Raw genomic sequence first — 139,125 nt, 5'->3', positions numbered from 1 at the left:
CCTCTCACATTTGCAGGTCGGAGAGAAGGAACGAGTGTTACATACCAAACAGCCAAGCGTTAAAATGTTATAGACATCAGGCCAAAAATATAAAGTTATATAAAAAAATGTTCTCTTGCCTTCCTTGATAAATATGCCTTTATAACGACCTTGAAGCCCAGGTTCAAACTTAGAATTCTCAGGCTTTTCAGGGTTTGATGTGGCAACACGGCTGCATGGGGAGGAGGGGGCTGGTCTCAGACTCTGGCCCCTGATCCACCTTTCGCGTCCCACCTCCCTTCTGTCCCTCCCTGGGAGGGGCCTCACATACTTAAGTGTGGACGACACGGCTCCTGTGTCCATTCTTTGTTCCACCCATGCCCCCAACAGCCTTAAGTATGTGATCTCCTGCTGGGGGCCCAGCCCTATAGGAAGTCAGGATGGTTGACAAGGCACTGGGGTGAAACAGGGTGGAGAAGGCTGGAAGAGAGTGGAGAGCAGGTGGGTCAGGGCAAAGGGAAGGGATTCTGTACAAGGGCAAACAAAAAGCCCAAATATGGGGGGGACCTGGGCTGCAAGAGATAAGCAGGTAGATGACAGGGCTCAGGAAGCCCAGGCAGAGGCCAGGCCGGGCCTCTCAGCCGCCTGCCTATCGAAAACCCAGGGGAGGGAATTCCCTGGCGGTCCAGTGGTTAGGACTCTACACTTTCACTGCCCGGGCTTGATGCCTGGTCGGGGAACTAAGATCCCACAAGCCGTGCAGCACAGCCAAAAAAAAAGAAAGAAACCCAGGGGAGCTTGTGATAAGAATGAAGATTCCCGGGCCCCGCCCCCTGAGACTCAGTGGCTCTTGGGTGGGGATTTGGAATCTATCCTCTTAGACAACATGAAGAGCCCTGGGCGGGGGCTGCAGATGGCCTGGGCTGAGGACCAGGACTGGTCCCCGGGTCCTTGACCTGGGAAAGGCAGGGGGCAGGAAGCCAAGCAGGTGAAGACAGCTCAACTTCACGCCTCCAGAAATCCCAAACCCTCCTGTAAGCCTGTCTAAAAGCTCCCACTGACCCAGTGGGTATCCTTGGGTGTCTGCCTACAGGGCTGGTGAGAAGCTCAGGTGAGTGGGGTTTTACAAGCACTTCTCATATCTGTAGTAATTTCAGCTAGGGTGACCCACCATCCTGGTTTGCTGGGGACCAAGGGGTCTTCTGCAATGCGGAAGTCTCAGTGCTAAAGCCAGGGTCGTCATCCTGGGCAGTCGTGATGGGTGGACACACACGGGTGGTCACCCTAATTCTCACCTTCCTTCTGACCAGGCAGTGCAAGGATAGAAATCTCACATTGCAACAAACAGCCACTGGGTTCTAAATCTCATTTTCCTTAAATCCATGTCCCGAAGAAATATTATAGCATTTGCTCTTTTTCATTTTATAAGACATGTTGAAAAACTGCCATTCATTTCTAAATCCCTCTTTTCAGTCACTTTTAATATTCTTTTTAAAAGAAAGAAAGAAAGAGAGAAGGCCATTGGGACTAAAACTTCACATACTTGGACTAGACCCAAAGGTGAATATGTATTTCAGCAAAATTTATTCAGGGTCTTGAAAGTCAAGTGTGTGAATATAAAATGCACCTTTTCAGTCTAAAATAATGCCCTTTTCTGCGCTTGGATGCCTGAATCATGAAATGTCAGGTTGACATATTCGGCGATCCCAGGAATGTGACCCTAGAAAACAAGAAAGGAGAATGCGGTGCTTCTAAAGTCGTGGGCTCCTTGGGGCCTGCGAGGCTGCCCAGGCTGGTTGGCGGACTTGGGTTCTGGGAGGGTCCGGTCCAGCGGCCTTGCCCTGGGGCTGCTCCCATCTTACCTCCTTGTGACCCTTCCTGCTCATGGGGTCTGTTCAAACTCCTTTCACACACGAGCGTCATTCGTTTCAGCTTCAGCCCCTCACCCCGATTCCAGCGTGAAAGTGAGTCTGGGTCTCACACAAGGTGTCCTCGTGTGGGCGGGCCCAGGAGGATCCATCAGCACCTTCAAATTCCAGCCCCATCAACCCAGGCACAGAGCACCGCATCCCGCCCGCCCGTCACAAAGGCTCCCGGCCCCAGAGCTGCAGAAACCAGGCTTTCATCCTCTCAGATCTTCATTTGCTCAGTTGTTCTTTCCATCAGAATCACTAGCTGCTTGAAGGACAAAGAGAACATGGTGCGCGTGCATGGGTGCATCTGTGTGCGCATGCGTGCGGGTGCATCTGTGTGCGCATGCGTGCGGGTGCATCTGTGTGCGCATGTGTGCGGGTGCATCTGTGTGCACATGCGTGCGGGTGCATCTGTGTGCGCATGTGTGCACGTGCATGTATGTCTGTAGGTGTGTGCATGTGTGTGTGCATGCATGTGTGTCTTTTCTCCCTCTGCCCTTAAAAGCACGTTGCCAAGTGGCCAGGGCATGAGGTGTCGTTTCCACTTTGCGGGTCTTCATATATAAGTTTGACTAGCGGCCGGCTGGCGTAGAGGTCAGTAGGGTGGGTGCCGGTTTCTACTGACCTGGGATCTAACCCCATCTCTGCCACTCGGTAGCTGCGTGACCTTGGATGGCTTGCTTGGCCCCTCTGTGCCTCTGTTTCCTCCTCTGGAAAATAGAGATTACGGTAGTACAACCACAGAGTGCTGTGGCAGGAAGTAAATGAGGTTGGGAGCGCCAAGGGCTTGCACAGGGCCCAGATGTCAGAGTGCCCGGGGAACGGTAGCCGGGAGCCCCTGTTACCTGAGGATTCTCCAGGTGTTCCCACCCTCACAGGCAACCCTCCAACCCCACTGCTTGTTGAAAAGCCTGGCTTTGGTCAAGAAAGTGGGAAGTTTACTCACACAGAATTCCTAGGAAGTTTGTCTTTAATGAAAAGGAAAACAGAGAGGAGATAAAGGATGGAAGGAGCCCTGTCCCTGCACACCTGGCCAGGCCCTGGGCTCAGGGGCCCTCTCGGCCACCTGGGCTGTTTCCCTGGAGAAGGCCCGGCTCATGTCACCTTGTGTCCCAAGAATGATTCCCTTTTGGTCAGCGCTGGAGCCCACCCACCATCCCCAAGACCACAGCCCATCACCCGGCCCTGCCCAGCCCTCCAGAGCCCTTCAGGGAGATCACAGGATGGAGAAAGTCTTTGAAAAATCCTGTGTTCTAAGGCTCATCTAGGAAAACAGTGAAAGTAACACATTAGTGTATAGAAAAAACATCTACTAGAATGTGCTAGGCAGTGTCATCCCTACATATAAAAACATAAACATTGACATAGCAGTGTTATTCACAAGGGCCAAAAGGGGGAAGCAACCCAAGTGTCCACTGACAGATGATAAGCCAAATGTGGTCTATCCACACAACGGAATATTATTCAGTCTTAAAAAGGAAGGACATTCTGACACAGGCTACAATGTGTGAACCTTGAGGACATTTTGCTAAGTGACGTAAGCCAGACACAAAAGGACCAATACTGTGTAATTTCACTTATAGGAGTAGTCGAATCCATGGAGACAAAGTAGAATGGTGGTTGCCAGGGGCTGGGGGTGGGAGGAACGGGGGAGTTGTTATTTAATGGGTATAGAGTTTCAGTTTTGCAAGATGAAAGGCGCTCTGGAGATGGGTTTCATAACAATCTGAATGTACTTAACACCACTGAACTGTGCCCTTGGAAGTGTTTAAGATGGTAAGTCTTGGGTTATGTGTATCTTACCACAAGTCAAAAAGTATACGTAAACATTGATATTCATACTTAAAAATGAAAAGCTAACATTATGAAACCAAATACTTGTGTGACTCTGCCAGTGGTTGGTTCAGGGCTCCTCAGCCACGCTCAGCCCGCATTTCACAGCCGGAGTACATCCTTCTAGAATGAAGGCTGCAGCTCTTTCTACCCTGTGGTGAAGCCATGGTGGGAAAACCCCATATTCGGGCCCACCATGAGAAACAGACAAATGAAAGGAGTCGCAGGGTTCTGGCTGTGCCGGGACACAGGGGAGTGTGGCGGGACAAGCGGGATAGGTAGGAAATTGGAGTCTAAAGGGGCCCAGACAATCTCACCAGACATTCCAGCAACCACGCTTCTCCGTATTTACTCAAAGGAGTTGAAAACTTATCTCCACACACAAACCCACACACGAATGTTTAGAGCAGCTTTATTCATAATCACCAAAACTTGGAAGCAACCAAGAAGTCTTTCAGTAGGTGAATGGATAAACTGTGGTCCATCCAGACAACGGGATATTATTCAGTGCTAAAATGAAATGAGCTTTCAAGCCATGAAAAGATATGAAGGAAATTTAAATGTGTATTACAAAGTGAAAGAAGCCAATCTCAAAAGGCTGCCTACGCTATCATTCCAACCATATGACATTCTAGAAAAGGCAAGACTACAGAGACAGTAAAAGCATCAGTGGTGGCCAGGGTTAGGCGAGACGGAGGGATGAATAGATGGAGCTCAAAGGATTTTTAGGGCAGTGAAAATACTCTGTATGATACTATAATGTAGATACATGTCATACATTTGCCCAGACCCATAGGATGTACAACACAAAGAGTGGACCTTAATGTAAACTATGGGTAATAATATGGACTAATAAATAATAAAAACTATGGACTTCGGGTAATAATAACGTGTCAACGTAGGTTCATTGATTGTGACAAATGTACGCCTCTGGTCTGGGGTCTCAATAATGGGAAAGGCTGTGCGTGTGTGGCGGCAGGTAGTTATGGGGCCTCTCTGTACTTTCCATTCAGTTTTGTTGTGAACCTAACACAGTTCGAAAAAAATAAAATCTATTTAAGAGGAAAAAGAAAAAATACGGGTAAATAAAGGCTAACTACTTTTTTAAAAAAGGACCCAGACAAGTTCCTTGAGAAATTAGAAAATGTCCTAGTTTATTAAATTCCATTCATTTCTTCATTCAATAATTTTTTTTTATTTGCCATCTCTTCTTTGGTGAGGTGTCTGTTCAGATTTCTTGCCTATTTTTAGTTGGCAAAATAAACTTATTTTCTTATTGTTGAGTTTTAAGAGCTCTTTATATATTTGGGATGTTAGACCTTGATCAGATAAGGACTTTTAAAAAATATGAGGGCTTACTCTGTGCCGAGTGCTGTTCTAGGGAGTGAACAAAACAGAAAACACCCCACCCGCATGGATCTTACGTTCTAAGTAACCCACAGTAGGCCATCTTGTGATAAATGCTATGGGGACAAATAAAACAGAGTAAGGTGGAGGAAGAGACCTTGGGATGCTACTTTATAAGAATGGTCAGGGAAGGTCTCGCTGATAAGGTTGTATTTGAGCACAAACCAGAAGGAAGTGAAGGAACAAGCCACAAAGCAGAGGGAAGAGGGCTCCCGGAAAAGGCAGAGTGAGTGCAAAGGCCCCGAGGAAGAGAACATGCTCGGCCTGTTTGAAGGAGAGCAGGAGGTCAGGGTGGTGGAGTCGGGTTGGGGAGGGCAGGGGCTGGTCATTTAGGGCCATGTAGGCCCCTGAGAAGGACTTTGGCTTTGGGTTGTGGATCCATTTCCTGCAGCTGCTGTAACAAATACCACAAACTAGGTGGCTTAAAACAACAGAAATTAGTCTCTGACAGTTCTGAACCCTAGAAGCCAGAAATCCAGGGGTTGCAAGGGCTGTGTTCTCTGAAGGCTCTAGGGGAGGATCCTCCCTGGCCTCCTCCAGCCTCTGGTGGCTCCAGGTGGTCTTGGCTTGTGGCTGCATCACTCCAGTCTCTGTCTCCCTCTTCACATGCCCTTCCCTTCTCTCGGTGTCTCCTTCTCTGTGTGTCTCTAAAAGGACACGTCATTGGATTTAGGGCCCTCCTGGATAACCCACGATGATCTTGTCACGAGGTCCTTAATTTAGATTATATCTGCAAAGACTCTATTTCCAACAGCATGGAGGTCAACGGCGGTGTGACAAGAGCCACTTCCGTGATGCTGTGTGGACTAGAGCCCACCTGGAGTAGGTTCAAGAGAAAATGCGAGGGAACAGCAGGTGTGGACGATGGTTTTAAGGTGCTTCGCTATAAAGGAAAGCAGAGAAGGGAGACAATAGCTAGAGAAGGATGGGAGGTCAAGAGGGGATTTTTTAATATGCTGTTTAATTTTTTTATTTAATTTATTTATTACATAAATGCAGTCACATTTATATATAATTTCGGTAAGCCACTTTGTGGCAACAATACATTACAACTATCTTCCCATGTTATTTACTGTACTTCTACAACTGACTTAAATTTTTTTCTTTATTTTTTATTGTGGTAAAATATATATAACACAAAATTTTCCATTTTAACCACTTTCAAGTGTACAGTTCAGGAGTATAAAGTATATTTTTGTGCAATCATCACCACCATCCACCACCAGAACTCTTTTCATCTTGCAAAACCGAAACTTGGTATCCATTAAAGACTAACTCTGCATTCCTCCCCCGTCCAGCCCCCTGGCAACCACCACTCTGCTTTCTGCCTCTGACTCTGACTACTTTGGGAAACTCATGTAAGTGGAATTATGCAGTATTTGTCCTTTTGTGTCTGAGTCATGTCTCTTGGCAGAATGTCCTCAAGTTTCACCCACGTTGTAGCCTGTGTCAGAATTTGCTTCCTTTTTAAGGCTGAATAATATTCCATCGTATGGATAGACCACATTTTGTTTATCCATTCATTCCTTGATGGACACTTGGGTTGCTTCTGCCTTTTGGCTATTGTGAATGATGATGCTATGAGCATGGTGTACTACTACAACTGGCTTTCGTGTTTATTTGGATAGGTGACTTCAAAAGGTACAAAAGAGCACGTAGTGAAAGCGTGACTCCTCCCATCCCATCCCCCTCCTCTCTACAGTTTTAACCACAAGTGGTCACAGTTACCAGTTTCTTGTGATTTTTCCACAAACAGTCTATGAGTATATGAGCATTTATGTATTTATTTTTCTTTTTAAACAAATGGTTGAGTGCATACACATAGTTTTGTATCTTGATTTTTCTATCCCCAGTCAGTACACATATCATGTCCTTGCTCCTAACAATGGCTGCAGGTGTTCCACTATGTGGATGTACCATAGTTTATCCATCCATTCCTTTTTGATGGACATTCAAGATGCTTCTAATCTTTTGCTATTACAGTGTTGTTAGGTGTAGTAGACTGAATGGTGGCCACCCGAACATATCAAGTCCTAATTCCTGGAACCTGGGAGTGTTACTTTATGTGGGAAAAATTTGAAGATGTGATTAAAGATGTGATTAAGACTCAAGATGGGGCTTCCCTGGTGGCACAGTGGTTGAGAATCTGCCTGCCAATGCAGGGGACACAGGTTCGAGCCCTGGTCTGGGAAGATCCCACATGCCGCGGAGCAACTGGGCCCGTGAGCCACAACTACTGAGCCTGCGCGTCTGGAGCCTGTGCTCCGCAACAAGAGAGGCCGCGATAGTGAGAGGCCCGCGCACCGCGATGAAGAGTGGCCCCCACTTGCCGCAACTAGAGAAAGCCCTCGCACAGAAACGAAGACCCAACACAGCCATAAATAAATAAATAAATAAATAAAAGACTCAAGATGAAGAGATGATCCTAGATTACACCTATCTCCTACTTTTTTAAAGTTCGTTTTAGGCCACTTCACTTTTACTAAAGACCTACGTTAGTACCTGTTTTTGCTAACCGAAAGAATTTCGAAGAGGATTTTCATTTATATGAAAAAAAGGCAAAAATTGAAAAATAGCATTCAGCATTTGTTTTGCAGCGAGCTGTTATAGAGGTAGTCATCCTGAGCAGCTAGAGTGGTACCACCGAGCTCCTTCCCCAGGAACTCCGCTCAGCATCTCAGCACCAAGCCGCCAGAGCTTTGAACTGTCTGAGCATCTGTGCTCAATTTACTTTGTGCATTCATTAACAAGATGTGTCCTAAGGTAATTGCTTCTTTACTTTATGCCAGTTTGGCTTACGGAAGATTTCATAGCAATGCTCTACTTTTGGATAGTGGGGGGAAACCTGTATCTGAGTGAAATCATATGTGTCCTTAGAGAGGCAGAGGGAGATTTGGTACAGACAGAAGAGAAGAAGGCACACACAGAAAGAAGGTGATGTGAAGACAGAAGAAGAAACTGGGATGCTGGCAGCCATGAGAAGCCGGAAGAGGCAAGGAAGGACTTGTCTTCAGAGAGTGTGGACCAGCTGACACCTTGATTTTGGCTCAGTGACACCAGTTTTGGACTTTATCTCCTAAATGTGAGATAATAAATTTCTGTTGTTTAAGCCACCAAGCTTGTGGTAATTTATAGCAGCCACAAGAAACAAATACAATAAATATATCCTCAAAACGTAAATCTACACACATTTGTGACTATATCTATAGGAAAATTGCTAGAAGTGGAATTATGAGGTAAAAGGATAAGTGTACTTTAAAATTTGATAGATATTTACCAAAATGCCCTTCATCAGGGTGGTCCTAATTTCAGCTCCTGCCAGCTATAAACAAGAATGCCTATCCCCCACTTGGGGCGACTTCCCATCCCCCACCTGGTCTCACGCATGCACATTTCACCAACAGGTGAAGTCTGTAAATCTAGCTCTGGCTGTCGGAATGTGAACAGAAGTGATGTGTGCATCCAGGGGAAGTGAGAAGAGGGTGTGCCTTCTCCACTTTCTCTTTTCCTCGCCACCAGCTGGAAGTCAATTTCAAGGCCTTGGGAAATGGTAGAGCCCACATGGTGGAAGGAATCCATCAATGAGTCACTGAACCACCAAGCGGAAAAATACTGTCCACCAACTAGAAACATCCACACGGGACTATTACAGAAGCAAGAAATGCATTTCTACTGTATTAAGCCTCTGAAATGTTGGCTTTTGTCACATTACTCTAATACACCATGATACTATTTTTTAAATAAAAACACCAGATCCCCTTTTCTGAGGACTCACTTGGGAAGTGTTGGTCACATATGTCAAGGTTAAGAATGACATTAGCTGCTGGGACTTCCCTGGTGGCATAGTGGTTAAGAATCCTCCTGCCAATGCAGGGGACATGGGTTCGATCCTTGGTCCAGGAAGATGCCACATGTCACGGAGCAACTAAGCCCGTGCACCACGACTGCTGAGCCTACACTCTGGAGCCCGCGAGCCACAACTACTGAGCCCGCGTGCCACACTACTGAAGCCTGTGTGCCACAACAAGAGAAGCCACTGCAATGAGAAGCCTGCACACCCCAACGAAGAGTTGCCCCCGCTCGCCTCAACTAGAGAAAGCCCGGGCGCAGCAACGAAGACCCAACACAGCCATAAATAAATAAATAAATGACATTAGCTGCTCTTTATTCTTTATCATGATGAGAAAGTATCCTTCATTTCATGGATTACCAATTGCCTTACAATTCGGGGGATGCGGTTTCAATCCCTGGTCGGGGAACTAAGATCCCACATGGGGCAGGGCAACTAAGCCCACACGCCACAACTAGAGAGAAGCCCACGCGCCATGACAAAAGACCCTGCATGCCACAACTAAGACCCAACGCAGCCAAATAAATAAATATTAAAAAAAAAAAGTAAACAGAAAATGCAAATTAAAACATTTCGGTAGATGAAAATTCTTCCCCTAAAACCAACTACAAAGCACAAGACTCATTCGGACAAATAACAAAAAGAAAACCTAGAATCAGATAGTCAAAAAATAAAAACAGAAATGGAAGGAAAAATTAAAAAAAAAATTTTTTTTGTTTTCAATTGAGGAAGCAGAAAAGAGAAGAGACGCTTCTGACACCAAATTCATTGTGCGGAGAGAGAGGATTTGTTTTAAGATGGGGACCATTACGTAATTATAGATTAATGGGATGGATGATGCTGTAGGGAGTATGGTGATGTGGAGGAGAGAGGGGGGTCGGCCAGAGCTGTGTCCTGGGCGGGGAACAAGGCCCTGGCCTTGGCGGGAGCCCGGACAGTTTGTCCACAGAAATGGGGACAGATGCCAGGTGGAGGCAAAGTGGTGGCAGGAGCGTGTGGACCATCTCTCTGATAGGGGCTTCTGTTTTCTCTGTGAATTAGGAGGCAAGAGAGGATGGGAGGAGGGCAGAAATCTGGCGAGAGAGGAGACGTGACATGGGTGCCTAAGGGAAGAATCTAAGGACCAGGGGTGCCCTCCCTATGACCATGACCATGGTGTTCTCTCCATCACGCTGTGCTGGAATGTTGTTTTTAACAACGGTTGGGGTTTTGCCAAACAAAGTTCCCAAGGGAGAGGGCCGAGTGTGGGAGCTGACTGGGCCTGCTGGGGGGGTTTAAAGGCGCCCTGAGGTCTGTGAGGGGGGGTTCAGATGCAGGGGCAGTGAAGAGGCAGCAAACAGAGCTGTACAAAGACCCCGAGGGGTTGAAGAAGTGTCAGAGGCAGGGTTTTGAGGGGGGAGAGAGGATTATGATCTAGAACAGCCAGGAGGACATCGACCCACACCCATCTGGGAATCGGGGGATTGGGGAGAAACTGGTCCCCACTTCACAGGGTGCACAGAGAGCGGTCCTCAGGGGAGAGTCAGGCTTTCGATGCGACAGAGAGAAGGAGACACTGAAGGGGAGATTGCGCATAGGAGGGATTTTCGTGGATGTACCACAGGCTCTCCAGGGCCAAATGGTAGGGGTCGGGATGAGAGACCCAGGAGTCTTGGGCTTCTTGGGACCATCAAAAACGGGAATAAAGGGCATGATGGGACCAGCCAGAATGGTCCCCAAGCAGATCACAGGGGCCTGGGACCCTCTACATTCTAGTGAAGTTCCTCACTCAACAACTTTCTATTAAAATTTGACCTGTGGCAGGCACCATGAGAGAACCCCAGCTGGACCCAAACCTGACAGACGTCTTTCCTGGGGAGGCTGTGTCCGAAGATTGAGGCCGTGATATGCTGGGTCCGTCACCTCCCTCGATCCAGGAGAACTCAATTATCACTTGGTTCTGGAGGGTTTGACTGTCCTCAAATCACATCTCCTGAAACTATGAACAGTAACTGAAAATTCTGGGACTCTTTCTCTGTGCCACGTTAAGTGTTTTTACAGGGAGTATTTCATTTAGTCTTCATAACAGCGCTATGAAGTTAGGTGTATTATTATTCCCATTTTACAGATGAGGACACTGAGGCAGACAAAGGTGAAGTAACTTGTTTGGATTTCAGAGCCAGCAAGAGGTGGTGTCAGGATTTGAACATGAGCCTGTGATCTTCACCCAAGCTGCTCTGCCTGGTACCAGCACAGGCAAGCACCAAAAAAGCCTAAACTGACACATGTCTGCAGAAGAGGGGTGATGCTCAATTGCCCCAACTCTGGAAATGAAAAGATTTTTCTTTCGATTCAGAAGTTACTCCCCATCCTCCCCCCATAGTCACCCACTCAGTGATCAGCTCTCATTGTTTCTACCTCTCTCAGTTAAATGGCCAAATGGTGCTTGCAATGGTGACTTACCATTTCAAAACTGCCAGCAGAAAATGCTCAGTAGAGGAAAAAGAGAAGTTGCCAGATTAGATGTTGATTCAGGAGCAATGAGCGATTCCCACGTTTGTCTGTCTGACAGTCGAGCGCTGAAGCATCTGGCTCGGGTCTTCTTTTGAGTGTGGAACTAGGGAAGACTCTTTGAAGTGTTCCTCTGTTTTCCTCTGGCGGGCATGTGCCCTTCAGTCTTTCAACACTCCAGCACAAAGCATTGGCTCAGTGCATCTTGATTTTCCACAGCCCGAGGCAACTTCATCAATTCTGACTCTGGTTTCTCTTTTTTTTTTTTTTTTTTAAATTTATTTATTTAATTTATGTATTATTTTTGGCTGTGTTGGATCTTCGTTGCTGTGCGTGGGCCCTCTCTAGCTGCAGCAAGCGGGGCTTCTCTTGTTGTGGAGCATGGGGTCTAGGCACGCAGGCTTCAGCAGTTGTGGCACGCGTGCTCAGTAGTTGTGGCGCACAGGCTCAGTTGCTGTGAGGCATGCGGGATCTTCCCGGACCAGGGCTCAAACCCGTGTCCCCTGCATTGGCAGGCGGATTCTTAACCACTGCGCCACCAGGGAAGCCCCTCTGGTTTCTCTTGTTTACATTGTTAAGCGTTGCAGGAATGGGGCCACCGTGAGGTAAGAGGAAGATGGAGATGGGTTGTGTAGCTATACCAATTAGATTGGGTTCATCTGCAAGTAACCTAATCCTGAAAACAGTGACTTAACCTGTAGAGAAGAACACACATAGGCCTTCCTGAGTGGTACGGTGGCCCATGGTGTTACAGACCCAGGCTCCTTCTACCTTGTTGCTCTGCCACACATGGCTTTCTTTTCCAAGGTCATCTCATAGTCCAATATGATTGCTGGAGCTCCAGCCATTACCACTGCATTCCAGGTGACAGAAAAGAGAAGAAGAGGAAGAAATCACTTTTAAAGAGATGTTCCACTATTACCTCCACCCCTTCACTTTAATTTCTCTCTCCAAAGTTTTCTTCTATGGCTACCTCTAGATGTGAAGAATATTGGGGGATGTAGTGTTTTAGTTGGCAGCACTGTGTCCAGCTTTAAAAAAAAAAAGTGCTCTTTTGCTAAGAGAAAAGGAAAGAATTGCAACTGGGAGGCAAATGGAGGGCTTTGTTATAGTTACTCCGCTGTATTATAAGGAAGAAGTTCAAGGCCATGGGTTCAGGAAGAACTAGGAGACATACATGTGTCTGGTGCTGGGATCTGTGGACAAGCTATGCTGGGTAAGCATATGCAAGCAAAGTGCCCAGAGGTGGTGGGTCTAAAGGTGATTTCTGCCTCCCCCAGAGCAGCCTGAAGGTGGGAGGCACAGGGAGGTGCTATTTAAATGGTAAAAAGAAGATGCTAAATTTGTCTCCTGGCCAATTCAACAGAGGTCCACTCTAGTTCATCGTGCCAGGGATGGGGGCCCAGCACTATGGGATCTCTGTCTGTCTCTCTTTATTCCGACACCCAGCTAATCACTGCAGGATCCTTGACAATGTCACAGAAAGTCAAGTTCAGGACTCGGCCCATCTCTCATGAGTTCAGACCTGTTATTACAAGTGTCCATGCATAGCCCAGCTTCCCCAGGCTCAGTAAGCCACCCATGTAGGAGGAGTCTCAGCTGGGTCAGGTTCAGGGCCCCCACTGGCCCAGATGTTGCCTCTGTGACAATTAAAAAAATAAGAAAAAGGTGCTCTCTCTGGGGAGATGCAGCTCCATGCTCAATCTCAGCATCCACGCAGCCAGGACCATTTGTGCTGTGTACAACCTGCACAGCTGTGAACGGCAGCCCTGATAAAGAGGATATAAACTAGGGGCTGGCATCACGTTTTCTGGTCACCCAAACAACCATTACTGATTATTTCCCAAGTGTGAGGAGTACCTCGTACTCCTGCCCCATTGATGTGGGCCCTCCCTCCACCCTGCCAAGCTGGAGAGGATAGAGCAAAGCAGTGAAGAACATAGGTTCAGATTTAGATAAACCTGGGGTCAAATCCTGGCTTCGCACTTATGAGTTGGGCGATCTTGGGCAGCATGACGACCCTCTTGAGACTCAGTTTCCTTGTCTCTAAAGAGAATCATAACACCTATCTCAGGATTCTTATGAAAGTTCAGGGAGAGATAACCTATGTGGTTTAGTTAGAATTAGGCTCAGCTTTGAGAAGCAGAAAAACCCAAGAGAGTAATGGCTTAAAAAAATACCAGTTTCTTTTCTCCCACTACTCAAGACGGCAGGTACATCCATCTCCAAGATGTGACTCCCTTCTCAAGGTCAGGTTATGGTCCATGGTGTTGGAGTTCCAGGGACAAATAACCTGCCCATTCCAGCTCGCTGGAAAGAGAGGGGTGGGCAGGTGAGAAGGTACATGTCTCAGAAGTCACACAAACAGTTTCTGTTTGTAACCCAGAAATCACAAGGTTATGCTTCAGTGGGAAGCTGGGAAATGTAGATTTTATTCGGGAGGGTCCTGCTACCAGCTGAATATTGGGGTTTCAATTATTAAAGAAGTAGAGGAGATAGTGGGGGACCGCTACAGCCTCTGCTGTGGTGCGTGAAGCACTTAGTGCAGAATCTCGAACGTTCTTTGGACAGATCTCCATCTCACACCCAGTAATCAGAATAGTGAGGATTTCTTGAGCTGCATCGTGGAAGAGTGAGACTGGCACGACCAGGGCGTCTGCTCTTGTCTCGTCTCATTATACATCAAGGGAGGCTTCATGGAGGAGGGGGTCATTGAGCAGGTCCCTGAAGTACAGGTAGAAGTTGCTCAGGTAGAAGTGTGTCGGGAAGAGGGTCTTCTGGGGGTGAGGGAGCAACAGGAGTTGAGGGGCGGACACCAGAGATGCGAGCCTCTTAGGGGAATGTGTTAGGTCAGGATCCCTAGAAGCAGAACCTGAGATGGGGATTCCTGTTCAAGAGATTCATTAAGGGCGGGCTGTCCGAGGGCAGGGGGGGAAGGGGAATGGAGCAGAGGAAGAGAGCCCAGCAGGGCTGTGGATGCAGGGGTGTGGATGCAGGGGTGTGGATGCAGGGCTGTGGATGCAGCCTGCCCCACTGGAGCCCTGCAGTGAAGTGCGTTCACAGGAGTGGTCCACAGTCGGTCGTGGGCGTGGGGAACTTGGTGGGGAGGGAGGCCAACTTCCCCATCAAGGTGGCTCCTGATTGGCAGAGAGCAGTTCCCCAGGGAATGGGGTGGTGGTGGGAATTTAGCAGCCAAACTCACAGCAATGGGGGGATGGGCACATCAACCCAGTTAAGCAAATGGTGGGGGAGGGAGGTGTGCTCAGCAGTGACCATCACAGGGAAGGATGGGCAGTTCCATTCAGCTGGAATGTGGGGACCCAGAAGGGAATGATGGTGATCCCTGTGTCACCGGGGGTGGGGAAACACGAACGGCCAACTGGGCCCAGATCATGACGCCAGCCAGTCGCGGGATGGGTTTTAAGCACCCACAGTGACCCATTCTAGCGGTTTTTCCTGCTTGAATGAGGAGTTTGAACTGAACTGTGAAGTCAAAGGGGAGCCTTAGAGGGGTGACTCCAACGAGTGAGGGGCTTGTGGTGGGATTCAGACAAAATCAGAGCAGAGAGAAATTAGAGGCGGTGGTCCAATTCAGAGACCATAAAACAGTATATGCCCCCAGTCACCTTCTTGATCACCCCAAACCAAATCATATTTAGTATAGTTTCCAGTGATTGATGTGCTTTATTTTAATTCTTTAAACATTGGTATTTTAATGACTGTAGATCTATCGTGAGCATAATATTTGATTAAAAAGAGTATCCTGAGACTTCTGCTACTGGCCAAAATGGAGAACAGAGACTAGATTTACCCTCCCACCTGCAACAATCAAAAACTTTAAAAAGTATGTGAAACAACGTCTTCAAGGCATTGGACATGAGGCAAGGAGGGGCAGTGCTCGCCCCACTCACTGCCTTGGGGGCAGCGTAGGGCGGGGCAGCCCCGGGGGCAGGGGGGTGGGCAGTGGCTGACCTGAGCTGAAGACATGGAGCTGAGCATCCAGGGACACCAAGGTGGCCAGAGTCCCCGGGACAGAGTGTCGGGGATGAGAGGGGTGCACAAGGAGAGAGAACCCAGGGGTGAGCAGAGGCCCCTCGAGAAGGCGGCTGAGAGCTCATCACATGTGCTTGTGAGGGAACCACTCGAGGCTGGGGTAGGGGGGTGGGTAAAACAGGCAAGGACTAGCAAAAGCTGCATCCCGAGCTCTCCAAGGAGCAGGGATGCCTGTTCCACCAGCGAGACCGGAAAACCTCGCAATTCTCGGGACAGCTGGCCAGGCACTCAGAGAGTCTCGCTTCAGAGGTGACTTTTGGAGATTCTGCCCCACGTGTGACGTGCCTGTCCCGGTTATCCCCGTGGGCCTGCTTTATGATGACCTCCCCGCACCCAGCCAAGCTCCAGCACTCTGGGAAGCACTTGGTTCCCCAAAGCCAAGGACCCGGGGCCGCTGAGAACCAGCCCATTCCTCTGACTTCACTTGGCCACCACACGTTCCTATTGGGAGTCTGCTTGGTCTCCAGCTATTGAAACTCTTTCTCACGATGGCAAAATCTTGAGCTCATATGTAACTGGGCTGTGTCTGTATCCAAGGAAGTGCTATATTTCCCACAGCTTTATATAAACTTCCTTTTACTGAAACAGCCAGAACGCATCTGGGTTCACAAGCTGTGAACCTTTCTTTGAGATTCTAAACTTAGCAGCCTTTTTTCCCCCTCTGTTCCCCAAATATGGGTTCAGATAGAGCATACACTCTGGGAATCCAAAGGTCCAGTCGCTGCACCCCACAGCCTCGTGACCAGGGTGGGGTGCGTGGGGACTGGGCAGTGGGGCAGGGGTCAGATAGCGATGTGGGGAAGAACTGCCAAGAAGGGCCACGCTCGGAGGCAGGGGCCGGCGTCCGCGTGCTTCCTGTGCATCCTGTATCGAGGGGAGAAGCGGCGCCTTCAGAGCCGGGCAGAGGCAGGTAATCCACCTGAGGCCAAGTTGCACACCCGGATCTCAGCCACGCGCCCAGGCGTGAGCAGTTCTCTAAACTGCCTGTACTTGCCTATATTTTTGTGTTATCCTCTTACTGTTAAAACATCGGTTGTATTATTATTTGCGGGTAGTGAGGGCAGCAGATCAGGAGACAACCGCTGCTGAAAAGACAGCTTGTTACTCACAGTTCCTAAGAGGAGGGGGCACACCGCCCCATGCAGGGCCACACGGGGAAGCACGAGGCTCGGTCAGGAGATGGAGGGAGTGCAGGGGAAATGTGAACAGAGCCTTTACTGTGGTTTAACTGGAAGGAATGGGCTAGGCAGGGTAAGCAGGCTTGAGACTGGCTAGTTTGAATAATTCCAGCAAGCTCTGGAGGGTAGGGCTGTCTGGTACCTAGCCCTGGGTGATTAGGGCAGGGAGATAAGTGGCCTTGAGTGTGAGAGTCCTGTGAGAGCTCAGTAAAGGAGGTCACTGGGGTGGGCTCTGGATGGATTGGTTTGTATACAAAAGGTGTGCTCCCAGGTGAGCTGTTTGCTGTCTCTAGGAATCAGCTAACCCTGGGAGGGGCAGTCCCTCCAGGGCCAGCAAAGGCTCACAGTCAAAGCATCAGAAACACATGGAGATGCCAGATCTCAATTTTGACCAGGACAGATTTGGATCAAGTAGTTGGACCCTGAGATGCTCAGCCAGTTGGCTGCCCAGCCTTGTCATTTTCCTTTCATTGGTCTTGCAGTAATGCAATCCTACATTTTACACATTTGATGTTTTTGGACCTCACATGTTGAATTCATGGCTAAGTTTTATATCATCACCACTATTCATTTGTCTTGCTTCAAACAAATTATCTCAATTAATCCTTCAACAACCTTGAGGTTAGGTAAGGCAGATGTGAGTAGTTAACTATCTAACATTCACTTTCCCTTTCTTCCTTACTAGCAGAACTCCAATTTTGTTCAAGGTAGCAATGACCCTGGCTAAAATACTGACCACTTCATACTCCTTAATAGCTAACATTGTTGAAACTACCAGTTCTAGCCATAAAGGAAAGAGGCCCTAGGAACCTCTTCAGGAGGGAGCAGACACAAGTAGCATCCACATTGCAGCTTCTTGCCTTTTGCCCCTTCCCTGTCCTCCTGCCTAATATAAAAGTTGGGTGCTTAGAGGCATGAGAGCCAACTTCCAAGCATGAAGAAGAAAGCTTCAAGCCATGGATAATGGAGCAGGAAGCCAGAAGGAGCCTGGGTCTTCAGCTGCCCCAACCCTGAACTGTCTGCCTCTGGATTGGTTGGTTTGTATACAAGAGGTGTGCTCCCAGGTGAGTTGTTTGCTGTCTCTAGGAATCAGCTAAACCTGGGAGGGGCAGTCCCTCCAGGGCCAGAAAAGGCCCAAAGTCACAGCATCAGAAACACATGGAGATGCCAGATCTCAATTTTGACCAGGTCAGATTTGGATCAAGTAGTTGGATCCTGAGAAAAATGTAACCTCTATCTGGCTAAGTTACTGTGATTATGTCTCTGGTACACGCAGCCAACTGTAGTCCTAATGGATGAAATAGGCAATGTTATTATTCCCTTTTATAGAGGAGGAGACTGAAGCCTATAATGTTAATAAAATTATCCAAAGCCTGGTGGCTCTTAAATGACAGAGCCTCTACGGACTGAACTGTGTCCTCCCAAAACTCATATGGTGAAGCCCTAACCCTCAGCATCTTAGAATGTGACTGCATTTGGAGACAAGGTTAAATGAGGTCATTGTTGTGTGCCAGTCTCAGCCTGCTAATAACCAATGTTGTGGCTGGACAAGCCCTTGTGGTTATTATGATTGCAAGACACAATCATAATCATTTTTTTTTTTTTCCTCCAAACATATTTTCTTTATTTCCTCCAGAGAACAGGCTTCAGTCCTCCGGTCCTTGTAAACATTTAACACAATCGGTGTGAGATCAAACTGCAATAACCATCAGGAAACTCTGAAAAAAATATGTATTACTTACAGGACCCGGAAATTACATGGCACACCTGGGGTCACACCACGAGATTGTGGGTAGAGAGCGCATGAGCACAGACCCGGGGTTCTCCTTTTATAGGGGTGAGGGTGGGGGCCTAGGGTTTCATGGGCTCACTACTGCCGAGTTCAAAACATAAGAACAGGAATTTAAAGGAAGGGAAAAGAAAAAACAAGTGGCCCAAAGTCGTCAGCTATTGAAGTCAATCAAGATCTGTAAAACAAAGGAGCCTTAGTGGGGGAAGGTGGCCTGGCTCTTTATCTAGTCCTGTGGCTGGCAATGTGTTTATTCAATCAAAGCTTAAATCTGGCACTTGCATTACAAAAAAGAGAAAACCTAGTTTTCAGGGCTTACACCACAGTCATAAGGGTGAGGCCCTAAGCCAATCAGACTCGTGTCCTTATAGGAAGAGGAAGAGACATGAGGGATGTGCACACACAGCGGAAAGACCATGAGGACACAGAGAGAAGGTGGCCACGTGCAAGCCCAGCACAGAGGCCTCGGAAGACGCCAAACCTGCCAGCTTGATATTGGACTGTGGGTCTTTGTTTCCTCCTCAACTGCTTGCACATTTGCAGTCAACCCTGCTTCCTTGTCTGACCTGAGCTCCTCCACCTCACCCTCCATACTCAGCCTCCCCAGGGAGAGGGGGCTCCAGAGCACCCCCATGGAATCTCATCCTTGTCATGTTTTGGAAGAATGTCTAAGAGCATGATGAAGTGTGGCAGGATGCAAATCATCTTACAGTGTGGTTTGTGGTTTACAGCCAGAGTCAACTGGGAGTTGAATTTTGTCAAATGTCTTGTAGGCATCTATGGACATGATCATATGATTTTCGTCCTCGCTCCGTTAATATGATAGATTTCCTAATATTAAACCATCCTTGCAATTCTGGAATAAATCCCACTGGGTTGTGAAATATCATATTTAATGCATTTTTGGATTCAATTTCCTTATATTTTTATTTTAAAAATTTGCCTTGGGACTTCTCTGGTGGTCCAGTGGTTAAGAATCCGCTTGCAATGCAGGGGACGACGGTTCAATCCCTGGTTGGGGAACTAAGATCCCACATGCCGTGGGGCAACTAAGCCCACGTGCCGCAAATACTGAGCCCACAAGCCACAACTACACAGCCCATGTGCTCTGGAGTCCACGCACCACCACTAGAGAGAAGCCAACGCACCACAGCAAAGAGCCTGCACCCAGCAACGAAAGATCCCGCGTGCCACAACTGAGACCTGATGCAGCCAATAAATAAATAAATAAAATCTGCCTTAATATTTATTACTGATATAGGACTGTCTTTGTCAGTTGTGATAGTAATATTATATTAGCTTCATAAAAGTAACTTAGAAGCTTACATTCTTTTTCTATGCTCTGTAAAGGTTTATGCAAATTTGCAATTAATTGGTCTTTAAAGGTTTCATACCTTGGTGATTCTGTATGTGTGAATTTAGAGTTTTCTGTCTTCTATAGAAGTTGTCTGTGTACATATTCTATCTCTACTTGGGTTGATTTTGGTGCATTTTATTTTCCTAAAAATGTATCCATTTCATCTGTTTTCAAATTTATTTGCCAAAATTAGTACAAAATATTATCTTAATTTAAAAAATTCTTCTGTTCGGTTATTTCTGTCATTTCTTTTTTTCTTTTTTCTTTTGCCACACCACACAGTATGCAGGATCCTAGTTCCCGGACGAGGGATCAAACCCGTGCCCACCCCCCACTCCCCCGCAGTGGAAGCGAGGAATCTTAACTGCTGGACCGACAGAGAAGTCCCTCTTGTCATTCTTACATTGTGTATTTGTGGTTTTCCTTTTCTAAATTATGTCAGCTAATGGTTTTCCAATTTTGTTGATTTTTCAAACTACCACTTTTTTGATGTATTAGCTACACTCTTTTACAACTCATTAAATTTCTGGTTTGAACTTCATTAATTCCTTCCTTCTGCTTTCTTTGGTTTACTCTGTTGCTCCTTTACTAGTTCCTTATTTAGATGTGTAATTGATTTATTTTCATTTTTATGGTTTCTGGTATTTAATTCTGTATATTTTTCTAGATTCTGTTTTAGTAGAATCACATAAATTCTGTAATGTTCTTCTTTCATTATAATTACTTTCTACGAATTATGCAACTTTGTTTTGAAAAATCTTCTTTCTCCCAAGCGTAGCTTAATAGTATGCATTTAATTTACAGGATGAGGGCCTTTTGGTGGTTCTGATGTTAATTTCTAGTTGTTTTTGTTTTTGTTTTTTGCACTGTGATCAGACAATGCTGTTTGTATTTGTATATTTCAGGAACTTTAAAATTTTTCTTTGTGAATCTTCTATGTGCAAATCTGTTAGATGCAGTGAAAGTTACAGATGAAGTGAAATGACGTCTGGAAGTTTCTTTGAAGGACCTGAGTAGGGGGGCGTTGGGAGGATGGAGGAAATAAGATTAGCAAAACATTGATCACTTTTGAAGTTGAGTGGTTGTGTACTTGGGGGGTTATCTTAATTTTTATTTTTTGTACTTTCATGATAAATTTGAATTTTCATGATAAAAAAAGTTAACACCCTCTCCCTGGAGGGTGGTATTAGAATTATTTTAAATTTCCTTCTTTACTCTTTCCCCCTTTTTCCCCCCAATTTTAAAAACTAAGCACATATTATTTTTAGAGTTAAATAAGCATTATAAAAAGTAAAGAAAACCTGATAATTGGGTTCTGATTGGAAGCCACTCTGGGTTCCCTGGGCCTTGGCTGGTAGGGCTTCCCCTCACCAGGAGCTATGACAGGTAACGGGAAGTGGCCACTTGACCTCAGGGAGGGACAGTGCAGAGATGTGAGGTGGGTGAGGTGGCCTTAGGAAGACAGGACCAGATTTCAGCCGGAGTGAGGAAAGCTCTAAAGGAACAATTGTCCTGCAGCATATCTGACACTGTTGGGTCAAAGGAGGGTCCAGGCCCCCAAACTGCCTCCGGGGGAAGGGTGGCTCATCCCCCCTTTGGAAGATACGTCCCTGGGTTGAGGGTAGGGTGGGTGTCCACACACCTCAGCTCCACATACGCGGCAGGAAGCTTCCCAGAGACATTTCTCTTCTATTTGAAAATGTTCTACGAATATTTGGTAAATTTTCTATTTGGTAGCAGTTCTACGGCCCTTTGGAGAAACGCAGGCCTGGAGGAGGCCTCCAAGAACAAAAAGAACCTGTGTGCCCCATTTCAAGCTGTGCTGGGTGGAACAGATCCATTATAAATGTTTGTCCCTAAAATGTTTTCATTAAAAAAATGTAGATGATCGATTACATACGGTGCTCTCTGTGTGATGACAGAACTTCCCGCGCTCTGCTGAAGACCCCTCTCCGAAAGTGAAAGTCTGATCCTGTCATTGCTTCCCCAATCACAAAAGCTGTAAGGCTGACTTTCACGGAGGACTTTCCCCAGGCCGAAAATTAGGTGGTGACAAAGGCACACACAGTAGGTTGTAAACCGAGCGCTATCCCCAAACTACATCCTGTACCAGGAAAGTCCACATCCAGCCACAGAGTGTGGGAGCAGGAGCGTCTTCCAGCCAAAACCAGAGAGCCCGGCGGGTGGTTGACTGTGGAACCTTATCACTGACCCCGAGGCATAGACTTGCAAAGAATTAACCTCCCCCCTACCCCGCCTTGCCTGGCCCCATCTCCCCTTTGATAATCAATGAGCAAAAAGGCAAAGCAGCTCTTGAATTAAGATGGGAGTGCTGTCTGTTCACTCCACATCTGCCTCACCTTCTTTAGAAAGGTCGGGGGAAGTGTCAGAATACTTGCTTTTTCGGGGAAAGAGTCAAAATCTAGTAAAACAATGTCTCTGCCGCCAAGAGCTCACAGTCAGTTCAGGGGACAGACATGCAAATAAAGACTGAGTTACACAGCTTAAATCCATTCTCTAGCAGGTCTGTGTCTTTATTCCCGTCTTACCACTAGGTTCTTCAATGACCTTTTTTTTTTTTTTTTCTTAGATTCCATATATATGTGTTAGCATACTGTATTTGTTTTTCTCTTTCTGACTTACTTGGCATGGACATATATACACTACCAAACGTAAAATAGATAGCTAGTGGGAAGCAACTGTATAGCACAGGAAGATCAGCTCGATGCTTTGTGACCACCTAGAGGGGTGGGATAGGGAGGGTGGGAGGGAGGGAGATGCAAGAGGGAAGAGATATGGGAACATATGTATATGTATAACTGATTCACTTTGTTATAAAGTAGAAACTAACACACAATTGTGAAGCAATTATACTCCAATGAAGATGTTAAAAAAAAAAAAAAAAAAGACTGAGTTACAAGTCGCTCAGAGGGATAGATTCTAACCATGGTAGTCCGTTCTGAAGCATTATAGGAAACGTATTGCTTTGAGAAAAAGAAAAATGCCCAGTTCCTCGGTCTTAATTGTTTCAACAAGTATGGGATGTCCACACACTCCGAAATTCTCTCTCTCTCTCTCTCTCTCTCTCCCTTTCTTTCTGTTTTTAACAAATTGCTATTTTAGGCCAGGTAATGTTTCCTTTTTCCTCCATCTCAGCTCAGGGTGAATTTTCTAATACAGACAGCTTCAGTTGAACTTTATTAGATTAAATTATATTTGCTAACAGTCAATTTGTGACATTTATTTTCTAGACATGTGCACCAATTTTTGACTTCCTTTAGCGTAAAGCTACTAAAATCCTATATTCAATAACTTAAATCAGATTTACCTCCCAGGGAAAAATCAACAGCTGTGCCACTGGAAAACTCTCTCCTCAGTTCAATGCTAAGTTACCTCTAGAAATGCCAAGCGTTTTCAGACCTGGAAATAGTTGCAAGAAAAGGTGGACATCTGTTCACGCGAGGTGAGCTCCTTTTGTGAAGGTCTAAGAGTTAAACTCAGAGCAGCTCTCAGTTTGGGGGTTCTGATTTGCATATTAATGCCCTTAGTCGTTTTATCTCCATCTCTTTTATTTTACAATAAGTGATTTAGTTACAACACAGGATTCTGATAGCAGGAGCCACTCCCCACCTCCACAAGGCTTGTGGGATCCTAGTTCCCCGAGCAGGGGAGTCCTAACCACTGGACCACCAGGGAATTCCCAGTAGGAGCTTTGAGTGCATCTTGTATTTTGCTGACTTACCACTGAAACATACAGTTGCTCTGAGCCTATGGGACCTGGTCCAGCGCAATGCAAATAGAGACGCGAAATGAGAAATGAGACCGGAAGGATAATGCTGCTATTATACCTGCCTACTTTGTCTGGGGGTGGGGCTGGGGGAGGCGAGAGTAAGCAGGCAGGGAGGAGGGGACAGAGGAGACCCGTGGGCATTTATTGCCCTGTAGTCCCGTCACCCACTCATGGGCGGGGTTTGTCTTGTTTCAAAACGATGCGACAGGGACTTCCCTGGCGGCGCAGTGGAGAAGACTCCGTGCTCCCAATGCAGGAGGCCCAGGCTTGATCCCCGGTCAGGGAACTAGATCCCACCTGCATGCCTCAACTAAGAGTTTGCATGCTACAACCGAGGAGCCTGAGTGCCGCAACTAAGGAGCTGGTGAGCCGCAACTAAGGAGCCCGCCTGCTGCAACTAAGACCCGGCACAACCAAATAAATAAATAAATATTAAACAACAACAAAAACAACAACAAAAAATGATGTGACAGGTGAAGGGGCAGAATGAAGGTGCAGGTACCATCCTCACCTTCATTAGCCCTGTGCTGAGGCCACCAGGGCACCTGCAGTACGATGGCCTCTCTCAACAAGCCAAGGAAAAGCAACAGAACGCGTTGGGTACCTTGGGCGGATGTACCAAGTGCACTGGGGTGGGGTCAGGGGAACGGCAGGGACACAGCTGTGGTCTTGGGGCTGCTGAGCAGGGCTGCCACCCAACACAGACGGTTGTAGGATCAGGGATTTAGGTGACAAAACTGCAAACGGAGTTGCTGGCACTTTCCATTTTGCATTTCATGACGATGCTGGAATCCTGTCCCATGGCTGGAACAGCAAGACAGCTGTGGCTGTCGTTTTCTTGGTCTGAATGCAGCGAGTTCAATCTATTCAAAGTAATGATAGCCTGGGACTTGGCCTGTGGGAATCTGTTCATCCAATAACCTCTGAATCCATGCTAGTGTGGCCCAGAATCCTACGGCAAAGTGTCCTACGACCCGCGTGTGCTGGGCCTGAGAGCAGGTTGGGGTCTCTTCTCCAGCTGGGACACAACCCCAGACTCTTTTCATCGCTCTGGGCAGTGCTTTCAGAGTCAAGCCAAGTGTCTATTTGCTTAAAGCATCTCATGGGTGGGCTCACACAGCTTTCCCCCTTTTCAGCGGTTGGTGAACCGAAGCAGTCTTAGGACCCGTAATCCCATCACTATCAGTCTCAGACTAAGTAAAATAACCAAAGGCTGCCGCTTGCCCGCTCTGGAGAGAGCACTCCTGCTTGGGGCCCTTCACAGGGGTGTGTTCCGTGGACGCTCCCTCCCCGATGTTCCCTAGCACGTGGTTTAGCATCTACACTAGGTATACATGGAAACCTACCGTATAGTTCGTGGCACATTCTGGGGCAAGCAGGTGGGCTTTTAGATGCTTCACCTTGGGCAAAAGAACCTTTCTGGGCTTTGGCTTCCTTATTGGTGAAATGATAACACTAGTTTCTTCCTGATTTGGCTGTCGAGAGGTTGTAAATGAGAAAATACACGTAAAGCACTTAGCACGTTGGTAGCTGGGAAACAGCTCCGTACTCTGACATCCAGTATTGAACTTTTCTTGGGAACCAATGACATCTCTCCTGGCACTCTCTCTGGGGCCAGTGGACTTGGAGGAACAGAGTGACGACCCCTGGGATCTTGTGACGAAGGGTGGGCGGTGGAGGCGGTTTCCTGAGGCTTCATGGAGAACTGCTCAAGGCCACCATGCCCTCAGCTTGTGGCGGCTGATTTCAAGCCTGACGGCACAGTCTTCGCAGAGCGGTTGCCAAGGAACAAAGTAATCCTGTGACAGAAATACTGCCCGGGGTTTCGGTTTGCTGGTGGAAAGGGTTTTGGGTGGTGACAAGTTTTATTACAAGCATTCCTGGTCTCCCTGAAACAACCGTGTGAGAAGACAAGTTATGTAGGACAAAACCGCAGACCCAGCCTGGCAACAGACAACATGCACTGCGTTTCCTTGATATTGATCCACAGATGTATGGGATTAAAAAAAAAAGTCACACCAAGCCGAAGCCTACATACTGAAGCTGATCCATAGCCTGCCATTTGGCAAGATGACTTTTGCTGATAAGTTGATTTCTTGGGAAGTCCTGGGAGTGCCCCTTGGCTCTGCCCTCACTAGCCAGGCGACCACGGATGAGCCAGGCCACCCACCTGAGGTCACCACCACCTTCCTCAGGGGATGGATGCGAAGTGAATCAACCCACATTAGCACAGAGTCGCCCAGGGACTGACTGCCCCCCTTCCTTATAGACAGACGGCCGTGAAGGGGCCGCTCCCGTACTGCCCTTCTAAGGAGCTGCTATGTCAGAACGGATGGAGCTCAGGGGTTACGAGGAGAAGAGGACTGTGCGTTTTACGTGAGTATTCAATAAAGGGCTGTAGTGTGATGTTAGTAATGTAGTGATTTCTGTACTCAAAAGCAAGTGGCCCTTTGGTTAACGATTTCCGGTGATTATGTGAAGCAACAGAGTAACCGTCATGGCCACAGAAAGCATTTAAATCCCATTGAGTCAAGAAGAATTCCTAATGATATGGAAATAGTGATTCTTAAGCAGATCTACTGTGATCATGCGGCTTACCGTTTTCTGCAAGTCAAGTATGTCCGTCATGCATGCACATAAACTATGCACTGACAAGAGCGGGTGCTCCTCAAATAAAATTGCAAACTTTATATCATCCAAGGACAGAAGCTTTCCACAGAGACATTTAAAATTATAATGAAAAAAAATAAAATTACAATGAAAGTTACACCTGAAACTAATATAATATTAAAGTCAACTCTACTTCGCTAAAAATAAAATAAGAATGAAAGTCAAAAAGAAAACAGATGCAAACTTGATTTTACAAAATTTGACGATCTAAAGAGTAAGGCACGATCAAGACGTATAGTCAGTTACAAGCCACTTTAGAAAAATGCTGTTTTGAGGACAGCAGAAATGTTAGTAGGTAGTCAGTGCAGGGGCCCTAAGTAACTTGGAGATTGCGGGGTGACGAGGACAGGCTGCAGAAGGTTCTGGGAGAAGAACCTGTGTAGGATGCTCTCCAGGGGGACTAGTCTCTGCCAGGAGCCAAGGCCTCCCCTCGAGGTGAGGGCACTCTGCGTGGGTCTCGCTGATGTGTGAAGGGCTGGGGGAGATGTGGACGGTCCTCACCCTCCACAATGGAATCGGGTCTGGGAACCCAGGGTCCCGGCCCCGCCCCCAGCCCCATCCCTGTGGCTGTGTGAGTACGGGGGGGCTCCAGCACCGTGGTGGGCGAGGAGAAGTGGGCACAGGGAGACCAGCGCAGGGAGCGTCCTTGTCACTTCACTTTTCCTCAGAGTGAGCGTGATGCGTTTTCCTCCAACGAGGGGAAGAGTCTTCTACAGACCAAATGTAGCTGGACGAGACGTCTAGGCCACTTCTGGCTGCACAATCTGAGATGTACTTGAGCTGCTGAAACGTCAGCATTTGCAGAGATGGTGAGTTGGAGAATTTAAAATCAAAGATGTCCTAGAAAACCAGTCAGGATGACAGGTGAGCCAGTGTGTCCTGTGTCCAGATGGTCACCGAGCCAACAACGTTTGCATCTGTCAGCCTCGGTACCGACCTCCGCACGACAAGAGCTGCAGGTTCTTGTGAGCCCACGGGGAGAACCATCGGTTACCAGGATCTGCATTTGTTTTCAGGAAAAGCCCAGAAACTACACAAGAATTTGTCCAGTTTCAAGGTTAGTCTAGTTTGGCCACCCAACTTCCATCACAGGTGCAGCCTTTACACCTGGAAGACAAGACCAGCCAGGTCTCAGCCAGGGGGTGAACTTCACCTTTGAAGCTGGGAGACACAAGGCTACAGTTAGACCCCCTGTCAGTCTCTGAAACAAGATTGAGAATTGGGCCTCTGACAGTTCCACAGGGAGGGCCCAGGAAAAATGCGGGTAAGGAAGTGACGGGCGGCCTCTAGTGGCCACTGACGGCCAAGTTTCACAGCAGATCCCTGGGAGAAAAGGTACTTTCAACCTCCTGCAATACAACAGCTGTTATGAGAATATAAAATAAAGCAATCAGGAAGAAAAAAATGTTTGTAACTATATCTTCCGTATTTTGCCAAAGAAAAACCTCAGATTAGTAGATAGTCGTCCTGAAATAAAAATAGTTTAGGCGGATTCTTTTGAGGATGTATTTATTAAGTTCTAAAACCTTGAATAACTTTTATTTTGAAAATTCAAACTGAAAAAACAACTAGGAAAACCGGAAATTTCAACAACTTTCAAAGAGAGTTGTGGGTGTCCTTTTTACTTATTATTATTATTATTATTTTGCCAAAAGAAAGGTGAGCTAATATTTTAGAAAGCTTCATCCACTGGTGAACTTCATCTTGGTCTCCACTTTATGTCTTTTACTCCATGAAAATGTCTTTTCAAAGCAGTGTTATCTGCCCACGGAGAATTTAAACAGGAATCGTCGTCATTTTCTTCCAATTTCTGGACATAAACGTGTTTTGCTCAGGAAGGCATTTCAGGAAAGTGTTCTGCAGAACCCACGACCGACCTCCTCGCTCCCCACCTCCCCAGAAGCAGGACACCTCCAGACTCTAAGGCAGGTGGACACCGGGCAGGGCCCCCGCAGCCCTGGCGAGGCTGAAGCTCAGGAGGTGCCCTCACCACATCCTGCAGAACCCCCCGCCCCCCGAACTGCCCCCGTGCCCAGAGTGAGGCATGGGGGTGAGCGGGTGAACGCCCCCGGTGCCAGCTCTGCTGAGAAGCCGTCAGTCACACGGTACCTTGAGCTCCTCTTGTCTTCTGTGATAATAGAGCACCAGCCGTTTCTGCTCCTCGCTGCTAATGACGGGTTCTCGCGCTGGAGCTCCCTGTCCCCTCTGAAAAGACGGGGGGACGGCAAACTGCGGATTAAGGCGTTCTTATAAGGACGACCCAGGAAGTTACAGCTCACGTCTTACAACTGCCTATGCCGACTGCTAAAGATAAACAGGTCATGCATTCCTGATCATCCACAGCGAATCACGAGGGGAGTCTCGCTCTGGCCCTGGGCCCTCACAGTGGAGGCTGGGTGGTGCCGTGCTGGTCACAGCCATTCCCAAGTCAGCCACTGCAGGTCCAGTGAGGGAGGGGTAGGGATAATCGTGGGGGGACCCTGTTGCCCCAAAACTATGGAGAGATGATTTAGGAGAGAGCACAGAACAAAGCAGCCTGCAGGTATACGGCTCCACACGAAGTCCTTACAGGTCTCCAGCCCTCCGCCTCATTCACAGACTATCAGCACTTAGAGAAACTTGAGGTCAGTGCTCTGGGCTGTATTTTTCATTTCAAGAAACATTTTTAGTTACTTGTAAGCCCCATTTTTAAAGTTGAAATGAATGCAGCATACTCTCCTTTCCCCCCCAATTAAAACAAACTCCAGATACTGTCAATCGATCCATATTTCCTTCATGTTTTTGTTGCTCCATAAAGAGGACAGTTTGACTTTAAGCCCGGACCGGCAGGATTAAAGTGTCTGCACAAGAGTTTAAATCTTTCAGATTTAATGTAAATTTTTATCAGTTTGCAAGTAAGTAAAAAATAGTGACATGTTACAGTACTTACCCGCTGAATCTTGACGATGATTTTGGTTTTTTCATTCTTCCCCACGTAGTCCGAAAGCTTCTTTGTTCGTCTTAGCTCCTTTGCTGCCCACCACAATTGTGCCTCTGATTCTGTGATGACACTGAGTGCTGCCTGGGGTCACGGTAAGAACCAGCTTTAAGGTAGTCAGGACACGGCCAAGGGTGTGGCCCGGCCCTGGGGGCAGGGAGCCTGGCCAATGCCCCTCCCCGCGGAAGTGGGACAGGCTTCCAGCACCCTGCCCTCCCCTGCCCTCCCCCACGGGCAGCACTAACCCCCCCTACTCAGAGCCCTCACTCATTTCAGCACCTTCCCTGTTAGTTTCAACTCATGCCCTGACTCAGGTAACTTCTGGGAAGTGGCGGGTATCCTATCTCATTTGCACCCTCATCCATGATATAAGGTCCGTCTTAGATGGATTTTTAGGTTACTGCCAGGGAAGAATACGGGGATCCTGCTGGGTGTTTAAATACAAAAGCCTGACTTACGATGGTTCGATTTATGACTTTTTGACTATATGATGGTGTGAAAGTGATATGCATTCAGTAGAAACCATACTTTAAATTTTGAATTTTGATCTCTTCTCGGCCTAGTGATGTAGAGTATGAGACTTTCTCGTGATGCTGGGCAGCGGCAGTAACTTGTGATCGTCAGAGTAATCAACCGATACAATTGTCCGTACCAGACAACAGTTGTTTTTCACTTTCAGTACAGTATTCAATAAATCACACTATTATAAAATAGGCTTTGTGTTAGATGATTTTGCCCAACTGTTGGCTAATATAAGTGTTCTGAGCACGTTTCAGGTGGGCTCGGCTAAGCTATGATATTCGGTAGGTTAAATGTATTAAATGCATTTTCAACTTATAATATTTTCAACTTACGCTGGGTTTGTTGGGACATAACCCCATCATAAATTGAGGAAGAGCTGTATAGGTATAATGGGGCTGTTCGTTTGCTTCTGCATATCCTGCCTATTTAAGATGGCTCAGAGAAAAAGATACTGTCCCATAGGATAAGGAATGAAAAAATGAGAAATGAGAAATGAGAAAATGAGAAAAACAAAGGAAAGTGGAACATAAAGCTAAGAAAATAATAAGGAGCAAGAGGTAAGGCTAGGGACTTACCTGGTGGCGCAGTGGTTAAGAATCCGCCTGCCAATGCAGGGGACATGGGTTCGAGCCCTGGTCCGGGAAGCTCCCACGTGCCGCGGAGCAACTAGCCCGTGCATCACAACTACTGAGCCTGCGCTCTAGAGCCCACGAGCCACAACTACTGAAGCGCAAGTGCCTAGAGCCTGTGCTCCACAACAAGAGAAGCCACTGCAATGAGAAGCCCGCGCACCGCGGCAAAGAGTAGCCCCTGCTCGCCACAACTAGAGAAAGCCCATGTGCAGCAACGAAGACCCAACGCAGCCAAGAATGAATGAATGAACGAAAAAATAAATAAATGTATTGGGAAAAAAAAGGAGATAAGGCTAGAACACAAAATTCCATGCAAAGGGACCAATACGTTTGGGTAGAAATAGGCACAAATTAGGGTTTTGGCTTCCCAGTGGTCAAAGGAAATGGGAATGTTTTCAGTTACTCCCTTGTCTCTTGCCACCCCTGCGTGTGGGGGCCAAGCCCTCAACCAGGAGCACGTCCTCGGGGTCCTCCCCTGAATTCACAACTCCGCTCTGAAGCCTAGTCTAGCAAGATGGAAAGCTGTGTGTGAAGCAACAAACTACATCAGCAGAGAAAGGTCAAATCTGAGGGGCTTCTGCTCTTTGGGGGCTGGGGGAGGGAATGAACTCACCTGGAAGAAACCCCAAGAGCCACATACCTGACTCCCCGACAGATCTTCTTTATTTTCAAATTCCATCCGGATAGGATCGTATGGCGGTAACCCCATGGGATAAACAATCATCACTGCACCTCGAAGCTGGTCCAAGGCATCTTTCACCATCTCCATGGTAACGCAGACATTGGCTTCCACGTGTTTCTGAAAATGATTACAGGCATTGTTATCTACGATGCAGCTAATCAATTCAACAAATATCAATCAAGTTCTTGTACAAGACCCGTGCCAGATACTGCCAGAGCAACAGAAAGAATCAGACAGTGCTCGCTACCAAAGCGACTACAGTCTATTTCTGGGGCTGAGCCATGGCCACCACGACCTAAGTTATAAAGCAGGATATGAGCGGCACCAAGAGGGGTGAAGTGCAGGGGACACTCTGAGGGGAGGAATCCCAGTCCAGCGGTACAGATGCAAGAGGGGATCAGGAAACAGGGCAGAGGGGATGGCATCTCATGGGACAGAGTGCTTCAGGACAAGCAGCAGCAAAGAAAAGCAGGTAACAGCTAGCAGCCCACGCAGCTCGGGGAAGGGAAGACACTGCTGGCCGGCCAGGCTGGAGACTGTTTTGGGATGGCCGTGAACGCCAGGCTGAGGAGTTAGCAATGACAGTGAGGCGATGGGCAGCGAGTGGCTTCTCTGGGAAGAAGCGGTGACGCTGCGAGACTCATCTTGCAGTGGCTGTAGAATGGACCCAGGCGGGGGGAAACCACGTAGCAGGCTCTGAAGAGTGCAGAGAAAGGTGTGACGTAATCGAGAGTGTATCTGGTCTTTGTCCCCTGTTCCTGGCGCAGAGCTTCAAAACCCCTTGGGACTTCCTGAGTGATAGGGTTGTCATTATTCGTGACCATACCTGGGTTCATGCTGACGAGGTGATCCATGTGAACCCTTGGATAGTTTGGGGAGGGGTGGCCTCCCCAGGAAGCCCAAGCTGGGACTAGCAGGTTGGAGCTTTCAGACGCCCTCCCCGCATCCCCACCATCACCACCTCTGGAGAAGGAAGGGGATTGGAGAGGAGCTCAGTCACGTGGCCAATGATTTAACCAATCAGGTCCACACAATGAAACCCTGATAAAAATTCTGGACATTGAAGCTCAGTGGAGCTCCTGGGTGAAGAGCACACTGAAGGTGTGTGCCCGGGAAGGTGAGTGCCCGGCGTCCACGGAGGAGGGGAGGTCGCGGAGGTTCTGCACCCCCTGCCCCTGGCCCTAACTTTGCTCTATGGGTCTCTCCTATCCGGCGGTTTCTGAGTTGTATGCTTTATAACAAAACTTTATAACAAAATAGGAAATACAGCACTTGCAGCGTGTTCGGTGCGTCGTTCAAGCAAATTACTGAACCTGAAGGGGGGTGGTGGGAACCTCCAAATCTGCAGCCAAGTCAGACAGAGTGCAGGTCACCTGGTGCCTGAAGTCGGGCAAGTCTGGCTGGGGACCTCACCCTTTAGCTTGCAGGGTCCATGCCAGCTCTGGGTAGTTAGTGTCAGAGCTGAGTTGCAGGCCCCCCAGCTGGTGTCTGAACACAAAGGCTATCAGGGGAGCCTTAAATAAAGTGGTGACCATGGAAATGAAAGGAGGGGTTGGATTTAAGATGCATCTTAAATCCATGGGAGTGGACGGTACAGGACCAGACTTAAGGCATACGGGTGACAGAGAGGAAGTGACGAAGGTGACACTGAGCCTGGATAACTGAGACAGCAGTGGCTCTTAGTAGAAATGGAAAGTCTGCAGGAAGTGCTTCCTCTTGGGTAAAGAACACAGGGCAGAGGAATCAATGAGCTCGGGTCTAGAAAACTTGAGTTTGAAGTGCTGGTTGGACTTTCAGGTAGAACCTTCTAGAAAGCAGCTGGAAACTCAGGTTGCAAGTAAAGGAAGATGCTGGGGTAGAGGACAGAGATTTGAGAGTTATCTGCGGAGAATGGAATCTGTATTTGGCAGAGAAGATAAAATGCCGAGGAAGAAAGAGCAGAAAGAAAAGAGAAGCGAGTCAGGATAAAGTACTTTGAGAAACACCAAATTTCAGAGGCAAGAGCCAGAGAAAACAGCAGCCAGGAACCAGGAGGGAACCAGGACGGAGGAGGCTCATGGATGTGGTCGAAAGACAGAGAGGGGTCCAGCAGTCCGACGGGAGAAGCCCCTGGATTTGCAGGAGGGGCGTCACTGGGGGCCCTGAGGCGGCCATTTCTGTGGCGGAAGAAAACAGAGGCCAGGTTCTGAGAAACCCGGGAGGGTCTGGCCCGAGGATCTGGGGGCCTCTCTTTCAGGAAAGCTGCTGGGGGTGGGAAGATGGGGGAGGCGAGTGTTGGGGGCGCAGGTGGAAGGTTAAGCTGCAGAGGATTGATTTCAGGCTAAGGAAGGAGGCCCGAGTGTGCTTACAGAGTAGATGCTGCCACGGGACGGGAGAGACTAAAGGCATTATTGCTCCTGGGTCTCTAGAAGGGGGGATGCAGCCGAGCAGCAGTGGGAGCAGCTGCGGAAGTGGGAGAGCCCAGGGGCGAGAGACACTGGTCAGAGTTTCGAGGGAAGAACGAGAGAGATGCAGGAAGAGACAGTTTGCAGGGGGGACAGAACACCGAGGGCTTGTGCCAGACGGCCTCGACCTCACTGCCAAAGCAGGAGGCAAAGCTGCCCACGGAGACGGTGAGAGGGCAGGAGCCCAAGGAGAGGAAGGGTCTGAGGCAGGCTGGGGGGAGGGCCAGCGGGCCCACAGTCCCCATGAGGTCCGAGCTTGCTCAGCACAGGAGGTCAGGCCAGGAGCGCAGGCCACGCAGAGACCCAGAGCCGGGAAGAGGCCGCATCGGGCCCCGCTGGGCTGGGAGGCAAGGTAGGGGAGAGGGCTATCGGGAACCCTCGGCACGCTGACAAGGGGCTGGCGGGCAAGGGAGGGGGCAGGGAAGGATGGATGATCCTGCACCACGAGGGCAACATGACGGCCCACATCTGAGACGCAGCCGCTCTGAGTAACTGTGAGTTATAACCTGACCGAGCTGTAGGCAAGTGACACGGAAGGGAGATGAAAATCCTGGCTTCCGAGGAAATGCAGGCGTCCTGTGACCTGGTACAACACGGACCATCAGCGTGGATGCCCAAGTCCCGGGGGGCCAGGGGGCCAGGCAGCACCCGTGGCCTGAAGCTGATGCACCCCAGGGAGGAAGGCAGAATGCCCTGGAGGCCCAGATTTAAACTCTCTAAACCTACATTCTCATCTGTAAGACGGAGGTAATATTCCTGCCTTACCTACTCCCAGGGCGGCTTATGAAATTGTTTCCAAGTCATAAATCCCCATAAAATAAATCAGGCCTCCCCATGAGGGGCACATGCCGTAGAGACGGTGTGAAGATCTACCGGATCCGGGGTCACTGGAGGGAAGCTGTCCCACTCAGAGGGCTCCACCCCCCACTACCAATATACGCAGAAAGGGGGCGCCACGGGGTCATTTCCTACAAAAACTCCACCAATGTCAAGGGCGGTGATTCCCCACCAGATGCCATGGTTGGGTGACAGAGAAACTCACGGTGCGGCCTCAGGACGACAGAGATTCCCCGCTGTCCGGGTCTCCCACTCACAGCAGAGGGTGGGTGCCAGGAAGAGGGGCGGCATGGACACCATCGTCCCACCCCAAGAAGCCCCAGTTTCGATACTCCACCGTCTTCCACTCTCCCCCTGAGGAACCTGAGCGATGGAGGCGGAGTCCCAGGCCCAGGGCCAAGGGACTGGTCACAGTGGGGCTGCTGGGACCTGAACCCTTCCTTCCCTGCTTGCCCAGTGGCTTCTGACCCACAGGGCTAAGTGCCCCCTGCAGGGCAGGGTCTAGGGAGGCGAGAGCGACACCAGCTGCATTTTGGAAGCAGCGTGGAAGGGCCCCGGGTGAGAAGTGAGGCCTGGTCACCCAGGAGCTCTGCAACCTTGGGCAAATCGCTGCAGCAAAGCGACTGGAGCCCCTGGGAAGCCTCTCTCTCTCAACTATGACATGACTATATAAAAATACACACACGCAAAGGGAAGACGTGATACAGATGAATAGGAAGGATATCCACAGAAGCAAGAGCGGGGAGTGAAGGGGGCGGCGCAGGGTCCAGGCCACTGTTCTCCTAACGTGCTCCGAGATGTGCCCGTTTGACTAGACGTTACTAGCTATTATCTATCCTTCTAAAAAAAGGTTCTGCAGTCAAATGCATTTTGCAAACGTTGGCTCGAACCGAAGCCTTCCTTGTAGGCTTTCCCAGAGCCTTTCCTATATTAACAGGCAGAAGGGCAGCCTTTCCTGAAGCACTTAAAGGAGTAGTTAAGAGCTTGAAGAATTTGGGAAATGTTGGTTTAGAAATGACAGTTACGCCCAGTGCATTGAGAGGAACGGAAGAAAGAGCAGTTATCAAGTGAGAAGGCCTGCAGTGGCGGGCGGGAGCAACTAGTATCAGCAACGCATAAATAAGAGCGACTGAAAAAAACATTCAATTCTTGAAAAATCCTTAAATTACTCTCCTCCAGACTCACAGTATATGCATGTCAATGGTATGTTTCTCCTTCAATGAAATACTTTTTGTGTAAATACTTAAGACAATTACAAAAAGCTAATTTGGAATAAACACATGCTGTGTCAGTCAGGTATCTGTAGATCCAGCGTGTGGTTACAATGTTCGCATCTCCCCATTCCACTTTCATTAGTTCTTAAGGGATACAAACTACAACACATAAAATAGACAAGCAATAAGGATTTACTGTATAGCACAGGAACTTATATTTAATATCTTGTAATAACCTCAAATAGAATATAATCAGAAAAAACCACAACTGAATCACTATGCAGTGCACCTGACACTAACACAATATTGTAAATCAACTATACTTCAACTAAAAAAAAAAAGTTAAGGAAACAAAATCATATATGCATCAATTCATATGTGAACCACATTTACACAAGCCAATAACCATTTCTGTCAGACCTGAAAGAACTGGGAGGATTGAGGACAACTGTCACAATTATGAAAAGGAAAAGCTAGGGCCCACCCCAAACATGCTTGTTTCCCTTGCCTCTGGAAGGAGGAAGGAAGGAAGGAAGGAGGAAGGAAGGAAGGAAGGAGGGAGGGAGGGAGGGAGGGAGAGAGAAAGAGAGAGAGAGAGGAAGGAAGGAAGGAAGGAAGGAAGGAAGGGAGGGAGGGAGGGAGGGAGGAAGGAAGGAAGGAAAGAAAGAAAGAAAGAAAGAGAAAGAAGGAAAGAGAGAAAAGGAAAGAGAGAGAGGGAGAGGGAGAGGGGAAAGGAAAGGAAAGGAACAAAAGGCTTCATTTAAAAAGCTAACCTTAGATATTATTGCTTTGGCTTCTTCTATAGTCTTCTTTAAAACTTGCTTCATCTTTTCATTTGGAGCTATAAAAATAAAAAAGGGAAGGGGGAGAGAGACAGCCATCTTTAAAACTCTTCTTAAACATCTTAATCCCTTCTGTCTGAGTCAGGGAGGAAGTGAGATGAGAGAAAGTACAAGAATGGAATTCAGCTGAATACAGGAAAATGAATGAATGGAATACAGGAAAGCTGGCTGTAAGAAATTAGGTAGAAATCTTTCAAACTTCATATTCTTAATAAATAACATAGCCATTGAAAATACTAGAAATATAAAACTGTATTAAAATAAAAGTGATTAAGACTATCTTGGTTTAAAGATGAATAATGAACTGGTAAAAATAAACTGTTAACTGTTCTTACAAGTACCATTATTTTTTTCATTGATGCAATTCCTCCTAAAAAGCAAAAGATCTCTCCAAATTGAGAATGGGTTTAGGTATGAAAAGATGTGGAAGACAACCAACTATTTTCTAGGTTAAAATTCAAAAGAAATAATACTAGAAATTCCTATTATCTTCAATACTAAAAAAAAAATTTCTGAGCATGCAAAGGCCTTATAGGGACACTTTATTTCTTTTGCTCCTAATAGTGTTTTAAGGGCATAGTAGATACTTAGGTGTTTGTTAACCGATCAATTATAGTCTTTTATTTTATCTTATTTTTTTTTAAAGAATCCATGATAAACTTTATTTATTTATTTATTTATTTATTTATTTATTTATTTATTTGGCTGCATTGGGTCTTCGTTGTTGCGCGCGAGCTTTCTCTAGTTGAAACTTTATTTATTTGGCTGCATTGGGTCTTCGTTGCTGCGCGTGGGCTTTCTCTAGTTGCAGTGAGTTCGGTCTACTCTTCGTTGTGGCTCGCAGGCTCTAGAGCACAGGCTCAGTAGTTGTGGCGCACGGGCTTAGTTGCTCCGTGGCATGTGGGATCTTCCCGGACCAGGACTTGAACCCGTGTCCCCTGCATTGGCAGGCGGACTGGTAAGCACTGTGTCACCAGGGAAGTCCCAATTATAGTCTTTTAAATGGAGTTTTTTATGCAGGTTAAAAGGGATAAGAAGCTATCAAAATGGGTTATCATCCCTTTTTCCTTCCAATTCCACACAAACAACCATATACTAAAACAAGAGGAATTTCTTCAGTGTTCTGGCATGTCCTAAGCTGCTTTGTACAAAAGAGAGGCATGTCCTCAATTCGAGTGGAGACTGTTGGGCTGACATTTATTTCCTCCTTCCACACAGAATCTCTAAATAAACCCTGATCTGCAAACTGTAACAAAACACACCCTTCAATACATTATCAATGATTATCCCCTCAAACTATTAGGTCGAACCACATGAAAATGCCGATTTTCAATCACTTGTTGCCTACAAAAATGGTAATTTCTTATGGTTCATCTATCACATTTAAAAGCTAGCTGCAACTTAGAGCAAGAAGACAGATGCCTTCTTTTCCACCTAATTCATTCTGGATTAGTGTTTTACAAGTAGTTATATGGTGCAGTATTTTATAAGTTTGTATATAAATACTGAGGTCAATTTTTTAACTTAAAGAACTGCTTTCGTACTTATTGCTATACTCAGGCATGCAGAGAGAAGAAAAATGCTGCATTACCTTGTCCATTCCTTCGTCCAATATCATCCTTTTTAAATACTGAACCCGCACTGGGGACACACTTTTCACCCCATTCATCCTTTAATTTCAAATCTTCAATCTGGTCATCAGTCAGTCCTTGCATATCGGGAGGGAGAAGTACGCCATGTTCTGCTAATTCTTCCATTTCTTAAAAACAAGAGAAAGTTAGACAATATGTACGGTAGTCATCATCGTAACACCTTACACCTCATTGGAACGTAAGCTCCCTCGTGGTCGGGCGTCTTGCCCATTGGCTATTTTATTTAACAAACACCTTGATGCCACTTGCTATGTGCCCGACCTGTCCTTGACCTCTGACAAATGCTCACCAATTTGTCCTAGGTCAACCGAAGCAGAGAGTCAGGGTGCTTACCCACCGTTCACAGGCTACAGGTTCTGTGCTCTAACCCTCTGTGCTATGTTATACTTCCCAGCACTCAGGAGGCACAAATTCACATAGCTTATCTCATTTAATTTAACCTTGAGAGGTAGGCCAGACCGTTATCAACATCCCCATCTTTCCTAATTTGCAGCTGTATCACCTGAGGCTTGCTCTGGTCACACTTCAACTACTGTATATAAAACTTTATATAAATACTTTATAAAGGATTTATGTACATCTGATCATTGGGGAGGATATAAGGCAGCTCACGCCCTTCCACAGTGGCAGAGACAAGACCTTGATTTTCTAGTATCATGTTCACTATTCAAATGCATGCTTTGTATTTTTCCTATTCCATATACATTCATCCCAAAACGAATCCACATTTCAACCTTGCAAAACTGTCTTTCTTTCTTTCTTCTCTTTCCCTCTCCCTTCTTTCTTTCACATGAAAGAGGTACGTGGAGCTAAGTCTTCCCATAGCACTGTGTGAAGACACCAGGTGGCCTATAATAATACAATACTATGGAACAAATGGTGGAACTTAATGGGCTATTTATGGGATACTTATTGTCTCTCTCCCCAGCAGACTGTAAGTATCTGGGGGTCAAGGAGCTGGTCTCGTTCATCCCTGTCTTCGGTGGGTATAGCACTGGGGCCTGCCTGAACCACGGCTGATAACAAGGACTGTAGATTAAATGAATGGTTTTTTTTTTTTTTTTTTTTTTTTGGCCACGCCGCATGGCATGTAGGATCTTAGTTCCCCCACCAGGGATCAAACCCGCACCCCTTGCATTGGAAGCGCAGAATCTTAACCACTGGACCACCATGGAAGTCCCAAATGAATGGGTTTTAAGTTCACTAACATGCCTGAACAATCAGCACCACATTTCAATGGATAATTTCATAGAAAAAGAAGATGAGGCCCTTTTCTCCCCAAATGCTTTCATTTTAAAATAACACTTAATCAAGCTTGTTTTGGAGTCAGTAAATTTTACTAAGAAACTATACATATGACCCATAAAGGTAGAAACCATGACCCTTAAGGAGTTCTCCATGGTACAAAAATCACGTGGTATAATTATAGCCACAATCACACCCTAGACCACACCTGGAGTAGCATCCTGTCAAGTACTGCGCTGCCTAATGTGGCAGTTACTAGCTGCACGTGGCTACTTGGATTTAAGTTGAAATGAAATGAAATATAAAACGCAGTTTCTTGGTGGTGCTCAACGGCCCCCTGTGCTTAGTGGATACCTTACTGGACAGCACAACCTGGGAACATTTTCCATCGCGGTGGAAAGCTCCCTTGGACGGCACTGCTCCAGAGTGTCCTGAGGACGGTGACCAAAACACTGTAACAGGAGAATCAGGCTTTGCTTCCTGGAGAAGGGAACACCAAGAGAGGCAAGAACACCGAGGCTCTCTCACTGTTTCTCTCCTCTGAAGGCCATCCCAAAGGTGGCCGGCCCACCACCGGAAACTGCTGTACCTCCAAAGTCTCAAAATAGGAAATTCACTTTGAAAAAACGGCCCAGTGGTCGTGCCACCTCTCACACTTGTTGAAATCCACTACACCTGCTCTTGGGCCCAAGCTTCCGGCTCCCTTCTGTGCCTCTTGCGTCCTCTCTACAGGGTCTATTTCGGTTTGCTCACAGCGCCCCAATCCCGGCTCCCAGACCCTGGGGTGCGCCCTCCCCGCCGGCTCCGGGAGCCTCTCCTCGCGGTCCGCCAGCTCTTGAAGCATCTCTGGCGAACCCCGCTCTCCCATTTCAAGCCCGGCTGCCGCATATCTTTGCAAATCTTCGCAAACTTGACCCTCGGCCCCGGCCTGCCCGAGAAAGCCTCGTGGGTCCCGCCCAACTTCGTCCCAGATGGCCCGGTTTCTTCTTCCCTTCCGGGGCCCTCGCGGTCCGGGCCCCCACCCCAACCCAGCCGGCAAACTCGCCGCGCCGCCGGGCCGCACCTGAGCAGACGCGCTGCACCTTGAGCCGCGCGTTGTAGACCCGGGCCACCTGCACCGTGAGCTCCTCCAGCTCCGTGCTCCCCGGCGCCTGCAGCAGGAACTGGCTCTCGTCGCCCCGCTTCACGTGCAGCAGAACCATGGTGGCTCCGGAGGTCCCGCCGAGGCGGCGAGAAGGCTCGGGATGAGCGGCGAACAGCGACGACCGACCAACCGCCGCTGGGAGGCGGAAACCCGGGCCTCCGGGGCTCGCGTTGCTGGGGGAACTGCACTCGCTCCCGGAAGTGGCTGTTGCCAGGAGCAACAAAGAAACAGTCTGAGGGCCGCAGCTCAAGGTCAGACCCCGAGGCTGGGGAAGCTCTGTTGCGCGGAGACCCCGCCCTCCACTCCCGGGAGCAGGTGCTGCCGAGCAACGATCCACACAGTCCGGGAGGGCCTCCGGGGCCCACCCGCACCCGCCGAACCGGATTCGCCGAGCCCTGCTCCCGGAAGCGGCTGTCGTCGGGGCAACCCTCAAACAGACCAGCCGGCGGAGTGGAGCGCTGGCCGCCCAGTCGGCTCGCCTGGGGCCCAAGATTCCACCCAGGGAGATGGGTGGGTGGGAAAGAGGTTGCTAGGTCGGGAATGGGTGGGGTGGTGGGAACCCACCGGTGCCCAGCCCCGCAGCAGTCCCTCCACCGCAGCTCCGAGCCTCCGTAGCCTTTCCGCCGCCCCCAGTCTCCACTTCCGGAAACTCCTCCCGCTGCTTCGGGTCTGGAGCGCTCAGAAGAGGCTGTCTCGGATCGCTGATCCCCGGTGTCTGCTGCCTCTGCTCCGGTTTTCAGCACTGAGGGGTCAGGGAAAGTGTCCGTCCTCCTTCGTGGGGGCTGATTCGAATTCGCCTCTCTAGAGTGGCTCGAGCGGCTGCTGCCGTAGCGACCCTCCCCAAACTATCCAGCAACTCACTGCCCAACAAATTCTTATTAAAGGCAATCGGGTTCGGCGCTTTCTTCCGGGCGCCGGTGACAGGGAGGCAGATTCAGGGTCACTGCTCTCATGGAGCTTATATTCAGTGTAAGTGACAAAGAAAAAAACAAAAATAAACGGATAAGGCAAATTCAAATAGATATAAAAACAGAACAGGGTGACTGGCTTTTTAGATTGGATGGTCAAGGAATGCCTTAAGCCTTCAGGCATTCCTTGGGTAACATTTGTACTGAGGCCTTGATAACGAGGCGCTAGCAAAGCTAAAATAGTGCAAGGCCCCTAGCCCTGGTTATCTCCTTGGAAGAGCCATTGCCGAATGCAAATTGAATATTACAAGCACCTGCCACTTTGTGTACCTGAAACTTTGCCTCCCTCCACTGAAACCGTATCCCTGAAGTTCCGGGGCAGAGTGGAGAAAGTGTTTGACTGTAGGCCTTGGATATGCCCAAAGCCAATCCAGAGCCTCATGTGAAGACCGTTAGACTGACACTGGATAGAAGCGGATGGCGCCCAGGGAGAGATGTGTTTTCATCTCTAGTACTGTTGCAGCAGGGTTCACCCAAGCCCTGGAACATGCAGTACTGGTCAGATTGGCAAATGTCTCTCTTCCTCAGAGGGAGAAAGTGGCCTACTGTGGTCACTTAGCTCCTGACTGCTGGCTGTAAGATCATCCCCCTATTTCTCCTGAATCCAACTGCGTATCCATCAAGCCAACTCCTGCTTAAAAACTTGGTTTATAGTATAGCCTTCTAGGTAGAGAGAACCATTTATCCACACACTCATGTACTACAGGGTCTCTGGGTATAATTTTTAATAATATAAAATGAATGAAAAGTATAGAAAACCCATGTTTGTACTGGCCACTCAGTTTTGTTTAAATATGTAGTTATTAACTACATATCTGTTGGAAAATCTGCCAGATTGTCACAGATCGAGCCCTTACACCATCTTTAATCTTTGTCAGCACTGATATTTGCCTTTGTAGTCCTCTTAAGTTTACTCTTTCGTTGCATTCCTTTCAGTGTTCTCTTTAGGTCTTCTTCTTCTCATACAGGCCATGTCTTACAAATTCTGTGCGTAGCTTTTTCTCAGTGTGGTTTTTTTTTTTTTTTTTTATAAATTTATTTACTTATTTTTGGCTGCGTTGGGTCTTCGTTGCTGCGTGCGGGCTCTCTCTAGTTGCGGCAAGCGGGGGTTACTCTTCATTGCGGTGCTCGGGCTTCTCATTGCAGTGGCTTCTCTTGCTGTGGAGCACGGGCTCTAGGTGCGTGGGCTTTGGTAGTTGTGACACGCGGGCTCAGTAGTTGTGGTGAGCGGGCTCCAGAGCGCAGGCTCAGTAGTTGTGGTGCACGGGCCTTGTTGCTCTGCGGCATGTGGGATCTTCCCGGACCAGGGCTCGAACCCATGTCCCCTGCATTGGCAGGTGGATTCTTAACCACCGCGCCACCAGGGAAGCCCTCTCAGTGTGGTTTAAGTGATCGTAAATCATGCCAAAGCCTATTGTCTTGTCACCACCCAAGTGGGTTCTGAATTTGAAGACAAAGATGACATCTGGGTGGTACTTTAGCTTATTGTCTCAATATTTTAGGTACTGTTGCCTTTCTAGGGTAAAGGGCATCTTATGACCATTTGTATCTGCTGAAGCACTGCATTAGTGATAAACACTCTGGTACAGATAACTAATGGGCCATTCATGATGGCTGCTAGATATCAGGCAGCCAGGGAGGAAAAGAGCACATTTTTACTGTATTGAAAAAAAAAATTTTTTTTAAATACCATTAACACACGTATGTATCCCTAAAGAATGGAGAATATTGTTTTGCATGTTTTAAATTTTATGTAACTAATGTCATACTGTATTATTTTGTACCTTGCTTTATGGCTCCATAATGAGATTTACTAATATTTCAATCACTTCACCGCTGTATAGTATTCCACTATGAATATGTCACTCTATTCCCCTCTTGATGGTTAGTTTCTTTCTAGTTTTCACCATTACAAACAATGCACATCCCGTTCCACATGTCCTAGAGTTTCTCTCCAAGTCTAATTGGTTGTGATAGAATATATGAACTTTACTGGATGTTGCTAAATTGCTCTCTAGAACTGATGTGCCAGTTTGCCCTCTCGCCAACAGTGTATGAGTTCCCATATTTCCACATGTTCGCTAAATCTTGATGTGGTCAGACTTACTTTTCTAACATTAATAAATTGGCATTTTGATTTATACATGAGTTTGTGAGTTTGGTTTTCCTGTGTCAATCACTCATGCTGTAAATGTGGACCTGCGGGGCTCAGGATCTGGCTATGGATTATGTGGAGAGGCTGAAAAGATAAGCTACAGACAGGGAGATATATTTGCAAACCACATATCCAACAGAGGTGGAGTATCTAGCGTACAAAAAGAACCCTCAAAACACGATAGTAAAAAAGCAATCTATTTAGAAAATGCACAAAAGACACAAATAGATATTTCACTAAAGAAGATGTTAGATGGCAAATATCACATGAAAATATGTTCACTACCATTAGCTATTAGGGAAACACAAAGCCACAATGAAATATTTACTACCAAAATGGCTAAAGTAAAAAATAGTAACAACAGCAAATGCAGGCAAGGATGTGGAAAAACTGGATCACTCATAAATTGCTGATGGGAATGTTAAATGGTACAGTCATTCTGGAAGACAATTTGGCAGTTTAAAAAAATCCAAGCATGCAACCACCCTACGACCCAGCAATTGCACTCCTGGGCATTTATCCCAGAGAAATGAAAACTTATGTGCACATAAAAACCTGAGATGAATGTTCATAGCAGCTTCATTTATAATAGCCCCAAACTGGAACAACCCAGATGTCCTTCAGTGGGTGGGGAAATGGTTAACCCAACTGTGGTACATCCATACCATGGAATACTATTGATACACAGCAATAAAAAGGAACGAACTATTGATACATGCAATCCAGATGAATCTCCAGAGAATTATGCTGAGTAAAAACGTCAATCCCAAACGGTTCCACATGATTCCATTTCTGTAACACTCTTGAAGTAGCAAAACTGTAGAAATGGAGGTTAGTGGTTGCCAGAAGTTAAGGACACAGGAGAGGGGCATGGGATGGGAGGGAAGCGGGAAAAGGGCAACATGAAGGATCTTTGTGGTGATGGGAAGGTCTTGTGTCAATGTGAATGTCCTGGTTGTAGTATTGTATTATAGTTTTGCAAAATGTTGCCACTGAAGGAAACTGGGTAAAAGGTAGTTTCCCACTTTTGGGAAACTGGGATCTCTCTGTATTATTTCTTATAACTGCATACAAATTTACCTTAAAATAAAAAGTTTTTACAAAGCCTATTATTCTGTATCTGTAACTTCTTAATCAGAGGTTAATGAACATAACTGAACTATTTAAGAATCAAGGTTATTGTTTTAAATGGCAATCTGAAAGAAGGCAATACTCACAGGAACTACTGGCCTCGGTCTCTTACTTTGGGTCTTTTAAGGCAGTCTCTTCTTTTGCCTGGCTCCTCATGCGCCTGTTTCCCTTCTGCGCCTCCCCCTGACCCCCCAGGCTGTTTCTCTCGCTCTGGGTTAGAAAATCATCATTCAGGCTTCAAGTGTTATTTTCGAGCCAACAAGATTTTGCATGAGGGCCTCTCTTGCAGAATAAGTGCATGGCTTCTTAATGATGATTAGTAATCTCAGAATAGCATTCTTCTTACTTTTAGCCGAAATATTACATAGAGAAGTGAAATGGATGAAAATAAGATCTTGAATTAAAATACCCAATTATACAACAAGAATTAATCCCCAAATGTCACCAAACCCGTATATATAAAGTTCAAGGAAAATGGCTGAGAAAAATTCCTCCCTTTTGAGCAAAGTAGTCAATATGGTAAAGACAGGTATATTTATTTCATATGAGAGCACATTTCACGGGATATGTACAGAGTGTTTACATACCACTGACTTTAATACGTACTTCTATAAAGTATATAGTTATAAATACTGTATGCCACATAAGCAATAAAATTCTTACATATAAACAGCAATCTACTATAGAGAACGAAGAATTCACAAAGAGATCCTTAGTGTCTAGTTTCTGCTCTGCTTTTAACAGAACTGGTAAATATTTTAATAATACACAGAATAGTGGCTAGTTATTTGCAGCATACCTTTAACTTTCGTAACTTTGTGCACTTTTTCAGCAACTTGCCAAGTAGAATTTCCTGATAAAGGCTGAGCTGCTAGATGATATGTATATTTTAGACAGTAGTTTATATTCAATAGGAAACATTGCTCACAGAACTGCAATCTGCACTAGTGAAGTTCATAATGAATTATTTTGCTAATGGAGAGCAAATATTGAATACTATATATACTAATCACATAGATGTTAAAGCCACAGTTTCAACAAGTTAATTCACATTTTGAAGCACACTGCTTATAGTAATACTGCTGTTTAAAATATACTACTGCTGAAATGATTAGAACCCCCCCAAAAAGCGCAATATAAAACTCACGAGTTATTTCTAACAGCAAATCCTGGCTGTTAATAGAGACAGGGTTACTTTTATAAACATAGTATTCTGATAACGTTTGAGTATTTAGAAAAGTGCTTTTTTCCTAACAGATTTGCTTTATGCGGTTAAGTGCGATGCAGTTTGCTGTGCTTTTGCATTTTAGGTATTCTTAGCCAGGAACTCTTTTTTTCTGATATTCCGCTAATGCACATCTTTAAAGGTTAAATGCGGACAACAGAATTTAGGTCGACATATACAACTCTTTGTATAAAAGGAACGTTAATATAATGGGTAAAGGTAATCTTAAACTGACAGCAAAACAACTATTGCTCAAGTTTTCTGATTAGGATTACTCAATGGTATCAAAATACTACATTCTGTATACATTCTGTGTACGTCTTCATAAAATTAAAGCAGGATCAGCTGCATATTGGCAGTGCAGGAGACGAAATCCACAGCTAATTTGAGGTGTAGCCTCTACACACGTAAAGCAGCATCACAGATGTGTCGTGTAGTTCATGAGATGGAGAGAACACACAAGGAGTAGATCCCAGCTCCCCCCGGGCGGCGCCTGCGGCCGCTCACCACTTCCAGAGCGGAGGCGGCAAGAGAAGCGCGCGAGGGCCGTGGGCAGCGGACGCCTTCGTGTACGTTGAGCTCTAACGCTTTTCACTGAGCTCGGTGGCACGTGCTTTCCCGACTTTCTGGGCCAGTGTGCTTTTTTGAAAGGGCCGAGGGTGTCTGCCCACGTGACCGACTGTAACCACACACTACGCCGCTTCCGGCTGCAAGAAGCTCCTCCCCCGGAAAAGCCGGCGGACCTGCTGGAGTGGCAAGTAACGAGGGTGTGCGCGGTGTGCGTGTCAGACGGGGGTGGGTGTGGAACGGTGGTCGATAGTGGTTCCCTAGTGAGATCATTCTAGTTTTAGAAAGAAAAGTAATGAAATGTCCAGATTTCATTTTCAGCCATCCTTTAGATAATGAAATATTGAAAGAAGAACTATGTTCTAATTTTTAGGTAAAAATTTGGTCTGATTTAGAATTAGTTATGTGTTTTACAAATATGTAAGTGTATATATTTGTGTGTGTGTGTGTGTGTATACACATTTTTTTTTTCTTTAAGCAATGTCTTTCTAAATTCTGTTTCAGTATAAGTTTGACAGCTCTTTGGTAAATACTTATAAATACCAATTTTTAACAAGTACGAAAGGGGCTGGCAGTAATGTCAGCTAGAAGTTGTTTGGGCTTTTTGAGATTCTGTAAAGGAGACTGACAAAGAATTTCTGAATAAGGACTATTTTCTAAAGTAGTTTCGAGCACTTTTTATGGCTTCTACTCTCTCGTATTTATCCAAACAGAAACACACCAAAATTCCAGTTAATAATGGGAAAGATTTTTCCTTATTTCCAATATACACATATTCCAACTTTCTACACATTAAATAGTGGTATTTCATGACAACATCAGTGCACTTAACAATTACTTATTGCACATAATGAATAACGAATGCCCAATTCTTTTGGCTCTACCCTGCCAAAACTAAAAAAACAACTGCTTTCTACTGTAGAACATTATCTTTCTGTAAAGTCTAGCGTGGGTGATGCCTTAGAGGCCAAGGCTGTGAAAGGGTCTGCTGGAGGGGTGGTGCCAGGTGGGAGCAGAGGGGCAGGAGGCGGAGGTGGTCTTCTTGCTGGCAACACACAGAAAGAGACACTGGTACCTTTATTCCAGTCATCACTAAAGGTCACCTTGGAGCCAGAAGATGAACTCGGCTGATCACCCAGTAGGTCTGGACAAGTGGACCTTGACTTTCCTGTCACACCAAAGTCCTCTTCTTCCTCGAAGGTTACCCATCCTTTTGGGTTGCTGCTTTTTAACGTAGGTGGGCCCTGCGGGTCAAAACTGTCCTCAAAGCCACCCAGTGAAGATGAAGGCTTGCTGCTGTTCTGTCCGGGAGGCTTCGGAGAAGGGAAAGGACTCTGAGCAACGGGCTCTTCTTTGGAGAACCACGAAGTGGCCTCTGATGCTTGAGATTCAGCTCTAAAGGGGTTTCTGGGAGCGGCAGTCCTGTCGGTGAACGGATTTGTGCTGCTCGAGCTCTCAATGAATGGGTTTGGAGAACATCGCGTGTTTTCCTGGGATTTACTCCGGGCTGGAATTGGAGGCATTGTCAGCATGCAGCTTACAGAACTCAAAGTATTCATGTTACTTGGGGTTGCAGAAGGCAATGAAATCAACCCCTTTGGGTCTGGGGTTTGAACAGATGGCTGAGCCTTTGATACAGCAAGCAGGTTCAATGACAGGTCTTCAAATGGGTCAGTCTTTAATGGCGAGTCCAGTCTGATGGCAGAGACTCCGTTTGTTTTTACCTGGAGAAGAGAGAGAGCACTGAATAATCAACCAAAAAGCAATATATTTACTTTGAATACCCCCCTAGTCTTCCTGTCTCAATTATTCTTCATTTTGGGGGGGGGGGATGGGGAAGTATACAAATTTAGAAAATAAAAAGCAGCTTTGTGTGGCTTGTTACTCCGGTGGTTTAAGTAAGATAACACAGCTAAAATATTATTTTTTAAAAACTCCCTACTAAATAAATAAGTCCTTTTATTAAATAGAGCTTATCTTATCCATGCAAGTATTGACACGGTAAAATGGAGAACCGTACAGAATTAGCAGATGAGTTTCGCTCATGCCCAGTTCTATCAGATGTTCACACAAACTGAAGAAATCCATCTTTAGAACTTATGCGAAATCTCTATAAATAAACTTCCCGCACCCATCTATGATGATGATGTGGTTTCACTGTTCTTTTAAATATATTTTCATTGAGATTTAAATATGGAAATTCAACTTTATGGATGAAAATTAATTTTATGAGTATATTTGTATTCCTCAGCTGAAAACAACACATCTTTTCCTTTTCTACTTGGATAAATAAATTTCCAAGGCATTCTTTACTTTTTAATGTAAGTTCTCCTTTGCAGGATAAACTCTGTGAATAACGTGACAATATTCCTTAACTGACCTTCCTTCATCTTGTAAAAATGTTCCAAAACAGATATGTTTGTTAACAATCAAATGCAATGATTGTTTAAAACGGGGTGGCGGGGGGAGTCCCATTTTCTATTTGGTATATTAATTCTTAAACCAAAATGAAGCTGTGCCCAGAGGGTGCACAGTCCTCTCTACGTGACAGAGTTGGCTGTGAACTGTTACTGGCAGGAGGAGGGGTCGGAATTACTTCACAGTCATGAAAAATCTGCCCTGTGTGCCTACTTCACAAAGAAGCCGGCTGGAGCGGAGCATGGCTGTGGGACTGAGCACGGCCAACTTTCCCTACGGGAAACAGAACTGGGGGCCTGGCCTTATGAGAAAATTGGCTCATCAGGAACTTCATTTTAATAATTTTTAAAAACCTACATAATTATTAAAACTAGGTAGATGACTTGGATATTTATGCCAAATTAAAGGTAAGAAAACAAACCTTTGGGTTGAAAAGGACAGGGGAGGGAGAATTTTAGCTCAAGACTTGCAACGTAACAAAACAGAGCACGACCCAAAATGAATTTAGATCGTTGTTAAAGCAAATAACTAAACATTCATGAAATATGTTGGAAAAAAGAGCAGCAGTCCCAATAAAACGTAACTGCATCTTATGAAACAGTAACTTGGTGCTTAAGAATAGGGAAGGCTGTTCATTTGCAAAAGGAAACAGTGTGGATAACTTCGTAAGTGAATCACTCTCTAGTATCTGTTTTATTCAACTGATCTAGAACATACTTTATAATTGAGTAAACAAATATATTTTTCTTTAAACTTAATGTGGCAATAAATTTGTACAACATTGAAGAGGAAACATGTCACAGATTCTAAACTGTATTCTAAGTGTATTAAAGTACTTGAGAGACAAATTTATTACAGACATCATAAAATTACAATTAGCTCTACATTACCAATAATGTCTGGATTATTTATGGTTCATATAACAAAACAGAAGTACTTGATTGGGCCTGGGCCCCAATTCTCCCATGGTAGATACAAGAGTCCACGACATAGACATTATAGTAAGAAGTTTATGCTTTGCACAGCTTAGAATAGTAGGCCCTTGCCAAATAAATGCTATACATTTAAATATCTTTATTTTCATATATTAAAATTTTTTCTTTCAAAATAAGTTAAAGGGTAATTTGATAGGAACAGGATCATTTTGCCCAATCAGACTTGAAATTATAATGAGAGCCACACCATCATTCATTACATTAGAATTAATTTATATATATCTAAGCAGGATTTGTGATGACTTGACATTAATGATGATGGTATTTTTACAGAGAAGGGTGTTGGAAAGGCCCTTAAACAATCCTGCTATGTTAACTTACATCTTTGTAAATCATCAATTCTTCCTTACGAAAAAGAATTGTGCTACTAAAATTATTTTTTTTAATTTCCCAAAAGAAATCTAAGAAAAAAAATTGAACTTTGTATTTATGTAATTATGCCATTGTTAAAACCAAGAACCAATTTGGTTTTGCCAAATACACTTCTATATACCTAAAGCTTACCTTCTTGAAGTTAAACTTCTTAGTCTTGTTAATTTTTATAAAAAACAAAGCAAAAAAAAGGGGAAAGCATTAGCAAGAACTAAAATGGTTCCTAAAAATTCAAAATACTAAGGAAAAAAGCAGGTTTTATGGTATGATAATAGAATTTATTAATGTGGACAGGTGGTTTTTAAAATGAGTGAAAATTTAGATGTATGAAGCAAAAGATTCATACATCTAATGTGCTAAGACAGATGAAAAGCACATATAAGATTGAGAAATAATCCAATACCTGTTACCCTGATGGTTGCTCCTGCTTTGAGAAAGGGAACACAGACATCAAAGGAAAGAGTTAGGAGGACAATCGGAGACCAACCAACAACCCTAACAATTCAGCCTTCAAAATACTTTTTCTTCTATATTATATACAAAATCTAAGAGCAGTGATATTTGCAGGTCATAGCATAAGATCAAGAGACAATTCCAATTTCTTATGTCATTTTGACTGAAAAATGTATTGTTGTAAATGTATTGTTGAATTAGTGTTCAAACTTTAATTTTGTCTGAGGTTGATTACTAACTAGTTCAAAGTGGTTATTCCAAAAATAATATTCCAAATAGGGTTTGGAAGCTCTAAAATATTTTCAGCAGCCTGTTATGGATGAAATGTTTGTGTTGCCCCCCCACCCCAAATTCATATGTTGAAAGCCCTAACCCGCAAAGTGATGGTCTTTGGAGATGGGGCCTTTGGGAGGTAACTGGCATTAGATGAGGTCATGGGAGTGGGGCCCTCACGATGGAATTAGCACCCTTAGGCGAAGACACACCAGAGGGCTTGCTCTTTTTCTCCTCGTGCAAGCACCGAAGAAAGGCCATGTGAGCACACAGCAAGAAGGCAGCTGTCTGCAAGCCAGGAAAACAGCCCAGAACCCAACCACGGTGGCATCTTGATCTCGGACTTACAGCCTCCAGAACTGTGAGAAAACAGATTTCTACTGTTTGAGCCACCCAGTTTATGGTATTTTGTTATGGCAGCCCAAGAAGAGTAGGACACAGCCTTAAGATAGTCTGTGGGTTTATCATCATTAGAGAAAATGTACAAAATGGCATCACTTGGCAAAAAAGTGAAAAATGGTATTTAACAAATGGTCAGGATCCAGGCTTGTTCTATATTACTCAGGTTTTCTGAAGGGTGATACTATCATTAATTCACTTCATAATTTATGAGCTGGAAGGTACAAGGTAAGAAACTGGATCCTCTTTTTGTTGTTTAAAAATGAAATCATAATCTTTTCATAATATAGCAGTACTTTTAAAAATTACAGTATTCTCAAGGAACAGTTTGAGCAAATCTTCCCCAATATTTAAAGCTCACCTTATTTTAAAATACCAAAACTCACTTTGACAATTTAGAGAGACACCATTCTAAAATATATTAAGTATTACTATAGTTTCCTGCTATGAAACATGAGACTCCTGAATTTAATGCTTTCCTGATGATCTTGATGTATCAGCTTTGGCACAGGATAGGAAATAGGAATGGGTTTATACTAAGTAAGATACACAGGGATGGTATTCAATTGATCCAGAATGCTGAGATTTTCTACGTGGTCTCTTCCCTCACTGTCAGCTATCACGTTAATAGTATAGCCATGATGCTATTATTTTACTTCTTATTGGATTCCTGACTTCTGGTTTTTAGCTGATAATCAGATGACTAAGATGTTGGAAGTCAGACAGGTGAGGCATTTTCACATTTTGTAAAGGATATATAACATGTTGCATAATCATATGAATTAGAAGAATCTTTTCTATATAGAATTATAGAATCAAAGGACACTTAAATAGTAATAAAAAGTAAAGCTGGGTCATGTGTGTTTTTATGTTTTAAATACCTTGTAGATTTTTGGCAGAATTGATAAAGACTTGTAAAAATTACTAAGTGTGCAATTCTAAGACTATTTCATATTATCACCAAAATATCAAATGTCATATTTTACTATCTCATCCTTTTCAACTTATAGCCACTACAGAAGATTTTTAAAATTTTAAATGTCTATTATTTTTTGAATAGGTATTATTCTTATGGTTCAAAGTTCGAAAGGCACAAAAGGTAAAATACTTCCCTTTCCTTCCGGCCCCTCAGCGTTCTAAGCTCCAGGGAGGAAACTAACCACTCTGTGATCCTTCACAAAGACAGTCTACACATGAACAAGACCCCACTCCCCCAAAAGAAAAGTGTGTCTGTGTATATAATGTGCAGAGGAATTTGGTATCAGTGATTGAGGCAAATAGAAGATTTAAAACAAACATCTTTCATAGTTTTGATGAACAGAATACAAGAGTCAAGAACACAATCTACTGAGCCACACACAAAGCATGGGCTTGCTGTCTGTCACCAAATTACCACACCCATTCCAATGAAAATCAGAAAGCAAAACAAGTTGAAAAATGACCTAAGAAAATGATATATGGCAGTCATTGGAATATTCATCCTGTGGTATTTCTGTGTCATAAGATGACTTTCTACTGAGAATTGCAATCTTACTTAAAGTGTGTTCTTTCTGAAGTTGCTCAGAGGACCATACCTACTTTCAATACAGAAAACATTTATAGAGTTTTAGGAATCAGGGTTCACTTTTACTATGAAATTCATGATCACTTTCTGTCCTAAAACAGTAATACAAAGCTCTAAGATACAGCTACTTTGAAAGTTTCTTGCCCTCCAATTACATTTAAAAAAAAAAATACAATAGTACACCTCACAAGGAAATGAGAAGAAAAATTCATGATGCACTAAAAGCCGATTGGCAGAGAGAAAATAATGGATATTTATTGTTGGAAGGATTTCTACAATTATTATACATCTGCAGCATCCTCAACAGTGCAATGGCACTGTTTTCTGTGTGACACTCATGAGATAACATTATTTTGATGGTTTTTACTTTGGTGAATAAGCCTGCTGCTGCACGCCCAAAACTTCTAAACTGATCCAATAGTGTCTGAAACTGTTAGAGATCCCTGAGGAAGCCCAGTGCCGGCTCCACCACGGAAAAGAGCTAGCTGTGTGGCATCAGGAGGAATAAGAGGATTACGGGAAATTAACTCTACTGCCAATGGTCAGGACTGATCTGACTGCCTCTCTCTCCAGGAAGTAAAAGCCAAAACTAATTTATTAACTGTGAGCAATAAGAAAATAAATTATTATTGTCCATCCTAATTCATTAACTATCCAAAGTAAATTATGCATAAAAAAACCAGAAAGTCACCAACACTTTAAACATTAACAAGATAAAACAGCCTGGGAGCTGCTTGGAATTCCTTAAAGATCCCTAATCTAGGGTCACTCTCTGAGAACCCTTGATCCAGGCCACAGGTTAGACAAACAGACAAAAACCCAACCTCAAACAGCCAAACCATGCATCTGTTGTGTGACTGGTTTGAGATGTCCAATGACATTCGCCTGTTGAAGTCATATCTGAACATGCGATTACTACCAAAAGACAAACATTTTTAAAAAGTGAATCTCATATTTGTTTATCTCTTAAGCTAATAATTAAAATAAGTATGTTCAAAGACTATACCAAACGCATCAAATATACCTCAATAAAAAAAGAAAAACAGAAAAACAAAACAAACAAAAAATAAGCCAAAACCCTCACAGAAGCATCCAGATGATCTTCTGCCGGCTGGCAGGACTTACCTGCGGCTGCACTGAAGGTTCAGAAGGCAAGCTGTGGGACGACCTGCTCCGAGGGGGCGGCTGCGGGACGGCTTCGAGGCTGGGCTGCGGGGCAGACTGAGGCATAGGTGTGGCCACCGGGACACGAGGCTCCCGCATCTGCTGAACTGGCGGGGCCAGAGAAGGCTGCACAGGAGGGGCGGCCTGAGGCTTCAGTGGTTCAGGAAGAAGAGCTGGCCCTAAAAAAAGTCACTTCCAGATGTTAGGTGTTTTCTAGAAAACCACTTTTTATCCTTCCTTTAGTGAAGTGTACGAGATTCTAGTCCCTGTCCCGCCCAGCCCTGGCCCCAAGGAGCCTCATTTCTTGTGGCATGAAGAAAGACAGGAGGCTATCCCAATGTGAGTAAGCTGTAAAAAGCGAGAGACTGCAGAAAGGAAAAGAAAAAGAAAAGGAAAAAGGGAAAGAATACAGAACGGCACTGCTGTTTCTAATACAGGGCCTACCTTTCAGTACTTCTGACGGTTTGCTTTGGCTTTCAGGAGTCAGTCTCCCAGCAGACACCCGAGCATGGCTCTGGGGGGCGCTGATCACTCCGGCACGGGGTGGAATAATCTAAAAATGGGAAACGTAACCGTTGAGATATTTACTTATTTTCAACAGATAAGATTTGGTGAAAATATTTGCTTTTGCATCTCATCTCATTTCCTCAGCCTCTTGTCATTTTAATGGCTCTCTATTTATAGCCATAGTCATAAGTTTTAAAGATCTTCCTTTTTATTTTCCACTATTTACTATGTGCCAGGCGCTGTGTTAATTAAGCACTGTGTAGGCATTTCCATTTCGTTGTCCACATGGCCCTCAGAGGTAGGTATTCTTTTATCATCTCTATTATAAATGAAGATGAAGAAATATATACAACTTTCCCAAAGCCACAGAGCTAGAAAGTAGAGCCAGGAGCCAGACTCAGGTCTGACTGGCTGCAGGGCCGTGCTCTTCATCCTGTGCAATGCTGCCTTAATGGGCGACGGGGATGGTCTTACAGGTCATGAGGACGTGGAGAGGGACATACACTGTGTAACTAAGTGGCTTATGAAAAACCATGCCGAGGTCTTTTTTTTTAAACACAGACGTAAAACCTCTTGAGTGGCTTACTCGATATGCTAAAATAAATACACTGGAAGACACACTGGCGAAAAATGTCTTTTCTATTTTCACATGTTTGCTGAAGACTTTAAGCCCCCAATACTCCTTATTTTAAGCAAAAGTTATGAATGTTATCTCACAAAATTCTGACTTTCCTTCCCTATTCTTACAGTATTAAATAAAGAAAGTACTTTGTGGGAAGTGGTAGAATCGATGGATAGCAATTTCCCCTTCTTTGGAAAAAAGGAGAGTGGGTAATGGCTATCTTTAGGTATATTCCACAGACATTTTACTTTGGAGTGTGATATTATATATAGAAAAAGGCCTTTAGGTTGGATGTTAAATAGAAAGCTACAAGAGAAAGAACGAAGTATTTCTATCTTATAAATCTTATGAGGATTTCTTAGAAATTACAAGTAGTTTCATTAGCGGAAGTTTCTTAATTTCCAGTTACAGTAACAGTTCCCACTTCTTACTCTTCGGCTGGAGGCCTCCCAACAGGCTCCACTAGACTGATCTTGGTTTCTGTTTTCTTTCTTTCTTTCTTTTTCCTTTAAGTTACTTGTTCTATCCCAGAGAAAATTTTCACTTGGGTGAATAAGAGGATAATTCTGTGTATAAGAGAACACTGATAAACACGCAGAAAACCACAGATTCACAACACAGGGAAAAGCACTGCAATGCCATCTGCTCTCCTGCTTTTAACACCTTTAGAACCAGTTTTAGTTGACCGACTCTCATAAATGGGTTTTCTGAAATCTAATTTTAAAATCCTTCTGATTGAAGAATTACTCAGATAATGTAAAAAGTTGTCCCCAAACATCACTTCCTCATATACATATTCTAAGATATTTATGTAGCGACTGTAATTACTTAATTGTATCACTTTTATTCAAATAAGGAAGTATGTTTAGTTACTTTTGAAGAGGATGTTAAAATACTCTTAGTGTTGAAAGGTACCTTGGAGAGCATCAAGTGCAATTCCCCATTTTAGAGTTGAGGAAACTGGGGCCTTAACAGGCCCCATGATTTCTTCAAGATAACACATTTCATTAGCAGCAAATTGGGACCTAGAACCTAGACCTCCTGGCTCCCAGGCGAGGTGCTGCCTACCGGTCTGGCTGTACTGTATCCAGCAGGTCCTGGGCCTGTGAGTCCTGTTTGAGGTGAAGGCTGGTTGCGTCCTGGAACAAAGACATCGCACCATGTATTTCAGTTTTTTTAAAAAAATAAAGAAACAAGAAACCATGTACTTATATCCCAAGTGTCTATTCACGGGCCAGTTTTAAGGTTAAGCTGAATTCAAATGTTTTTACCTATATTATCTTTCCGTGTCGTTCCAGGGCTTTTGGGTGCTTTGAAGCAGGAAGGAAAAAAAAATTAGTCATGAGTAAACAATCAAGCCATATCGCATAACACTGGCTGGCTGTTCTGTTTCATTACCAGCAGAAATGGGGGCATGAGATGGAAACAAAAGTACTTTGCTTTAGATAATGATGAAGGGTATTATGAGCTCTGAAGGAAATATCCCCAAAAAGAGAAAAATTAGGATACTGAGAGTGACATTCATGGGAGCCAGCTTAGCACTTGGTCTGATACCTCATTCAGAAGGTCACTTTTAAGGTGACTTTCCCAACAGAGCTCTCTCCTGTGAACCTTGAAAACACATGGTCAGCTTAGGGGGATGGTCACAAGATGCAGCCCCACTGTTTCCCAGAGCTTGGTGGACAAACAGCTCCGGAGCAAACAGACAGCACTACATTTTCCGAGTCACACAAGAGGCGCCTAATGGCACTGTTTCAGGGCTTCACGCTGTAGATGTCATTATGGATAAAGGAATCTCACGATGGGATCTTTGGGATTTCTATAGCAAAATCCTATGATGAAGGTAGAAGACCGGCACATCTTATTACCAAATATCTGCCTCATGCAAGACAATATTAAACCATGGCTCAAACTCATTAGAAAGGTAGCAAAAGGATGAAATGAAATAAACTACTTTTGGGGCCAAAAGGAGTAGGGGACACTATTGAGGCCTGCATCTCATATTTATTCTTTTTGAAAGGAAATTCAAGTGTGATTGTTGTATGTAATCCATCAGCTTTTTAAGAACTATAATCTTAATGAATGGCTTCTAGTTTTTATAGCCTTTTAAGCAAATTTAGTTCAGCATCATTATACATTAAAACATTTCTGTTATCTGAAATCACCCAAAAAATACTATATTCTTGGACCTGAATTAATAAGGTTTAATTACAATTATTAATTTTTAAAACTCCAGAGTTAGTATAGTACATTTCTAAACATTTGACTTATTCTGAAGAGAATTTTGAAGGCATTCTTCTTAAAATAACATTGTACAATAATTTCACATCCAAAGGATATATGAAATATATACAAAACAGAGTTCAAAACAACATGAGAATTGTGGGGAAATTAAATGGACATCCATTAGAAACTATATACAACACAGAATGGAAAGAGAAAAAAAATACAAAATTACAAGGTATACATAAGGATGGGAGGGGGAGTTTACAGTTGGACCAAGAAAAGATTTGGTATGCCTTTAAACACTGGAGGGGCTGACATTTAGAAATAAGACGAGAGATCCATTTCTATGATGCAAAAGTCTTGTTACCTTCCATCTCTCGCCTAGCTACCCCAGGACTGGGAGGGGCTCCAATACCTTTTTAGAGAAAGAACAGAAGCTGTATATTGTTCAGGGCCCGTAGCACAGAATGAAAGGCAGGCAAACAAAACAATTTCTGAGCTAAGCTTACTTTTGCAAAAAAGTTCTTTCACTGTTTTAAATTTCTTCAAAGATATCAATACAAACCAAAGTGACTTTAGATGCCTGGCCCAAAGCTGAGTCTGGCCCTTTCCACAGTTAGAATGAAAGAGAAGGACAGTTTGCTTTTTATATCTGACATTACTAGCAGTAGGGAATTGAAAAATATGTGTAATGAAAGCCTTTGCTTTATGATCATCTCATTCTTTATATTCAGTGTTAAATCACTAATAAAAGCTCCAATATTTGCCAGTCAAAAAGGAAAAAAAATCTTAAGGTTCCAATTTCATATGAAATCTCTATGAGACTATATTAGTCTCTGAGAAGTTAGTTTTCGATAAATTATTTAAAAAAAAAAAACCTAAAAGTACTGTAATTACTTTCTCTCAGCTTATTGCCTTCAAGCAGTTATTGGTTTATAGGGTTAAAAAAAATACACTGCAAACATTGTCTACAAAAGAATTGTGAAGAGAAGCGATTTTTAAAAATTAAATCAGATTTCTAAGTAAGCCACTGAGTTGCTAACATGTATAACTTTTCACAAATTTATTTAACTTATTTTCTATAGATTGTTTTCCTAATTAAAGGAGAAAATAAATAAAAGTCTATTATGAAACTATAAATAAAAGCACAAGTTTGAAACGGGAAAAATTAATGTTTTCTGTAAGTCAATGGAAAAGTTATACTCCAGCAGTATCTTGCAGAAGCCGCAGTGCTGAAATAACTTTGCTACCCTTATTATACAAAGTCATTAAAATCTACACACAGCAAAGTCAATCTGTAACAACACACGAGTCGGTCCGCAATGTCCTTAGGCAGCTAGAGTGGAAAGAGACCAACTGCATGTGTATAGTGAGCCTTAATGATATTAAAACTGGATTTGTAAAAGCTCTTCTGTGGGACTGAAATATCTTGCCTCAGCCTTTCCTGAGAATTAGATTAAATAAGCTTGTCAAATGTATACCTCCAACTACGCTCTGTGAGTTTTCATGTAAACCAAGTAAACTACACTTTTAACAAAAAGTGACCCATGTGTTAGTAAGAATTTCTTTATTGAAATATATAAAAGAAAATTGTTCTTACATTTTAAAAATGAGGCATGAATGTTATGACAAGTTATGATAAAGCCATGCAAAATGAAAGCTATATTTCAGATAATTATTTTAACTTTAAATTGCATTTCTAGAACACTTTGCTAATCCACAGGCTACTGGCAAGAGAATGTACTAGAGCTCTAATACAATCTGATATAATCAAATACTTGGGAAACATTCTATATTCATTGTGCCTGAATCACTCTTGAAAGTAGTATGATTTGGGGGAATTAAATCTTTGTAACCAAATTGACTGTATTTATTAAGAAAAAGTATATCAGGCCTTGATGAGTAATTCACCTCTGACTATCTGGAAAATGGAAGCTCTTGTTAATTCTATTCACTAATAAAACCAAGCTCTAATCTTTTACTTAACAGGAATATAATGGAAGTTTGGAGCTATTTTTAACTTGGCATATAAATGTCATTCATTTTGACTTTTATCAAACAAACCTAAAATGTCTTTCAGTTATAGGAATCAAACTCCAAAAAAATTAATGAACCAAGATCCATACATTACAACAAATATAAATGGTTACCTCCAAATTCTTTTCTAGCAGGTGCAGGACTCCTAGCCCCTTATGGTTCATAAGAGAATGTGCAGCAGAAAGGAAACGACATTAAATAAAGAATTGAAATGTCAAAGATTTACTGTAGTATTCATGATGTCAAATATCATGTAGAAACCACATATTCATGTCTTGGTGCTATAAAAAAGCTATTATGTAATGCAAATGCTTCTAAATAGAAACAACATTATACTTATTTTAAAAGAACATTTAAACAAATATTTAAAACTTTATAGTAAATAAGTATATGTATGTTCTTCAGTTCTAATCATGCATTTTATAGAAATCAGTACAACCCCATTAGCAAAAACAAAACAAACCCTTCTTTCACACTTGTAAAAGGTCAGCTCTGAAGACATGTTACAGGAATCTAGTTGAGAAACAATATTTTTCCCTGTTCTGTCACACCCACCACGTTTTTTAGAGAAAAACTGAGGAAATAGCACCAGTGATAGAGAAACAGTAAAATCTAGAAGTTAGAAGTTTGAAACATGCAAAACATTTTTAAACAGAGTGGAGGGAGATTTTAAATCGAGCAAAAATGGAAATAAAACGGTTTGTTACCTGCAGGTGGAGGCGGTCTTTGTGGGGGGGCTGGACGCACAGGAGGAGCAACCGGGCGGGGAGGGGGAGGCCGCTTGGGTTCCAGGGGCTGGGAAGAATCTTTCTGCTGCAGTTGTGTTGCTAGCAGAGTGTCAACAGGAGAACCTACCGAAAAAGTACCTGAGGTAAGAGGATCACGTTCCAAGTGGATGTGAGCACAAAGGTACTTTCTATATGCGTATGATAAATTATTTTGCTAATTTTCTAAATTTGTACTACAGTGTAATGACACACATTTCTGGTATCAATAACATAAGCAGTTCTGCTACTACATTACCCTTTGGTACCATGAGAGCAATCAGGCTAGCTCTCTGTGGACTTCTTACCCAGGCCCCAGGTGCTGAAGGAGATTTATCGAGCAGCCCTATTAAGACAGCACAAAGGGGGCTTCCCTGGTGGCGCAGTGGTTAAGAATCCGCCTGCCAATGCAGGGGACACGGGTTCAAGCCCTGGTCCAGGAAGATCCCATGTGCTGCAGAGCAACTAAGCCCGTGCGCCACAACTACTGAGCCTGTGCTCTAGGGCCCACGAGCCGCAACTACCGAGCCCATGAGCCGCAACTACTGAGCCCACGTGCCACAAACACCGAAGCCCGCGTGTCTAGAGCCTGTGCTCCACAACAAAAGAAGCCACCGCAATGAGAAGCCCGCGCACCGCCAAGAAGAATAGCCCCTGCTCGCTGCAACTAGAGAAAGCCCGTGCGCAACAACGAAGACCCAATGCAGCCAAAAAAAAATTAAAAAGAGAGAAAGTGGTTATATTATTTTTAAAAAAAGATGGCATGAAGTACTGTGTGAGTTAAGTCATTTGCAGTCTGCTGGCCAATAGAGAGAAGAAAAAGAAAAGGGTGTCTCTTCTCTCTGTACCCTGGCTTATCTTGAATTTATTGAATAAAGCCAGTCCTCTACGAGTAGCATGGGCGAGTTAGAGAAGTTTATGAAATGGAAGGTATTTTCTGAAGACATTGGTTAGCATGGAACAGTGACTAAACCATGTAACGTAACAACCTCCAGAGACAAATCTTCCAACTTTGGAGGAGTCATGACTATTAAGTTGAATTCAAAAAATCTGTCTTGTCTCTTTCTGCTTCCTATTATAATTTAGGTAATGTACAGATAGATAGTTAAGCCTGAATAGTTATGGGCTTTGACTATAACGATAAAAAATCATCAATGATAAGACATGGACAAGCCTGGCCACAAAGAAAAAGAACTAAGAAAAATTCTCATCTAGTGACAGTGATGAGTATCCTTTCCATTTAGGGCTTACCATCTGCGAAGTCTCCTCTTTTGTATGCACAGAAAACATGCTACACTTTAGCCTATGGATATGAAAGTTAAAACAAAAATGGGTCTCCAAAGGAGAGGCAAAGGCATCAGAGGTTTAACCATCTAAAATCAAATGCATCAGCCAGGGAAAGTCATACAAAACTTTAAGTAAAATACACACTTTGTGAAGCTGGGTGCCCAGGTGTTCTTGATGGAGCTCGACTTGGTCTCACAGGAAGGGAAGGCACAGGCCCCTCTGATATGGTAGGTGACTGGCAGGGACTGGTCCGGGGTGAAGAACTTGGGGAAGTGCCAAGGCCAGAACTGGAAGATGGCTGGAGATGCTGAGGAAGGATTTCCTCTACCTCAGCACTGTAGTCATCAACATCACCTGAGAAAGTGCAAGGTCAGCCAAGTTACCACCATGTTACCTTCCTCAGAGATTTTTTTTTCACCAATCTAGGCTTTAAGGGGTTATATACATAAAATAAACACGTTTAACATTATGACACTGCAAACATATGTAGGTTAAGCATGTGGGCATATATAAAAATTTTATACGTATAAAGGTAGAATTAGCGCAAACGCTCTTATAGGAAATGTAATTGAAGACAGTCTTCTGTTTCAGAGCAACAGGAGGCCAGTGGTGACTTCACACCTGGAGCTGGGTTGACTCCATAGCTTTCAATATTCCACTGAGCAGCTGTCTCAGTGCTGGCTGACTTGGAAGCTTAATGCTCTCCCTCCAGACCTTCCTTCTCGCCAATGGAACTGCCCGCTCCCCAGTGCCCTCAACTCAGGTCCTGCCCTTGCAGTAGACAGGCTCTCACGCAGTCACACACCTTCCCCAGAAGTCTCCTCGCTACTCTGTCCCCTGTACTCCCCCAACCTGACATATACACAACAGGGGGAAGTTGGTTCTCCCCTGAGGTCTCCTCACCTCCTCTTTCCTTAGGGTTGGAAAGTGGGGTCAGGGTGCCCCTTGCAACCCAATTCCAATTGCAGAACTTCAATGTTCCAACCCTGAACAAAAAGGCCTATTTCTTTGAGGCTGTGCTGTCAGGAATTTATGTAGCACCCTCAAGCCCCGCTTGCTGCCATAATCTCCAACCTCCATCCTTCTGGTCTCTTGAACCCATTCATCGAGGACTAAGGAGAGAGCAAGCTGGTAAGTTGGGTCCTACCATCTTTCTGGGCGACATCGAAGTCCATGTGGTCAGCCCATCAACAACCTGATGTCTTTTCCCTGCTGACGCTCTCCTCCACTCCTGACACATGTGCCCCTTGGAACTGCAGTACCTCTGAAACAGTGAACTCAGAACACTGCACTCTGACCACCACTTCCCAGACTTTCACCCTCGCCCTCAGTTACTCTTTCCTCTTTTGACTTCACCAGGATCCAGGCCTTTGATTTTGCGTCTCTGCAACTGTCTTCACATCCTCCGGTTCCTCACCTCGGCCGTTCCCCTCCTGCACTATTCTTCCATCGCGCCTGCATCAATTCCACTGTCTAACCTCTCCATAACTGCGCACCTGGGCTGCTGGGTGCCGCAGCCAGAGACAACCACGTGGCCCCGATGACTGAAGCCATGTTAACTCTGTGGTTTTCAGCCTCATCTGGGCTCCCAGGGCTGCCTGGTAATTCCACAATTTCCTGGCTGGCTCTCCCTCTGACCCCTTCTCAGGAGCTTTATCTTGAACCTTCTCAGTTCTCCTGAAACCATGAGTTGCCCCACTCCTTAAACTTCACAGAGAAAAGGGAAGTCTTAAGATGGGACCCCCTCTCTTCAACAACCTGGCCCCCAACTGGAGCCTAACCACGTGGTTGGCACTCAGGTATTTGTGGATGGAAACAGTGGGGTTCTGCCCACCCCCGTTTTCCCAGGGACCGTGCTCTGCCACTCATTCTGCCCTGCTCCTCCCCAATGGCGTCAGCCCTTTCCATCAGCACTAAGCGTTCTCAAGCATCCCCATTTCAAAATAACACTCCCTGGAGCAGCTGCCTTCCTCTCTCTTTCCCCCGCCTCAGCCAAACTTCTGTAAAGAGTTGTCTACAGGCACTCTCTGCACGTCTTCACCTTGCATCCACACCCCAATTTACCACCATCTGGCTTCTTCACTCCACTGAAATCACTCTCCTGAATGTCACCGACAGCTTCCTCCCCTGGGACTAAACCCAAAGGGCAGGCTGTGGTGCTCACTTCTCCTTCCTGCCACAGACCACTCTCCCTTGTTATCTTTTCTTTCCTTGATTTTTAAGCTGCTATATTCTCCTGGCTCTTTGACATTTCTGGTTCTTTCTTCTCATTTTCCTTTTATGGGCAGCCTTCTTCTGCCTGTCCTTGAAGTCTGCATTTCTGTTTGATCCCAGGACCAGTCCTCTCCCGTCTCTATCTCATCCTCCTGGCCAAGCTAATAAAAATGCATGGCCTTAAACTGTCATCAGAGCTGCCTGGTGGGCCCAGAGCTCTCTGCTGAGCGCCAGGCCCACACACCCACAGCCTACATCTGGGCCTGATGGACCCTACAGACACCTCAGACTCAACATATTCAAAACCAAATCCACCTCCCATCCACACCCACTCCTCCTGCACAAGCATACTTGCATCGTCTACTTAGATCCTTTTTGTCCCCTGAGGTCTCTGCACATTCCTTCTTCCTGGTTCACGCCTTTCTATCCTCTTTAATCTACAGACTCTCAATTTCAGTTTCTCTGGGAGAACTCTTCCGACTTCCCAACTCTAGGTCAGGCAGCTGCCCCATGAACTACTGCAGCATTGTTCACTAGTGCATTGATGTCACATGATTACAATTGCCTGCTTACTTGTTTGTAACACCAACTGAGCTGTGAGTTTGGGGAGAGCAAGGATGACATCTGTTGAATTTCCAGCACCTAGCATGTACCTGGCACATGAAAGGTACTACAGAAACGTGTGGACCAAGTAAACACATGAACAGAGAAATGTGAAAATGAGATGATCTTCTGAGGTGTTCGACTCTTAAATGCATTATCTAGACGTACAGGGTATCACAATATGATGCATTGTCATTTTATAAACTAAGGTATGCATTTTAATGGGAAATATGCTAAAATAATATAGCAGATATATAGCATTAAAAAGCAAATGCATTTCTTAATCACATTTAAGGAAATTACTATATCGAGATAATCTGTCCCAAACTCCAAACTTGAAATGATTACATTTATATGGCTGGGTTCAGTTTCAAATGCATGTGTTCCTAGCCACTTTGAGAATCTTTTAAAATTACTTTGAAATATATCCTCTTTTGAACAGACTTGTGGTTGCCAAGGGGGAGGGGGCGGGGGAGGGATGGATTGGGAGTTTGGGGTTAGCAGATGCAAACTATTATATGTAGAATGGATAAACAACAAGGTCCTACTGTAAAGCACAGGGAACTATATTCAATATCGTGATAAACCATAATGGAAAAGAATATGAAAAAGAATGTATGTATGTATATATATATATGTGTGTGTGTGTATAACTGAATCATTGCTGTAGAGTAGAAATTAATACAACACTGTAAGTCAACTATACTTCAATAAATTTTTTAAAAAAGAAAGCAATATATCTTCTTTTGTAGTAATTATTTTGAACTCATTTCGGCACATTGAGCTTCTACTTTTCTACCTTAACTACAATTAGGGGGACCAAACCACACACCAAAAATACCACTTTGTGCTCTTACGACACAAGGACATAAACTAACATTTGTAAAGGTCTTGACCTTTGCATGGCAGATGGCAAATACATTTAAGTCTGGGTACAAGCAAAAGACACACAATACGATGCAAAACGAAATCTCATTAATATTGCTCTCAGTGTTACAAGAAGGAAGAGAAGGATAAACTTGGAGACTGAGACTTTACTGATGGGAAGGAAACATCTTGAAGGACAGCAGTAAATGTGTTCAACAAGCAGACCTTCCATATCGAAGTCGGCCGCGACCTCCGCGTCTTCACCCAGCAGGGTGGAGCTTGTTGAGGATGGCAAGGGGACGCTGATTTTCTCTAAACTCATTTCTTCTTCCAAAGTTTTGATCCAGTCTGGACTCTTTAAAGTAATAGTTATAGTCCGACCCAATAACTAGTTGAGTAAAAGAGATATAAAATAAAAATTCATTGCATGAAAATTCACTATCTTGGAATAAAGTGCCTGCCTCAGTCATACTACAACAACAGTATAGGCTTAATTCAGCTAGACTCAATTCAACATAATCGTTTCACATATACTGTATTTTTAACTAATTTTTTGTTTTGTTTTGGTTTGGTTTTGGTTTTGGTTTTGGTTTTGGTTTTGGGTTTTGGGGTTTTTTTTTGGCCGCTCCACACGGCTGGCGGGATCTTAGTTCCCTGACCAGGGATTGAACCCGGACCCCCCTGCAGTGGAAGCGCGGAGTCCTAACCTGGAAATTCCCTTAACTAGTTTCAAATGTCCCCAATCCTCCCTTTAAAAGCCTGTGTTGCTAAATCTCAGGTCTTCTTTCTTAGGATGCACACAGATTTAAGTTTCCTTTGCTGCAGTAAGTATCTTTCCCTGGCCAGATATAAATTCACTGACAACTCTACTACATAATTTTATACTTCCTGTGATTTTGATTCACAGATTAAATAATTGTTCCTACATGAGACAACTAAAGAAAGGACAGTAGAAAATCCTTAAAATACTTTCCCTGTTCATTTGGACCTTCCTAACTTGGTATAATGGTCTTGAAAGGTGCTATACTGTCAAAGTAGTTTCAGCATTTCAAACGTCAGAAGAATATTGAGAGAATTTAAGACCATTTTAAATCTTCAACAAAAGTTAATCATTCTGAAAACAGAAAGACTGGTATCTGTGAAACTGGCACCCTGCCTTTCCTATAAATCTGAGAAGCTTTTAGACAAAAGTGTAATCTAAAACAACCAGCATATTATAATCAAGTTACACTGTCCTGTGGATGTATTAAAAAAAATACTTTCCTTACGTGCTATTGACATTAGAATTCTTTGAAGGCATAGGCTGGAGAGGTTGAAAGCTCCTGGCCTGAACAGCACAGCCGTGTTTAATAGGAATTTAGTGTCCACCCTGAGCTTTGAAGTCAGAGTCCTAAGAATTAATAATTCGTTACCCACTTATTAGACCAAATCAATTAAATTTCAGAACTTGGCAACAGGCTTCATATGCCATTTGTTACTTTTTAAAGTCAACAGCATTCTTTATATATTCACCAAAGAATACTAACAAGTATTCTTAAGCCTCAGTCACTATAATGGCCATTTAAGAGGCACTTCGTCAAGAATATCCACTTGGCAGAGATCAGAGCCAAATGAAAAGAAAGAAATTTAGACGACAGAAAAGAAAATGCTCAAGAAGGTCATCCTTTAGGTTTGCCCTGCGTACGTTATATACTTTTTCCAGATTCTCCCCTGGTTCAGAAGTGTTCCTATTGATCTACTTGCGTCTAGAAGATTTCGGGCTGAAACAGTGGTACTAACAAAGATAGACTAGAGGTTTGGAAATGTCTAACTTTCAAAAGGATAAATCAAACATTATTATGCACTTTCCAAAAACATTATTTTTTCAGAATTTTGAAAATCTTTTAAGGGAGCTAAGGGTGGGTCCTTTCTAAGAGCATAACATACATGACTAGACTTGAGGGTGAGGAATAGAGCTGAAAAGAAGGGAGGAAAAAACCAAACAAGGAAAATTATCAGGGGAAAGACAAAAGAAATATTCAGAAAGGGAATAAGAGCTGACAAAGAATGCCAAATTGAGAGCCGCTCTTAAATATTTACAGCACCATGGGAGAAGGAAGGGCTTTTTAAGATATCAAAGGTAGAACTAAATTTAAAGATCAGTAATTTCCATATGGTGAAGACACAACAAAGTCATAAGGCAAACTGGGAAGAATATCTGCAGCATATTATGAAAAGGGATTGACATCAAGGGAGCTTCAAAAGATGAATGAATACTCCAGGGGAAAAATGAGCTAAGGTCACAGACAGCTCGCCAGAGAAGGACAAAATGACCAATAAATGAAAAGAGCTAGCAATCAAAATCTTAACACAGAAGTGACATACTACTTCTAGTTTTTCAGACTGTCAAAGTTAAAAAACATCCAACACTGATTAGAATGTTGGATATTAGGTAATCAGAGGCATAATACAACTAGATACATTCCTTCTGAAGAGCGGTTAGCCAACAAGTATCAACATTTAATATGTTAGTATCTTTGTCGTAGCAAATTTACATTTAAGAATTTATCCTAAGGAATAATAGGATAAGCATGCAAAGTTAGAGTGTACACAGGGGTTCCCTGGAATGTTGGTTTTAGTAATTAAAAGTTGGAAACAACCTAGATGTCTATTAATAGGAGTTTGGTTAAATAAATTTATATATTTATCCACATAATAAAATTAATGCAGTCATTAAAAATGACATATTCGTTCATATAGAAAGATGTCCATGATATGTATATCTCATTTTTGTTAATATATATGTACATGTATATGTAATCCCATTTGTTTTAATATATATATATGTGTATGTGAAGGTTAAGAAAAATTATTTTATAATGGTAGGACCACAAGTGGTCTTTATTATTTCTTCATACTTTTCTGTGTTTCTTAATTTACTTTTGCATGAGTGTATTACTAATGCATTTGGGAAAAACAAGCAAAACCCTACAAAATCTATTTCAAAAGCAATATACACATGGAAATCTTTTTCTCCAAGGAAGTGGAAGTTATGTAACAGAAGAGGAAGCTCAGGTAAATCTTTACCGCGTTGCCTGCTGTTGGAGAAATTAGGCCTGGATTTTAGTCCATCCTATCTAGTGACCATATACTTAGATATATAGGATTTGTCTAAAAGCATTCAGAAAAAACTAATAGACAGAGCACTTTACAGGAGTAAAACTATTCCAGGACATTGATGTAAGTTTCCCCCAATCAATGACATTTCAAATCGCAGGTTAGGAATATCTCCACTAATTACAAACTTCTAAAATGCCTCAATGGGATGGATTTGTTACCTATGGGAATTATTTTACCTACGCTTGAAAAAGGGACCTGGGTACCACACTCCAAGCCAATAAAACAAGTTCCTTGGAATAATGAGCACATTCCTCCTTTGTTTTCTTGTAAGTAAAGCATTTCCTTCCATTTGCTAGAAATCTTTTCTACTACATAGATGAGCCAGAATATCTATTCCAATTAAAAATTTTTAAGTTTTATATAAGAAAATATAATAAAATAAAATTTTGTAGTAAACATGTTTTCTTCTTAGTCTATATCAATGATTAACATCTCTAGGGAGGGACCAAAATAATCCTAAATTAGTCTGAAATCTAGTCTAAATAATAAATATTAAAGCACAACACTAGATCTTTCATCCTCCTGAACTGGAAATACATTTAGATAATTTGCTGCATGTCTCTAAAAATACAATCTTCAGACACTTAATTACAGAATGGTTTAGACTCAACAAATGCTACCTTACCTCTTTACCATTCAGGCTCAGAACACTCAAGGCAGAGCTTCCCTCCAAAAATGTAACCCACATCTTATCTTCTACAAATCTTTAAGGAAGGGAAAAACAAACAATAAAAAAAAACATAATTAATACCTAAGGTATAACTAGCCCAATGACTAGTCCAATGATTATTGATTAACAAGGGCTTACAGAGGCCAGGAAGTAAAAATGTTAAGAGCGAGAGCAGCAGGGCCAGCGGTGACCTGGAGAGGGCACTCTTTCCCTAAAAGCATTCAAATTCAAATTTCTTTCAAATACTCTGTTAATAAAACAGCCTGCCAGAAGAAATGGACTGGTGGACCTCCAATTGCGACCCCTGCTAATCCAATCCTTCATCTCATGGACGAGGAGAAAAAGGGCCAGAGGTGAAGTGGCTTGTTCAAAGTGACCCTACGAGAATAAAATACAGGGCTAGGACCCAAGTCTCCTGACCCTGTAGTCCAGTATTATGTATTTTCACTGTCTCAGTGACTTTCCTGAAGCAAATTCCCTTTGACCAAGAAAGAAGACAGGGAGTTGTCACACAAAAAAAAATTGATATCAATCAATCAGTCAGACTGGCCCCAAGGAGCCTTAGATTATGGTCCTTGTTTTTATTCAATGACAGCCATTTAACTCTCTTGAGACTTCAAAGGCCTGTGCTATAATTCTAAGTTTATAGTTTTGAAATAAGAAACCCCCAAAAGGAAAAATAAAAAGGACACCGGAACAAGCTCTGAAGGAGATGGTCACTGATACGTAATAAGGTTATCATGAAAAAAGAAAACAAATTATAACATTATCAGTCTTATTTACAGAAACAATTTTACCAGTTGAACTACTCCCAACTGTATAAATCAAGTTCAGAAATCCTTGCAGATTTTTCAGATGAGAGACAGTAAAACATGTACATGTGTACATACCCACACACACATAAAACATAGGTAAGAGACTCAATTTCTTTGGCATAAAGTTACTAAATTGCAGGATGCTGTCATTTGAAAGACACAGGGACATCATTCTTACCTAAAGACTATGAAGGGGATCTTTTTCAAATCGTTGGCAATGGACCAGATCCGTCCTCCAAAGGTTATAATCACTATCAAAAGGCTGCATTTACGCTGCACCAGTCTCCCCCACGCCAAACCCTATTTGTTCTCTGACAGTGGTACCAAAGTGTTTGTGGCCATGTGGCAGGGCTAATTTCTTGGTCCTATCCTTACTTGGCAATGTGCCCCCTATACATCTTGAACTTTAACAAGAGATTCTGGTTCTGATATCCATGGATTTATGTAGGACCTTTTAGAAGCTGTACTTTCTTCCTTTTTTTCACTCACGAGGATAAAAGCTTCTAGACTTTTCCCCCAATTGATATAAGTATCTAAATTTGCCCCATCTACATTTCCAGGGGATCGCTTACTTACATATAAAGACTTCACTCATTCCCTAATGGTTGCCTCATTCCAGAGCAAAAGGTGATGATCCGTTTAGCCTACCAGTGACAGTAGTCCCGTCCTTGTTTACTTTCATCGTCTGCTTTTTCTACTCTAACTTGGTTGTCTAAGGTGTAACAACCAGAATATTCCAGGTGAGGAGGCACGGCATGGGTTTATAATGCTAGGATAATGCCTTGTTTTGTTACCAATACTTTTTCCAATGATAACAAGCATTTGGGGGAAAGTTTTCAGCTCTAATTTAACACCAAGTTCTTTAGAGACTAGGATAAAGGCAGACAGGTCCTTTTCCTGCATCAGTCTTTCATCCCTTATGCACACTTTGGGTTCTCTCTAGACCAGTGCAATATTTTAACTTGCTCAAAAGGACACTTATCTGCTACTGTGCTGCCCACTCACGCAGTCCATGTGAGGCTCCCGGTGGTTTGGCATTTCTGCACTTGGCAAAGCTTACTGTCATCTGGAGATTTCACCATGTACTTGCTAGAGTCTTAAGATCTCTAGACATTTTTTGTTTCATTTTAAACCTTTGGGGTAGATCTTTGTCAAACGATTTCAGGTTAAGTCTAAATACAATTTCCTCTCTATTTGCCCATTTACTCTCAGAAAGGAGAGTAAGGTTTCCCAGGCATGCTTCTCACTCCAGAAGAAACTATCCCATCTTCATTCTGTGGAGTATTCTGTTTAGCATCTAGGAAAGCCATTACACACGTGCTGATCTTCCCTAGATTCCAAACAGGAATTGGGTCTTCCATTTGTCCTCTGCTCTGCCACAGCACCTAACATAGAGATTTGCCCACTAAATAGCTATAAAACATCCCTAAATAAACAGATGAACTGCACAGAAAGGAATTTGATAGTACCTCTTCCCTATGGAATTCAATACATGTTATTCAGTCTCTCAAGATTGCTGGGCATTTGGAATAGACCGTTTTTTTAAACCACACAAGAGGCATCTGGTTCTGCAAAAGGCAGATGGTTAAGTCAGTGATGGAAACCAAGACGGGAAAGAATGACTCCTGACTATTCACCTGGCAGGGCTGCTCCTCCACCAGATGGAAATTAAACGACTTAAAATTACAGAAAACATCAAATTTCTTAAACCGAGGGCAGAAAAGTCACTCCGCTTTACTCCTATCACTCCTTAAAAAAATGAAATAGCAATCACATGTTCATTCTTCCGTAGGGCTTACATGTTATAGCGTATAGGAATCTTGAGAGAACACATCTAAATGTGTACCTATTCTTGTCAATTGTTCATATAAAGTTTTACTACTCAACTTTAAACTTTCTAAGTAGTAAGTCCAGTTTCAAAACCTATGAGCTCTTTGAATAATATTTCTATAGTATGATTTGCCTTTAGTTCGGCAATACAAATACTCATATGCTATTCAAATACTAAATAAAGTGATTTCTAACACAGAAAATATTATTTACAAATCATGAGCTGCTTTTGGACAATAAATATTTTACTTACCTTATGAGTATAACTTCACCAAAATTTGTAAACTGTTGCAGAAGTTCATCAATCAAAGCATCATCGAAAAAATTATTTTCTGGTAGAGAACTTTTGATTGAGACCAACACTGTACCATCTGGTGGACCCTGAACGGCAATTACTTCTTTATAAATGCTTTGCCTCTCTTCAGCTTCCACTTCAAATATATCGATATCAATCAGGGCAACGACAGGCCTTAGGCATAAAGGAAGGAAGATGTGTTAGGAACGTTTAAGGAAGGATGTATTTCAAATAAATTTCAAGCACGATTAGGAATACAGAGACTGTTCAAACCTATGGTCAGAAGTCTTCAGCTCGGCCCTTCCATAGTGCAGCAAAGTGCCAGGAGTCCACGTGTAGACGATTTTGCTTCCATCTTGAAAACTAGCATTTAGGAGATCTAAATCTTCAGCTGCAGTCAGAATAAAACAAAACATAAGAGAAGCCACCTGAGCATGGCCGATCATGTGGCGCGCCTTCATTTCACTGGCTTCAGTTGTCTGAGGCTGGGAAGCCAGACACACTTGCTGACAGGCAGGAAGCCTAGACACCGTTAAGTTAAAAAGGTTTCTTGATGAGGTTATCATGTTATGCTTTACTTAGTTAAAATTAAGATGAGCCTTTACTCTGAGGCTACTTAAAGGCCTGTGACCAGATAGTGTTTCAAAAATAATCGAACAGACAAGTAGCAGTTCCAAATATCTGCAAACCACTTGAGTTATTCAAATTAGAAATCTTAATTAGCATTCAGTTGACAATTCCGTAAAAATGTTTCCCTGCTTCTCTTTGTATGACACTACATCACTGAAAGAAAACAGATTGAAAAATTAAAGTATTACAGGCAGGTCTGAGAATTTTTTTAAGTTTTATATTTAAATTGAATTTATTTTATTCTAGATAACCTGTGTTGAAAAAAAAAAAGTAGTCCTCCGCGCCTTATTTGATATTTATATCATTCCCTTCTTCCTTGTAAAATTTGCACTAGCTCATTTAAATGAAGAAGTCCATTTCCCAACTTTCCCAACCTGATCTATCAAAAGGCCATTTCCTTCTTCTCCAGAGGACACGGTCTGTCCATGCAGGGGTGCGGCACTTTTCACTGGTGTCGTAGTCATCAGAAAACAAATCATATTTATATGTTGGAGCAAAGGTTACTTTTCCTTCTAAAAATCCTCTAAAAATCTAAAATAAACATACATAAAGTAAGTTATTCGAAAAGGCAAAAACGTTCTGTTTTCATTCAGGCAGCCATGCATTAAATGTCTATTATGCGCTGGAGACTCATGAAATTTATGTGCCTCTGATGAACACTTCTAACTGAATGGAACAGAGCTTAAGAAAAAATAACCCAAGACGTGGGCTTTATCATGCCACTTGTTTGACATTTGGTTAAGCAAAGTACAAAAACGTGAACAATGGAATTCCACCAGACTTTTGAGCTACATGACACATTTAGAACTGTATGGGATTTTGGAAATCAAATAGTTTTGATGTCTTTTTCTCAAATGAGGAATTGGGGCCTAAGAAGGTTACATGGTATCCATCAGAATTTAAGTCTGATGACCAGAAAGATACCATATCAAGTGGCTTCAATCACCTCTTCTTAAAAAAATTTTTTTTAAATAAATTCTTCCAACTTTTGTGGTCACAAGTTTTTAGAACTAAGTCTCAAAAAGGCAGATGATATGAGAAACAACAACATCAAAATAAAGCAAATTACCATAGGATCTTAAAGCCAAAAAGCTCTAGCCCTGACAAGTAAGATTCTAAATTCAGTATTACTGAAAGAAAAAATGCATATTCTTCTACTTGAAAGTGAATCCTATGGAGACACAATATATTTTTGCTCCTGGAAATTATTATGAGTTTTCCTTTCCTTTTCTTTTTTTAAAAGAGAAGGCAATTTTCTATCTGTTAAACTATAGATATATATTTACTAAGTATAAAGAGACTCCAAGAGGTTAAAAAAAAAAAAAAAAAGCAACACTTTAAGGAAAGTATGTTTCCATAATCAAAGGTCCCCTTCTTCCCAATCCAAGTATCTTAAGTATGTATCTACCTGTCCAGCATTTTTCTGGTTGATAAGCTGATCTCCTGCTATAAGAGAATCCCAATTTTGCTGTCTTATGAGCTCTTTCACTTCTTCATTAGGAAGATCGATTCGGTAGTTGAAATCACCACACCAAAATACGTAGTCATGGGAGAACAGCATCCTTCCCTGGAAGCAAAGAGAGAGAATTTTAAACAATCAATTAAAAAAATGTTTTACAACTTTTTCTTTGCCTTACCCCTGCCATGCCCGATTTATTTAACCCCACAGTAATTACACATGAAGTATCTAATATTTAGGTGAACACTGCTGACATTTCTAGGAACTATCTTAAATTTTCAAAAACTGATATAGAATTTGGGGTAAATTGAAACACATTTCAAAGCTTCCTCTTCAAAAACAAGCAGCAAGAGTTTACCATTGGAAAACTCAACTTCCGCGCTATTTCCACAAAATCTTCATTTCGTTCTTTGACTTGCGATTGTCCTGCAGCAAAGTGGCTGCAGACGAAGCAGAGGCTTGTGGTGTGGAACAGCATTCGTATTGCGACCGCTCCCTTATTTCCAGTTGCGCCTCCCATTCCAGTCTTCACAGTATCAACTGCAACATCCCTTTAAAAGGAAGAATTCTAAATCAAAGATCAGAAATTCCAGTAGTTCCGTGTGCATAAGAAAATAGGAATGTCTGTTACATAATTATAACATTACACATTGTGGGGAACTTTGAGGGCAAGCCTGTGCAAGAGTACAGTGAAACTATTAGTTATTCTTTACTCAAGAACACATTTAAATAGAGTTACCATATGATCCAGGGATCCCACTCCTGGGCATATATTGGGAGAAAACTATAATTCTAAAAGACACATGCGCCCCAATGTTCATTGCAGCACTATTTACAATAGCCAAGATATGGAAGCAACCTAAATGTCCATCCACAGATGAATGGATAAAGAAGATGTGGTACAGGGACTTCCCTGGTGGCGCAGTCGTTAAGAATCCGCCTGCCAATGCAGGGGACACGGGTTCGAGACCTGGTCCGGGAAGATCTCACATGCTGCAGAGCAACTAAGCCTGTATGCCACAACTACTGAGCCTGCGTGCCACAACTACTGAAGCCCATGCGCCTGTGCTCCGCAACAAGAGAAGCCACCACAATGAGAAGCCCGTGCACCACAACAAAGACCCAACGCAGCCATAAATAAATAAATAATTTTTAAATAAATTTAAATCTTCAGAAAAGTTTAAAAAAAAAGAGTAAGTACTACTTTATAAACAAAAAAAAAAAAGAAAAGAAAAGAAGATCTGGTATATATATACAATGGAATACTACTCAGCCACAAAAAAGAATGAAATAATGCCATTTGCGGCAACATGAATAGACCTAGAGATTGTCATACTAAGCGAAAGAAGTCAGAGAAAGACAAATACCATATCACTTATAAGCAAATGAACTTATTTACAAAACAGAAATAGACCCACAGACACAGAACACAAATTTATGGTCACCAAAGGAGAAGGGGGGTAGTGGGAGGGATAAATTAAGAGTTTGGGATTAACATATACACACTACTATATATAAAATAGATAACTAATAAGGGCCTAGTGTATAGCACAGGGAACTCTACTCAATACTCTGTAATGGCCTATATGGGAAAAGAAGCTAAAAAAGAGTGGATATATGTATATGTATAACTGATTCACTTTTCTGTACACCTGAAACTAACACAACATTGCAAATTATACCCCAATAAAAAATTTTTTTAAATCATAAAATAAAATAAAACATAACCAACAAGGACCTACTGTATAGCACAGGAAACTATACTCAATATTTTATAACAACCTATTAGGGAAAAGAATCTGTAAAAGAATAGATATATATATACAAATGTATAACTGAATCACTTTGCTGTACACCTGAAACTAACACAACATTGTAAATCAACTATATTTCAATTAAAAAAAAAAAGCACATTTAAAAACAAGAACCATGAACAAGTGTTTCTCTGAAGCCACAAACATGCCAGGCCTTTTTATTATCTGATGTTAGGAAGTAGCCTTAGGAGAGAGATCTGTTTACTGACCTGATGAAGGGAGCATGCTGTGGTCTGATAAAAACAAATAGACAGACGCCCACCAACTGCTCGGAGGCTAGCAGCACATACTTGTTGTCTCTGGAGACGGTCTTCTGAAGTTCCACGGCCCAGAGCTTCTGATTTGTTGTGCTACCAGAAAATATTAAAAAGGAAATCTTCAAAAAGATGGTGACAGTAATATAGCCTGTTTTATAAGACAGTTGTCAATTATACCTTTATATGCCCACATTTAATAAAACTATGACATCACGAAATCCACACCAACAGTGAAGTCTTTACGCAGGCTGGGCTTTTTTGTTTGTTTCCTTTAAAAAGGAAAACCCAAAATTTAGCCAAAAGAACACCCACACTTCAAAGTCTATCCTATTACTCCCTTACAAAGAAAATATGAGCTTACTGATTAAATGAGTGCTCACCATGTGAGTAATCTCAAGCTTGTACACTTTATTTTTTCCTTAGTATTCACTGGGATAACAGAGAAGAACATGCTTCCAGATACATTCCCCCCCCACCTTTTCTTATTTTTATGGGTTATAATATCTTTTAAAAAACTTATTATGGAAAATTTTAAACATCCACAAAAAAGAGATAATCATAAAATAAACCACCATATACCCATTATCCAGCTTCAACAATTATCAACATTTTGTCAATCATTCTTCTTCCATATCCCCTCCCCTTTTTTTAAAACTGGAATATTTTAACCCAAATCTGAGACATAGGCCATTTCACCCAGAAACACTTTGGTATGCACCTCTAATGCAACAGGACATTTTCATTTTTGTGTAGTCACAATGCTGTTATCACACTCAAATATTAACGATTCCTTAATATCATCTAATACTCAGTTCATATTTAAATTTCCCTGATTATCTAAAAAAAACTCTTCTTACAGCTGGTTTCTTTAAAACAGGGTCCAAATAAGGTCCACACATTGCATTTGCTGTCTCTTAATCTCTCTTAATCTTTAGCAGTCTCTCAGCTCACTCGACCCTCTTTTTAACGCTATTGATTTTTTAAGAAGCTGGGCTATTTGTCTGTAAAATGTTTAACAGTCTGGATTTGTCTGATGTGTCTTCATGGTACCTTGTCCCCCTGTCAGGTTTGTTTTAAACTGGTTACTCTAGAAGCTTGATTAAGAAACATTCAATTTTATTGATTTGTTTTGGCAAAAATAACCTCACAGGTGGTATAGTCACCCTTGCATCATAGCAGGAACTAATCTCTGTGATATTACACCTGATAGGCCGTTAGGACCGTGACAATTGACTCGTTGTAATAAAAAGTTCCTCCACTGATCCTTCTTCTAAGGTTTTAATATCGACTGATGATCATTGCCTAGATCCATTATTTCATTAGGGGTTACAACATGTTGACTTCATAATTTCAGCATTGCATGGGCATTTGTAATAAGTTGGAATTCTTCTATAAACAACTTCTCTCTTATCAACTATTCAGTTACTCTGAAACACAGTTTGTATAAAGAAGGTAGCAAAAATGCTTGAGTCTTTCTCTTTATACATCTTCAGAGTATTAAGTTTGTGCCCAAGAACCTCCAATGGCGAGCAAAAACAGTCTTCTCGTAGTTCCAGGTCATACAAACGATAAACGGTAAGCCAAAATACGACCTCACATCCACGCATCTAATCTATCTAACACTATGCCATACTGCCTCCAAAATACAAATTCAGAGCACGGATTCCCTACCAACCCCACCACTAAGACTTGGATTCTGAAAACAGAACGACAGCTTTCATCCCTTTCTTCAGCTCTCTCAATGAACCCTGATCACTCCATTCCAAACCACACACACCTCCCCACCTCCACATGCCCGATCCCCTGACCTCTATCTATCTACTTTCGGTTGCACTTACCGTCTTCTAACATGCTATATAACTTACTTATTCGAGTTGTTTATTGTCTGTCTCCTCCACTAGAAAAGAAGGTCCACACAGGTAGGGATATTTGTCTGTTTTATTCATTGATGTATCTTTAGCACTTAGGGTAGGTGCTCTGTAGATATTGGTTAAATATATGAATGAATAATCACCATTTTCATTAAAGAAAAATTTGATTAATCTCTACTTAGACCAACAACTGAAAAATGTGTTTGGTACTGGGAGCCCTAAGAATATGTTCTAAGACCTGAATCTGTATTTTCAGGGAAGAGTCAAACAGCAAAATGAATGAAGTCGGAATTCTTTTCTACTTCCCTGTATAAACTGTTATTCACTTTAGCTAAGAAGAAAGTTGTCATTTTCAAGACTGATGACTATACCATACTATTTCAGCCCATAATTTTATTCTGAAAATCTTTTTTAAAAAGTCACAAAAGAGGACTTCCCTGGTGGCACAGTGGTTAAGAATCCGCCTGCCAATGCAGGGGACACGGGTTCGAGCCCTGGTCCGGGAAGATCCCACATGCCGTGGAGCAACTAAGCCCGTGCACCACAACTACTGAGCCTGCGCTCTACAGCCCGCGAGCCACAACTACTGAAGCCTGCACGCCTAGAGCCCGTGCTCCGCAACAAGAGAAGCCACCGCAATGAGAAGCCCACGCACCGCAACGAAGAGTAGCCCCCCGCTCGCCGCAACTAGAGAAAAGCCCGTGCTCAGCAACAAAGACCCAACGCAGCCAAAAATAAAATAAATAAATAAATAAAATTTTAAAAAGAAAAAAATTCTTTAAAAAAAAAGTCACAAAAGATGGGCAACTACTCAACTTTTAAAGCAAGCATTATTTCTTAAAATAAAACACTTAAGCTTTCAATTTCACTAAAATAATCTGTATTTGTAATAACACTTCAGAACATCAGTTCTCTGCTTGGTCGGGGAACATCCCTGGGGATCCCTAAAACCCATGAGGTCGAAACTGTCTCCCTAATATCGCTAAGAGATTGTCTTTTTCACTGTATTGACATTTGCATGATGGTGCAAAGACAATAAGTAAAAGTGCTGATGTCTTAGCAGGAATCCAGGCACCAAACTACTAGTATTCCTTATAATCTTTACCCCCATGCGCTCACAGTTTTAATAAATGCCATTTCACCTAAGAATATCCTGATGAAGCAGTAAACATTATTAATTCTGTCAAAGCTCAGTCCTTGAGCCCCATCTTTATAGTATTCTGTGTGATGAATGGGCAATACACATCAAGCACTTCTGCTGCATACTGAATGCATACACCATGGTTGTTTCAGAGAAAAGCACCTGATAGTTTGAGTTCAGAGCTGAAATGCCCCTTTTTTCACAGAATATAAGAAAGAACGAGTGACAGACTATGGTTATTCAGATTTAGATTATTTGGCAAACAGTTTTTCAGCCAAGTCTGTGTTTTCAAGGGAAAAAAAACCAGTATCTCTTTCCAATGATAAAATTTATGTTTTTAAGCAAAAATGAGAATCTTGATAAACCTGTATCTGCTACTCTGATCTTGACAGCTTCCACATACTTGAAGAATTTGCTGATGAGTGATGAAATTAACCAATATAATGTTTAATATTGTATAATGAAATGTGTCAAAATTTGGAAGATCTACATAACTCAGTGAACTAATATGTTCCAAATGACCAACACATGATGTTTCAAAATCATGCAAGGGTAAAAGATAGACCAATGTTTTAATATAATTGAGCACAAAAAGGTCATCGCTATGGTTTCAGATTCCACACTGCAACTAACCTTTGGGAAACTATTTGTTAAGTGGTATCAGAGAAGAAATGATCTGAAAAGGCTATTAAGATATTTCGGTTTCCAGCTACACATTTATGTGATTTTCTTCATGTAATTCAACCAAAACAACATATTGCAACAGACTAATGCAGAAGTAGATGTGAGAATACAGCCGTCTTAAGCCAGATTCTAAAGACATTTGCAAAACTATCAATGCCATCCTTCTCAGTAAATTTTTGTTTTGGAAAATAGCTACTTTTCAGGAAGAAAATGTGTTATTTATGTTAACACGTAATGAGTTTATTATCATTGTTATTTTAAAATGAATTAAATGTTTTAAATTTTTCATTTTTAATTTCTAATGTGATACATATCAAGAGATAAAACTCACATAAATAAAAGTTCTTTAAGATTTTCAATACGTTTAAGAGTGTAGAAAGACCTGAAACCAAAAAGTTGGAGAACTGCTATTTTATAGCTCAAAAAGCATCTTCACATATACTCTCAATCTATCCTTGTAACAAGTACTTAGTTATCTGCTCCCCATGTCCGTCAACTAGAAAGTTTCCCTGTGTGTTACCTGGCTGGCTTACCTTGCATTCACAATGTTTCCAGCATTCAACTCTACCATTTCCTCAAAACCAATGGCAAATATATCAGTTGGTTTACTTCTTTTATCTACAATGAAGCATCCAGGAGAGACTTTTAAGAGATGGCCTTAGTTAGATGGCAACTCCCCTACCCCACCAACACAACTAAGATCAACATCAGATCTCATAAAAGTCCATTTTTGTGTTGCAAGTTTAACCAAATTCAAATTAAAGGCAAAACCCCCTGAGGGGGACAAAATTACTTTCCATTTAGTTTCTATTTAGGTGACCTAAGTTTGCCTATCTAAGACTGTTATTCTTGAAGATCCTTAAGTCCTTTCAGAAATCATTTTGAAAGAATTCTTGCTAAAGTTTGTACCATGGAGAGCAGAGAAAGAAGCCGCTTCTCAAAGGCTAAAGTGACTCAAAATGGAGAGGGAAAGAAATTTTTCAGAAAGGGTACAAATAATAAAGTGGTTGAGTAACAGTCTCAAATTAGAGGAAACAGTTGAGAGGGATTTTTTACACTTAAATTTGAAGATTCCTAAGTGGAAACAGTCTAGGAAAATGAGAAGAGTCAGGGGCTCAGACTAACCCCTCTGTTCTAGCCATTAGCTCTCTCATAGCTGACAAGACCAAAAGAGAACAGAGCTGCTTTAGATAAGCAACCCCAGGGTACTTTGGGTGTCCCAAGCATTCAGAAATGAGGATAAATAGCTAGAGAAAGAACTTATAAATACTATGAACAAATACTGAGAAAAAAAAAATTTATTGACTGCTATTATGTGCAAGGCTTATAGACAAATCTTCTCATTAACTACACAAACACCTTATGAGACAGATTATATTTGCCTTTTATTTAAAGACAGGAAACTGAGGCTTTGGAGAACCTAAGCAACTTGCCCAAGTTCACAAATAAAATGCAGTGGCCCAACTGTGGAACCAAACTGCCTGAGTTCAAATCCTGGCTGTGTCACTATTAGCTGAATGACCTTGGGCAGGTCACTTCTCTTACTGTGTCTCAGTTTCTCATCTGTGAAATTGGAATAATAATAGTGACGGTGTATTAGGTCTGTTATAAGGATTAAATGAATAGATGTAAAGTAGTTAGAATTGTAGTATTAGCTGTTATTTTATTATTGTTATTATTACTACTACAACAACAGTTTCAAGTTAGGTTCAATGTAAATGAAAAGGGGCATTTTAATAAAAGTTTAGGAAAAAAAACAAAAAACGTTTAGGGAAATTCCCAGGGTTTAAGGTGTGACTGATTAAAGACAACTAAAAAAGGAAAATCTGCATCTCACAGTATTTCCTATGTACATCACCTTCATAAATAACACTTGGTAAACGTGTACCATTTGAAAAAGGAATTAAAGTTGACTTGAACAAAGAAGGCCTCAAATCCATGATTCTAGTTAAAATCTTAATACAAGCATCCTCAGCTTAATGTTTGGTTCTGGGTATTAAGAGCTTGGTGGCAGAGTACCCAACTGGATGACACGTCTTTACAAGGATGAATCAGTGCTGGTTAGTATAAAGGGCCAACGAATGTCAAAACAAGTCTTGTAAAACTGCTCATGATCCACCCTATTTCTTATCTTAGCAAAAAAGGACTGTATTTGAAAAATAGAACATATTAAATTTGAAAAATTATCAATCATAAAATAAGCTTGCTTTGTATCAGTCTAAAGAATAAAAACAGAACTAGTTTTTCTTATACGTGTAGTTACCTTAAAGATATCAATTTATGTATGGATCCAATTTCCTGAGAATCAAATAACAAAGAAAAGGATTTTTTATTTTACCATGTTTTCTTATGAAGTAGTAGATAAAGGTCTAGGAATACAAAAGACCTAAGATTTGAACAGATTTGATCTATAAGAATGTTGGTCTTCAAATGTATAAATCCCAGTTTCTTCTATAAGGTAACACACACTGTGAAGTGCCACATTTGTTTTCTAGATTAATAAATCACAGTCAGGGTTAATTAATTAAATCCATATTATAAAAAGCCAACCTTGAAACTCCTGGATGCCAGCTAACTTGGGTGCATCAAGAAGCCAGTCAGTGAGGGTCTGATTCTTAAAAGCTATGCTGCGAAACTGCTTCCCGCCATTCACATTCCAGGTGCCCACACATACTCGAATTTTCTTGGGCTTTGAATACTTGTAGAAATTCTCACACATGCTCTTTAGAACTTTAGAAGATGCTAATCGAGAACAAAACACAACAGAATTTTGGCTGCATTTAACCATTTACAAAAAAAAAAATTGATTTTCATGACTGAGAAATGATGGCTGGAAAGTACAATTACCATCGTCAGCACAAAGAAGCATCAGATACATGCATAAGCACAAAAAAGACAGCCTTGAACACAGAGCCCAGCACAATACAATTAACCAACACAACTTTAAAAAAATCATACATTAAGTACAATAGCCCAAGTAAAAAAACTATTACAAAATTAATGCAGCAACAAAAAACATGCAGAACAAACAGTTGTGTTTCACTGAAATGGTACACTATTTTATGAAATACAAAAGCAGAGACTGCACATTTTTAGGAATATAGCAACTGACTTTCATACAGCTTTCACTCGGAGGCTAGTAAAAATATGTTATTTCTCCCCACACAAAAACATTCAAGAACCATTACATTTAGAATTCTCGATACTGACAGGTGGTTTGATGAATAATGGCTCCCTGACAAAAACACAAATTATGGACAATAATGAGAGGATGGAGATGAAGCCATGACTAAATGCCCCCCAGCTCAGAGGAGACACCAAGTCCTTACAAACGTTGTGCAAGGCCCCAAACAACCTGCCCCGCCTTTCTGCCCTCACCTGCCACCCCATCCCTGTTCTCTCACTGCTCAGCCACTGGACCCTCGCAAGAACGGAAGCTCCACGAGGGCAGAAATGTTGGTCTAATATCCCTAGTGACTAGAAGAGCGCCTGGTACATAGTAAGTGCTCAGTAAGTAATGGTTAAATGAATAAATGTTCAATATATTTTGAATCCTCAATCCTTTCCCCGCCTATTTTTTTGACTTCCACCTATCCTTCTTCCTCCTAAACCATGCTTCATTTAGGTTAAGTCAAATCCTTGGCACTTAAATTAATAGAGCCTTAACAGGACTTCAATCTAAAGACAGAGAATATGCCCTTAACGGGCGGTTAACTGGCAAGAGGAAAGGGAAATCACAATGGTGCTCACCTTTCACCACAGGATCTTATTTTATTATGATATTAATTATTATTGTTGGATTCCAAGGTACATACAGCAAGCAGTCTTGTGAGAGAACGAGTGAAAGAGGCAAATAACTTTTTCGGATTAGAGTGAAAATAGTTTGACCTGTGAATCCCATGAAAGGACTGCTGATTTAGATGACAAGCACGTCCCCACTGTTCCCAGGGGCAGACGTGCACATTTCTAGCCCTCTTGCTATTTGATTTGATTACTCATATAGAGGTGTCTGGTGGTAATGAAAGTAGATTGTTTGTTCTGGCCTGTTGGTATGGTTAACTGAAAGCCTGCTGAACCTGGATAAAGAATAATTCTCTATTACTACAGATTATCACTGGTCTTTCTAATTGAAGTCATTGCCATTGTTACTGCTATGAAAACAGCTTCTACAATCCTTTCTACATCAAAACCCAAGTTCTATAATGATTTAACAGCTTAAAATATCCAGCAAGACAAATAATGAATTGTGTGAACAAAAACATGTTGCCACATTGGGTGAGCTACTAAAGTCTGTTTACAAATGGAATAAAAAGTTTACAAAAAATTCCTAGTTTATTCTTAACTGGTTGGCACCTTAATGTGCAGAAAGAAATGAGTCTATGTTCAAACAGATGTCCATCCCTAAATACCATACCATTTCAGAAAATGGATATCGTGACGTAACTCAAAAATATATCCAAGTGCTCTCTTCCTCCATCCTTCTCAAAAAAATTGCCCATAGTTTCTCAAAACACTCAGAACAATAACTAAGTGAAACAAATCTTAAGGGATACCAAATCTTAAGTGAAAGTCTTTTTCAGCTAAATTTCCGGCAAGAGTTTAGCTTTTGCTCATTTCGCCACAGATTCAAGTTTAAAGACAAGATCATAAACCTTGTCCACAGAATGAAGGCGTGAGATTCCTAAGAATAGGAAAGGCAAGAAAAATAATGACCTTTAGGTCTTACACACTTAACTCTTCTAAGTTTGTTAGCAATCTTAATGCTTTTTAAAAGATTTCAGATCATATTTTAGTACACTAAATGCCTTTTAAAATATTATGTGTGAGAAGCACCGTTGAGTAGTCATAAATATCACAGTACTCGGGCATTAATCCAAAAGAGTCACACCTGGGTTTTGTCCAGTAGCCTATAAAGAGTAAGATATAACACTAATAATGTTTGTTCAATGAAATATGAAAGTAAAATTAAAACTAGATGACGTCTATTTAATTGGAATTAAGCATTTGCTACAGGAATACAAAGAGCAGTGCATATTTCCTTCTAAATGAAACACTTAGTTTTCTCAAACTTAAAATTTTTTTCTCAGATTAAAACAAGGTATCAATTTAGCATGTTAGATTCAGAGGGCAAAACAAAGTTTCCATTTATTTGCGGCTTTATTTATATACAACATCAACTTTTTAAAAAAATAGAGAAGTTGCTTTTATTTACAGATTGATTTTCTATACTGTACCTGACTGTAATGTCTGTTCAGAAACTATGGATGCATCAAGAAGAAAACAAAGAATCATTAGTAAAACAGCAAGTTACAGCTGAAGTCTAGAATGTTATGACAAAACATTCTCAGACGGCCTCATTTCTTTCTTTTGATTTAGTTTGATGAGTCAATTTTTTTCTGATGGCTGTAGGACACCAAAGATAAAAATAAATGACAATGACTGATGCAAACCTTCTGCATCTAAGAAAAATCCTATGGGGACTCTGTGATGTCCAGAGTTTCACAATCAAAAGGTTGTAGGCCTGCTTTCCAGGCTACTCCCGTATGTAAGTCTATGTGTGTGCACGTGCATATACTTGTGAGGGAGAATATGAACCTGAAAACCTAAGAGGCTGGAGGACTTTGAAATACTGAAGATACTGCCCTAACATACACCTTGTAGTATTCCTTCTGGGACTCACCAGTTGATAAGTACAATCAGTTCAGTTATAACAAAACACATACATTCCAGCAAAATCACCATGCTAGGCAAAATGGTGCAAATTCCCACAGGCACAGGGCTTATGGCAAAAATGGGGTTCGGGCACAACATTCAAACACTTCGTCAATGACGTGCCAAGAAAGATAGGAACCTAATATAAAAACGATAGCAGAACTTTCCGCATGTTAAATGGTTAAGGAATGTATGAATACGTCTAAAATATGGCACTTCATTTTGACAAAGACCTGAGGTTTGCTCATAGAAATGCGCAGCAGGAGGCCTGTGCTTGTGAGTAATTGTGAATCCTGGGAGAAGGGGTCTCTGCAATTGGACGGTAAGTTGTAACACCAGATATGGATGGATCTGGCTCATCATACGTCTGGTGAACGGAGGGAGAGAGATGTCTCTGGTGTACGCACATGTGTATGTGTGTTGTGTATATTTCTACCCAACTCAGTTCTGCTGGGTGCAGCTTTCTGCATTTCCCTAGCATTATTACCAGTGAAATCATGCATAAACTACTGCAGAATTGGCATTATACTCAAAATGTTCCCTGATATAGCATCCATGTTGGAACAAAATTCCCATTCTCAGAATAAGCGTTAGAGCAGAACTGACTGTACTTTTTTTAAGGGTATATTTTTCATATAGTAAAATGTGCAGGAAACCAAAAAAACTGATGATCAGGTCTGGGAATTACTCAGGTCCCTCACTTCTTCTCTTTCCTTCAATGGCTTACTTTCAGTTGTTGCTGATAAATGCCTCCATATCAAAGTAGGCACAGGTGGAAAGAGGTGATAAGATGCAAATCAGTCACCGTCTACTGCTGGAAGCCAGGAAGAAAGCCTGACGTTAAAAGCAGTAGCTAAGATCAGATTCTGGTTTTCAGAGCTTTAGTAGACTTCAGTCCCCAGCCTACTCACAGACCCCTGAGGAGCTGACTGTAATGAACTACCTTCAGCGCCATGCAGAATTCTGAAAGAATCCATGATAACGTACTTGACCAAGTAATGATCCAAGAGTACATTATTTGATGAAGAACAATTTCTCCTACTTGAACAGGGAAAATTGAAAGGTTTGGTTTGGGGGGGGTGGGTAACAGAAGAAATAAAAATGTTCAGAGTGCTACAGTGTTAAAATAGAAAAAAATATGAAATTAAGGAAGTCTATTAAGTTCTACAGTGTATATTGAGTTTTCCCACGATACTGCTTAATATACGCTCACTGATATGAGCTCAAATTCTTTTGATTTTAATGAAAGACACAGTGAAAGATAAACAGCCATTCTGAAAGCCACATATTTATGTCAAATATTAAAATTGGGAATGATAGTGTCCAATAATAAGCAACGTTTTAAAATTATTAATATGATTTAATGCTCATTCAAACAATAGCATTTAAAAGGTAGGACCAAGTTATAGAAACTTTTGGGGTGGTGATTAGCAAAATAACCAACAAAGGTATTGTTTTTTTCAATAAAGCAATGTTTTCTACTTAACTATTGAATACTCTACTGAAAGTACTAGCTGAATACTTTATGAATTCCTGCCTTATATAAAGTTAGCAATACTTAAACCATTTCCCTCCTCAATCATAATCTATAAAAGAAAACATGCATGGGCCTTGGTTTTAGCTTAATAATTCCGCTAATGATATAGACATTTTAGGAGAGATAAACTTCCTTTGGAGAATGCAATTTTAGAAAATTACATGGATAGAAACTCCTTCCAAAACTATTTTAATCAACTCAATCTAAAAAGTATTTATGTAAATAAGTTTACATTCACCTCTTGGACTTTTAGAAGGAATATAAACAATATAAAGTAAAATATAAAGTAAGTACGCATACCACGCAAACTTCCAGTAGTTAAAAGGGCTCGAGCTTTGTCAGCTAAATCACTATTTAAAGTATTTCCCAGTAGCAAAACATCAATGGCCTCTTGCTTGGAGCTGTCAAAGAAGTTATTCTGAATTGTTCTGCTAACAGAACGAGCACCATCTTTTAACTTTCCAGCCTGTTGGGGAAAAAAGCATGGACTTTTCATTCTAAATTGTTTTTATTCAATAGGTATTCTTAAACTTTAAATAAGTTTTATATGACTTTACTGTAATAAAAAGGACCTAATTATTCTATTTTGAATATCAAACCATCACATTAAAATGCCTCAAGATGTCACTGTTTCTTTTCCTCTTTTGGATAACAGCTCTGCACAAAGAGACAGAAGAAGCTCTGTGCCACAACTGCATCCACTAATGATATCTAGAGCCTTAAAAGTTTAAAATTGTTTACTATAAAGGAAATAAACTGAAATGTACTTATTCAAGACAAGGAAATTACTTCTTACATAGTAACTTTTAGACGTGGGGATGGATGGGATAGGTGGGGAGAAGCAGGGGAGATAAAGGAGGATACACTGCACTTGCATGTTCTCAGAAAAACTTCAAAGTACTCTAATAGTAGAAAAATAAAATTGAAATTGCTCCCAATAACTTATATTAGTTAAAACTAAAACTGAATATGAGAACGAAGGTCTAGGCTGTAACACGTAAACTACAGTTTGTATATTTTAGGTCACTTTGCCTATGTAAATATAAGTAATAAAAATAAATATATGCCAATTCCTACAGTGAGAGAGCCGATTATAACTTCTAATGAACATATATTTTACTCAGGTGTGTTAGCTACCATAAAGATATTTTAATCTTACAGATTTTGATGATTGTTTTAAAACAAAAACAAACTCTTGCCTTTTAGAAAAAGAACTTTAGTTTGCAATATGTAATTTTTATTCCTTAAAGAAATAACAGGAATTTGAGGCTTAAAATGTTATTTCCTTCCATAAAACATATGCAAATGACATTATTTGAAAAGAGACTCACCATTCACATTATCAGGCAATTAATCAAAAGGAACCCAGAGAAAGGAAAAGAAAGAGCAGTTCAGATGTTAGATTTTAGTTAAATTCAGACTAGAATATTTAATACATAAAATTTCATATCTATTTTGTTAGAGATAAAAGACCATTGAAAATATATGTAACCTCTGTACATAGATAGTCAACTACAGAAACAAAAAGGCAGAACATAAAAGAATATTTTAAGCAATAGTTGTAGAGAATCAGGTTTAAAAGCAAGAATTATGTTCTTTATTCAAAAGGAATACATGAAAGTTTAACAGTCTCGGGTTTTCAAAAATAGGGACCATTTAAGAAGTAAATATTTGTAAATGTCAATACAAATTACTTCTGTGAGTTTAACAAAAGGAACTTTTGCAGGTAAGGCCAATACCTCTGAACAGAGGCATGACACTTTATGAGACACAGAAAAGGAGGAAGATTTGGAAATTAAAAGGCTTTGTGATGATGAACTTCAGCTGCTATATTGAAGCGGCTAAATAAGAAACTATAAAAGTGGTAAATGTCCCTGTTTCTATTTCTGGGATAATTTGAGAAATTGTAGGGATTTAGAACATTAATAAATTCAATGGAGGCCAGGAGCCATAAAAGGTCAATATTTAAGTATATAAAATAATGAAAAATATCTCAAGTATGCACCCAAAGTCCCTCAGTAAGGGCCAAACACTAAAGGAGAAAGTGGTCTGTAGATAAAAGTAATGATGAGGCACAGACTTATAATTATGTCCATATTTCACACTTCCTTTGCACATTTTGATAGCCTCCTTTCCAAGGTAAGAAAAGAAAAAGAATAAAAACTTAAGCCCTAATAGCATTCGGTTCACAGTGGGTGTGGCATAAATTGCCCATTGATTTATTGGTCCATCCAGCATTTATCAAACATCTATCCAACAGAATGCAATGTGTCAAGTGCTGGGGAAACAAGTCAAATGAGACAAGACTCTTTATTGGGAAGACTGTGATTTGCGGGGGGAGGGGAGCTTTTGTTTTGTTGTTTTACTTTTTTAAATTTTTAAAAAAAAATTTTTTGGCCGCGCCACACAGCAAGCATGTGGGATCTTAGTTCCCCAACCAGGGATCAAACCCATGCCCCCGGCACTGGAAGTGTGGAATCTTAACCACTGGACACCCAGGGAAGTCTCTGATTTTTTTTTAAAGAAAACATATTTGGGGGAATTCCCTAGCGGTCCAGTGGTTAGGACTCCGTGCTTCCACTGCAGGGGCCTGGGTTCGATCCCTAGACCAGGAAACCAAGATCCTGCATGCCGTGCTGCGCGGCCACATACACACACACACACACACAAAACCAAAGGTTTAAAAAAAACATATTTTTAATCAAATTAATATGAAAAGTAAAACAGATATTATGCAGGTGAAAAATCATTTAAAAAAAGGTGAGGAACACATATCTAAGCCTAGTGGATTATCACTAAACAACTGAATATGTCATATATACATGTCCCTCAAACCTAGGGAAATAACTATCTGTTCAATCATTACTATCCACTATAGAAGGAAGTGTTAAAGAGGACATAAAAGCATGACAAAGCAGAATTCTAAAACAGATATCTTATAAAAACCAAACAATTTAAAAAAGAGTCCATTTAAAGCTTTACTAAAGAAGGAAAAAGGATCTTTTATAATGTTACGATAGATCTAGATCTACCTTAGCCTTTCCTTCAAGAGCTCCAGTTCCTGCATAAATCTTACTGATTGAATCACCATTCACAGACCACATTGATCGAAAAACTTCTTGAAAGCGAGTCACCAGCTGAGGCTTTTCAGCTAAGCCGAGAGCTTCCAATTGTTTAGTTAGCATCTAAAATAGCAAAAGAGAAACTTTTATAAGTATATTAATACATTCATTATGATGTGACTTTTTAAGAACTACCAGACTCAAACCAAAAATTTACAGTTACAGGACTTTGTGGGTCTGGATTCTGAAACCACAAGTTTACTATTTCCCATCATGTCAATTTCTAAAGTAAATATCACATCAATGAAACCTACAAGTAACTCAGTATTCCCTTGCAGTAATAAGAACTTCTTTCTGGTTAAATGATATTAAGCTTATCAAAATGTCCCTATGGGGAATTCCCTGGCGGTCCAGTGATTAGGACTCCCCGCTTTCACTGTCGAGGGCCCAGGTTCAATCCCTGGTTGGGGAACTAAGTTCCCACAAGCCGTGCAGCCAAAAAAAAGGAAAAAAATGTCCCTATAAATCAGGCTAGTTTATCTTGTTCACCTAAAAGAACAATACACAACAGCACGCATTGGAGCAGAGAAATATATCAATATTTACCTAGTTTATTTAAATATATGTAGAAATAACTAAGTTTCTTTAAATTTTGGATTTGGTTCTACACATTTGGGTAATAAAGGTCAGGAGATTGTGAGAAAAGTAGAGCTGCTCTTGAACTGTTATCAAAATTTTAAAAGTAAGTCATATCTCTGAATAAAGTCACGACAGCTTCTAATGTATAAAATTCGTATCAGTAAAGCATATAAGGGAGAACTAGGGGGAACACAGCATGCAAGGAATGCAAGGATCTTTGGGCTCCCACGGTTCCTTCATCACAGTAGAAGTGTTTAGAGAAGTTATTGGTCTTTACTATGAATGACTCTCAGCCTTGAAGTCTGGCAAAGGCAAAGCAACGTATAATCCTTATCCAGTCTCTTTCTCTTATTTGGAATCTAGTCGATGCCTTGCATTTTCACTTAACTCCTTCCCATTTGTGTTTTCTTTTATCTTGTCTATAAGTGGACATTATCCATAACTATACAGGGATCAAACATTAAAATAATATACAAAACCCTATACTGGGTTTATCTGATTGCCTAGAGACCTACACCAGGGCTATTCTTTGCTGGCATGGAGTATTAACAAAATCAGCCTCCGGCATCTCCTTTATCATTTATACCTCCTTCTTCAAGGAACTGGGCAAAAGTGGTCTTCACTACAAGTAGTTTGGTTTTGCCTACGCTAGCAGTATATTTTGTAACCAGTCAACCAACTGCTATACTAGGGAGTATTCTCACACCTAACAACAAACAGTGGGTAGTCAGCTAAGTCAGATTCTAACACTTGCTCTACTTTTAATGAAGATGTTCAAGTATTTCACTAAGCTTACTCTCAGAATCTAACTAAATGCTTTTAGCCACTTCAGAACAGAACTCAAAACAAACCTGAGCCGTGTGATAAACTCCATCCCTAAGACCAAATGCCTGCTTTTACTTATTTCTGTTGTATTTTCTAAGTAAACCTCAAGGACAGATTTCAAAAAAGGCAAAGCAGTACAATTTATTTAGTTACATGAAAAATACATTTTTGTAGTAGACAATTCTATACATTGTACTTTCATTTTGAGATAGACAGACCCTCAGTTGCAGAGTAACTAATTAACCAATATTCTGGCCAAATTTAAGATCATTTGTTAGAGGAAATAAGAACCTGTTACTTCTTATTCCTGTTTTTCATAGTATTTGAGAACTATGCTAAGTTCCTATGGAACTAAATGAAGACCCACAATAGCCATATGAACCTAAGTGCTGCATAATAGGCAAGACTTAGAAATCTCAGCATTGCTACACAGTTTGTCAAATAGTTGAGATTATGCCTAAATTAGACTGATTTTGATAGATAAATAGTAAAGGAAAAAACTTTTAAACAGAGACTTTGTTACAGAAGTTGGCTCTCATTCACTTTCCTTCTAACAATGACATTTTCATCTGATCCTGTTTTTTGTAACTACTGATTTGAAAATGCCATGTAAATGGCACTGGATCAGACTCTGTCGAAAATATAATCCTATAGGGTTGTACATGTGAAAACAGATCCTCCCCCATTCCAAAAAGACTTTTAAAAGACAACACAGAGAATAAAGGCCAAATATATACATGTATTTCTTTTCTTTATCCAAAAGACAGGCAGAAGAGGCAGTTACTGGAATAGTATAAATAGCAGGGTTTTTTTTTTAAGGGAAAGTTAAGGAACAATAGAGGGAAACAGACGCTATCTAAAGAAAGTATTTAGAACAGATAAAGGAAACATTTAAATGAAAAGGGATGTTGCCCCCTCCCCCAAAGAAAAAGACTAGAAGACAAGTAAAGAATGCCTTTAGCATAACTTCATTTTGTGAGAAGTAATTAATGAGAAACATAAATATTACAAAAGCACTGGAAAAGGCATTTGATACAAGTTGCATAGACGTATTTTATTCTTTTTACCTCTAAGCCAAGGAATGCCTGCACACTATTTGTTCTATCAAGACAATCCAAGCAGTTTGTTCGAACTGTACCACTCTGGCATCTGTAACAAATTTAGTGAAATTAAACAGATAGTTTAAAACAAAAATAACAAACCTAAAACAAACTGAGAAAAATTAAGCTGATTAAAGTGTAGCATCTACTTTCTCCCCTCAACTTGCTAGTGTAACAGTTCTCAAACATACAAAAAAGATGAAAGAATTTTACAGTGAACATCCATATACCCACCATCCAGATTCTACAACTGTTAACATTCTGCCATACATTCTTTTTTTTTTTAGATTTGCAAGATAGCTTTTATTATCTCCATTCAATTTGTTGAAAATGCAAAAGACTTTAGAAAGTCACAAGGAATTACACTGAATTGTTTTCTTGTTACCTGACTTTTGGGAACATAGAGAAAGGGAAAAGTTGAGTACTCTATTCAGATGCCCCTGAGGCCAAGAAATATTAAGACATTAATTTTAAGAGAGAAATGGAATAGCCTCAGAGATAGCAGCATGAGATCTGGAGCCAGATAAATCAAGCTCTACCGTTTCCTAGTTATGTGACCTGGGGCAGATGATAGCTTTATGCCTCCGCTTCCTTAAATGTGAATGGAGATAATAATAGAACTGATCTCTACGATCGATCGTTATTATACTTGTAAAGACTAAGTGTACTGCTTGACCCATGGTATGTGCCCAGTAATGTAAGCTATTACTAGAAAGAAAGAAAAACAAGCTTAAAATCAAGTATAATAAAGGAAGGTATTTTATTTAATTAAATAAAATTATAGCAAAGTCCCAATTTAAAGAAAAGAGAAACAGAGCAGTCAAACCTTTGAACTTCACTTCCATTGAAATAAAAAAATCCATAATCCAGAAACTTCTGGACTTGAGGTTTAAGAACACTATGTAATTTTTCTGCCTTTCCTCCTTTAACCATTTGATGATAGTCAAAATTCACCATCTGGATATCAGTTGCATGTTCAGAAGCTTTCAAATGACTCTGAAAATAAAAGGCAAATATTCATTTAAATGTTAACTAAATATGATCTTATCAATGTACTGTTATAAATGGAACTTTACATTTTAAATGAAAATCTCAGCAGGTCCTTGAAATCTTACTAATCTCACAAAGCTTTCATTGCCACTGGCAGTAAAATGGAAAATTACTTGCTGATATCTTATGGCATCTTTTTCCTAAAACCTCATATACTATCCCAGAGAGATTGGGTATGACATGATTAATATCAGGGAACTTAAATAACATTCCCATCTGGTTTAGAAAATGAAAAATGATTTCCAACCACCAGCGTTTCATTTTTTACCATAAAAATATAATGACTGTTTATATCTATTACAGAATCTCAAAATAAAACAGCTTATTTTTTAAGACAAAGCCCATCAAAAATTGAAAAATTCATTTTTTTATACCTTCATTCAATATATACAAACGTTTCAAAAGTTTACCATAAAAAGTCATTCTCTAAAGTATAAGTTGTTTATTAACAATATTAAAACAAAATAGCCAAATAATTAATTTTGGACTTCATTAGCTTAAACTTTAGAAAATGTTTTCTAACCATTTTGTTTAAGTTTATAATCTTATGTAACACTATAATTTATATCAATTCAAACTCAATAAACATTTATGAAAAATATTTTTCCTTAGAAGTCAGACATTTCTTTAGGTTCTTATTTAATGAAAATTCTCAAATTTTCTCTCATCAGTACAAGAAGTCTTTTGTGTACACAAATGCATTATTCAACATTTCATAGGTTTAAAACAGTGACTATGGTTTCTAGGAAATAGGCAAGACAATGTACAGATGAAGGAAGAAACTGCCTGTTATCTTTATGCCAGTGACAGACGAGCATTTTTTAGGGGGAGGGTATCCTTCTGCTTCTCTACAACATAAATAAGCAGATTAGAAAACAGGGTCAATTGCCTTGAAAGCTTTCCATAATCCCAATTTCAGCAAGATTACCCTAAACTGTTGCCTAATTTCCCCAAAGAATGAATGGTTCTAACAAGTACCCAATCTTTTTCTAGGAAGTAATTTACTTCCTGGAAGAATTTGATTATCATATTATTTAAAAATACCATTCTAGGTGTCCATGGGCCAGAACAGAAGAAAAAAATGATCGTACTTACCTGGAAAGCCTTACTTAGCATATGTTCCCCTTCCTTAGATCCAAGCAAATTTACTATTATTTGTTTACCATATAAATTCTTAAGTGTTCTAAAATGCCTATTAAAGAAAGAAAGGAAATAAACATATGTCAAATGACAAGCCAAAAACTTTTTTCAATAAACAGGAACCCATTATTAAACAGGACCCACGCGGCAGTATTTTATTCTTTCTTTTTTTTTTTTTTTGTCTGTGCCTTGTGGCATGGCGGATCTTAGTTCCCCCACCAGGGATCGAATCCAAGCCCCCTGCAGTGGAAGCACGGAGTCTTAACCACTGGACAACCAGGGAAGCCCCTAAACTCATAGAATTGGCAAAACTGGACACAAATCCATTCCACATGGTCTCAAGACTCTGAATTTATAAAAACTCAGTTAATGCAATTTCCTCTCTGACTTAAACTCCCACCTATGCTAGAGCTGTTGGAATCATCCAGATCCCTCTCCACCCTGAGGCTGAAGCTAGACAGGCATGGAAAACACGAGCCACCTAGCTTGGTTGGGAAGGCAGCAAGGGCAGAGGGCATAGGGCTGCACCTCACACATGAGGACATCACACACTCCGTGAGTATTCAGAGAGACCTCTTTAATAGCTCTAGCCTTAAGAAAAAGAGACCCCAAATATAAGCCTTTATTTGCTCCAGCTTCTAACCATTCCAGAAGCTAGAGAGCAATGCTGTCCAAAGGAAATGTAATATGAGCCACAGACAGAATTTAAAATTTTCTAGAAAGCATATTAAAAAAGTAAAACTCAAAAGAGGAAATTAATTTACATACATTTTATTTAACCCAATATAGCTAAAATATCATTTCTACATGTAATTGATATATAAAACAAATATCAATAAAGTATTTTGCATTTTTTTTGCACTAAGTCTCAAATCCAGTATATATTATATACCTACAGCACATCTCAATCTGGACTAGTCAATTTCAAACGCTCAAGAGTTACATGCGGCTAGTAGCTACCGTACTGGACAGCACACTGGTAAGAGGTAGTTTTAAGGCCCAGACAACAAGACCCACACACCTAGTGCTACCACCCCTAGAATTCATAACAGTAAGTGTCACTGTTCTCCAGTTAAATTAGGAGTCAAGAAGAAATTTTCCTTAGAGCCAAAAAAGCTGAAATGAATCAGTAAATACAATTACAACTAGTCTCACTGCTTAGCAATATCAAAACCTACAGCACTATGTAAAAATAATCAGTCTTACCTGTCAAAAGCAGGCGCATTGGCTTCAAACCCCCTTGACATACGAACACGATGAGATCCCACCTAAGATAAGAAAAATATGTTTAATCATACCAAAAGCCAACATGTAGACAAAAGAAATATTGTTTACAGTATGTAACAATGCATTTGCTAAACACCCAGTAGTGAGCTGAGTGATTGCCATTCGTGATATTCTTTAAAAAACAAGTTCTAGGAGGTTCTCATCCCTTTTATTTTTTAAAACACAACCTCACAAAAAAAGGACTAGAAGTTAGACCATTATGAAACACTTGTAAACTAACAAGAATTTTTATTTATGTAAGATATTTTTAAGAGTGCTTTCACATACATTACCTTGTTCTAAGCTCAAACTACGTGCCATTTATATGTCAACCGATACTGCCATTTGGGCAATAAAAAACCAAATACAGCCAAGTGAATAAACTTGTCCTCTCAGGGCAACAGCATTCATTTCAAAAAATATTCGCATGACAATTCAGGCCTCCTTACCAAAATTCCTACTCTTCCGGGCTGCTGACAAGTGCAATGTCTACATATTCTTTTCTTCTCTGTTATGCTGAATACTCTATTCACTCCTCCCTCACCCAAAGATCCTACAAATTAAAAATATTGTTCCTGGAAAAACAGACTTTCCAAGTCAATCTCTCAGGCACACAACTACAGTAACAGCACATTTTGCAGAATCAGAGAATCTGGGTTAAGAGAATTAAACAAGATGGAAAATAACTACCGATTGTGTTTTGTTACAGTTTTTCTTTTCTCCTATAGGAAAGCGACAGAGAGATGAGGCAGAATTGAGAAAGGTATAACAGATGCCAAGAAGATATACAGCGGTGAGACAAGATTCTTTCCCTGAATTTCACTTTTAAACATTTCCCTGAGACTTTGGGATCAAGGTTCCCCAGAATTCGTTCTTGCTAATCTGTGAACAAAGTGACTTTAAAGGCGGCGTGGGAGGAGGGCTGCCAAATCAGTCATGCAGTTAGACAAATAAAACTAGAAAATAAGCACTAATATGCCCATCCAAGTTCAAAACTGAATTAACAGTATTATCATTCACTCAGCATTACCCCTCCTGATCTGATGAGACAACTGAATGACTGTCCTGAGAAATCAGTGGATTCTCTCTTTAGTGCTTTTTATTCTTAGTAAGAAATTGATTAGCCAAATGTCACATCTATATTCCATTTCATTTTCTAGTACTTAATAGACTGTATAAAAACTTAAATTTTGAAAGATGTGTGCTCCAGGACTTTAAGCATTTTAGGCGGCAGAAAACTTTCTCTTTGGAGTCCTCTCAGGTAATTGCCTATAACTCTATAAAAGTTCAAGACTTGGCATTTTGTTTATTCATTAACATTTATCTTGCACAGTACTCTCAACTGTTAAGAAGGTGAAAAAAATACAAGTTTTCTCATGTTTTTTAGGTAACGGCTGTCGTTGTTCCCAACTGTCTGCTCCCCAACACATATACACAATTAGCTACACATCATAACTCTTACAGCAATCTGTTGGTTAGACTAGACTAGGTTTTATTACTCAATGTTAAAAAAAATTCTACAATAAAAAAGTTATGTCAATGGTGATAAAAGTTTTAAGGCTTTAAATAACCATAAATTTACCCAATTTAAAAAAAAAAGTTACATCAAAGATATTTTTAGAAAACCATTTCATTGGGTGGTATGGAACATCATCTTCTGACAATAGTATTGCTTCGTGTTCACATATTTCTGAAACTTCAATTCAACCAAAAATTCAATGTGCCACACCACGCCGCGCATAAATCTCATGATGTTTACCATCTTTTAAGACTAATATAGGCTATAATATAATGTAATGATATAGTATCAGAGGAACACTACAAATTATAAATGCTAAATACCTTCAAAAAAAGGAAATCATAAGTAAAATGAGTGAGTTGCCAGCACTTGAAATATCACTCTTACCTGGGCAGCACCTTATGACAACTCTTCTGATGCCTCAAACTAATTGATACTGATATTTATCTTTTCCATAAAAGGCCTGTCTCCCCAGATTGCAAGCTCTCTCTGAAGCATCACTACAGTCTTTGAATTTCTCATAGGATACAAGACTATATACACCTAATGTGTACAGAATAATACACGTTTAGAAGAACTCAAGGATTTCATGAAGAGATCAGTGTGGAGGAGTGACTGGAATCCATTCCACGAGATCTGAGTCGGCTACTGAAGGACAACAAACCTTCATTTGGGGAGCAGAGGATTCTTGCTGGAAGTAGCCAGGCATGAAGCCGGATAAGTAGAGGAAGCCAGAACATGAAGAAATGGGTGCCTAGATCTGATGAGTATAATAGATCAAAAGTGGTACGAATGGCCAGAAAGCTGGGAGGAGACCAGTTAGAAAACTGTGAGACTCTTCCAGGCAAGAAGGAATTATGAAGACCTTAACTGAGATGACAGGAGTGGGAATGAAAAGAAAGAGAAAGTCCCAAGACCTAGGAGAAAGCTGGGGCTAAGCGTCACAGGGCTGCCTTGCTGGCTCAGGACTGGCCGCTGGAGCAGGCAGGGCTGGATACGCCACAAGGGCAGCAGGAAAGGATCCAGTACAACACAAGTTCTCTAATTGGAGTGGTTAAACTAACCACTCAAATTAAAATGCAGATTCCTGGCCCCATTCCAAAAGATTCTATTTTTGAATCTTTTCAAAAAGATTCAAGTTGATTCAAGTTGAATCTTTCAAAAAGATTCAAGTGAAGTTGAGGCCATGAATCTGCATTTTAAAATCACTTCCAAAGATTCCTTTAAAATATTTTAAGAACCTGAGAGGAATTATTCATGGAGGAAAAGAGGTAGAACAAGGGACAACTGCCTGAGGATTCTCCGTCCGTGACTTGTGAAGTGCGACATCTCACTAGGCAACACTAACTTCAAGGATCCCCAAAAATAAATTCCAGTCCCGAGAACACACAGGACACCTAACGACCATTTACAGCCACCCTAAGTCAAAAGTCCTTATTTGTCTTCTATGAGAAAATGAACTTGGGGTCTTGATATTTTTATTTTTTTAAATCAATATCTATTATTTTCATTCCTCTATTACCTACTCTTTTAGAATGGTGGGGAAATGATAAAAGATACTCATGAAACAAATCCATCCCTGTTCAAAGAAAGGCTGGCTTTAAAAACTACTAAGCTAAATAACTGGGAACTACTGACCCAATCCTCAACCCAACCTGAGACAACAGGCCAGCTCAGTGACGATTTGGCAGAATTGCTGGACTGCCTTGATATCTCAAAAATTACTATCTCGGGACTTCCCTGGCGGTACAGTGGATAGGACTCTGTGCTCCCGGTGCGGGGGGCCCGGGTTCGATCCCTCGTCAGGGAACTAGATCCCACATGCATACTGCAACTAAAAGTTCACATGCCACAACTAAGGAGACCACGAGCCACAACTAAGGAGCCTGCCTGCCGCAACTAAGACCCAGTGCAACCAAATAAATAAATAAATATTTAAAAAAAAATTACTATCTCTATCAAGAAAGGCACGATTTAAAAATCTGTAGTTTTCAGCCCATAATCAAATGACATTATCCAGCCAGACTACCTGTGTGGACAGGCCACAGAACACAGAAGGAAGTCGGAAGGAAGTCCCACCCAAGGAGGATCCCTCAATGTAACTACTCAGGATCCAACCTTACTGAATAACCAAACACTGTAATTCTGAACTTCTTAATAACACAGAAAGCAGTAAAACAGAGTGCCTATAAATAGGCTATTACAATCTCTTATACCAGCCTGTCTCTAAAGCAAAAGCATTTACCTTGCATCAAAGCAGGGTTTTAGAAATTTCTTAAAGCAAATATTCCAAACACCCTTCTCTGGTCACAAAAAGTTAGGAGAAGGGGCTTCCCTGGTGGCGCAGTGGTTGAGAATCTGCCTGCCAATGCAGGCGACACGGGTTCGAGCCCTGGTCTGGGAAGATCCCACATGCCGTGGAGCAAATGGGCCCGTGAGCCACAATTACTGAGCCTGCACGTCTGGAGCCTGTGCTCCGCAACAAGAGAGGCCGCGATAGTGAGAGGCCCGCAAACCGCGATGAGGAGTGGCCCCCGCTTGCCGCAACTAGAGAAAGCCCTCGCACAGAAACGAAGACCCAACACAGCCATAAATAAATAAAATTAAAAAAAAAAAAAAAAAAAAAAAGTTAGGAGAAGTGGGGTAGGGTTGGTATTCTTTCCCAAGAGAGACTTGGGGAACAATGTATCTATTTAAGTTACGCCTATATGCCAAAGATAAAACCCACATGAGTTAAACTGGTCTTAACGAGAACTCAGGAATTTTAGCAAAGCAGTACAAGTATTAATCCTTGTTAATTCTTAGCCTGTCTTGAATAAACTGCCTTATTGAAAAGGTTCAAGTGGTCTGCAATTTTTCTCCACAATAACCATCCTAGAATGTAAGAGAGATCCAACTGTGAACTAAATGGAGGCAAGATTTTTTTTTTTCTGTCCGTTTTCTCAATACTGTAGACTGAGGCACAAAATTTACTACACATTATATACCAGAAGCCTAAAATGAATATAATTTAACACTTTAAGAACTAAACATGTTTGAATAAAAATAAAATGCAAAATCACACTACTATGGGCAATCCAGTATTATGATCTTAGGTGAAAAAAAATCTTACATTTTAAAGGTTAGACATTTAATCAACAAAGGAAAGTTTAGGAAAAAATGATCAGAAAGCAAAACAGAGAACATATTCAAGATGACAAGTCACTACAAATTACAAAGTAAAATTTCAGTAGCAGATATATTCTTATTAACAACAATAGCTAACCCTTACCTAGTGCTGATGGTGTGTGTCAGTTACTATTCTAAGCACTTTTCATTTCATCCTCATAGGAACCCTAAGACCTAAGAAGTAGGAACTACTAATATTAGTCCCATGTTACAGATAAGAAACCTGAGACACAAAGGGGTTAAATCACTTGCCCAAGATCACAAAACTAGTAGTGGTGAGTAAGGGTTCAAACTGAGAAGTCTGGTTTCAGAAGCTTTGTTTTAACTACTACATTTTTCTACCTACAGAGACTAAATTGTTATACACTAAGATACTGAGATAGTAAGCACAGAAACACTTTGAAAATCAATGTGCCATGAAAACATCAAAATTTTAATATTAAATATGGGAGCTGAATTTCTATGGATATTTAAAAGAAGATTAAAGGAAAAAATAACTAGAACAATTCCAGGACCTCTATACTTGGATCCTCATTTATGAATCTAGCTAATATTATTAGACTGAGTAATAGAACTATCCAATGAACTGATAAACTATCCTGAAACTTTATAAAATATGGAAAGTTCTCAAGAGAAAAAAAAACTGAATGTCAAAACACATACCTGCAACCCTGGTTGCTCCCAGAACAATGGGACAGACCCCCGGATTTGTATGAAGGAAGAAACACAGTCATCTAAGTACACAACCTACAGAGAAAAATAATGGGTAAAATATTTCCACAGACGAAGTTGTTACCTCTACATCAAAAGACAAATTTACTAACTTCTAGTGCACGCTAGTTATATCTTATGACCAATCTCTCATATACAAATGATCCTAACAAAATATCCAAAATAGGCCACTAAATAAGTTGGATTCTTTTTTCAACTAGTGATAGTTCTTCTATATACATTAACCAAGAAAATAGTGACTATAGAAGCATAAGAATTACAACTTTTAAAGAGGAATTCCTTTTGAATTTCAATATTTTATACATATACCTTCAGAGTTCATTTTTTTTCTTTAGCTTTTTCTATTTTTCAAAAACTAATTTGAAGATCTGAAATGGACTGGGGGCATGGCCTGAATTTACAATTACATAGTTTCATAGTCAAAAATATTATAACTTTTCATTTTAATGGTACTATATACTTAGCTTTAAGAGTTGGGTTTGACTTAATTTCACCAAAACACACTTTTCTTAAGTTGTCTAGCTCTATAATTGAGGATTTTAAATTCAATACTAAAACGTATGACACTGGCAATGCCATGCTGATTAGCAAAAAGTTTTGTTACTTACTTGAAGAGCCATGGCTAAATAAGTTTGTTTTGCGGAATCCTTTCTTAAGGCTAATAAGTAGCCAAGAACAACCATAAAATGACATTACAGTGTCGAAATGAGTTCCGAATCAATAAAAATCTGTTATTCTATTATTCTCTGTGCCCCTCCCCTAATACATGAATTAAGCAATATAAACATATACCTGTTCTGTTTCTACAAAATTGGCGACGTGACCGTCATCATTGGTTCCCCTTACGTTGAACCTGGTCCCAGCTCGTTCACAGCTTAGCCTGGAAACGAGGCAAGCCTTTGCCTGTTTATGAGCAGCATAAATTGTTCTGACTTCTACTCCCCCACACATGAGGCGTAATAACCAGTCATCGCAATTCACACCATAGTGCTTGAGATGCAAGTGCAAAGACTGATTCCTAACAAAAAAAGAAGTAACTGCATTAGCGTAATGAGCACTGGACAACACACAGCGTACGTTTCAAAATGGTGCTCCTGGAACATGCACATTAAAAGGCACCAAAAATAAATCAATTCATTTACATTTACTATGCCAGGGATTGGAAGATAGGGCTGTAAAATGAGATCCTTGGACATGTGATCTATGGTCCATAGAAAAGAAGCATACATTCTATGATTTTAGAATTTGGGCCCCATTTCTGTTATGCCTTTATTCATAATGTATTTATCACTTGTTCCAAAAAAGGGTTTCATACACATATCCCCACCCTACTTTAGAAGGCTCTACTTAAGGCTTGACTTTTATAAGGCTCCATTTTAATTAAGTTTAAATAGCCAGATGGGCTAGTGGTTACCGTATTAACGCATGTCTAGAGTTTTCCACTGCTCCAAATACTTTTACATTCTAGATAATGGATGGGGCCTGGTTGCCAAACTTTTTTGGGGCAAAGAGTTTTGTTCAAACGAACACGCAGAAGGCTGGTGACTAGGAAACATAAAAGCAGAGTTGCTATGGCTAAAGCAGGGATGAGGGGCTGGGGTCCTGCCATGCCGGCCATCTTCTCATCCTGCTTGACCGCCTCAGGGGCTCCGTCCGAACCTTATTCCTCCAAAAGCAAACATGTGAAGCTCCTCACCAACCTACCACCAAAGCAAATATACTGTTGTGCAGAAAAACTTTCTATCTGGTACTTTCAGATAAAAAGGTGCCTTACAAAAGTGAAGTTTCTAGAATACTGAAGCTTGGTTCTCTGAGTTTTAAAACTACCAATTTAAGCGGAAATCTTTCTTAAGTGCTTTGCACTATCTTGTTGTCTTAAGAGGTATAAAAACAATGTCACAGCATTCTCTTGATGCCTTAGGGCCGTTAATACCAAGAATACACAGCAACGCGGCTGGAGCAGTTGTCCCCAACACCCTCCTCCTCAGGCGACAGCTGTAGGAGAGAGAAAACAGGTGGTGGCCCCGTGCAGTCCTGGAAAACCAGCTACAACCCCAGCCTTTCTCATCCACTCAGGAAAGCATACTGGAATGGCGATGAGTAGCAGGATTACTCCTGCGATAACATTAAATCCGATGACCATCATTAATTTCAAAATAGGACCTAAGCTTCCACGTTTTACTATTATCTACACTGACCTGAGGCAAAGCTCAATCTGTGGCCCAGTCTGTCCAGACACCACAGCTGAGGCCTCTGTCCTAGCAGAGGTCCCCCATTTAAAGAGAAGTGGGATCCATACATTTGCTCAGGTAGAGTTTCTCCCTCTGCTGTCAGTTCTCATTTGTCTTTGCAGTCAATGCCTTGCTGTTTTGATTCTGTTTAAATTTACACCTGACTCTCGACTGGCAGCAGCCTCAAATCTCCAATGGAGTAAAGCTACCTGGGTTTTTGTGATAGGAAGTTGCTACGCTCTGGCTACAAAACTTACCTGGCTGTATCCTGGAAAATACTCCTACGGTTAAGCTGCAAGGGTATGCACAATGAGTTCTAAGAGCTTTCGTTTTTCTATGCAAAGTGAAGCTCCAGAATCCAATCCTTAGCAAAACTGTAGAAACTGTAAAATGAGCAAAACTCACCTTTGGCGTTTCAGCCTCCCCTTCGCTCAGCCTGTCTCCTGCTGGATAAACCCTTCAATCTGTTATCTAAATTTGCCCCACCTCTAGCCACAATTGAATGAAAAGGTACATGAAATATTCCCACTGATTAAATTTAGTGATGTTCTGGACTGCTGAGCATTTAGCCAATGCATCTGCACCTGCCTGGACTTCTAATTATGGCAGGAAAACTTTTCTCTCTCAATCAAAGAAACTTTGGGTAAAAATGAGCAGGGGGGAAAACGGTAAGGATAGCTGCCCTAAGTCCAGCTGCAACACCGTTACCTTTTGCAGAATCTTCAATGTCTCTTCCGTCAGAAAAGTGTAGGGCTGACACAGGCAGACAGGACTCCGTCCACTCATCTGTCCCACGGCCCTCCCCACCGCACCCCACCCCCATCGGCTCCTCCTCCGCTAGGCTCCAAGTCTCTGACTACAGTGCTCCAAAGCCCTTTTTCACTCTGCCCTCTCTGCTCCCCCATGCCACTCCTCTGGGCCAAGACACTTTCATGTGAGCTACAAGGTGACCAAGCTATTGCTCTGAAGTTAGCTTCCTGTCCTAACGTTGTTGACTTTAAGCCCTCTGACACCCAGGGCCTTCTCCAGGACCATAAAGGCAGATAGTGAAAGTGGGAGGGAAAGCATACAGGAGGAAACACCTTGAATCTGAACTACTGAGGGAGACCGAGAGCAGAGTCCCGGACTTTGGCCTTATAACATAAGTAAACAAATGAAATAAAATTTGTCCGTTGTGTTAAGGAAAAAAGTCAACATCGATGCTGACTGTGGACAAGAGATCAGCTGTACTAGAAATCTGGTCTGCTCCAATAAAGCGATACTAATACAGTCATGTGGGCCCTGCCCCCATTAGTGCTTACTTACAATACAGCACACTTATGCATAATCGTGAAACATGGCACAGTTACATACTTTATTATGGTAAATTTTATTAAGTCTTATTTTATTACAGTGCTAAACTTTATCCCAGCATACTACTTCCCCGTAGTCGGTTGCTCTTGAATCAAGATCATCTACTTAACAACCTTAAAATTAAAAATAATAAGGGAATGTGGGCTTAGAAAGGCAATGCTGCCAGAGACAAGACCTCAAAACTAAGAACAGTGGACGTGAGTAACACAATTGTATTACAATTAATTCGTTCCTAATTTTAAAATAAGTATTTTAAATATATGTCTGAAATGGAAGGTCAGTCTAGATCAGGGAGAGTAAATGGGTTTCACATCACATGACGACTTTAAAAAAATGACAGTGGATGCCTGCTATGCTCTGCTGAGGATCCTGCAGCAGGAAAGAGTGGTGTGCTCAATGGGCAATGCCCACTGCTGCTATCTCTGGAAATAACTGTTCAACCTTCTATGTTGCACAGCACGTGATTACAAAGGGAAAAATGCAATATGAACTCACCAGAAAAATCTATTATCGGTTGTATGTTCTTGCATGCTACGATGGGCATTAAGACTCAGATCCAAACTGACTCCAGATGCGGACCATGCAAAATAGAAGTTTCCTGAATTCAACACTTTTCGCACTTCTGAAACGCGATCCTCATCTGAAGAATCGATTCGTAGTGATATAAATTCAGTGGAAGTAACTCGGAAAACTTCAGATTCTTGAATTTTTCCAACAGACATACATCCAGTGACGAGGACCAGATAATGTAACATAATATCACCTGCAAAAACCAAAGACTTTAACTGGATGAAAAGTCCCATTGTTTTTCAAGCTATTCAAAGTTTCTTCTGCCTTCCTTCTCGTGTCTCCATGTTTGAAAATCTGGCCTTGTGGTTATTTTAAGTTTATCATAGACATGTTTAAGTTCACAACTAGATTTTGGCAAAAGTTAGGGGGAAAACATCCTTGTTTAAATACATTCAGTATAATGAAGCATTTAAACATTAACAGAATAATCTCACATTTATGAAACTGTTCCTCTACTTAATCGAAGGGTATGCAAGATTTATCAAATTTTAAAAAATATATGCGTTATCTTCCCTACCTTTCCTTTAAGATTGTTAGGAAGTTCAGACAAGACAATGAATGTGAGAGTTTTGTGTAAATAGTAAGGCTGAAAAAATGGCACATAACTGTGAGCTGCTGCTGCTGCTATGTGGACAAAAGTCCTTGGAAACAATTTATAAAGCAATTTGGCTTATAAAAAACTCATAGGGATTTTTTCATCTAGTTTTGACAAAAATTCTGTGCAATGGGTATGAAGGTGGAATTCAGCAGTGGTGTACTTTGGTTTTTTTTGTTTGTTTGTTTTAATTCATTAATTAATCTTATTTTTGGCTGCATTGGGTCTTTGTTACTGCACGCAGGCTTTCTCTAGTTGCGGCGAGCGGGGGCTGCTCTTGGTTGCGGTGCGCGGGCTTCTCATTGCTGTGGCTTCTCTTGTTGCGGAGCACGGGCTCCAGGCGCACGGGCTTCAGTAGTTGTGTCTTGCAGGCTCCAGAGCACAGGCTCAGTAGTTGTGGCGCACGGGCTTAGCTGCTCCTCGGCATGTGGGATCTTCCCGGACCAGGGATCGAACCCGTGTCCCCTGCGTTGGCAGGCGGATTCTTAACCACCAGCAGTGGTGTACTTTGAACGTGGGCTTTAATGTAGGCAGAAGCACCCTGCGCCTTGGCTCCTCCACTACTTATTATCCAGACCAACTTCACTGTGTTAACATAACCAACCTGAGATATCCACCCTTAGACAATAAGATTAAAACAAATCTCACTGGACTGCGAGGATGACCCAAGACAGTATTAGTTAAGCACTAGGCACAGTACTTTACATGTGATAGATTCATAACATATGGCAAATCTCCATTTGATAGACCAGAGCTCCTCAAAGTATGCCCCATGAACCAGTTCAGTTACCAGTTCATGGTGAGAAAAGGTGCTTCTTCCAGAACAGAAAACGACATCACTAAGTTCACCATTTGGTTTCGCTGACTTCTTTTTTTTTCTCCATAGTAAGACTTTATCAATGAAGGAAGCCATGTGTTGATTTGCACAATGGTGCTGGCTTCTTATCTCATCCAGACCAATAACAAAACAGTTTATGGAACGTAAACTCACCCAGTTTATGGAACGTGGCCCAGTCCTTGGGCCACGCTTCGAGTCACACCGTTATAGAATCATAAAGGTTACTTTGCAGCCCATGGTGACACTAAATAGCAGACACAGGCTCAACTGAGACCTTTTGAATACAAAGCAGATGTCTTTCCCACTATAAACCAGGGAAATCAGTGTGTGGTTCCCACTAAGACATCTTTTCCTAAATGCACTGAAACAAAGAAAAAGGGCAATGCCCTGATTTTCTCTTTTGACAACTGATACCAGTCTCTTAAAGTGTTCAAATAGGACGCTGTCTCTGGAACTTAAAATCACAAGAGGGGCTTCCCTGGTGGCGCAGTGGTTGAGAATCTGCCTGCCAATGCAGGGGACACGGGTTCGAGCCCTGGCCTGGGAAGATCCCACATGCCGCGGAGCAACTAAGCCTGTGAGCCACAACTACTGAGCCTGCGCGTCTGGAGCCTGTGCTCCGCAACAAGAGAGGCTGCGATAGTGAGAGGCCCGCGCACCACGATGAAGAGTGGCCCCCGCTTGCCGCAACTAGAGAAAGCCCTCGCACAGAAACGAAGACCCAACACAACCAAAAATAAAAATAAATAAATAAATAAAAACATTAAAAAAAAAAAAAAAAGATTATACTAGCCTCATAAAATGAGCTGGCAAAAAAAAAAAAAAAAAATCACAAGAGCATGAGTGTGTAGCATGCCTTTTCGGGCAACAAGCATTATCTCAAGATTAGCTTAATTAAGGTTTAAAAGCTGTTACCGCACTTATAGCTCAGATATAGAGTCTGAAATAGATAGTCTCTCTCAAATCTTTAGAATTACAAAAACAGAAATGAAAAAAATAGATCAATTATATTGACTACTTACCAAGATTTAATCGTAAAACACCCAGAAGTCCATAGGCATCTAGAACTTTGGAGTATGTACTCTTGATTGCTTCTTTTTCTGCTGATGCTATAAAAATAAATAAATAAATAAATAAATAAATAAATAAAAGTTTTAGGGTGAGAAAAAGTACCTGAAATATCAGATTCTATTTAGCTATAAAGCCAGAGTTTCAAGCAAAAATGTCCAAATCTAAATCTGATATTCTTAACATAAATGCATCACATAAAATATTTTTTCAAACCAGTAACTTAACAGTTTTTCCCAAAGAATTAACAAGTTACTCCAGCCCCATCTATTCACTAATCCATCCTCTCCTAAAGATCTGAAGTACTACCTTTAACAATATTCATATGTTTTGGAGGTTGCTTTTGAATTTTCTTCTGTGTCCCACTGATCTGTTCACCTACTCTAATACCAGGAACACTCTCTGTTATGATATCCCCTATAGGACAACACCCAACTCCTTAACAAAGAATCTTCCAGAATCTGGCCTCAACATACCCTTTCTGCTTCATTTTTCATAACTCTCCTCTCCTTCCCACCCCCTGCATCTTAGGCTCCAATCAGATTAAACTCTCACTATGGCCCAAGCATGGTCTTTTACATTTCTGTACCTTTGCACAGCGATCTGGCTTTCTGCCTGAAAGACTCTACCCAACCTTTGCCTCTTGGCAAAATTCTATTCACCCTATAAAAACACAGGCACAAAGTCACTTTCTGGAAACCTTTCTTTACTCCTCCAGGCACAGGTCTTTCACAGAGCTCCCTCTTCACGTTGCCCAAACATTTAAAATATACTCAACACTTGTCCTTCTCATTAGCCAGCCTGCTCCTTGAAGGCAGGAATTCTGTCCTATTCATCCTTTCATCCCCGACTCTTAGAACAGTGCTTGACGCACAGAAGGCTACTACGGTTTAAATAATGAAAGCTAATGGCAATACTTGACCACAGAGTCTAGCAGAGGGGAAATTGTCAGTCTGGTCTTTGTCTGGATTTATTTCTTCTGCTATGAAGTTAATGTTATCTGCTAATGAATATAACCCACAGAATAATTTCCCTAGGACGGGCTGTTGTGGTTATTCTATTCAGGAAAAACAAAACAAAACAAACAAAAAAAACAAATCCTGAAGCTTTAAAGGAAAATGCCTAGTTCTTAGCAAATACACTTATTAAAAATTGAACACAGAACCAAAGAAACATAAACCACAGCTAGTAACTCAATGGACGAGTACAAATACTACATTCTAAGGTCTACAAATCTGGAAGGGTATGAGCCTCTTTCTCATTCTATCTTTTCCCTTCCAGTTGTTTTCTTCTTTACTGCCTTCCCTTATCCACTCCCTACCCATACCCCACCAACTCACCTCTTAGTTGACTGGTTCACTCCTTATTTACCTCTTATCTCTTGCACTTACCCCTTTCCCCTTTCCTCATTCCTCTATGATCTGTACATGAACGATAGTATGTTATAAATTCTAATAAACTACATTCTGATACAGAATTATAGTACATTTAAAAATTTTTATTTATTTATTTATTTATTTATGGCTGCGTTGGGTCTTCATTGCTGTGCGCGGGCTTTCCTCTAGTTGAGGCAAGCGGGGTCTACTCTTCATTGCGGTGCGTGGGCTTCTCATTGCGGTGGCTTCTCTTGTTGCGAAGCACGGGGTCTAGGCACACAGGCTTCAGTAGCTGTGGTCTGCAGGCTCAGCAGTTGTGGCTCGCGGGCTCTAGAGCGCAGGCTCAGTAGTTGTGGCGCACGGGCTTAGTTGCTCCACGGCATGTGGGATCTTCCCGGACCAGGGCTCGAACCCGTGGTGCCCTGCATTGGCAGGCGGATTCTTAACCACTGCGCCACCACGGAAGTCCCTCTCTGTCAATCTTTATTGCCAACAAAATGGCTATCTTCTCAGTCTACTGCTTTCCTAATATCCCATAGTACTCTGCATTAGAGCTCTTTTCCTTTGTTTTGAAGCTCTTCTCCAGGGGTCTACAGACCAGCTCACTTTCCCCGCCTGTCTCACCTCTTTTCAGACCATCTACTCTTATACTTCTTCCTAGTTATCCCACTTCTGCCTTCGAATGAGCTGTGCTCTGCCAGCTGGCAGCACAGGCTAAGACTGAAGGACTCAGTCACTCAATTAGCTGATACTGTCACAATTTTCTAGTATGTTCATTATTAGGGGTAGGTCTTTATCTTTATCAAACCACCCAGTATGAAGTTAGGAAGTGAGGAAGATTTCACCAAGCCACTAAAGTTATGGGGATTTGAATTTCATTCTGCATTCCTAGAGTTCCTATTATTATTACTGCACTATATATTTAGAGAACAGTTACTCCTAACACTCAGTGACAAGGAACACAGCTAGAAAACATCACAACATAAATTTTAATATTTTATAAAGTAAAATAGGAACTCCTTCCCCTAAATACTGCCTTGTTAAGAGTACCACATGTACAAAAGCAAACCTTAGAGAGGCTTGCTATATCTCTGATGATAGAAGGCATGGCTTGCAGGGCAAATACTATTCCAGAGTTTTACAGGTTACATGCTATATGCATGTCAAATACTATCACTAGTAGAGTAATATAGACGTTACTAGACGTATCTATCAGTTTTAGCAGCAGCCAGTTGGGTTCCAATACCAGCAGCTAGTAAGGGTTAAAAAGAAAATATATTTTTAATATTAAGTCATCGCCTTCCCTTAGGAAAGAGAAAGTCATTTTATAACAAATTACCCTGCAACAAAATGTTCTCTCTCTAATAATGCATAATAATTACCTTTTCATTAACTGTGCTCCAGACATATGAATCTACCACGTCTTTCAGGCCCAAAGAAGACCCATCTATTAGACTGTCACCTGATTCAAACATGCAAACAAATGTCATGCTGCTTAGTTATTTGTGCTTTTGTATTATATTCTGAGACTCAAGAAACAGGACACACACACACAATTTAAACTAAAGTGCATATTCTTAGATAAAAGTATGCTAAAAGAAAAAAAAAATGATTCAAAGAATAGATGAGATTTCATTTTCCCTGCCAGGAATTTTTTTGGTTTCCCCTCAAAATATTAAATGAAAATTTTAAATGATTTTTTAGAGTGACGAATATCGTTTTAGCTGAGGTACTTGTATATTGTTTCTGTGATGATTAAGACAGTAGCTAACTAGTTACTGGGCTAGGTATTTTTCATGTGTTATTCAATTTTCACAAGCACCCCATGAGCAGAATTGCGACTATTTCCACTTGACATGAGGAAACAGGCTTAGAGAGATTACTAATTTGCTACTAACCTGTTTAAGCTTAAACAGAGTCAGAGAATGCAGCTTCATGAGGGAAGGGGCTTTGTCTAGCTCACCGTCCTATCCTTGGTGACCTAGCTCAGTGCCTGGCACCCAAGAGGGGTTCAGTAATTTATGTTCAATGAACTGGTGAATGCAATTTCAGAGCCATACGAACGTTTAACTCTAGACACTTCCAATGTCATAAAAGAAAACCACGTGATTTCTTCTTAAATATTTTTAATCTAAAGGACTGCAGATGATTACCTATTTTTCCATTTACGCTTCAAAGGTTTGGGGTGAATGGAAGGAGGTCCTTTGCAGGCTGTGAGAGTCTAGGTAGAGTAAGAAGGGTGGCCCTGTTCATGGAGTTGAAGCCAGAGGTAGGGAAAGAAAGCATCCACCTGGGGGGAGGAGCAGCCGGGCAGGAGATGCTGAAGTCTGAGTGAGGAGGGTGGTGTCCATCCAGAGACAGTAGGAGTGGCCTGGCACGGGATGCTGGAGCTTGAGAGGGGTGGAGAAGGCAGGGTGCAGTGGAGGGAGCCCCAGGCAGGGTGCTGGAGCCCCACTGGGGTGAAGAAGGCAGCCACGCAGTGGAGGAGGCTGCAGGGGCAACAGGAGAGTGGTTATGCACAGGGGAATGATCAAAGACCACAGGAGTAGGCTTCTCACTGTCAGAGAAGGGAACTGCAAACATGGAAAGAGAGAAAACTAGAAACGACACTGCAGCGCTGATCAGAATTGGAGTTACCAGTATGAACTCACGGTTTTCTAGAGAGACAGACTGACAGAGATACAAATGGGTGGGTATAACTATGTATGCATATACATATACATTTATATGTTCTCCTTAGCTCTAGCCATTGACAGGACCATGACCAGCAATACCCCAATAACAAACAGCACACGTAGCACCCAGATCTTGCCTTCTAGTACCATTCTCCACTAAAAGGAACTAGGACTCCTTGGAGAAACAGCAAATTCCAGGGGAAGGGCAGGGACAAGATGAGCCTATAACATGTTTTTGCACCAGAAAGTAAGGGAGTGTTCAAAGAATGATGGTGGCATGTTACAAAAATGCGGAAGCCGGCTTAAAGGGGCTTCTTCTACTGGTGAAATCTGGGACAATTTGAGCATCAAAATAAATTATAAGAGTAACAGATTACAACCCACTGAAGAAACCCATAAACTGAAAGTTTGAAGAGCAATGGGACCATACATAGTCTCAAAGTACCTCACCTCCAAACACTTATTAATTATGAAGGAAAAAAGAGCCAGCCAGAGACACCTGCCAGACACCACCTTAACCCAAGTAATCCAAGTGAACACCAACAGTAATGGGACAAGTCAAGATTGTGTCAACTGACAGGATACAATGAAAAGAACACAGCAGCACTTCTGTAATATTCCTGCCAAGATAACCTCAATCTGAGCATGAGGAAACATCAGACAAACCCAGAGTGAGGGACATTCTACAAAACAACTGGCCTTCATCTTCAAAAGTTTTATGGTCATAAACGTCAAAGACTGAGAAACTTTTCCGCATTTAAGGAGACTAAAGAGACAATGATAACTAAATAAAATGTACAAAATTCAACTGGATCTTTTTTGCTACGAAAGACATTGTTGGGACAATTGATGAACTTAAATGGAGTCTGAGGATTAGACAGCAGTAAGGTACCAATGTTAATTTTTTGATGGTTATATTGTAGTTATGTAGGTGAATACCTTTCTAGGAAATATGTAATAAAGTATTTGGGGGTGACAGGGTACCTTGTTGGCAACTTAGTAGTCTTAAATAGTTCAGAAAAAAAAAAAGTTCTTTTGTACTGAACTTCAACTTTTCCATATATTTGAAATTATTTAAAAATTTAAAAAAATTTTCTTAATGTAGCCAGCAAAAATAACTTTGAAAATACATGTGCATATTCCTAAGTTATGAAGCTTTTTTCTCTAAATGGCATGAAGATAAACTCTTATAATACCATTTTATTCCCTCCCCATATATTTTTTTTTAATTGGGGGAAAAAAATTCCCTTCTTTTATGAAACTCCATGAAATACAGAGAAATATATGATTAGGAGGGATCTAATTAAATTATTGTCCCATTTCTCTGGTAATTTAATTCTAGAAAATAATTTGAGATTCCTCCACTATAAAGAGATTACTTAAAATAAGAAAGCCATGGGACTTCCCTGGTGGCACAGTGGTTAAGAATCCACCTGCCAGTGCAGGGACACAGGTTCGAGCCCTGGTCTGGGAAGATCCCACATGCCGTGAAGCAACTAAGCCCGTGTGCCACAACGACTGAGCCTGCGCTCTAGAGCCCGCAAGCCACAACTACTGAGCCCACGAGCCACAACTACGGAAGCCCACGCGCCTAGAGCCTGTGCTCCACAACAAAGACAAGCCACCGCAATGAGAAGCCTGCGCACCACAATGAAGAGTAGCCCCCGCTCGCCGCAACTAGGGAAAGTCCGCGCGCAGCAACAAAGACCCAATGCAGCCAAAAATAAATTAATTTAAAAAAAGAAAGAAAGCCATAACACCTTAAAATAACGTGTATAACCTTTAGATAAAACACAGCATTTGTAATGACTTTACTCAATCCATCCCCATCTTTCTTTTTCCCTTAATACTCTCCCCTTGCATCCCAGGCTTTAGCCAAAATGAGTAACTTGTTCCCCTCCTACAGGCTCCATGTTCTTTCCCCTCTCTCCCCTCTCTTTTGTTGTTCACCATGTTCTCTCCATCCCGAATACTTGTTAGCCATCTTTGTGTTTCCAAATATTACCCACCTTTCAATACCTAACAAAAAATGCCGCTTTCTTCCTGAAGTTTCCTCTGATTACTCTGGCTGGAAGGAAATCTCTTTCTTCTCTTTACTTTATACCACAGACACTTGTCTACTAGTAGCAATAGAAACTAAGTCTTATTTCTTTATATCTCAACACGATGCCCACCTAACACAGAGACTCTAAACACTGCAGCTATTGATTAAGTATTCATCTAATAGACAAAAATAAATTGAGAGGTTTTGGCACAAAAGGGAATGTTTTGTAAGTTTTAAAATAATACATAAGGGGAATTCCCTGGCAATCCAGTGGTTAGGACTCTGCGCTTTCACTGCAGGGGGCCTGGGTTCAATCCCTGGTCCAGGAACTAAGATCCCACAAGCCGCACAGCGCAGCCAAAAATAGTAATAATAATAATTTTTTTTAAATAAAAAAATTTTTTAATTTTTAAAAAAAACTTAAAAATAAATAAATAAAATAATACACAAAAAGATAAACATTTTATCTTACCACTGATAGCATTTGAATGCCTTCATTATTGAAGTTTAACAGTTCCTCATAGTGACGTCTGGAAATTTTCAAATGTGATGTCTGTGGTGGGGTGTGAAGGTGAGGATGGGAAAATGGGCACTGTTAAATGACTGCTAACCAGGGTGTAAGCTGTGGAGTGTATAAAATGGCAGGGGGTGCGGAGAGCTCAGAGGAAACAATGAGCAGAAATGAAAGTTCAGGAAACGTGGTGATACGGAAGTTCAGGCTACTCACTCTCTCGTTAGTGCTGTCTTTCAAGGTTATCTACTGCGCTTTCCATGAGGGCAACAGACTGCTTTTTGAAACAGAAGTGGTTTTTTTTTTCCTCCTTTTCATGTTGTTATTAAACAAACGAAACGCTAGGAAAAACAAACCTTTCTTTTTACAAGTGACTGATTTCTAACCACGGGCAGGTAGGAATAGCCAAGAAGCCCATTGTTTTAGGAGTCATTCTGAGCCGATCAAGATCTTGAGCAGTTCAGCTGAGGTAAGGGGGGCCACATGTCTTCAGCTCATTTGTTAAGCCCGGAAGGCAAGACAGAGCCTGGCTTCTGAAGTTACTGCTATGACACCTCAGGCATCAACAGTAACTAACCCCCTCCTTATTTTCCTTATTTTAACTGGAAAAACTTTTCTTCTCATGTCACATTCAACACTATCTTTCATTCATGCTTTAAATCTTAGTCATCAATCTAGTGCAAATGTGCATTTCCTGAGAACAAAGAGCTATCTTAAGCGTAAATTTATAATTATAGCTCTATTTTTAAACATATCCTCACGTCATTAGAACTGATCATCTGAAGGCCCTCTGAATCTACTCCTAGTGAATATATGAATATGAATCAGGTCATAGAAAAGAATTTAAAGCAAAATATGTGCCATAAACATTTATTCTCATAAAAATATTTATGGATGAAATTAAATGATGTCCAGGGTTTACTTCAAAATAAACAGTGGTGGCGGAGGTGGGGGAGATAGCAGATAAGGGACATAGATAAACACAAGCGTCTGTGATTGGACTTCCCTGGTGGCACAGTGGTTAAGAATCCGCCTGCCAATGCAGGGGACATGGGTTCGAGCCCTGGTCTGGGAAGATCCCACATGCCGAGGAGCAACTAAGCCCGTGTGCCACAACTACTGAGCCTGCGCTCTAGAGCCTGCGAGCCACAACTACTGAGCCCGCACGCCACAACTACTGAAGCCTGCGCACGTAGAGCCCGTGCTCTTCAGCAAGAGAAGCCACCACAATGAGAAGCCCGCGCACCGCAACGAAGGGTAGCCCCTGCTCACCGCAACTAGAGAAAGCCTGCGCGCAGCAACGAAGACCCAACACAGCCATAAATAAATAAATATATATATATATTTTAAAAAGTGTCTGTGATAATTGCTGAGGTTGGCTGGCAGATACATGGGAATCAACGACACTATTCTCTCTTCTTTGATGTATGTTTGATACTTCCCCAGATAAAATTTATTCTGACAACATTCTTTGGTATCCTGGATAAATTGAGAGAGGAGAGAAGACAAGATAACCTGGCCAGTCAGTGGGAGAGGACAGGCTGCTCGGATTCTAAGTGATCCGAGGGGTATTTTCCTCCAAGTAGGCAAAAGTTCAATGGGCACTAGGACTTTTATAAACTTGAAAGGGAGCAATAAGTTCTACAGCCTTGAGAACGGCCCCATGGCCTGCTCTTCCCAAGGCTATCATATATTCATCAAATAATAGATATATAACAAATTGGGAAAGAAGCAGACTCGGCAATTATAGAATGGAGAGCCCAGGAAGGGTAAATATTGCTAATACTCTGTCACAAATGTTTTCCTTACATTCATCCTAAATAAATTAGCTTTCATATCCTCCTCTGTCAAACTTGTAGCTGGAAAATCATAAGCTTACCTTTACCTGTCATCAAAGAAGTAGTTAAGAAGTCTTTAAAACTACGTAAAGCCACGAGCTAGTGATATCCCACAACTTAATACAGATAACTTATTCATTATTTTAGCTCTGTGCCTGTTTCAGAGTTTTTTAACTGAATTCATGACTGAAGGCAGGCCTAATCTACATCTCCTATTTAAACTACAGGAAAGTAATGAAAATAGAAGTTATAGAGATTATCTATTTATAGACTACAGAAAACACTCAGAGTATAAATATATCAATTGTTCTCTATCAAAATTTAACACACCTATTGTTCTCTATCGCATTACTCAACACCATTTTTGCTGGATTGGCTTATTTTATAGCACTCTGTCATATGACATAGCTGGCATTACTCAGCATTTTTGGTGTTACTCCCGCCCTTCTCAAATGAGAAGTTAAGGCAACTAAGATAAGAAACAAAAGATCAGGCTACAGAAATTCAGATGAAAACATAATCATATGCCTATTTCTTGATTTTCATGAGTTGTGACTCTAAAATACAGGCTTATTAAACATAGGATAATTGCAACACAATGGTCACACCTGCCTTGCTAACTCTACCATCTGAATGGAAAGAAATAAAATTAACTTATTATCCAAGACATTCAGATAAATAAAAAGTCATTTCTTTAAAAACTTAAATGGTATTTTGAGGATTAAATTTAAATGTAGATTTCTCTAACTTCTGATGAATTAATATTTCAAACTAAATAATTACGCTACCCACTGAAGGTCCTGCCATCCAAGGTCAACATTCTGCTGTGGCTCAAACCTTCCAGGTGGGAACAGACTGTCTTTCCTTAGCTGATGATACAGAAGACCAAGCTGAAGAAAGCCAGTAAGAATATGAAAACTGGATTACAAATTAGCATGACCTTCCTAGAAACACAATTTGCCTGTGGTTGCATGCACCGCAGTTTGTGGCCGGCTTATTTGCATGCAGGTACAACTCTGGTGTAGAAGCAGAGAGCCTCTAGTCAGAGGATCCTTGAGATCGTGCAGTCCAAGCTACTCATTTTCAGAAGAAAAAGACTAGAGGTTAGGTGATTCGTCCAAGATCATATAACCAGCTGGTGGTAAAGACTCTTTCCATTTCATTACACATAAAGAGAAAATTATTTTAAAGGAAAAAGGTTTTCTTTGTATTAGTAAATAACTAAAATTCCAGCTGAAAGATACTCAGCTATCCAAATTAGTGTTCTATATAAACTGCACATCCCAATCTTGGCAATATTTCAAAATAAAAATAACCTTTCACTCATTTGTGCAACAAGTATTTACTGAATGCCTACCATATACCAGGATCCTGGCAAAGTTCTAGGAATTAAAAAAGTCAGTGCCCCAATACCTTCCACTGGGAAGACAGGCATTATATAATCATACACCTGCAAAATTATAAATTATACTATGTACAGTGATGGAGTTCCAACAGACTGCAACAGGAGGACCTAATCTAAAATTGTTTGTGGGGGAAGGCGGTGGTTAGAATAGGCCTGCCTGCCTGCAGAAGTGACCTTTAAGTTGAAACCTGAAGAATAAACAGGAAGTTAGCCAAATTAAGAGTGCAGGTAAAAGTGTTCCAGACAACATCCACATACCCTACGACCAGAAATTCCATTCCTAAGAAAATATCCAACAGAAATATGTATGTATGTGCACCAAAAGACATGTAAAAGGATATTCATACTAGTGTCATTTATAATAGGAAAAATTGGAAATAAAGCAAATGTCAACAGAATAGTGGAATATTCATACAATGGAATACTACATAGCAATGAAAATGAATAAACTACTGCTATACGCTACAACATGCATGATCTCCCATATTTAACACTGAATGAAAGAAGCTGGGCACAACAGAATACATATTGAATGATTCCATTTATGTTAAGTTGAAAACCAGATAAAACTAACCTATGAGGTAAGAAGTCAGGACAGTGATTATCTTTGCAGATCATGATGGAGATAATAATTGGAAAGGAACATGAGAGAATCTTCTGGAGAGCCAGCAATAATGTTCTGTTCTCGACCTGGCAGTGGTAACATGAATATGTTCACTCTGTAATAAGCCATCAAGTCGAACATTTGTCGTTTATGTACTTTTCCACGTGTGCGAACAAGTTTATCTTCAAAAATAAAATCCTGAGCAGAAGGAAGAGCGTTTGTGAAGCCCCTGAGGCCAGGAAGAACCTGACACATTCAGAACTAAAAGAAAAGGGCCAATGTGGCTGGAACACAGAAACCAACAGACAGTGCAGTGTAAGACTGAAGAGGGAGACGGACTCGATTTTACTGCAGGTCATTTTAAAGAGTTTGGATTTTAAGTTCAGTGACCAACCACTGAAGGGTATTAAGCAGGGGAATAATAAAATCTAAACTGTGTATTTAAGAACACTGGAGAGTGGGTAGGGGGAGTGGAAGCAGGGAGACCATTTAAGGAGGCTACTATAAAGGTCCATGAAAGAGACTGCAGCGGCTTGACTGGTGTAGAACCAGCTGAAACGGTGAACTGCGTGGATTCTCAATGAAATTAGGAGGTTGAGTTGACTGTACTTGGTACTGGAGTGAATGTGTGAAATGAGAGAGAAGGAGGTGTAGAGGGTGATTCTTAAGTTCTGGTTTAAGCAGCTAGGTGGATGGAGAGCAATCCCCTGAGATAAGGAAGACGGAAGGAGAGCAGATTTGAAGGAATGCAGTGGTCAAGGTGACCATCGACCCAGTACCTGTGCCCACCCTCCCTTACTATGTAGCCATGGTACAGGTGGGGTTTTATGGGAACTCAAACAATCACAGAAATTTCTACCTTCTTTTGCCAATCATCTGCCCAACCCAAGTAGCACCTGATATCCCTGTAGCCACAGTAGTTGGTTCAGGAATGGACACAAAACTCAAACAAGGGGGAGTGCATTTTCATTTTGTAGGTTCTAACCCATTTTCTCAGTTTGAAAAAAATTGGATCTCAACTGTGCCATCCAAAATAAAAAATTATTCTACCCAGCTCTGTATCAGTCCCACACAGCTTTGCAACATCTACAAATCTGATAACGACCTTTCTACCCCATTCTCCAAGAAAATAATCAAATTGTGAAACAAGATAGGCCAAAGTCATATCCCCAACGTTGACCAAGACAGACCACTAATGAGCACTAATGTACAACCAGCTAGGAATTTACTTAATAATAAGATTCAGGACTTCCCTGATGGTCCAGTGGTTAAGACTCCACGCTCCCAATGCAGGGGTCCTGGGTTCAATCCCTGATCAGGGAACTAGATCCCACATGCATGCCACAACTGAAAGATCCGCGTGCTGCAACGAAGAGCCCGTGTGCCGCAACTAAGACCCGGCACAGCCAAATACATAAATAAATGAATAAAACATATATTTTTTAATTTAAAAAATAAAATAAAAAATAAATAATAAGATTCATACTGCCTATACTTCGAACATGGTCCACAGGATATTAAAAGGCTGTTTATCTACCTTTCAGTAAGGTATTCAACAGACGACAGCAATCCTATGGTCAACTAGTGAACAAAATGAAACATAACCCATAATAAATATTTATTGCAAAGACCTAGTTTATATAAGCAAACACACTTTATAAAGTTATGTAAGAAGACTATAATAAAAGGGAAGAAGAGAGAATTTTAATAACATTCAATATGTTTTAGCCAATAATTTAATAAGAAGTATTTTGTTTTTTATTTTTTCTTTTAACTAAGTTATCTTAAAATCATCCAGGAGTATAAAGAGTACATAAATTCTTCCAGCCTGAACTGAGGGAGTAATTAAATAGGTGTCCAGTTGACCACGAAGAGTTAATGCATCTCTCCAAATGCCAAATGTACTCCCAGTAATTTGATTAGTTCATTAGCTATGAAATGCACTCCAATGTGAATGCATTGCTCATATTGTGTAACATTACAGAGGAATAACAATGGCTTTCACTTGCAAAATCTATTTTAGTGGAAAAAGATAAAACACAAATTCTTATTAACAACCATTAAAAAACTCAAGCAAATTTAAACTGTCACCAGTAAAAACATGATATGCAATTTTTAAAGATATACCTCCTTTTGGCACTCTGCTTACAAGACTAACCCCAATTGCACTAATCCATTCCACTCTTTCTGCCTCTTTCAAACTTAGAGTTAAAACATAACTAAGTAACAAAATGTAACGACTCAGACTTTACAAACTCAAAATTTCTGAATCTATTGGCACTAGATGCAAAGAAAAGCAATACTATTTAAATTGCTACTCATATAATTGGCTCATTTTTTTTTAGCTTCTGAACATCTGAAAGTCTTTACATCATCTTTGCTTGTGACTGGGTACAGAATTCTAGGTGGACAGTTTCAGGGTTGTTGGTTTTTTTTCCATTTCAGTACATTAAAGATCTAGCTCTTTCTCATCTGGCTTGGACTGTTTCTGAAGAAGTCTATCATGATTTGTATCTTCCTTCTTCTACATGTATATCATTTTTTTTTTCTTTCCTGGGCTGTTTCTAGGATTTTTCTCTACGTCACCGGTTTTAAGCAATTTCATCACATATTTGGGTGTAGTTCTTTCTCTTCATGGTTCTTCTGCTTCGGGTTCATTTAGCTTCTTGGATCCGTGGATTTATAGTTTTCATCAATTTTGGAAACTTGTCAGCCATTATTTCTTCAAATATTTTCCTGCTCCACCCCCTTCCTTCTAGGATTCCAACTGCACATACATATGGGGCCACTTGAAGTTGTCCCACAGCCCTCTGATGCTCTGTTTATCTATTTTAGTCTGCTTTTCTGTGCTTCATTTTGGGTTGTTTCTATTGTTTTGTCTTCAAATTCGCCACTCATTTATCCTGCAGAGTCTAATCTATTAATCCCCATCAGTGTATTTTTTTCATTTCAGACATTGTTTTTTTCAATTCTGGAAGTTTGATTTGGGCCTTTACATTTTTCATGTCTCTCCTTAACATGCTCATTCTTTCCTGTGTTCCTGAACATATGGACTATATTTATAATAGCTGTTTTAATTTTCTTATTAATTTGAGCATCTGTTTCTACAGATTGACTTTTCTCCTCATTACAGGGTATATTTTCCTGCTTCTTTTCATGCATGGTAATTTTTAATTGAATGCCAGACATTGTGAAATTGACAGGGTTGAATGCAGGATATATGTATATACATTTTGTATTCCTATAAACAGTCTTAATCTTTATTCTGGGATACAGTTGAGTTATTTGGAAATTATTTGGAAACAGTTTGACCCCTTTGGGTCTTGCTTCGAAGCTCTGTCAGGCAGGACCAGAGCAGCATGTGGTCTAGAGCTACTTGGCTCCACTACTGAAGTAATATACCCTTCTCTGAGTGTTCAACCCAATCCCCCGAGTATTACCAGTTTTCTCCATTCTGGCTGTTTGGAGCATGAACTATGCCCAGCCCTGAGCTCCAGGAATTTTTCTGCCTGCTCCTCTTTGGTGGTTCTTTCCTGCCTTGATAGCTTCCTCATACACTGGCACCAATCGGAAGTCAGCTGATGTCTCAAGTGGAATCCACTACACATCTCAGGAGCTCTGTGCAGTTACACCTTTTCTGGTACTTAGTCCTGAGAATTCTAGATGCTCACGTTTCGCCGAAGTCCCTACTCTATCTCCTCAACTCAGGGAGGCTGCCAGGCTTTGTCTGGGTTCATCCTGCTGCTGCTGTAGCCTGGAAGCTCTCAAGGCAGCGATCGCAAGGCTCCCCTCATTTGTTTCCCTTCTCTTAGGGATCAGTGTCTTGTGCTGCCTATTGTTCAAGGGCTGAAAATTGTTTCACATTTTTTTGTTCATTTTTGTTGTTGTTGTTATTTAAGGTGGAAGGGCAAACACAGATCCTGTTACACCATCATGCTCAGAAGCAAGTATCCTGTTACATTCCTGGCCTAGTTATATTTTAAGGATATTTTAGAACATCTGAGAGACCTGAAATCATATAATAAGAAGTCACATAACAAGGCTTTACTGTTCAGTGAGAGAAATTTTTTGCCTTCACCTTTTACTTCCTCATAGCACACTTAAGTGGTAAAGAAAAGAAGGCACTTAGGAACTACTACTGGCCCTATGTTAGCAGGCTAATCCTGCTGCCCAGGATAGAGGAGTAAGGTTGATTTTTTTTTTAAGTGTTGATATTAAGTTGCTATTTATTTTCTTTTCTATTAAATATGAACATTCCAAACACTATTTACAAAAGGAAAATGAATTTTTGCAACCCTAACATAAAGTGATATATAACAAGTCTAAATTTCATTTTTCTGCACAGAAATAGTCAACTATAAAAAAGGAACTTCTTTCCTCAACTTGAAATTTTTTCTTAAAAAGAGGTAAGATACTGCAACTTATCTAAAGGGCAATCGTGCTGACTAGTAGCATTTGGCAATTAAAAAAACAAACAAAAAACTATGCACCCTGCTTGTCATCACCACCTACTACACTCCTTATCCAAAATTCTAAAACCTGACATTTAACTTGGCCCGGCAAAGTTAAAACATAAAGTTTCTAATTACCTAATGCTAAATCAAACCATGTTTCCCTCTTAGATATTAACAGTTTGTAGGTAAAAACACAGCAAGTTTAACACTTCCCTCATTAGAAATGCTTACCATTTCACCCAACTTTAAAGTCTACTGGCATTCCTTTCTTTTTGCTCTTCATTTCTCAACCCCCCCAAATAATAACCACCACCCTAACAAAAGCATAAATAATAATTACAGCGAAAAAGCAAATGGTAAGACTATGTCATTGGAGAAGTTATTTAATCTCTCCAAGCCTCAGTTTCCACATCCGCGAAATGCGGATAGAAGTACAACCCACAGGATTAAATGAAATAAAGCATGTCTAATGCCAGTCTAAACTGTATGCTGAGATGCTCTGGGACACTTCAGCAAACTCTCAGGAGAGACGAGGGATATTTTAAATGGAAAGAAACACGGAGATATTCAACACATGCTGGACACTGCCCAAACTATTAGCCTGGGGTAGCTCAGAGTTTTAACATTTGATTGCAGTACATGCCTTTATGACATCAGACGTCAAATCTTAGTGAAACTGGGTTTTCAGTGGTTGCTGCGATTAAAAAAAAAAACAAACAAGTACTGCTCCAAAATCAGCGTGGAACAGGCAATGCGGGCGGTGCTTTTCAATCTGGTGCCAAGGTCTGAAAAGCTGTTCAGTGCTCAACAGGCATTGCCATACCGTAAGTAAAGAACTGTGGCTATTTATGAAGGAAATAAATTATTTTCAATTCTTTGCAATATTTTTTCCAAACAGCTACTAAAGGTTGTTAGGACATAAATATTTATTGTTTGGACCTAACTATTTAATGAACAGAACGGTGGCTTAGGGGTGTTGTTAAAAACTTAATGAGACCCCAAGGATGCCATGAAATGAGAAAGCTTAGGCCCCTCTGGCTTAATGTTGTGACTAGCAGAGTAACTTCCAGTAAATGGCAAGTATGACTCCTTTACCATTTGCAGTTTCATAGAAAAGGCAAGACACTTCACATTCTGTGACAAAGAGCTCCAGAATATTATCCCTCAGTTTTACAGCTCAGGTTTCCATGATAAAAGAAAACAAATTAGGTAGACAAAGACACTTAGACGGACAACGTGGGGTAAAACCAGGTCCAGAGTTAAAGCCTGAAGATAATCTTACCACTAGACAGATAAAAGCAATTAATCCTTCCTACCATACCAGCATGTGACACCCAAAAGAACAAAAACTCTCATTTTAAGAGTTAGGAATTTACATCAACACCTTACATCCTCATCTTTTAAACAGGTGATCCATAACTTCACAATATTTAATTTACACACTACTATAACTCTATGCAACTTCTGAAGACAGGTTAAGGGGTACAAGAAACTGTTTAGAGCAAGTAAGTCATTTGGTCCAATATTATCTTAATGTAATGGTTATTTGCTCCCTCCCTTTTATGTGACAACATACTATGACATACAACGCATGCACAATCATTCACTTATGAACAAATGAGTAAGACGCCACTCAGACTAACATTTGTATACCCAGAGGGTCAACCAACCACACACAACTAGTAAGGCTATGATACAGCTATGCAGCATAAATGGTCAACACTGCTGATCCTAAAAGTGAGCACCATATATACATTTGAATATAAGAAACCATTGAAAACCAAACACACATGGGTTAGTTAAAAGGTGCCATTCCAAGGCTATACATAATCACAGGAAAAAGTATTTACATTACTTGGAAAACAGCTGCAACAAAGAGTTTACTGCCAATGCCCTTTATAAACTTCTCTCCTACGTTTAATACAGATGTTACACTCACTATCTATGTGAACCACACATCATCCTCCATTTCCGATGTACTGACCTTCTCTTTACTCCATCTTCTATTTAGGATACAATTATAAAGCAAATTATTTACCTTTATTAAAGCATGAGATGGGTTGTAAAATAATGAGATAGCCTGTGAATTTAAAGCATGTATCTGTCTGACTGGCTACCTGTCCGTCCCTTGTGATGGTCTTTTCATGTGTGTAACTGTAAAAAAGTGGTGGAAAACTGAACTCAACACAAAACTGATAGATGTCTTCCTTTATCTTTTAAAAAATTAGTTTCCAAGAAGAAGGGTGTAGTGTTACAACTTGCTGACCATCACACTTGTGCTTATGCTGGTTCAGACGCAGTATACCGGCCACAGACGGTCCACTTGCTACACTGAGTCACTGCTCCACAGACATCAAATTTTTGGTTCAACTGAACATTTTTCTGGACTAGTAATTTTCAAAAATGAGTAACATTAAAAATGGGTATGTGACTAAAAAACATATTAACTATTATCTAAGAACACTTCAGAAGGTTTTTTTAATTTTTATTTTATTATTATTTTAAATTTATTATTATTAAATAATAAATATTTCTATTTTTATTTTATTATTATTTATTCTTATTTATTATTATATTTTATTTTTTTAATTATTTTTTTATTATTATTATTTTTTCATTTTTGGCCATGCCTCGAGGCATGTGGGATCTTAGTTCCCCAACCAGGGATCAAACCCGTGCCCCATGCAGTGGAAGCGTGGAGCCTTAACCACTGGACCACCAGGGAAGTCCAAAGGTTTTTTTAAATAAATAAATGCAATGAAAGAAATCGATAAAATTATTTTCCATCTAAAGAAAAGTAATTTTAAAACAAATTGTTAACAGTACTTATGGTAGTTATGAAGAACATTCATCACACACATTTTAATTGGCATTTCAGAAAAACCTTAATGATGTGGTTAATAGTTATTTCCAAGAGAATTTTTCAGTAACAAATCCAAACAATGTGTTACGTATGTGTTTCATATCAGCAGTTTGGTCAAACAGCAATTCTTTAAAAGATAGAAAATAAATTTTATATGAAAAGGTACCACACTTTCAAACACAGAATACTGCACTACAAACACAGAATACTATAATCTACATTAGGTTAGTCTTCCCCCTATGCCACTTATTTAATAATCATTTATTCTGCAATATGAGTAAGACACTGAACTAAGCACTAGGGATACAAAGATTACTGAGACCTGGGCCTTTTCCTCAAGGAGTGAAGCATCCAGACGCAGAAACCTGAACACAGTTCCACGTTCTGTGAAGAGCACTAGACCAGACGTGCTATGGGAACATCAGCACTTGGTTCAGGCTGAGGGTTTCAAGGAAACTCATTACGGACCCCACAGTAGACAGTAACAGCACTGAAATTCTGGAAACATGGTTATTTTGGATAGCGTCTGCGAGCCAAAAAAGTTATGCCATAATCTATCATAGAAAGGCCTATATAAACCATGCTTAGAAATGGTCATCCCAATCTAATTATATCAGAATCTCTGGGGGGCTGGAGCCCAGGCATCAGTATTTGTAAAAACCTTCCCAGGTAATTATAATGTGCACACAGGGCTGAAAATCACTGATTCATCGATTGATTAAGTCATAGCATCATGACTGATTTAACATCTTTATCAACATTAAGACAGAATTCTAAGGCTTGATTGATTAGTGGATACTTGGGTCCTAAAAGGATCCATGAGCTGAGTTTATTTTCACTTGCACCTTATTTTTTAATATGTGCTAATAATAGGAAAAATGACATTTCATATTGGTTATCTCATGGCACTTCTGGCCTAAGCCAAGAAAATTAAGTGATTGTCAATCCTCAACGATATGTATTGCCTAAGATGTCTAATTGTTTAAACTTTAAACCCGGGCAACTGAAGCCTGTAGACGTCACAAACTTTGGGTACGTGAAACTGAGTCCTGCTAGGGTCACTCTCACCATGTATGTTCAAGAAAAACACCTGCATACAAGCATGTAGAGAACAACAAAAGCAGCATATAAAAAGCATTCATCTTGTGATACAGACTAAGTTCCACAAAATGAAGGGAAGGAAGAGACAAGAGTGAGCTGGAGGGGCAGATTCTCATGAAGGAAGAAGACTCAAACTGGAACTGACCAGGCTTCGACTAGAAAGGCAGAAAAAAGCATTCTAGCAGTCTTGGAGGAAGAGGGACTGCATGATGACGGTTGGAAAAAGCACGCTACTTTGGGAGAGCACTGAGGAAACACCAGTCTCCCTTAAAGGAGATCAACACTGAACCAACAGGGTGGCACCAAATGATGGCAGGCCTTGATTGACAGGCTGAGGAGTCTGAACTTAATCTTATTGAAAAATAGGGTTACATTTGGGTTTAACATCAAAAATGATTTTAGGAGATTCTTCTGGTAGATTAATATGCAAGATGCATTGCAATTCAAAGGGCTGAGATTGGTGAAGATAAACCGAACACCTCAGTATTTTCCAAGCACAGCTCCCTGAATACAACAGGCACTGAAAAAATGTGAAGGTTTTAAAAATGAACATTCTACAGCACAATACACACCTTGGTATCATTCTGACCTGAATGTCAAATTAATTTTACAAGTCAAATGATTTATAAAAAGGTCTGTTAGCTCTTAAATATTAATATTTTAAATATTAAAGTTTACAGGAGAAAAGCTACTGACATAGAAAAGCTAATTAGTAGAAAAGCTAATGACGTACCCAAGAGATTATATATCCATTTATGCTAGCTTTACGGAGAGAGGCAACATTCACAGTTTTATTCTCCTGAAAAGAATTACTTATATAGTCTAAATCTAATGAAAATAAAAAGAGTTAATAAATAGTTAAGACAATGTTTTTAAGATTCTTTTTCTTAAAATGAATGTTAATGCCAAAATGGATGGTTTGGGGAGTTTTTTTGTTTTGTTTTGTTTTTTTAAACCATTATTTGGCATAAAAGAGAGGACTGCTGGAGGTTTGGAAGTAGGATTATCCTTAGGCTTCCTGACCTTGGAGTAAAGTATAGCAATAACCCTAATAACTCTAGGTAATACATACTTTGTAGCTGAAAATTTGACTTCCCATTATTACCAGTAATCACAATTAGAGAAACATTTAGAATTTAGACAAATTAGGAAATCACTAAAAAACACAAGCAGCTGAAAAGGGTTTCACATGCTAAAACAAACCTTTTTCCCCACAGATAGTTTTATCTAGATAGAATTCATCAGTATAAGAATAATATTTGTAGTATGAAGAAACATGCTTTGCAAAATTAATATTGTAGCAAGTGATATTTTAGTTGATTTAAGCATAAATAACAATGTATCAGTAAATGAATTAATTCTGACTGAATATAACCCATATTACTAACACTTGTTTCTTAGAACACATATCGCCTCTTCCTGTTCACTCAAACCATGTTACCATATGTACCAAAAAATACATATTTCTTATACATTGTTCTCTGCTTAAGACTTTTCATTATGTCACTATCCTTTTCCCCAATCAGGATAAAATTTTGCTATTTCAGAGTATTAAGATCAATCAGGTTTAACTGATATTAATATTCTGTACGTTAGTATTCTGTATGCAGAGATTAGGGTCTTCTGCCCTTCACTACTGAATATGGAGAAAGTTTAACAGTTTAAAATATTTAGGGGCTTACAGTTGTAAGTATGCCTTTCAAATGGTATTTTTAATTTTAAAAAATATGACCAATAACTAAACTGATCCTACATAGCAAACGCATAATATAGAACAAGTCGTTACCACTAGAGAGCCTCTGACAACACAGTCACATTTGAAATAATCCCAAATTGAGGTTACCAGACAAAATCTTATATTACCAAGTGTAATATTCAAATTAATCTTTTTAGTTTTAATTTTATCCATCTGTCCACAAAATAACCCAAGCCTTACTAATCTACTATTTTTCTTGTGCTGCAGTAGTCCTTTTCTTTAAAATAAACTATCAGAGTAGTTTCTTAAACAATATGAAATCAATCACCTACCTTACATGAAATTTTGAAGGTTGTTTACAATCCTCTTAATGAAAATGTAAGCGCCTCACCATAAAATCCTCCAACAATGTTAAATAAATACTCTTATAGTCCATTACTACAACTGACCTATAAGAAATGCTGTTCATTACAGCAAAAATGTCAAGCAAGCCATTTGACAGGTTTATGTGATATGCTATACATTGCAACCGTAATTTTTTGGAAAGAAAGATTTACTTTGAGAAGCAGAAGAACCCAAGAAATCAAAAATCTGTACGAAAACCTGCATCTTCCCCACCCCCAACAAAAACCTGCAGTGGGGGAAGAAAAGAAAATAAAAGTTTGAAAGAAAATAAGGTCTGGTTAAAAGGAAATAAAAGCATATCAGAGTCTTCTTTAAAAAATGGTTGAATCTGAATTACTTCAAGCAAAACAGACCCTGATCAGCTGGGCTGTGAGAGATGACTTACAGAGCACAGCTACAGCCCCAGACTCGAACATGAGACATTCTTCCTTATGCCTAGTTTCCACTATGAGGCTGAAAGGTGGAGGATCCAATTTGTGATAGATCCGAAATCCTTTGCTGAACGCCATTCTCCTTTCTTCCGAGGCAGCCCTGTGAAAACCAAGCAAACCAAAGCAAATGAAGCTGATGTTTCTTTCTGCAGCAAGGACTGCAAGGCATCCAGAAGTCCCTCCCTGCCAGGTTTTGATGGGGGGTGGGGTGGTAAAAAAAAGGGGGGGGGAGCTTGGGGAGAGAATGGTTGATTCCAAAAGATAAGTCGTCACTTAATTTTACCGAAAAGCAAGAGGAAAAGCTACCAATTCTCACAGCAAGGCAAGACAGGGTTTTATCACTCCAAGTCCATGAACGGTTTGGTGAAGATGAGTTTCCCCTTTACTTAATGTTTACCAAAAGGAAACATTTTGAGCGTATTTCGCTCGGAGTTGTTTATCAGCTTCCTGCTTCAGAATTTGTCAACTACGTTGAAAGGGAAACGATTCGGAAACTTCAAGCCGATCCCCTGCGGGGCAAGAAGAGGTAGGTGCGAAGGAAGGTTAACAAGGCTGATTCAAAGCGCCTTAGGGGGCGAGAGAAGGGAAAGGATTATCCGACACAACGGGCTCTCCCGGGGGCGGCGGTGAAGGGCAAGAGCAGCGGTACAGGTTACCGCCGCCTCCAGCCCAGCGCCAGGGCACCGCCGGCTGAGGGGTCCGCAGGCAGCAGCCAGTGGATATGAATGGCCACCCGGGAAGAGTCACGAGTCGGGACACGGACCGGACCGAGGTTCCTCGGGGGTTCCCGGCAGTCGACCTCCGGGAAAGCGGCTCCTTCCCAGGGGGACAGAAGCGCGGAGCAGCCCGATCCCTCCATTATACGCCAGAAGAGATGACCAGGCGCCCAAACCGACTCGGTGCCTTTCCCGCGGGCAGTCTGACAGCCGCTGTCACCTCTGCCCCCCGCCCGACGCGGCGCCCCGCACAACCGGTGGTCTCCCAACCACCCCGCCTGCCCTCCCGTACCTGGCTGCCCGCGGTCGCCGCTCACCGCTCCCACCCAGGCTGCGGAGGTGGAGACTGCTTCAGGAAGCGCCGGCCCGCGCGCCCCGCAGCCGGTGCGTCTGGCCGCTGCCGCTCCCCGCCCCGCCCCCACCAGCCGGCGGGCTCACCTCTTCCTCCGGCTCCTCCTCCTCCTTCTTCCGCAGCCGCCGCCGCCGCCACAGCCGCCCGAAGCGTCACTTCCGCTCCAGCAGGCCCATCTCTTCCGCATGGCGCCGCGGCCGGGGGCGGAAGGCCCGCCCCTCGCGGGGAAGGGCGGGGCGTCGGGGGAGGTCCCGCCCCCTCTGGGCTGCCCTGCTGGCCAGGTAGCCGTGAGGTGACCGCCGCCTCCACGCGCAGCGACCTTCTCCTCGCGCGGCGTGTTCCCCAAGCTGCAGCTGCAGGTCCCACCGCTGAGGATGCCGGGAGAGGGAGGATGCGGCCTCCCCGGCCCCCTCGCGTGGGCTTTTCAGAGCTTACCAACCACGGGGAGGGACTCAGGGGAAAAGCTTTGGGGGCTGGGTATTGATAGGTGCCCAAGAAGGGTGTCAGGACCACCCCCTGCCCCCCCCACCGGCCTGACTGGCTGGGGGGAGGCTTCGGGACAGTCAGCACGCTGGGCAACAGGGCAGCGCCTGAAGAGCTGTCCATGGTGTCTCACCGCGAACAGCGCCGAGTTCGTATTCTGAGCGTCTGGGTAGGTAGCAGGAAGAAAAACTAATGTCTGCTTTGAACAACTCTGTTCGCTGCCTTTTCTTCTGGTGTGCTCTGGAGCTCTCAGGAGCACTATTAAAAAAGAGTGCTCGTAAAATGTATATCTCAGAAATAACTAAATTTCCTTGTCAATTGCATTGTTATGAACTTTCATCAAATCTTTAACCGTGGTCATTTTTAAGTCTTTTGTCATTTACAGACAGTTCTGGGTGTACTCTGATGCTTTTGCAAATATGTTCCTATAAAAGGGTTTCACCTTCAAGGAATTCATGGAAAAGACTGACAAGTGCAGGTTTCTGGTAACTGACTATACTGCTGAACTGAATGAATAAGCATTTTCAGAACTCTAATGGAAAACTGATGAATTCATAAAAGTTTTAACAAAAGATCAAGATGAAAAAAAATTAATTAATTACATGGGACTGAGTGAACTGATGAGGATGATTATAATTCTTGTGACTTTCTGTTTGAATGAAAAAATAAAAATCCCACAAGGACTCAGAGGCAAAAAATATACAAATCAATTTTCACTGCAAAGTAAAGGAGCTGTTACAGTGGAGGATTACTGGACTGAATGTCAATATTATGACATAGTATGAGTGTGTTTCGTGTTTGGTAATTGCAATCATTGTTGCTTTTGTTGTGGTCATCCATTTACAATGCTTGGTGTCAGTTTATTTATCTCTTGTAAAAATAAAATACAGTGTGTGTGAAAAAAAAAAAAAGAGAGAGTGCTCAGCTGTACGTACAGTGGAGTGGAAAGTCCCAAGTCAGCATCTCCAGACTCCAACACGGCTGTACTGAGGCCGAGGCAGCTATGGTCGGCACTGAATGGCGAGTAGCTCCTGCCAACTGTGTTATCTCATAACTAAAGACATCTTATCCTTTCATCCTATCCTCATTTTTCAACAAATCATGCTTCCTGGTTAATATCAGTGTGTCCCACGGACTTCTCATTCCGTTTCCACTTAATAGGCCTAAATGTGGGAATGAAGTCAAAACCCAGAGGGTCAAAAGGAATTGAAAACCTGAAGAACTCAGCACCCCAGGAAACTGTTTCCTCTTGCCTTTGCTCTTTCTTTGCCTCTTCCCCTTCTTGCTTTTATTAACAGCAAAAGCAGAATTTAAATTTAGCATATTGCACAAGATCATTTCCCCCTCCAGGCCCTGTCATGTGGCTTGATTTAACATTTCTTCATCCATTTTAGAGAAGCTGGACCCACCCTGGTTTCAGGATACTAAAGTAGCTATAGTTCCTTAGAAAAGAAACCACTTCTTTTATAGAAGGAGATATGCAGAAACACAGGTTTAGTTCTGAGAACTGGAGGGGATTTCTCTCATTTAATATGTACTATCTCCTTAGAAAAACTGCTTTGCTCTTGATAGTGGTTACTAACAGCAGCCTCAGAATTAAACTCATTAAGATACTCTACTGGTCCATGCTTGCTTTCCCCCCCCCCCCCGCCCAGAAGAACCCATTTCAATTGGAGGTTGCACTGGACAGAGAAAAATGAAATGGGAGTGGGTGAGAATGGATTTTTTCTTATTTGCCTTTTCAGGTATAATACTTGTATAGCCCCGAAGGAATACCAGACAGATATGCACCAGAAAAACACATGTACGGTTATGGCTCCAGAAGATGTGTTGATGTTATTGAGTATGTTGCTCAGAAGTTGCTTTTTATGACAACAGAGACACAGAAAAGTTAACTTGTTAAAAATTACTCAGTTTGAAGTGAAGTTGGGACCACAAACCAAACTTGCCCACAGCAAAACTTCCAGTGCAACTCTGTCTGCGTGCGGCTGCTCTAGGAACCTCTCCTTTCTCAGAGTGGGAAATATCGGTGCTAGGCCCTTTTAGAAGTAGATGTTCTGCCTATTCCTGGTTTCTTTGGATTTTGAACTAAGGAAATTTAGGTCAACGTTTCTTGGTTCTTGGTCTGAATTGCTGCTTTTCTTCAAGTTAAACTGGACTCTTATTAGTAGAGCTGTCAGTAGAAGACCACAGATTTACCAAACCCTTTCTTTTTTTTTTTTTTGGTAATGAATGGTTGGATTTTATTTTATTTTTTTTTATACAGCAGGTTCTTATTAGTTATCTATTTTACACATATTAGTGTATATGTATCAATCCCAATCTCCCAATTCATACCACCACCATCACCCACCCCCGCTTTCCCCCCTTGGTGTCCATACGTTTGTCTTCTACATCTGTGTCTCTATTTCTGCCTTGCAGACCGGTTCATCTGTACCATTTTTCTAGATTACACATATATGCGTTAATATACGATATTTGTTTTTCTCTTTTTGACTTACTTCACTCTGTATGACAGTCTCTAGGTCCATCCACGTTTCTGCAAATGACCCAATTTCATTCCTTTTTATGGCTGAGTAATATTCCATTGTATATATGTACATCTTCTTTATCCATTCATCTGTCGATGGACACTTAGGCTGCTTCCATGACCTGGCTATTGTAAATAGTGCTGCAAGGAACATTGGGGTGCATGTGTCTTTTTGAATTATGGTTTTCTCTGGCCAAACCCTTTCAAAATAGATCACTGTAGTCATGAAATAAGCACATGCTCAGGGTTTAAAAACATAAGGGCCATTTTATTAGTGACTTTTAAAAACTTTATTTCTTCTTTTTCTTGTCTCTCTTTCTTATTTATACTTCTTTATTACAGGACTTGAAAATAGCTGGACAAATTGTCACCAAATTGGAAGAGTGTCTTTGGGGTTGGCTGACTTAAAATACAAGTTAGGTGGTATACACAAACTTCTTAGTGAGGTCCTAAGGGCCTACAGAGATGGGCTGACACCATCTTGAACCTTGAAAATGAGCAGTGAGGCCTGTGGTAGGATGAAAAATACCACCTCCGAAAGATATCCACATCCTAATCCGTAGAACATGTGAATATTAATTTACAGGGAAAACAAGTCTGTAGATACGATTGAGTTAAGAATTTTGAAATTATTTTGGATTATCTGGGTAGGCCCTAAATGCAATCACAAATGTACTTATAAGGAGACAGCAGAGGGAGATTACACACACACACACACACACACACACACACACATAGAGGCAGTGTGAATACAGAGGTAGAGACTGCAGCAACGTGGCCACTAGCCAAGTGATGTCAGCAGCTACCAAAAGCTGGAAGAGGGCAGGAAGGATTCTTCCCTAGAGCCTTAGAAGGGAGCATAGCTCTGACAATACCTTCATTTCGAACCTCTGGACCCCAGAACTGTGAGGAAATGAATTTCTGCTGTTTTCAACTACCCAGTTTGTGGTAATTTGTTACAGCATCCACAGACAATCAGTAAAACAGCCCGATAGGTGTTTCAGATAACAGCTCCAATCGCTTCGATGAATTGAAGGCAAACATCATGATTTTTAGGGACTTCCCTGGCGGTCCAGTCGTTAAGACTCTGTGCTTCCACTGCACGGGGCACGGGTTTGATCACTGGTGGGGGAACTAAGAACCCGCATGCCGCAAAAAAAACAAAGAAACAAAAACATGATTTTTAAATGTTGGGTTTTGACCAAGTTATTTCTCCTACGGACAATTCCCTGTTATCAGGTTGAAACATGTATTTGCCATTTCTTTAGGTCAAAAACACTTATGTACCCAGTAAATGATGGGATTTATTAATTTAGAAATGAATATCCCAATGACAAAAAATATACCGTACGTTACAAGGCTATGAATTTTGACAGATTCACCATGTCAATTAGTAATAGGGCCTACTTTTCCTGGATTTCCTTATCAAAAATACTAGAAAGCATTTGGCAAATTTGGGGAATGTTTACAGCCTGATCCAGTTATCTTTAATAGCTTTTTTTCAGGTTACACAGACTAGAGCTAACCTTCATATCAGGATCTGCAGAGATCTATTATACAGGCAGGGATGACTCCTTGTTAAAGAGAAAATGGTGGTCTTGAGAGGCAACACAACAGTAGGTTACAAATAGCGTTAGCTGTTTGCTTTGAATAAGTTCATAGTAAAGGACAAGATTTTAAACTGGAAAAATAGAAATTTTGTCAGTCAAAAATATGGTAAGTTTGAGAGCAGAATCATTGTGAGAATAAAACAAAAACTTCGAAGAGTGAAAAATTGCTGACACATACCAGAGTTAAGAAAATTGCAACTGGAGCGAACAAGGAACTTGTATGTGACAAAAATAGTTTTCATTTGGAAAAAGAAACCAAGTCAAGAGAGCTAAGATGGTTTGTTTTAATGACACACAAGGATTCTTGTGGAACTCAAAGGACCAGAGCCATAACAGGGCTTGGCCTCCCTGAGATCAGGGCTGTAGGATGTTCATTCTTCAACATGGCTATTGGTCCCTAAGCAGCAGGCACCTCTGGAATTTCAACATCTAAAGGTACGTGTAAAAGGTAAGCTTTCATGGTCAAAGTGCTTTTGTAAAGTAGCTTAAAATGGTTTCTACAGGATTTGTCAAACTTTTTATCATTTACCATGTATTTTGAATTATCAAGCATGGGGTATAAGGTACATTTTCCTAAAGATCTTTCTTTTTAAAATTTATTTTATTGAAGTATAGTTGATTTACAATGTTGTGTTAATTTCTGCTGTACAGCAAAGTGATTCAGTTATACACATATATACATTCTTTTTCATATTTTTTCCATTATGGTTTATCACAGGATATTGGGTATAGTTCCCTGTGCTATATAGTAGGACCTTGTTGTTTTCCATTCTATATAAATAATGGTTTACATCTGCTAAACCCTAACTTCCAATCCACTCCATCCCCCCGAACTTGGCAACTACAAGTCTATGTTCTCCATGTCTGTGAGTCTGTTTCTGTTTCATAGATAAGTTCATTTGTGTTTTATTTTAGATTCCACATATGTGATATCATACGGTATTTGTCTTTCTCTCTCTGACTTACTTCACTGCTATGAACATTGGGGTGCATGTATCTTTTTCAATTATAGTTTTGTCCAGATACATGCCCAGGAGTGGGATTGCTGGATCACATGGCAACTCTATTTTTAGTTTTTTGAGGAACCTCCATACTGTTTTCCATAATGGCTGCACCAATTTACATTCCCACCAACAGTGTAGATGGGTTCCCTTCCCTCTACACTTTCTCCAGCACTTGTTATGTGTCGATTTTTTTTAATGATGGCCATTCTGACCAGTTTGAGGTAGTACCTCATTGTAGTTTTGATTTGCATTTCTCTAATAATTAGCGATGTTAAGCATCTATTCATGTGCCCGTTGGCCATTTGTATGTCTTCTTTGGAGAAATGTCTATTTAGGCCTTCTGCCCATTTTTCAATTGGGTTGTTATTTTTGTTGAGTTGTATGAGCTGTTTGTATATTTTGGAAATTAAGCCCTTGTCAGTCGCATCATTTGCAAATATTTTCTCCCAGTTCGTAGGTTGTCTTTTCATTTTATGGTTTCCTTTGCTATACAAAAACTTGTAAGTTCGATTAGGTTTCATTTGTTTATTTTTGCTTTTATTTCTATTGCCTTGGGAGATTAACCTAAGAAAACATTGGTATGATTTATGTCAGAGAATGTTTTGTCTCCGTTCTCTGTTAGGAGTTTGATGGTGTCATGTCTTATATTTAAGTCTCATTTTCCTAAATACCTTTTAAAGTAAGAGCCCGTGAACTGGTGGACCACAGTGTACATTCTGAGAAACTCTGTGCTAGGCATTCTCATTGTACAGGATGATTCTAACCTCTGAGCCTCTGCTAGAGTTAGCGCTGACAGGGCTGGGAGGAAGCCAGTACAAATTACCGGGGCCCGGAGGTCCAGAAGCAGACCATGGGCCAGTCAACACTGCCTATCAATACCGATTCCATATAACAATTTTTAGCCTGTCCGCCTTTGCTGGGCAATCTGTAGTCTCTCAGCAGCTGTGAACCTAACACCCATAGATAGTTTAATTGTTCTCATTTTCATTTACTTGACACCACAGACCAAAGTGTTCTTTGCCATAATCAGGGAATGGCAACACTCCCTTTACTATATGGATATTACAATGTTAGAAATTAGAAGAGTTATTGTAACCGTAAAGAACCACTACAATGTAGCAACTGACGTTTTCATATTGTATTTTGCAGCTCTAAAACATCTGACCATTTTTAGGAGGATTTCACGATTTCAAGGGAAATTAGCATTTAAAACAGAATTAGGCATTCGTCCACACTCACTGAACTATACATGTTTACAGAGGGTAAACTTTACAGTTTATAACTCATACCTCAATAAACCTGTCTTTAAAACAATTAGGGAACTCTACATTTTAGTACATTCTCATGAGGAAGGTACTTGCTTGAAGACTTGGGAGATTCTTGGCCAGTTCTGGGTGATGAGGTTATCACTGCAGACAACCATGGTTCACATCAAATGAAGCCCTCTGGGAGATGATGTGAAACCTAACTGTTTTCCTATGAGATTAGGAAGCTGGTGTGGTAGACGTGAAATCGTGCCTTAGATTTTCTACGAGAATCTGGTTGTACAGGCCATGCTCCCCAAGAACTGCTCTCCACCAATTACTGAGCATGGTGGAATACAAAGGCAGGCCAGCTCCTGGAGACATGAAACTCCTCAGAATCGTAACTTTGTATTGAGGACTCCGTCAGCCTTGCTGAAACTTTCTTAGAACTGCACTGATGTCTGACACCTTCTTTAATTCCTTCCCTGCCTCACGACCTCTCAGCACTAAGGCTCTCCCAGCCTCCTCCCACTCCCTCTTTGCCCCTCATTGTCATTCCCTGCCCCAAATCTCTTCTAACAATATATCTAATGCCATCTCAGAGACTGCTCCCCAGATGACCTGAACTAACGCACTGGGGGATTTATCGTCCCCCCTCCTTACTTTGGCTGAGGGTTGCTCCCAGGGACATTAGGCAGTGGACACTCCAGCCTGTAGCACAGGCCAAGAGAAAGCCCTCAGGCAGAGCTGCAGGTCTATGCAGGACACCATGGCATCAGTAAGGATATGGGCCACCATCCTCACCTGGTAGAACAGCAGTTACAGTTCCTTATGCCTATGGTTTATGTTGTCTCAATAAAATAACTTTCCTTTTCAAAAACCTTCCTCATCTATTTTGGAAGTATTTTGGAAGACTGCACCAAAAGAAAAAACTGCAGAGACAAAACCTCAGCTTTATTAAAATGTCACCCTCTGAATTTATCTTTTGACAATTTCCTTCCTAAGAAAGAATGTCCTTTAGCTATTTCAGAAATAAAAAACTTCGGGTTGTGAAACGAAAACCACTTGTTTTATGCACAGTTCTATGCTAAATTCACCTTACATCAAGGTCCTAGTGTGGTCTTCAAACTCATTCCTGAAAGTAAAACAGCCTGATGGATTTCACATGATGAAAAATCTGAGTTTACTTCAAGAGTTCTTAAAAGCAGATATAGGAAAAGTAATCGGTTCAATGCGTTTGGAAACACAAATTTAAGGCACAAATGATGTGCACGTCATATATATATGCGAGTTTATATGTTTTAGTCCATTTAAGTTGAGAATAAGTGTTCTATTTTAATTCTATTTAGTAGGCCACTGAGTTGTAACAAAAAATTCATCCAGAATGGATCCGTAGGGATAAGCAATGATCCTACAATAAAGATAAAATTGACAGAGCAATT

The 139,125-nt window shown here is 41.3% G+C and overlaps 2 protein-coding genes across 4 annotated transcripts; both read right to left on the bottom strand.

Moving 5' to 3' along the window:
• Positions 1 to 27,857: 27,857 nt before the first annotated feature.
• On the bottom strand, positions 27,858 to 41,112 carry CFAP298 (cilia and flagella associated protein 298). 3 transcript variants are annotated; one of them, XM_061192903.1, is made up of 8 exons: positions 41,065 to 41,112; positions 40,420 to 40,704; positions 38,051 to 38,218; positions 36,391 to 36,458; positions 31,081 to 31,239; positions 29,239 to 29,370; positions 28,419 to 28,538; positions 27,859 to 28,119 (listed from the first exon to the last, which is right to left on the bottom strand). In XM_061192903.1, exons 2-8 carry the CDS (start codon positions 40,556 to 40,558, stop codon positions 28,009 to 28,011), a joined length of 897 nt encoding a protein of 298 aa, XP_061048886.1. In that variant the 5' UTR covers positions 40,559 to 40,704; positions 41,065 to 41,112; the 3' UTR covers positions 27,859 to 28,008. The 3 variants fall into 3 exon arrangements, with proteins under 3 accessions (XP_061048888.1, XP_061048886.1, XP_061048887.1); XM_061192904.1 differs by having other exon boundaries at positions 28,419 to 28,514; positions 40,420 to 41,104; XM_061192905.1 differs by lacking the exons at positions 36,391 to 36,458; positions 40,420 to 40,704; positions 41,065 to 41,112 and having other exon boundaries at positions 27,858 to 28,119; positions 28,419 to 28,514; positions 38,051 to 38,128.
• A 5,906-nt stretch (positions 41,113 to 47,018) lies between these two features.
• SYNJ1 (synaptojanin 1) lies at positions 47,019 to 130,999 on the bottom strand. Its single transcript, XM_061193992.1, has 28 exons — positions 130,899 to 130,999; positions 129,699 to 129,844; positions 108,296 to 108,382; positions 105,766 to 106,033; positions 102,479 to 102,704; positions 101,618 to 101,701; positions 96,208 to 96,269; positions 94,957 to 95,053; positions 93,638 to 93,807; positions 92,779 to 92,860; positions 90,218 to 90,370; positions 87,486 to 87,651; positions 82,487 to 82,678; positions 80,470 to 80,554; positions 76,193 to 76,333; positions 74,528 to 74,720; positions 74,119 to 74,277; positions 73,085 to 73,241; positions 72,354 to 72,471; positions 72,039 to 72,254; positions 69,096 to 69,174; positions 65,537 to 65,699; positions 61,772 to 61,981; positions 60,284 to 60,427; positions 56,382 to 56,452; positions 54,629 to 54,737; positions 54,146 to 54,363; positions 47,019 to 48,270 (listed from the first exon to the last, which is right to left on the bottom strand). Exons 1-28 carry the CDS (start codon positions 130,997 to 130,999, stop codon positions 47,473 to 47,475), a joined length of 4,695 nt encoding a protein of 1,564 aa, XP_061049975.1. The 3' UTR covers positions 47,019 to 47,472.
• Between the last annotated feature and the right edge of the window lie 8,126 nt (positions 131,000 to 139,125).

Source organism: Eubalaena glacialis, chromosome 6, assembly GCF_028564815.1.
Source record: "Eubalaena glacialis isolate mEubGla1 chromosome 6, mEubGla1.1.hap2.+ XY, whole genome shotgun sequence".
Classification (NCBI taxonomy): Eukaryota; Metazoa; Chordata; class Mammalia; order Artiodactyla; family Balaenidae; genus Eubalaena; species Eubalaena glacialis.
The sequence above is the reverse complement of the archived record's forward strand: the minus strand, read 5'-3'. Positions and strand labels throughout refer to the sequence as shown.

What these genes read in the sequence shown, in the direction of transcription:
- CFAP298 (XM_061192903.1), bottom strand. Translation starts at nt 40,558, where the DNA reads ATGGTTCTGCTGCACGTGAAGCGGGGCGACGAGAGCCAGTTCCTGCTG. An exon ending in AAGATCTGTCGGGGAGTCAG is followed by an intron (nt 29,371 to 31,080) that starts GTATGTGGCTCT and finishes CCGTGACCCCAG; the next exon opens with GCAGCACTCAGTGTCATCAC. An exon ending in GAAGACAAGAGGAGCTCAAG is followed by an intron (nt 28,120 to 28,418) that starts GTACCGTGTGAC and finishes GTTTATGTCCAG; the next exon opens with AAATTGGAAGAAAATGACGA.
- SYNJ1 (XM_061193992.1), bottom strand. Translation starts at nt 130,999, where the DNA reads ATGCGGAAGAGATGGGCCTGCTGGAGCGGAAGTGACGCTTCGGGCGGC. An exon ending in ATTTTGTAGAAACAGAACAG is followed by an intron (nt 101,702 to 102,478) that starts GTATATGTTTAT and finishes TTTTCTCTGTAG; the next exon opens with GTTGTGTACTTAGATGACTG. An exon ending in AATGCGCCTGCTTTTGACAG is followed by an intron (nt 95,054 to 96,207) that starts GTAAGACTGATT and finishes TTTCTTTAATAG; the next exon opens with GCATTTTAGAACACTTAAGA.